General features: G+C 38.1%; 1 protein-coding gene across 1 annotated transcript; it reads right to left on the bottom strand.

Moving 5' to 3' along the window:
* Positions 1-65,277: 65,277 nt before the first annotated feature.
* On the bottom strand, positions 65,278-135,528 carry LOC101162515 (BMP/retinoic acid-inducible neural-specific protein 3). The gene is made up of 9 exons (XM_023954378.2): positions 134,481-135,528; positions 116,832-117,197; positions 95,031-95,221; positions 90,495-90,688; positions 84,682-84,787; positions 84,237-84,473; positions 79,069-79,291; positions 69,567-69,909; positions 65,278-66,564 (listed from the first exon to the last, which is right to left on the bottom strand). The coding sequence occupies exons 2-9, from the start codon at positions 117,050-117,052 to the stop codon at positions 65,794-65,796; spliced, it is 2,286 nt and encodes a 761-aa protein (XP_023810146.1). The 5' UTR covers positions 117,053-117,197; positions 134,481-135,528; the 3' UTR covers positions 65,278-65,793.
* Between the last annotated feature and the right edge of the window lie 8,651 nt (positions 135,529-144,179).

Below are 144,179 nucleotides of genomic sequence, written 5' to 3'. Positions count from 1 at the left end.
CGTTGCAGAGGAAGGACAGCGCACTCTAACGTCTGTCAAAGAGTCATTCGACAAGTTTGAATCCATTCTGGATGCCAAGCTGGACAACATAATTAAACGCCTTGATGGTGTTGTAGCTACAACCGACTCGCTCAAAGCTCGCCAGACCGAGTCAGAGTCACGGATCTCTGGGCTGGAGGACGACATCGCTCCGATAAAAAGGAAACTGGATGAACTTGAAAAAACAAACAAGGAGCTGACCAGCAAAGTGATGGACCTAGAAGGCCGGTCAAGACGTGACAACGTCAGACTGTTAAACCTCAAAGAGTCCACAGAAGGCAGTGACCCGGCTCTGTTTTTTGAAAAGTTTATCCCTAAACTCCTGAAATTGCCGGTAACCTCAGTTACCATCGACCGCGCCCATCGGGGCTTTGGAACACCTGCAGATGGACGCCCGCGCCCGGTGTTCATCAAACTTCAACACACAAGAGACGTGAGGATGATTCTGACAGAGGCAAAACGACGGGGGAAAATAGCGTATGAGGATTCATACCTGCAGATCGTTCCCGACATTCCACAAAGCGTTCGTATCGCCAGAAGAGCGTTCAACTCCGTGTGCGCGCACCTCATCGAGAGGAATATACGCTTCCAGATGGCTTATCCAGCAACATTGTCCTTCACAATCAACGGAACTAAAAAGACTTTCAGAGACTCGAAAGAGGCTGAACTATTTCTAAAAATTGCCCACAAATGAGGTACTGTACTCCTACTCCAACCTCAATAATAATCTGGTGAGTAAACATCGCAGTCATCAATGACTAATGTTTGTTAAGGGTATTGAATGAATTGCACTCCTCGGGAGACAGAAATTTGACTTGAGTTTACTTTAATGACTATGGTAATCTTTATGTTTCTTAAATTTTTTTTACTTATTTTTTGTTTACTATGTTTGTTTGGTGCGGGAATTTGGGAAAGTGTCTACACAGAGTCTTCTACTTGCAATCTGGACATCATGTTTTCCTCAAACTGTATGGGGTTGATAAAAGTAAATTGTAGTCTTGAAGAAGACTATTTTGAACATCACTATCTAGGTGCAAAACTGGGAAATTTAAACTGTGAATATTATAATCCAGAGGATTTAATAAAAATCAACAGTAGCTTTACCTTCTCCTCCTTGCATCTAAATATACGCAGTATTAAAAAACACCATGATGACCTACTTTCACTGCTGACAACAATAGGTCACAATTTTGACATAATAGGCTGCAGTGAAACCTGGATTAATGAAGCTGCTTATTTAGATCTTTACAACTTAGATGGATATACACTGTTTTGCAAAAATAGAGCTGGTAAACCTGGTGGAGGAGTTTGCCTGTATGTGAGCTCCTCATATTCAGTAAGGGAACGAACAGACATTATACTGGATGATGGTTTTTCTGACTCAATATTTCTAGAACTAAAACATAATAATGCAAAAAGTATTGTTATTGGAGTAATATATCGCCCACCAGACTCTGATTATGACATATTTAGAGACAAACTTGAAAACATTCTTCTCCACATAAACCAAACGAACATAAATTGTCTTATTATGGGTGATTTAAATATAGATCTATCCAAGGACAATAAAACCAATAATGACTTTATTAATACTCTTTTCTCCTCATCCTTTTTCCCAAAAATCAATAAGTACACCAGAGTTACGGAAAAAAGCAAATCCATTTTGGACAACATGATAACTAATACAGTGAATATTGAATATAAATCAGGGGTTGTATACTCAGACATTACAGACCATTATCCTATTGCATGCTATATGAAACTAAATAAAAAACCGTCGATCCCACGTACAAGGAGAAAAGTGAAAGTTGTAAACACTCAAACCTTAGCAAACCTAATCAGTCACCTTCAGACCAAAAGGTGGGACGCAGTATTCAACACCACAGATCCAGAATCTGCATATAATTCATTAATTGAAGAATTAACTGACTCAATTAGTATAACAATCCCAGAAAAAACAATTAGACAAAAAGACATAAAAGTGAAACCTTGGATAACCAAGGGAATACTAAATTCTATCAAACAAAAGAATAAATTGTACAAAAAGTATATAAAAAAACCAAATACCCAAAATAAATCAACTTACATAAAATATAAAAACAATCTAATAAAACTATTACGAATAAGCAAACAAAATCATTTCACTACACAACTGAAGGTTGCATCTGGAGATCAAAAAAAGTCTTGGAGGGTGTTAAATGACATTCTCAGCCGCAGAACAAAAACTACAGTCATCCCTGATGCCTTAGAGCAATGTCAAACAAACAATCTCAGTTTACCCGATATTTTTAACAATTATTTCTGTTCAGTTGGGAAAAGTCTCTCTCAAAACATTCATCCACCAGGTGGTGCAAATTACAATGCTTATCTTCAGGGAAATTACCCAAATTCATTCTTTCTAAAACCAACCTGTAAAACAGAAGTGGTGAATATTATAAACAAGCTAAGATCGTCCTACACAGTTGGTGCTGATAACATAAGTAGTAACATCATCAAAGCCATAGTAAATGAAATTGCAGAACCTCTCGCTTACACCATTAATCTTTCTTTAACACATGGCAAAGTCCCAAAAATTACTAAAATAGCTCAAATAATACCCATATATAAGTCTGGGGACAAAAATGATACTAAAAATTACAGACCCATATCAATACTGCCAACTCTTTCCAAAGTATTTGAGCGAGTTGTGTACTCAAGATTATCAGACTATTTTGTAAAACACAATGTATTAGTGCCACAACAATATGGCTTTAGGAAAAACAGCACCACGGGTATGGCTATCTTAGATCTTGTAGAAAAAATCAATGACGCCTTTGAAAGAGGTGAATATGGTATTGGGGTTTTTCTGGATCTTTCTAAGGCATTTGACACTATAGATCATGAAATCTTACTCAGCAAATTAAGGCATTACGGGGTCAGGGGATTAGCGCTCCAGTGGTTCAGGAGTTATATCTGTGGAAGAGAGCAATATGTAAAGGTTAAAGAACTAAAATCACAAAAACTCAACATTCAAACGGGTGTACCACAAGGATCCATATTGGGACCACTTCTTTTCATAATTTATATAAATGATTTTGTTTTCTGTTCTGGAGCCATCCACAAAATACTTTTTGCAGACGATACTAGTTTATTCATGTCACATAGAAATATCGACTTATTGGAAAAACTCTTAAATGAACAACTAGTAAAAGTAGATACTTGGTTCAAATGCAATAAATTGTCATTAAACACGAGCAAAACTTTTTTTATCATATTCCACACACCCAGACACAAATCCACCTACAGGAAATTGAACATAAATATAGATGGGCAATCTCTTCAACAGGTGGACTCGATCAAATTTCTTGGAATCCACATAGATCAATTTATAAATTTTAAAAAACACATAGATGAACTAGTTAAAAAATTATCCAAACTTGTTGGTTTATTCTATAAGATTCGGCACATCCTCCCATCAGATGCATTGCTAACATTGTATAGATCCCTGTTTGAGCCCCACCTGAATTACTGTAACATCATATGGAATAACACATATTCTACCTACACAGCAAAACTCCTGATTACACAAAAGAAAGCAATAAGAGCAATAACCTGGTCCACGCCAAATTCCCCAACGGATCCACTCTTCCACAGATACAGCCTCCTTAAGTTACCGGAACTCAACACGTATCATAATGCATGCACAATGTACAGTGTTGTTAATAAATTAAATAGTCGTTTGTGTGACCTCATACCACTTTTTTTTGCCCTCTTATCACCATGACACCAGGGGAAAGCATATGCTAAAAGGCAAAAACAGAAAATTAAAATGTACAAGCTTCTCTGTCTGTATTAGAGGTCCACAAACTTGGAATATTTTAGAAAATGACGTTAAACAGTCTGCAACAATGTACATGTTTAAAAGGAAACTGAAATTGTTATTATTGTCAACATACTGTGAAAATGCTGCTCCAACCGAAACCATCTATTAACGTGTTTGTGATTTCTTTCTGTCTGTTGACACTTATATGGCCACACGCCAGAGTTTATGTTGTTCAAATTCATTGTCCCTATTGTCTAACCCTTTCCACTATATCACCATCATTTCTCGCATTCTATTAGTATATTTTATTTATGAAATTATTTTCTTTTCTTTTCTTTTCCTTCCGCCACTTATCTTTTGTATTCTTATGCTTGTCTAAAATGCTGGACCCCTAATAATAAGCAGCTGCTTCTGGGATGTCCATTTTTTCCACATTCTGTATTGTGAGATTTGTTGCTTTCGATGCATTGTGGAAAAATAAAAATAAAAATAAAATAAATAAAAAAAAATAAATCAGCAATTGTGTCAACCTCAGGAATAGTATATACTGAAAGCAAAAAAAGTAGGTAAAAATAAAACTCAGCGATAAAGTTAATTATAACTAGAGACTGAAAATACTTTTAAATTTTTTTTCAAGGTGATTTTAAATTAAGTGGAGAACTGGAATATATGTTACATTTCAAATTAGCGCCATACGGCATGAATGGGTTAAACTCCCTTTTTTGTTTTTGTAAAATGTAAAATAAAGTACTTATTACACAAATGCACTTGCTTAAACTGAGAAACTTTTGAGTTTTGTGTTTAACAATTTAGCTAACTTTTAAATAGATGTTCACGGCTCTTAAAATATTTGACTTGGGAAAAACAAATGGGTGAAAAAGAAACAATAAATAAATCAATATATATACATATACACACACACACGCACACACACACACACACACATATATATATGTATATATGTATATATATGTTTTGCTTTGATTTTTGTGTAAGTACTGCATGCCTGGAAAACATCTGCTTGATATTTTAAAGATTACGAGCACACACATAAAGATTATATATTATGCATTATATGTATTATTTTTATGTATTATTTTTATGTATTATTATTATGTATTATATATATATATATATATATATATATATATATATATATATATATATGTATATGTATATGTATATATATATATATATATATATATATATATATATATATATATATATATATATATATATGTATATGTATATGTATATGTATATGTATGTGTGACTTTTTAAAGTAAATCCTGTATAGAAAAGGTACAACGTTTTCAGCAAGCTCTGTTTTCTTCCGCAGACTCAGACCAGTGCAACTCAGTCGTGAATCTGCTACAACCAAAAAAGCAATATAATTTCCTTTTAAAATGAAGCACCCGACAAAATCTATAGGGTTTCTTCAAACTTTGCTTCTCATATATATGTATATAAAAAAAGAATCACACTCTATATTGTGTTTCTGATAAGTATTGAGCTAGTGTTCATTCAAAGTTTGGAGCTTTAAACCAAATTCCACACAGAGGTGCTGAAATTGCCATTTTCACTTACAAACGTAGCTGCAGTATGCAATGTAACAAATGGCTGAGAGCCGTATTAGTTTCTGCTCAGTCAATATCAGTACTTTCAAGAATATAAAAAAAAACAGGAAAACAGCAAAGAGTCATTAGAAAATAAAAGTACATAATACTGTGTATGGTAGTTTTATCTATCTATCTATCTATCTATCTATCTATCTATCTATCTATCTATCTATCTATCTATCTATCTATCTATCTATCTATCTATCTATCTATCTATCTATCTATCTATCTATCTATCTATCTATCTATCTATCTATCTATCTATCTATCTATCTATCTATCTATCTATCTATCTATCTATCTATATGTCAGATAAATGCATCTAAACATTAAAGAAAAACACAATTAGAAATAATAGACCACAGCAAGAATCAAGTTTCTCATGCACGAGGGAGAAGCAGCCAGTGTGACAGAAAACAACCAACACGCTGCTCTTCTCAAAGGTTCTGCTCTCCCTGTGCACCTTTTATTAAGAACACAAGAAGGAGGTAACATTTTCAAAACAAAGAGGAAAAGTTCATTAGGGGGTGTCATACAATGACCCCTTTGGTGGATTCTAACTTCAAACAGTATCACTTATCAGCTGAGGACAGTGTGTCGTAAAACCCCCCTGTTCCTGGCTGGGCATGAGAAGCAGATGACCAAACACACAGAACTGTTTTCAGAAGAGGTAAAAAGGTCAATCTGAGTTAACATTTAAAGAAATACATTTAAACAATGATAATAATAAAACAAATTCCTTCACATACTCCCTCCTGTTTATCATTGATAAATGTTAAAATCTCACATCCAATATCACATCTCTTTTCAGTTTTCTGTGACATCTTCATTTTCATAACACTTTCAATTTACACTCAGATGAGAAGTTTTTTTTTTTTTTTTTCAAGTCATTTCAATTTCAAAATCATTACAGTCATCTTGTTCTCCCTTTAATAACAAGTTGTATTCTTGACTCAGAAGAACACTTTGTACTCCACCATTCACTGCTCTGGAAATCATAGATTGAATACAAGGAAAAATGCACATAGTGAACACACAACATATGATCAGTACCATAAGAATAGGTGTCACTATTTTTAACAAAAGTTGCCACCAGGAACCAAAAGCAAACCAGGAGAAGAAATCCCAAGATTGGGGTTTCCTGTCATCCTGCATTGCCTGCTGAACCTTTTCAAGTTGATGTAATGCTTCAGTGACGCTGTGACCTTCATCGGTGTTGTCAGGAATAAATGTACAACAGGTGTCATTTAACATTTTACAAACACCTCCCTCCTGAGCAACCAATAAGTCCAAAACCAATCTGTTCTGTAGAACCATAAGTCTCATGCTTGACATTTCTTCATTATAGCCTTTAAATGCTTTAATTGTAGCGTTCAAAAATAAACCTAATCGATAATCAATGGTCTCAATTCTGAGAGCGTTTTTAGCAGTTCCTACCCAGGGAAACAATGCCATAGTTACCTTTTGCCCCGTATTCCAGAGTTTATGGTCTCCAGGTACATCTGATCCCCAAATGGAATCATGTGGCTTGACATCAATAAGGTTACGTCTGTGGCGCAGGTGAGGCTCATGGACTGCAGAAACTATGAAAGTGTGATCTGTGACCTTTACGGGAGCACAAATCCCACTCCAGTCTCTAGGCAGACTGAGGTAGAGGGCCTGCCCACATAACCAAAACATTTGATCAACCACATAAGTACCATTGTTACCTGGCATTAAATCTGGATTAGATCCAACACAACGTCCTCTGGGGCAGGGAACTGCATAACCATGGGAAACTCTGTCATTGATTATCTGGACTGTGAAGGGAACAAGAAGTTCATGACACATCTTTGTCGGCAAAGTTCCTAAAAACTCTGTGCCATTGTTAGTTACGCAATGTGGAAACACAGTTCCTGGTTCCACACTAGCATATGGAGCTAATGATTTTGTCAATTTCAGTTTTTTAAACTGATACAAACTCTTGCAACTTGGTCTTACAAGAGTACCATTTGAAGTGGTGACGGCTCCAGTACTAATATACCCTCTGGTACTATATTCAATAACACAGTCGCTTTTCCACTCAGAAAATTGCTTTGCCTGCAAATTAGGATGTAGGGATGAAGCTGGAATTACAGAACAAACATAGCAATCAGATCTATTCCTTTCTTTAGCCAGTAACATAACATACCTATACCAAGAATTTGTCATATACAGGTGAGTTATGTTCATTTTTGGACTATTCAAAACATCATGTTCATCAATACTCAGCCATCGTCGAGAAACATTTAGTCTTTCCTCGTTGGTGGTTCTTCTTGCAGGTGGATAATGATTCCAAAAGAACCAAATCCATGTGGTGGCTCCTGTCAGGAATAGCAGGAACAGTAAACAAAATAAACTGTCTCTTAGCCCAGTTGGACACGCCATGGTGGATATGTGCCTGTCTTCGGGAGGGAGAGGTTACTAGCACATCACCTCCTCAAGTCCTCTAACAGTGTAGGATCCGTGTAGTGCAAAAGAGTTCTGGTGTGCTTTCTTCCCTAAGACTAGGTGGATCGCTCGGCTTCGCTGACGTTGAGACAAGCAGCTTCTATACGGCTGCCTCCCTTTGTAGTCAGACTTCCCCACCTAGCAGTTGGAATTAGCCTCACCCAGATGCTTTTTCTTGCAGTGTGACAGGTGGATCCAAGACGTCCTTTCAGCGATCTTGACAGCTGTTGGTGTAGTCAGCAGGACTTGGAATGGCCCTTCCCAACGTGGGCTGGACCAACACTTCCTTTTTATGGCCTTCACAAACACCCAGTCACCAACCTGCACTGGTGAAGTGTCCTGTGGAGATAAAAAGGAATCTGGCACTTGATTTGTCCTTTGCACATCTTTAGTGGTAAACATTTTTCTCAAATAATCCACTAAATTTGCATCATCATCTGGAGAATGTTGCTGTGTAGGATCAAGGTCTGGTAACCTATAAGAACGTCCATACAACATTTCAAAAGGCGTTAAAGGTTGACCTGCTGTGCGTGTGATACGCATGCTTAGTTGAACTAAGTCTATGCAGTCAGGCCACTGTCTGTTTGTCTCTTCCATGCATTTCTTTAACTTTGATTTGATAGTGCCATTAGTTCTCTCAACTAATCCTGCACTCTGTGGGTGATAACTACAATGTCTCTTTAAATCAATACAAAGATGTTGAGCCATTTTGTCTATCACTTGATTTACAAAATGTGTACCATTATCACTTCTTATCACTTGTGGTATGCCAAAAGTTGGGATTATTCTTTTACAAATAGCTTTAGCTACTGTAATAGCATCTTGTGTTGCACATGGAAAAATTTCAACCCATTTGGAAAATGCATCAATAATCACTAAACAATATTTCAATCCCTTGCTTTTATTCAATTCAATAAAATCCATATGGATTGTATGGAAAGGAAAAGGTGGTTCAGGAAATTTTCCTCTCTTAGGTCTAACATTGCCTTGGGGATTATGACGCATACATGTTACACATTGTTTACAAAAATTTTTTGAATAGAGAATAAATCCATAAGTTGTATAATATTTCTCTAATAAGTTCATCATCCCCCCTGTTGAGACATGGCAAGGCCCATGACTCAAAATTGCTGCCCATTTGTACATGGATTTTGGTAAAATAGGTTTACCTTCTGTGCTGACATAAAGACCTTGTTCCAACTTTGCTCCCTTTTTCAACCATAAATCTTTTTCTTGTTTCGGTGCACTGTGTTGCATTTCCTTTAAAACATCAGCGGGTGCATCCGCAGTCACATCCTCATTTGTGCATATTTCTACATCTTTTGTTGCAGCTTGCTTTGCTGTTGCATCTGCAAAGGCATTTCCTTTAGAAATATGATCTGTTCTTCGTGTGTGTCCCTCACATTTACATATTGCCACTTTAGATGGTAACATTACAGCAGTTAATAATTCTTTCAGTAAGTCTACATGCGTTACTGGTTTTCCTGTTGACGTTTTAAACCCTCTGTTCTTCCACTGTTGACAAAACAAATGCACTGTAGCAAACGCATATTGGCTATCAGTATAGATCGAAACTGGCTTATCTTTAAACAGTTTGCATGCTTCAGTTAAGGCTGTCAACTCTGCTGATTGTGCTGAGTAATTTCCGGGCAGGGGTCCTGCCTTCAAAACCTTATCTTGAGTTACAACAGCAAAACCCACTTTGTTCCTGCCTGTCTCATCTTTCTTTGCTGACCCATCAACAAAAACTATTTCCCCCTCAGTTAGTGGTACATCTGATAAGTCTGGTCTCGGCTTGTAAACTAAAGTTGTTTCTTGTAAGCAATTGTGAGGTTCTCCATCTTCTGGTGTAGGCATCAGCGTAGCTGGATTCAATGTAGTACACCTTTCAACAGTCAGGTGAGGCTGTGAGACCAATGTAGCTAAACATGATAAGTGTCTTGCTGGTGATAAAAATGTCATTTTAGTTTGTAATAGTAAAACTGAAACTGCATGCGGCACATACAGAGTAAGCTTGTGGAAAAGCACTACTTCAGCTGAGCTTTCCACTGCCATTGCTGCTGCTATCACTGCTTGAACACAAGGAGGTGTTGCTCTTGCTACAGGATCTAATTTTGAAGAATAAAATGCCACAGGTCTCTGTTTATCTCCATATTTTTGTAACAAAACAGATGTCATAAATCCATCTCTACAGTCTACAGTTTGACTGAAAGGTTTACTGTAATCTGGAAGAGCTAACACTGTTGTTCTGGCTAATGCTTGTTTTAATTCACAAAATGCTTTTACACCTTGTTCTGTCCATTTAATTTTATCATAAGCTGCCATAGGTGCTTCATAAATCAATTCTTGCAGTGGGGCTGCTATTTCAGCATAGTTTGGAATCCACATGCGACAGTAATTACATAACCCTAAAAATGACATCATTTGTTTCTTTGTTAAGGGTTGTGGTGCTGATAAAATCGCCACTTTTCTGTCTTCATTTAATTTTCTACCCTGAGATGTTAAAGTATGGCCTAAATATTTAACTTGTGGGGTCCATAGCTGTAATTTGTCTTTGTTTACTTTGTTTCCAGTCTCTGCCAAATAAGTCAATAAAGCTATGGTGTCTTTTTTACAAAACTCCTGTGAGGTTGATGCTATGAGAATGTCATCTACATAAGTTATGATTTGACTTTTCATAGGTGGCTCAAATCCCGCTAAACAGTTTGAAATAGCATCAGAAAAAATGGTAGGACTTTCTGCATAGCCCTGAGGTAGTCTTGTATAAGTGTACTTCTTTCCTTCAAAAGTAAATGCAAACCAATATTGACTATCTGGGTGTAAGGGGACTGAAAAAAATGCATTACTTAGATCGATTACTGAAAACCATTCTGCTCTTGGATCTAAGGTATTTAACAAAGTGTGAGGATCTGGTACATTAGGTGCTCTTTGTACAACTGCATCATTTACTGGTCTCAGATCTTGAACCATCCTCCAAGATGTAGAAGGAGGAGCCTTTTTAACTGGGAAAATTGGTGTGTTACAAGGTGACTCTGGGCACTGTACTAACACTCCTGCTTTGTACAGTTCATCTATCACAGGCCTTATTCCCTCTTTTGCATCATCCTTTAAAGGATATTGTTTTTTCCGTGGAGTATATTCTGTCTTCCCTCTAATGACCACTGGTGGGCATCCTTTAATTAACCCTACATCTGCTGGCCCTTTAGTCCAAAGTGACTGTGGAAGATCTTTAAGAGAATCTTCCTCTTCCTCTGTCAACATAATTTTCACTCAGCTTCTTCTGTCAGTCAGATGCGCATTAGCCTGTGTAATCACTACCCAGTTTAATGCAATCCTTTTAAACTTAGTTTCAGGATTGGTAGAAATCCCAGTTTCCGGATCAGTCTGCCAGTCCAAAGTATAGGTCACTTCCTGCACATGTTCTTTCATTTCTTCCCATTTTTCTCGTGAACCTTTAGAACAAGAAATAAATGGAACTGCATCTGCCATCTGTTTCCAATTTGTCAGTCTTTCTGTATACATTAAATTTTTTGCTTCTGGTGTAACTGTCACAGTACAGAAACTAGTTTCATCTTTCCAATAAAAATCATTTATTGTACATTTTTGAAATCCTAGTTTACTCACTGCTTCATCATATCTCCTGTCAGGGCCAGGAGACTTTTTGCATCTTAACATGACATACAGATTTTCTGGAGACATAAAATCTGCATGGGGTGACACTCTGGCTTTTGCTTTTTCCATTAAGTTTTTTGCAGTCTGTCCAAGATCAGTTTTCGGTAGATCTAAAGTCCAATAATAGTATGGTTCACCTCTGCCTTCTAGCACACAGATGTCTGTATCTGGGCAACGTCGTGCTTGCATCCCCCCTTCTCTGGTGGGGTAAATTCCTAACTTTAATCTTATCATGACATCTCTCCCTAAAAGATTAAAAGGACAGTTTGGTGCTAAAACCACAGGAATGCTTGTTGTTTCATTAGTGTCAGGATTTTCAAAACAAACTGGTTTACTCAAATGTTTAGTTTCAATTTGACCATCTGCAGATCTCATTTGTATTGTTTTATTTGACTTAGGAAAATCATTGTAATGACTTTTTATCACAGTTCTACAAGCCCCTGAGTCACAAAGAAAAACAAACGGTTGTCCCTGAACATAAAGAGTTATTTCTGGCTTTTCCATAAGACAAACTTCAGTGAGATCTAAAAATTCATCACAAATTGGTTGAATTTCTGGTTCAGATTCATTGTTAATCTTGACATTACTTCTACCATCTAGTCAATCTGATTTCTTTCTTTCAGGACAATCTCTCAGCCAATGATCTCTCTGTCCGCAAATCCAACATCCATCATCAACCTGCTCTGACCCTCTGTTGCTACTTCCTCTAAACCTTCCTCTAAAACTTCCTTTAAAATTTCCTTTTCCACGACCACGCCCTTGGCCACGTCCACGATTTCTTCCTCTGTTCATGTTCCTTCCAAAAAACACATCACTACTTTCCTCCTGCCAAAAGGTATCTACACTTTGATTTCTAAATTTCTTCTTATTCACCATCACTTTTTCTGCATGAACAGCAAAATTCATAAACTGTTGTAGTGCTCCTGTAGGTAGATCAATGTAATGCTTCCTTATCCAGTCTGCAATCTCTGGTCTCATAGCTTGCAGTAAGGCTTGTTTCAGCTGCTGTCTATAGGCACCATCATCATTATCATCATCTCTGAGTCCACTGTTAGCTTTAAAAACTTCTTCAAATCTGACTCTAAAATCAGACACTAACTCTCCATCTTTTTGTTTAGTTTGACCAATCTTTCCATAATCAGGTCTCATTGGAAAGGCTTCTCTAATTCTTTGTCCTAAAAGTGTAAGACTTTGAATTAACTCTTGACTGTTATGTGGAAGAGGTCTGGGTGGATCGTCATCATTCATAGGATTCCAATTTCCCTTTACTTTTGCCCAGTCTGCTTTCATAGCAGTCATCCATGCTTGTTGACATTCAATGCCATTCAGATGATAAGCTCTCTGAACTTCCATCATTTGCTCATGAAAATCATGTGGATTTTCCCTGTGAGAGATAACTCCCTCTACTGCCTTCTTAACATCCTCCACTGTCCAGGTCCTAAACACAAGAAGTGTAGGTCTCTGGCCATCTTCTCCAGCTCTAGGATTGGGCACTTCAATCATTGGAAATGTCTCAGCAATTTCAGATGACCCTCCAGCTTCTTCCAAACCAACCCCCATAGTTTTACTCCATTCAAGTTTTTTCCCTTTTCCTCTTAACATCATTTTTTCTTTTTCTGGTTTATTTAAATCAGTCAGTGGCGGGTAAAGACCCGTCAAGGAAGGAGCAGTTGGCCCCTCATAAGGAGGGGGTGAGAAAACAGCTGGATTCTGTTCCCCCCCTTCTTCATCACGTCCCCGCTCACCCTGCAGCTCAGCTGCAGCCTGCTGCAGGGGTCTTGGTCTTATCACAACTGATTCATCATCCTCTTTTTTAGCAATCAGACATGCTTCCCTAGTTTTACTTTTCTGAATGCCATTCTTTCTTTTTGTTGCTTCATTTAACCACAGTTTAGCACAAATTAATTCTTCACTACTTTTTGTTTCTTTTTTATTTTTTATTTTGTTTTTAATTTGTAATCTTTGAACTAATTCAGTACATGCCTGTACTCCAAGATTCCCCTTAAAATTGTAGTTTTTATCCCATTTTCTCAAGAACGTAGTTGAGCCTGGATGAGCTCTTTCCATGTATTTTGAATCCCCTGTTAATTCTACTTTTCTATTCGAATTCCCCATTTGTTTTTTGTTATTTTTATTTTTTTTATTATTTACGTTAGTCACAGAGTGTGATCAGAACCAACAGAGAATTTCTCTCAGGACCGAATTTCACTCCCCGTGCAACAAGCTTCTAGGTCAGACCTATTGTCTGATCCGGTCACACGTTTAGGGTCCTCCCAGGAGCAAAACACGTTTTAGACTCTGGGTTCCTTCCACCTAAAGCCAAATGAGATGAAATCTTGTTCTACTTCAACAAGCAGCCTTGTGTTAACACCGCAAGGTTTCCAGCTGCCCACTGTTTCGAACAAGTTCACTCCTTTCACACAGGCACACACATTCACACCAAAAAAACTTTATTTTTATTTATTTTTAAATTTTAATAGGCCTTTTAGGGACTTGAACCCTCTTACGCGTTTTAGGCTGCAGGACTCGAACCTACACCTTTATACAGAATTCTGGACTTTTCCGGGACTTCAAACCCACACGTGTTTCAGGCAACAGGACTTGAACCTGTCCCTCAGAATTCTGGGCCACTTCGGGGACTCGAACCCCTGTAAAAGCGCTTTACTTGCCTTGTTGTTGTGGTCTGACTGGTTTACGGATAACGTCAATCCGGACCCAGGGATCAGACCAGTCGATTGGCCGGCGTAGAATTCACTACGACGGACTTTCCTCCGCAGACCTAGTCTCACGGGCTGTCGACAGACTTCAATCGGCGTGGTCCTCCCCCCAAGGACGCAGATATGTTGTCATCCGGCTCGAATGGACCAAAGAATGTCAGATAAATGCATCTAAACATTAAAGAAAAACACAATTAGAAATAATAGACCACAGCAAGAATCAAGTTTCTCATGCACGAGGGAGAAGCAGCCAGTGTGACAGAAAACAACCAACACGCTGCTCTTCTCAAAGGTTCTGCTCTCCCTGTGCACCTTTTATTAAGAACACAAGAAGGAGGTAACATTTTCAAAACAAAGAGGAAAAGTTCATTAGGGGGTGTCATACAATGACCCCTTTGGTGGATTCTAACTTCAAACAGTATCACTTATCAGCTGAGGACAGTGTGTCGTAAAACCCCCCTGTTCCTGGCTGGGCATGAGAAGCAGATGACCAAACACACAGAACTGTTTTCAGAAGAGGTAAAAAGGTCAATCTGAGTTAACATTTAAAGAAATACATTTAAACAATGATAATAATAAAACAAATTCCTTCACACTATAAAATACTAACATTTATTTCATTTGTTATACAAAGGTTAATTTCACAATGTGAAGAATTCAACCTCCTATGTCACCAGTTACTCCTTATAAGACAGCCACAAGCTCAGAAACTTGCTCTGATATTGCGTTTATTTTGTTATCTTTTTTCTTGTCATGACATCTTAAGGATATATTTTTCTGCACTGTCACTTCAAGGTGTCCCTATAAAAATCACAGGTCAGTTTGAGTGTCCATGCCAGACTGGTAACCTGTTTCCTCAGACACCTCAGGGGAGGTCAGAGCAACTAGCAAACTGTCAATCTGGCCAAGAAGCAGGGGGTAGGTGGCAAAATTGAAGAAGAATAGAAACTGGTGTGAATGTTGATAATAGAATAAAATACAGAAGATAAAGACTGGAAGTAAGTTATAAAAGTTATAGATGTTTAGGACCGTGAAGAGATTAATTTAAACCAAAAATTAATATAAAGAGGAGGACAAAATGTGTAGAATGAAAACGAGATAAGAGATTTGGGGTGAGGTTGATGGCTTGTGAAGTACCGATGACTTTAGAGACTGTGACGGGGTCCCGCCGAGAAAGGATGCAGAGGAGCCAAGGTGAGGAGGAACTGCCTTTATTGCCGACACTGTTGCTACACGCAGGGCCATGCAGCACACAGCACACATTGTCACTCCTCTCGTCTCACCACCTGCAGTGCTCCCTCTTAAATGGGACGCCACGCCCACGGGGCGTTGCTCTCAATTCCCGTCCAGGTGGCACCACAGGTAGCAATCAGAAAATACAAAATACATCAATACACAAACAATAAAACCCGGTGTGGCCCCCCCTCGGCATCTAACGGTGCCACACCGTCACACCATCCCCCTCCTCTGAGAGATCGACGGTGTGCGGCGATCCAGTCCAGCCCTCCGCCGCCGCGCAAGCCCCACGCCGATCTCCACCGGACAGTACTGCAGGCGCCCCTCGTCCAACAGGGCCGTGCAGTCCAACCGCCAGGCATCAGCGGGACCCCGTCCTCTGGCTCGTGCCTGCTCCACGATGGCGACCCCTCTGATCCGCTCCTCGGTGCGCCGCTCCGGTCGTTCCCAGCTCCGGCTAAGGCCCTTCCGTCGGCCACACGCCCCCGCTGGTCTCCTCCCGGACGGCACCTCAGCTGATCGGAGCTGCCGACAGCAGGTTACAGGCGAGTTGTGACGCCTCTCCCGGAGCACTCCCCTGACGGCCCGGTAGACGTCGGTCCACCCCCTGTCCGACTCCGCGCAGGCCTCCAACGCCCACATCCGCGGCAGTGGAACCGGGCGGCGCACCCGTCCCGCCTCCGGCCGTCCTTCGCGCTCCGGCGGTCCGCCCCTGCTGCCCGCGAGGTCCGCCGCTCATCATGGACGCCAATCTGGACGCCGTAGTGTTCCTTTCTGGGCCCCTGGCCAGGCCTGACGCTCCGACGAGGCCACCCGGATCCACCCCCTCTTCCTTAGAGGATGAAGTACCTGGAGGAGGCGCTGAGCTGCCGGGGAGTCTTCCCCACCATGCCGCTGCGTCCTCACCTTTTTGTGGCCCCTCTGCGATCCCACTTCTGACACCATATCATCCACAAACTGACGGTCTTGTTGAAAGATTTAATCAGACATTGAAAAGAATGCTACAAAAATTTGTTGATGATACTGGCAGAGACTGGCACCGTTGGTTACCTTTCCTTCTTTTTGCATATCGGGAGGTTCCACAAGCTTCTACCGGATTCTCACCTTTCGAGCTGCTGTATGGGTGGGACGTCCAAGGACCACTCGACTTGCTTCAAAAGTCTTGGGAGGACTCTGCTATCAAAACCAAGGAAGAAGGAAGGAGTGTCGTGCAGTACATACTGGAGATGAGGGAGCGACTGCAAAACTACAGAGACAAAGCTGAGCTGTATTTGCAGAAAGCTCAGAAAGTTCAGAAAACCTGGTATGACCAACATGCACGCCATTGTGAGTACCAACCAGGTCAGAAAGTTCTTCTTCTGCTACCGTCCTCTACCAGTAAAATACTAACCAAATGGCAAGGACCATACATGGTGACCAGAAAAATAAGTCCAGTCACATATGAAATAGAACATCCTGAAAGGAAGAAGAAAAAGCAAATTTATCATGTGAACCTTCTTAAGGAATGGAAAGAGCAAGTGACTCAGCCAATGAAAGCTACACTTGTAGTAGGACAACCAGAGAAGGAGGCTGTAAATGAGGAAGTGCTAAAAGAAACTTTGACACTGGGATTAGATCATCTTACTCGTGAGCAAATCACACAACTCTCCCAGGTTTTCCAGGAGGTGCCTTCCCTGTTCAGCAACAACCCAGGAAGAACAACGCTTGCAGAGCACACTATCAGGCTGAAGGAGACAAAACCTGTTCGCCAGCAGCCTTACAGAGTTCCTCAGCAGCTGATTGGAAAACTTCATGAAGAGGTGGACGTCATGTTATCTTCAGGGGTGATTGAACCATTTAACTCAGAGTGGTGCAGCCCAGTGGTAATCGTTACAAAGAAAGATGGCTCATTGAGGATCTGCATTGACTTCCGCAAACTCAATTCTGTTTCAGAGTTTGACGCTTACCCTATGCCAAGGATTGATGATTTGTTGGAGAAGATCGGGTCTGCTGCGACACTGGACATGTGCAAGGGATACTGGCAGGTACCACTAGCAGCATCCAGTAGACCTTACACTGCTTTTCAAACACCCTCAGGTCTCTTCCATTTCCCGGTGATGCCTTTTGGATTGGATGGAGCACCTGCAACATTCCAAAGACTCATGAATAAGGTACTCCAGGGGTGTGAGGAGTTCAATGCAGCATACCTGGATGATGTTGTGATCTTCAGTAGTACCTGGGAGGAACATCTCCAACACCTGAAGAGGGTCCTGGGGAAACTCAAAGACTCAGGGCTGTCCCTCAACATCTCTAAATGTGAGTGGGCAAAGCAAGAAACCCAGTACCTGGGATACCAGCTTGGAAAAGGTGAGGTGCGACCACAGTTGGACAAGGTGGAAGCTGTCCAAAATTGCCCTCGGCCTAAAACCAAGAAGGAGATCCGGTCTTTTCTTGGGCTAGCTGGTTGGTACCGTCGGTTTGTGCCAGACTTTGCTACAATTGCAGCACCACTCACTGCATTAACAGCTAAAGGCCAGAAAAATCCACTTTTTTGGACTGAGGAATGTGAGAAAGCCTTCAATGACTTAAAAGCCTGTTTATGCTCTACTCCAGTCCTCAGAAGCCCAGACTTCAACAAGCGGTTCCTGGTTCAGGTGGATGCCTCTGCAGTTGGTCTGAGTCAGCAGACTCATCCCACTGACAACAGTGGGATGAGTCTGCAGGCCCACTCAACCTCTGGCCACCTCCAAGTTTTTGCAATGCGCTCAAAGCGCAGTAAATAGTTCTCAATATCTTCACCTGCTTGAAAAGGCAGTATTTTGGGATCAGTGTGAAATCGTCTGTCTAATCCCCTGTATTCATTGTCTGAAGACTGAGGTGAGTCCTGAACTGACCTCCGGGATCGCTGTGTGGCTGGGGTTGGTAGCAATCTTCTTACACTGCTGGAACTCACTGGACTTGGAGTGACACCCCCCGCTTGTTGCGATGTTGATGGAGCATCTGGTTGAGGCTGAAGGGACATCCTCAGGTGTCGCAGTTCCTCCAGAACACCCTCCTCTCTTTGCTGCTGCGCTTTCAGAATGTCTCTAAGCAGGTTCATCAGCTCCCCATCTCCAGCGCCCTGGTCTGAAGTGGCTTGAGGATCTCCTTCCTCCAGTTTCTCCTGAGAACGAAGTTCACTCCTCCGCTTTGCAGAGCGTTTACCTCCACGGCTGGCCATCTTATCCCACTTCTGACACCATACAGCCAAACCAGAGCAATGGACACATCAGCATTTATATCCACAGGAAACAGGAAGTGACTTCACATGTCAGAATTGTTTTTTTTTGCATTGTTCCCCTTCTTGTCTAATTAATATTGTTTCAAACCTATATTTGTATTTCAACTGTTGTTGCTTTTTCTGTTACATATCTGTGAGTTTGGAATGCTGTTGATGAATATTCTAGTAAGTTGTTTTAAGGAATTGTTTGGATAATTGGCCTGTGGGAGGGGCTAAGCCTTTATAAGGGGTGAACTTTTCTCAGTTGGGGAGAGCGGTCTTGGTTGCAGTGGTGGCAACAAGCTCTCCCAGAATCAGCTGAATTCTTTGTATGATTATTTTTGTTTTGGGGATCAATAAAATCCCATTTTTGAAATTTTGAGTCTGCTGGCTTGGCCATCTTATTTCCGAGTTATTTACATTTCTGCTGCTGGGAAGAACCCCGTCACAGAGACCAATTCAACATTTTTTGAAGTGAAAAGAATTCTTGACTGCATCCTACTACCACAAAAATTTACATGCAAACAAATGTAAATAAAATGACAAACAAAAGTGTCAATTACACCTTTACTTGTACATAAGTTTATCATCTGCCATGAAAAGTGTTATCATTCAGAAACCCCAGACCAAAAGAGAAAGTAGTCCTGAAAGCATTCTGTCTTGTTCCAAGTTTATTTTTTTAAGCAACTACCTTTATCTAACTTATTCGGTCAGAACAGCTGTTGTCTGTTAAAAGACGAGTGGGTAATTGTTGCTGTGTGTGTACCCCAAAATGTGGCAGGGTACACAATTTCTTTTTTTCTCTTTTTTTTTGTATTATTCCTGTCAAACATATTGGTAAAAACATTATATATCTTGCATAAATGCAGAGTTACTTATCTGTGTGGCATCCTTTTCAAGAGAGTCTGTGCATTCTGGGGATGACAGCAACAATGAACATCTATGCCTCAGGTCAAGATTATTTGATGTTAAAGCAGGTAAACAGCTAACTCAGCAGAAATGTTTTCAAAGGGAAAATTTAAATAGACCACAAAAAATCATTCAAAAAAGATCATTGGACAGATATTGATCTTAATATTACTTGATCATCCAAACTTTATTATATTTTCTATGGGGTCAGGCAAGACACTGCGTCAACCAGCATCATGTCACTTTTACTAATGAAATGGTGGCAGAGGTTGACATAATGAAAGGGAAAAGGAGAAACAATACTGTGCTAATCTCGTGTTAGTTCTGTCCCAGAAGCAAAACCTGTAAAATTACATGTTCATATTCAAGTGTAAACATATGTTTGTTTGTTTTTTGAAAATATATTCATCATGTGTACCTATATCCATTTTTTTGGGACAAAATTAAAACAAATATATTTCTATAATATCAAAGAAATGTTGCAGTGTGTTATTTGTCATTTGTAATTTTCTTTATAATATATCTACAAAGAAATTTATACTTTGTCAATCATTATATATTTTCTAACAAAGAGCAACACGTTGCTAAATGTTGTTTTATCTCTAGACAGACACATTTCTAACTTAGTTGGTCGTCAACATAAGAACAAATACACACGAACCTACTGTAACTAAAATAAAATTATTCTGCAGTTTATAGTTTATAATCAATCACACCTTTATTCTTTATGTTGGAAATAAATAGTTTAGAAAAGCTTTTCTTACTGTATAGATTTCTGATCATCTCCAGATTGGAAACTTTGCATTGTAGTCTCATAATGGTCATTGCCTTGACAGGTAAAATTACCAGCATGTCGTTTAAGAGACACAGCCATAACTGTGATCAGAATTTAATGTGTGACAAAGTGCACTCATCCATTATTACAGGGGCTGTTGAATTTGAATTGCCATGACGCCAGGATGAAGGATTTTCGCTGGGGACAATGAAATGTGGTGACGTCAGGAATGGGAAACCGCAAATCAACTTAATATTTTTTATTGTTTTGTTTTTATTTTTCACTCAAGAGCCTGAAACTGAAATTAAAGGAGGAAATAAACAGGGAGACTGGGGTTTAATTGAACCTCTGTGATAAGGGCTCGATATATATTGAGGAAGCAGAGGCCTTCCAATAAATTCTGGGGTCCCTCAAGTGAAAAGGAAGATAGTCAATCAAGAGCAATTAATCTCAGTTTTGGGTGAATTAATGGGTTGGTTGTAATGTGCCTTCCACCCAAGGCATCATTACACACTTGGCTGCCTGCTGTCTTTTAAGAGGCATGCCGTGGCAGTCTATTTGTGCATCGGACCATGCAGTGTACAAGCAAGGCCGGGGACATTACCCTCTCTGTGTGTCTTGACACTGTAGCCTCATCAAGGTAGCCTGCAGGGAGGCAATCTGTGTCTGGACTTTATGGAGTTCTCTTAATGTATTTTGTTTTTCCTTTTGCATTATTTTAGAAGCAATTATTTTTAGGACTTTCCACAGCAAACATTCTGATCTCCTGATGGTTCTACAGGCTCCACTACTGTTGAATACATTTGATAAGATATTTGTTTTTTGAATAAGGAGGAAACAGAGGTGATAACATGTTGATGTTCTTTACCAAAGGCAATTACCAAAGTTGCACATAGCAGGACATTTCACTTTTTAAATAAATAGAAAGTGTATTTAGGTTACCCTTTCCCATTTTGATCTCTTGCTTTTACTCTTCTTCAGAAGGTTTCATGGTGTCATGATGTGTCACTATCAGCTGTTTCTGAAAGGTGTGACCCACCAACAAACCTGTCAATTCTATCCTGAGGGAAGACTTTTCCCTCTGCCTGGTTGTGGTTCTCAAAGCATAGATGGTCTCTCGTCTCAGCTTATGGTGCTGTTTATGTGTTTCTGTGTTTCTTGATTTCTTCAGCTTTATTGATCCAGCGTTCAAACATTTGAAACTGTTTTTGTGTTGTCAATAACCACACTGGACATGAAGATCCAATACAAAGAGGATGGCAGAATGAAAACAGCAGTACAAAACCAGTACCTGCTGTGGTCCTTAGAACATGCCATTGAACACAAACTGTCAGTTGTCAGGACACTGCATGAACTAAACAGTATCATCATAGATAAAGGGGACAGAAGGGAGGAGGAAAGACATAACCAACATTCATTGGAATGCTGCCAATGTCTTGGATGAGGTCATGAGTAATGGAAAACAGCAGGTGAAAAATAAGGAAGCAATAAAAAAACTAAAACATTCAAGAAGAAGGGAAAGACAGATCCCACAACTATTCCCCACCTCTAGCAAAGACCAAATCTAATGCATAGATCCCCGTGGTGTCCTGTGGAGAGTGCTCTGGGAGAATGGGGTCCTGGGAGTCTTACAGAGGGCTATCTGCTCTCTATATGACCGGAGCACGAGCTTGGTTCGCAAACAGGCAGTATGTTGAACCTGTTCCTGGTGCATGTTGGACTTCGGCAGGGTTCCCCTTTATCACCGGAATTTCTAGGTGCAGGGGCCAGAGAGGCTCTGGATTGAGGACTACAGGATCTCCTCTCTGCTCTTTGCAGATGACGTTGTTCTGTTTGCTTTATTGAGTTAGGACCTCCAGCGTGCATTGGGGCGATTTGTGGTCAAGTATAAAGCGGCTGAGGATCAGCAACGTTAAGGCTGAGACCATTAGTTCTCGACTGGAGAAAGGTAGTTTGCAGGAGTTATGTTCTAAAAATATAATCTGTTCTTAAATCTGTGAAGTAGAATTACAAATGTTTAAAGATTGTAAAATTCCTCACTACACAGTTTATACACTTTTCTCTGACAGACAGGAACATTTTCTTGTTTCTCTCTTTCACTTTCAAAGTTCAAACCCTAAAAAAAATAAAAAAATAAATCCAATATTACGGAAGGAAAACATAGATCTGGACGCGGTCAAAAATTTTGTTCAATCTGGAAAGCTACTCGCAAGGTCAAGAGCCATTAGGATGCAGAACACAGTGTACTGTAAAAAGGAAAAAAGAAAGGCAAAGCATGCAAAACTGCCCTGAAAAGAAAAAAAAAAAGAAAACGTGCTACGAAAGATGAACCACAGTATAGCGAGGGACCAAGATACACTGATACTTTAGATGCTCTTCTTAGAGGATCACAAGACAGACAAGGGTGTGGCCACTCAGATGGAACTGACAGTTTGGCCAACAGGTCATGTCCATCACAAACAGCTGATCCTGACACATCATGACAGGGTTCAAACCTTCTTGAGGATGACTGCAGACCATCAGTTGAAACATGACAACGTAAACTACAGGATTATCCTTTCCATTTCCTTTGACTGACAAAAATATAAAAATAAGCCTACAAAACTTTTTTAATTATTTTTATTATTACTCAAGATACATACTTTGACACATTTGTACTCCTGTGACCATAAAGTTTTAAACATAGGTGCATTCAGCTTTACAATTATTCTTAATGTTACCAAGGTGAATTTACAGTAATAACAATAATTTCTGGGGAGATAAATGTATGCTAATGTTCAAAATTAGGGATTATATTAGGGATATTACAGGCATATTAGGGGTTATGACAGATGCTTAACCTAGACATTTGATATCATCAATGTCATAGGAACTTCAAATTAAATTGACTTGGATAATGTGCTAATAAGTAATAATAATAATAAAAAAACATACAAGCTAAGTTCTTTTCATTTTGATCTATTTACTATAGCCTATAAAAAAAATCTAATTTTACACAATTTGGATTTGTTTTACACATTGATAAATTCACAGTTTCCCTTTGAGTCTTTGAACACTGAGAGTGACTTTGTCTTCATCTTTAGGAACAATATATAGCTTTCATGGCTGACACTTTTATGAAACTGTCGCAAACTGTATATCAGTTATTCTTCAGCTTGCTCCTAGACCAACTTTTAGGAGCACCAGGGCTGCCATCCACAATCTACTTTGAATGACAAAGCGTATGTCTTTGATTTTCAAGGGAAAAAAGCTGGTCAGAGGAATTTGCTGTTGTTTTCCATTATGTGTTGGAGAGATAAGTGCACTGTCCCTAAATCTGGATCCCTTACGGTTGCAGGGCATCTGGAATATGATTTTTCTGAACTCTTATAACATTGTAACAATGTTTTGGATTCAGAAATCTGTCCTCATGTTTATTTATGTGTTTGTTTGTTAATTCATTTGTTTATTGATTACCCGAAAGGAGCACCTCAGTGGAAATTATATTAATAGAGTTATAAATATCATGGGAAAGTTTAATCATTCCCATAATTCCCTTCAAATAGTTAAACTTGCAAAGTGAATTGATTTACTTTTGATTTAATATATTTTTTTTATTTATTTTATCTGTATTTATGTATTTATTTTACAAAAAAAATATGTTCTAGCTCATATAACCCACAAAAAAAGGATTTTAGTAAATTAGAAAACTCACCATTTACTTCTAGGTGTTTTCAAAAGATTAAATACAGAGATTATGATCACATCAATCAAAATAAAGTTTTCTCAAAATGATTTCTCCATTTTCAATTCTTGGCTGGGAATTGCCTTAACAACTTTCTAGATGCACCGTGGCATTGATGCACACAACGTGCAAAGTTATGGAAGCCCAGATGTGTGGTCTGATGCTTGATGTCAGCTCTACTTTGTTTAAGAAGCCTAACCCTAACCCTATTTTTTTATTTAACCTTTATTTACCCAGGATATGTCCTATTGAGATTTAGAATCTCTTTTTGAAGAGACTCCTGGCTAGGAGGAAACTTATGCCATTTAAAATAAAATGTAAACATTTAAAACATAAACAAATAAAAATGACAGCTTTTGTAAAATAGTTACAGTTAAAAGAGACTTCTCCTCTGTTCTAAGCCTGGATGTAAAAAATATTTAGAGGAATAAGATATTTTAACTTCTAGCCTTTTAGTAGAGGGGCAGAAGAGACAAAAACCTTTTTCCCAGGTCTGGGCAGATGGAACAGCGAACAACAGATGGTCATTGGAAAACAGTCCATACAATTCTACAGTCCTCATCTTGATCAAGCTGCATATGTAGGAAGGTAAAAGTCCAAGAAGAGAGAGATTTGTAAATAAAAATACACCAGTGTGTGAACTTCCTGGTGGACAGAGAAGACCATCCCACTCAAGAGTATAGTTTGCATTGATGAGTTGATTGATTTTATATTGACGACAATTGAGTTTACCATCACTAGCGCTAGACATTGCACCATCATACCTGATTGAAGATATTTCACAGTGGACTTCAAGCAGCTTTGATCTGCTTGTCACTTATTTTCCTCCAAACCCTTGGACCTTGATTCCCAAATGAAAAGCAAGGGTTACTTTCATCAGAAAACAGGACATTGGGCCGCTGGCCAACATTCCAGTTCTTTTCTTTCTTGGCCCAGTTAAGACATATCCTCACTTGACCAACGTTCTGAAGTGACTTGACCCGAGGAAGCTAAAAGTTAAAGCCCACTTCCTGAATCAGAATCAGGAAGTAGTTTTTAAAGGCGTTCCTCCTCCTCATTCCACTCCTTCTGGATGTCTGCTAGATCCTTGATTCTTGTACTTTTGGTAATCAATCTTATGGTTGTCTCTTTTGCATCTTCTTCCACATTTGGAATTTTTTTAATAGAACAATGAAAGTTGAAACACTTTTCCATAATATATTTTTATTTAAAGGGGTGTATATACACAAGAAGTATCCCAGTGAATCACGTTTCATTTTCATGAGCTTATACCACACTTTTAAGATTTCTCTCCTGTTGGAGGGGAGCTTCAGCAAAATATCAGAAAGTGTTCTTAAGTATCTCTACTCCTTAACAATTTCCACAGGCTGGACTATGTGTCCGTGCGTGTGTGTGTATGTGGAAAAAGGTCACTATCGTATATTGGGGTTTTATTGAGGTGATGCTCAATGCAAAAGCTTTCACAACATTCCACAAACTCCTGTGGAGTTTTTGTGTTTTGTGGACAGCAGAGACAAAAAGAACTCAGAAATACTGCACAATATGACAGTTGGGCTGTATTCCCCTGCAGTCATTGTGCAAAAGATGACATAGGATAGACAATACAGTCTTGCAAAGAGCTAGTTGAGGCAGAGAGGACAGCAAAGAGGGGATTGTTCACCAGCACTCTGTTGGTGGGGAAAGCCTTCAATCCCCTTGGTGAGTTCCTGGTAGATTTGGAAGCATATGATAAGCATCTCCACCAGAATGAGATGTGGCTGCATGGTGAATGCTAATTGCAAGTCTGCAAAGAGGAAATCTGGCCGTTTTAGGGACTTTCATGATTGTAAGTGTGCATAACTTGACATTGTCAAAAGCTAAATTTATCAAAAGTTAGCCTACAACTGTCTTTTACGATCCGTTCCAAAGATTTTGTACAGAGAAGAGACAAAAACATGTTAGTCAAGAGTGTGGAATCTTCCTTCTCTGGGATATGAATCACAGTTAATTATTTCTTAAGTGTACAGTTGATAAAGACATGCTGAAATCCATCAGCCAACTCTTACCACCCCTGATTTGTTGATAGTGAAGGCAGAGTCAATGGACCTGAGAAAGGAAGCAGTAATTGTAGATCAGAAAAATATTCCTTTTTAAACCTTTTAAACATTCGGAGGTCTTTGCACAAAGAAGCAAACTACAGCCTGAATTGGGCTTGCAGCAGGGAATGACAAAGTTCACTGCTGCCATATTCTCAGAATCATTGCACACTGCTCCACTTTATTTTTGAATTTTAACCTGGACTTTTTAATGCTTTTATTAAAAAAATGTTGTTTTTTTCACATATAATTTTCTTGAGTTTGACATTTTCCACGTGTATCAACTGAAACTGTGGCTACGTGATCATTAATGTCTTTGGGGGGAAAACTGTAAGACTATTCTAAACAGTGTTTTCAAAATAGCCCAATGGGACACTTTTTCTTTATCAAAGGAAAATAGATAGAAGTAAAAAAGTACCAAAACAAAAACAGTAAAACAGGGGATTGTTGTTATCAAATTAATCTCACAAATATAAATAAATACAACAAAATATTTTGGATTAAATTGTATCATGCCATTTAAGAGTCAAATTTTAACTCTGCCTTATCTAAACTAGTACCAGAAACCATCTTTTCTCATCTTAAATAACAAAATACTTTAGGAGCAAAAAAAACCTGATCAATTTGGTTACACTACTGTTCAATTTAAAGTGTTTGTTTTGCCTTTAGACAAAACAGGCACTTGCCTTGGTGCAAATGCTAGGGGGACAGCAACTACAAAATTAGGTTATCTAATAATACATTGCAAACATTGACCATTTTTTTCACAAAACTCTCTTCTCTTCTTTTAAAAACTAGTGTAGTTCATTTTAAACTATCTCTGATGTTTCATATGTTCAAACCGGGCTCAGAAAAGCATGCTCAGGCGACCACTTAGTACACGCAGATATATGCGTGTTCTGGGCTTCCGGGTTAAAAAACCCTCACAGTTACTTGTTGCTACACACTTTTTTAACCCTTGTGCTATCCTAGGCAATTTAACATTGGGAGTTGGGTCATCTAGACCCACTAGACAGTGCGCTGAACCTTTTTTCTTCAATGATTTGTGATCTTCACTGGTGTCCATGGATGGACTCGTCTTTAGTAGTAACATATGAACTCCACCCTTTTTAAACACTAAAGTACTAACCATTTGAGAACTGATCATGAAGGAGGAATTAATAATTACGGTTTGTGCACAGCTGGATTTATTTGATGGGTTAGGGTTAGGGTTATTTCATGTATTGGAATAGAGCAGTGAAAAAAACAGCCGGGAGTTGTGAGAATTGCTCCACTATGACATTTTATAGGCTCTTCCAAATGTGAGTACCGGTGCATCAGCTAGTATGGGGTAGTGACAGTCCTGTGTGACCCCCACATGCTAAAAGCGCATTCAAAAAGTCATGTTCAACATGCCACACATGCCTGATGTGTACGAGTTATAAAATCTCAGAATCTGTTTCTACAAAGGGGTAATATTTTTCCTTAAACTCTAGAGAATATTGGAAATATATATTACTTTTATTGTATGGATGGGTGGTTGATTTCAAAAGGAAAAAGTCAAAGGCAGTACTGATGTAAGATATTTTATTAGTGATTATTATTGAAGTTTGTTTTTTTTTCTAAAAAAAATAAAACTGGATTATTTTGGAAATTGTTTGCAGAAGTTAACAGCCAAAAAAACACATTGTGTATTTTCTTTTTTGTTTGTTTTACAGTGTGAGAAAGCCATCCAAGTGTAAAACTTCTCCCCTAAATAAATAATTGAGCTGCAAAAAGTCTTGGCCATAAACAGCAAATGATATTTCTCTGAAATACATCATTCAGCAGTTGTGACTTGACCTGCGATGAGTCTTTACCCTGAGAGTAGAGCTGCTTTTAGAACACACGACCAAACTTTAGGTCAGTGGGGATTAATTAGCTTTTAGAAGCCCGCCCAGCAGATGTCAAGGTAATCTTGAGATGTCGGCAGCAGAGGTCAGTGCAATATTGCAGAGCAGAGGGAATGTAAGCTGTCCAATGTTCTGACATGTCAGACATTAGGCCAAAATAGGCCAGAGCCTCTCCAGCTTTCATTTAGACCTTATTAAAAACCCAGTGAATAAGTGGGTCACACTGCAAAGTTTTACAAATGAAAAAAAAAAAAAAAAATGAAAAAGGATCTAACAATTATGTATTAGAAGTTTCTCAAAAGGCAAACTTTAAATGGGTTTAAGTATTTATATGCATTCTATCTTTATTATTTTAGACAGTTTTATGAATGTCCAGCAACAGTTAGGTTAATAATTCCACCTAATGCAAAAAACTTGGTAACGCTTTATAATAGGTGTCCTTAATAAACTATTTATAAGACATTAACAATATAAACAATTATAAAGACATTTATTAGCAGTTGTAAATGTCTTACAACTGACTCACAAGTTCAAATAAGCTGCTTATAAACACATTAAAAGACTCATTAATAAACTATGTATAAGACATTAACAAGCACTAGAAATGTTGTATTATAAATAGTTTATTAAGGACACCTATAATAAAGCGTTACCAAAAACTTTTATATTTAAAGGGAAACTTTTTTAGGAGCTTTGTAAAATAAAAATCTACAGACAAAATAAAGAATTGTGAGGAATAAAGTGTTTTTCTTTCTTTTCGTGTTAATGCAATTTGATCCTTTCAAATATATCTCTAAACTAAAAAAAAATCTCTTTATTTATCTGACTGAATAAAGTCTAATAAATTAATTATTACATTTTTATTGCAATTCACAATTTGTATATTTGATCTATGTTAATGTAAAGAGGCACAGAGAATGAGAAAAAAATGTTGCTGTTTGTTAAGCAAAAGGCACTTTTGAGATGGACTGCTTTGAGCATGTTAGCTTTTCCCATTGCTTTTTCTTTGTTGTGATGCAAAGAAAGCTTAGTGTAATCCATAAAATGAAGTGGGTGGGCATTTGATAAACAAACTCTTCCGTGCAAATAAAAGCCTACAGACATGGCATACGTTCAAGTGTGACAACAGAATACAGTTGAAAAACATATAATGTGCACCTTTCCTTTTTTTGGGGGCAACTTTCAAAGTATTACAATAAATCTAGTCACTCATTTTCCCCATGCCCTAGAAATAAGTTACTTAAATAAAATGTATTGCATACATAAGAGCCGACAAGGTCAGAGTTTCAAAATGAAAAAAATAAAAAAAGTTTATCATTCAATATATATATGTATATTAATGCTTTAGAGATATCACAAAAAATTTTTTCAAACATTCCAATCTTTGCATTGAGAGATGAAATGTTAGGGAGTTGACACAGTCATGGTTGGCACAGTAATTTCAGACTTTTGGCTGAGAGGAGCTCAGTTCATTTTGCTACCGGTTGAACCCACTGCGAGAGTTGTTGACCCACTCTTCTGCGGCATAACGCTAATGACTCAGAAAATGTAGATAGATGCTTCCATGGGAGCATCAGTACAGCCACCATTACATTAGATGTGTGCTGTTTTAGAAAGCAGGTGGAGAATGTATAGGAGTCATGAAATGATACAATTAATAATTTCAGAGGAACTTTAAAAGTAAGCTTTTTGTCCCCCACCCCCAAGATATTCAATTTTATGGTAATACGTTAATTAGGAACTGTGTTGTGAAAACTACTAACACAAACAGAAAAAAAAAGTTGATTGCTGCCGTATTTAAACTTATTGTGGAGTACATATACCCTTTAGTTTGAATTTTGAGCACAAAGCACTGGTTTAAGATTTAACAATAAATTAAGTCTTGTTTTTTTCTAACACTTTCCAAAATTAGCTTTGGTGTTTACCTCTCATCTACCGACAGATCAATAAATTAATAGTCCTTTATAACAGCATAAGCTAAAAACTAACATACAAACAAGCAAACAACAACACTACTACTACAAAAAAATAATAATAATAATAACACTTGACCTTTTGGGACTTATCTGTTACCGGGTGAACAGCAGTGCCTTTCCTATAAAATACCCTCAGTCATTGATTATGATGATAATATTTTATTTCAGACATGTATATTAAAAGGGAAAAAAAATATGACAGGATAAAAAAAAAACATTGGTAAAGAAAAACTCAACTCACTTTGGCTTAAGAGCAATTTTACGACGGAGTTTTAGGGCCACGGTGAGGAAAAAAAATTCTGGCCAACGTAGCGAGATTAAAGTCGTCATGTCAACTTTAATCTCGTCATGACGAGAAAAAACTCGACACAATGTTTCGAGAAAAAACTCCTCTTGTCGAGATAAAAGTCGAAATAAAGTTTCGAGATTAAAGTCGCAATGTTGCGCGCAAGAGAAAAAAACTCGTAAATTTATGAGATTATTGTGGAAGTGAGCATGCAGAGCAGCAGGTGAACACCGTGCAGCAGCACAGCAGACCGACTAAACTTTGTTGAACAGGTGAGCTGAATGTTTATTGATAACGTTCCAAATGTCTGGAGGCTCATTTAATTGATTTAGGATTCATTAAAGTTTTATTTATTGATGGTTGGTTTGCAGGATCACTGCAGCCCGATGAAGCCGTCGGGTGTCCCTGCAGCTGTTCGCTTGAATCCTTTCTTCCTCCACCAAAGACAAGATCTCTATGTTTGTGTGACGCTTCAGTCTGAGGAGGAGAAGCACTTTTTGCCTTTTTCAACGTTGTAATGCTAATATAACAGACTATTTTCATTCATCTTTGTTTTTTAATGATCAAACGGGTCGCTTCATCTGCAGGAGGGGGCGTTTGTAACACTGTTCACTTCCGCATTGGTGATCGGATGACAGGTTCATGACGTAATGTGACAGATGAACTTCAGGGAATGTGAATGAAAAGGAGAATAAAGGCTACAGCGATTGTCTACACCCAAACGTGTCTCTGAGCTCCTTATTTTACATATGAAAGTCCGCTTTACTGACACCGAACCCCGGAAAGACTGCTACACGGAAAATAAAAGACTCAGAATCTCTTTGTTTTAAACCTATAATCCGGAAATAAAGCTTCACAAAAGGCTCCACATATTTCATCTTCAAGCTAGGCTCCGATAAACAGACAACTTCGGGGTTTTCTCCTTGTTAATCTATGACTTTTTTCCCGTAAATTTACGAGTTTTTATATCCTAATAAAATTACTTTTTTTGGTGGCCATAAAACTCTGTCGTAAACTCTTAAATACAAAGCCACTAGCTCACTAACATTAGCCATTACACTGAATACTCCTGAAAGACTCAGCTTCACTGCTCTCGCGCAACATTGCGACTTTAATCTCGAAACTTTATTTCGACTTTTATCTCGACACGACGAGTTTTTTCTCGAAACTTTGTGTCGAGTTTTTTCTCGTCATGACGAGATTAAAGTCGACATGATGACTTTAATCTCGTCATGTTGGCCAGAATTTTTTTTCCTCACCGTGGCCCTAAAACTCCGTCGTAACACAGGTAAGAGACTCTTTTTTTTTTTTTTTTGGTAGAATACATTTTTTTTCTGAGTAACAATACATCTCCATATCTTTCAGGTGTTGTGCTTTTATCTTCCTTGACTATGGGATTAAAAAGATCATGTGGTACAATCAGGTAATGTTCAAACCCATCAGTATTGTAAATTATTTTTTAGATAAATGAGACCACCTTGAATAACATGCAGTGGTGTAGCTTTTAGGGAGATAAAGGCCAGTAAGATGGTTCAATGGATGTGGTTCAAATGGGATGGAAATGCACAAAGTTCATTTTGGCCTGTATTTATTTATTTTTTCTACTGCAATAAACAAGAGGAAAAAGTGCCTGATAACATTACATATTTACAATATTGGCTTATTGTACCAAACAAACCCTGATCAGGACAATAAGAGCATAGAAAAACAGAACAAACAAACATTGGGAACACTTCTAAAATAGATCAAAAGATGATTGGGTTTATGGGTTGCTTGAAGATATGAACGCATTTATGTGTCCTCCATCATGAGAAAAATGTTAAATAGACCTAAAACAGGTTTTTTTTTTTATTGGAGTGGGTCTCTAAATCGTATCATAAATCCATATCTCACAGGTAGATCTCAAACTCAAGGAATCGTGTTGATTTTGTGATTTAACATTGTTTTCTCCTTTTATTATATTGGTGTTCTCGTAGATCCAATAAATGATTGTTATTCTAATATCTGGGTTAGAACTGCTGAGAATTACAAAATTTTGAATTTGACAATATATGAATATACTGCCTGGTTGAGCCTAAATGAAATGACTGATAAAATGTTCTTTTTTTTTTTTTGTTTTCTACAGCAGCAAGTCATTAGGATAATCAACTAAAAAGCGGTGTCAAAAATGACACTTGAAGAGGTTCCAAAGCTGCACATATGTGTCTGGAGAAGAGCATCTTTAATGCCACTAAAAAGGTCAAAAAGAGAGACTGAAATTACTTTGTCATTAATATTTGAAGAGCAGAGACATTGGCGAAATTGAATTGCTGAAGAATTCATCATGAACATGTATTGCATGCACAATTACGTTGCAACTGAATATTCCGATTTTATTTTTTGCTTCCCTACTGCAAAGCCTATACAGCCCACTGCTAATTGAATGTAATATTTTTTAAGGTGACATTTACTTTGTGTTATGAAAAAGGGCCTTGTTGTGCATTATTAATACACAGGCAAACATCGCTTTGACTCAGTCAAAGCCAGCAGTGGGGAATTTGAGCGTATAAGATATCTACATCTATATTTTAATCTTGCTCAGAGAGTCACCCAAATGAATAAACAAGATTTTATTAAACTATGTAGACTTTATTAAATTTATTAAAATGTGAAAGCAGACATTGACAAATGCACACAATCCTACACAATAGAAGGCACTGCAAAGTAAAAAAAATAAATAAAGTACAAGCTACTCACACACCTTTCAGGTCACGCTGCCCAACACATCCTTCACTCATTTCCCCCTGGTTTTATTGTACCCTTTTGTGTTAGCAATAACAAGAATAGTAACACAAACTCTCTGTTGTATCATTAATGCTTTAGGACTGCTTTAATAAGAGCTTCCTGCTCAACTGAGCAGCTGCTGTGTCATAAAATGTAGAATATATTCACATGACAGCAAAGAAAAACAAAGTTAGCTACTTTAACAGCACCATCTCCCAACTGAATCGTTTGGAACCTGAAAGCTGTTCTGGTAATGGAGATGACTGAGAAATTCAACAAGGTAGAAAGTGTGAGCAGTTGTGTTATGATGTTAGTTGTGAGTCTGACAGATTTGGTTCTGTCAAATAGAGAATGCAAAAAAAAGAAAGAAAATCCCCAACTCCAAGTGGTTTGATTTGCTTTCACACTGCACTCTTGAGAGGGGATTGAAGGAAAATAAAACATCACACAACCGCGTGTATACAAAAAAAGTCCAGCATTAACAACATCTCATTAAAACCCATGTGTTTATATTTCTTGATTTTTTTATTTCTTGTTTTCTACATTACAAATATACATTTTCTGACTTTTTTTAAAATTCAAAATGTATTGTATTGTATTCTGACACAGGTGAACCGCAAAAGGGTTCTGCAACACTTGAGCCCCACTACAACAAAAATTTTGTTTTTGATGTGTTACCCTTGGGCTATCCTAGGCACTTTAACGTTGGGAGTTGGGTCATCTAGACCCACTAGACAGTGCTCTGAACCTTTTTCTTCAATGATTTGTGAACCTCACTGGTGTCCGTGGATTACATGAAATCTTTCCACCTTTATCGACCTTTGTCATGGTAGGAAGAACACGTCAATTTAAGGGTGGGGTCATTTAAGACAGCACAAGGGTTAAAGCATATTCTTGTGGCTTTTTAGCATGATGGAAGACTTTCTGAGCAAATCTTGAATCAGGCGTAGACAAACCAAATGCCATTGGAATAAGACTGTAGTGACTTAGGTGCTACAATCAGTGTGCCACATGCTCCCTGCTCCGCTCCATTCCGATGTATCCATGGCTGGCTGTATGGCTGGACAGCTCTGATACTGCTCACCCTTTTCGTTCCATCAGTAATGTCAGGTTGGGATGATGGGAAGTGTGAGAAGGCCAACACTCCTGCCCACAACTCAAAGGTGGATTTCTAATGAACTACTGGTGCTCTGCAGAAGCTACGTATGTCCAAGAAATCAAGACCGTTTTGTAGTTGTATTATAGGTAAAGACAGCATAATCCTAATCAAAAGACACTTTTGAAATAAATCAAAAGAAGATTGGAGTGGGACTTGAAAGGGTTTGCGAAAATACAGTTGATAGTAAAAGCTGACCATAAGATAAATTAATTAGACTGAAAGATTGAACTATTATATATAGGGAAATGCATTGTTGTGAAATATCAAACTGCCATAGAGGTGCTCCTTTGTTATAAAATTAAGTGAACCAAAATAAAGAGACACTGATAAAGGAGCTCAGATTCATCTGTAAGGTGTGAAGCTAGATGAGTGAGAACGCTGATGAAGAGGATGAATGGACCCCCGTTAGGTGGGTAATGGATATGAGGCATCAGCCTGAGTTATCAGCCAGTATGGAGGATGAAGGGAAATATTATGGGATGCTATAATTAAGAAATAGTTTTTATGTAAGGGTTGTGTCCAATAAAAATGAATGATTTGGAGGAAACTGTGCGAAACAACGCTCTTCATCTTTCAGCTGCAGAGGAGAAGATCTGATTGTCACTGCCTTTTAATTAGCTGTCAACTTTTCTGTTATTCATTGTATTGCTTCCAAAGTCATTCCGACGCCATCCTTTGATGCTGTCATCTTCATTGTGGATGGCTGGCATATATACATACAACATGACAGCCTAAATAACAATTATATAATTTTGATCCGCATTCACTGCAATAAAATGGTTGTTTATGAGAATATTTTAACTTACAAGCCAAAACATTACTTACATTTACTCAAATGACACTTGAAAATAATTATCTCAGCACAGCGTGTGTGTGTGGGCAAGGCCAAAATCGATGACGGAAACTTAAACAGGGTCTCAGAAAAACACAAGAGGTAACTCAAGGACTAAAAGGGACTCTAGTTGTTTTCAAGACTCTTTGCTTCTATTCGTTTTTTGTTGTTTGTCTTGTAATAAGTCTTATGGAAAGGTGACCCCATATCTTCATGAGATCACCTTATAATCATTCTGAAAGTAAAATACATGGACAATAACATGATAGTAAAAGAGATGAAATTTAAAGAATGACACCTTTTAGGAGTTTTGTGCAAAAAAAAAAAAAAAACGAAAAAAACAAAACAATTATTGTTAAAAGGCTTAAAATTAACTTTCAGCCAAAGTGACTTACATTTCTCCACACAGAGCTTTGGAGCATTGTGCAATTCTGTGTTTTGCCCAAGGGCACATCCCTTTCAGTGCATTTAGAGTGTTGTGAAAAAGTTGCCTTTTAGTTCATTAAAAATTAAATACACTAAGCCTTCCATTTGCAAGGTGTCAATAAGGTCACCTTAAAGTGTATTGAGTTAAATTAACAGTAAAAGAAAAAAACACTTATTGAATGTTTACAAAACGTTTACAAAAAGAAAAGTGAAAATTATATATTTATATATAAAGCATTGAACTGTGATTAAAGATGATGCCACATTGAGATGCCTGAAATAAGCCATTGAATTTATATTGAATATTTCGGTCAACACGGTCTGAAAACATTTTCAATGTTAAATGTGTTTTTGAGAGAAACAAAAAGGGGGCGAATTAAACCAATCTCTGAGTATCTCTAGGGTATTTCTTGTTATTATAGCTTTGCATTTTATATGTATTCTTTCTCCACCATCATTTTAAAGTCATGAAAGGCAGGACTGAGGCTTGTTTAGTGCCCAGAAAGAGTGCTTTGTTCTTTTATTCCTTTTTTATGGGATGCCTTTGAATTGGCTAATTTTTCGCAAGATGCGAAAACAAGCTTTTTTTGGCATACATTTTTCTTTTCTTTTTAATTAATACAATTTAGTTCTTTCAACTTGATCATTGCATAACATGCACAACTGTGGTTGGAATTATCCTTTTTTTTTTAAATAAATATCTTGTATTTTTTAATGTAATTTTACACTGGAGTAATTGGAAACCTATATCTGGTTAAAAACTTGAACAAATAAAATATTTTCCTAAATATTTACTATAAGTGGTTAGAATAATCACTCATTAATATATTCGGTCTGTCCACCCTTTCTTTAAAAAAATTTAAAAAACTATAATGCCTCTCGGCTGGAAAAGTTTCGATGGACTGTCAGCAATTTATCATCAGCTTGTACTGAGCTGAAGAGTGCAGTAATCAAAATATGATGGATAGCTCTCACATTAGGCATTGTCTACAACCCCTCTAGCCACTGAGGTATTCATTTGCACTTGGCCACAGGGTTCAGATATGAATGCACCGCGCATAGCGTAGTGCAATCTGTCATGCGTGGTCATAAGACAGTGGGGAGCAATTAATTTAAATATGACTTTAACTGGGTCAGCAATTTCAACCAATCACAATTCTCTAGACGTCTTTGTACTGAATGTGGACTGGGCAATGAGCTTGCTTACCGTGATCAGAACTGATAGTCATGAATTCACTTTTTTTATGTTGGTCAATATTCAATACTCTGACTTCAAATTTTGGTAAAACTTTGGCAAAAATGTCAATAGTTGTTATTCTCCAATATATGAATCATCCCTTAGACTACCTGGTTTTTCTTTTGAACTGACAACATTCCAACACAAGAAAGCAACAGAAGACCCATGACAATCTGTGTGAAAGTGACAAATCCAAAGAAGAGAAGATGCTTCCTCCTGTGTGATTTAGCATCTAACATCTCTTTTTTTAAATTTAACATCTCACGTAAAATTTGTGAGTATTTGTGTCATTTTAATGTATGATTTCTAGGTCTCCCAAAATGTTCTGCAGACTAACCATGGTTTTTACTGTGCAAGTTTTGTATTTTTTGTTGAACACAGCAGATGGTTGCTTCTAAACCGTCTCCTAGTGGGCCTGCTGTGATTCAACGAAATGGCAATGAGCGAAATGATCTACTCAAAAACTGCCTGAACACCACACAGCTCTATCCTGTGGGACATACATGGTGGTTTTCACCAAGCGTTATAACTTCAAAGCAAGTTATTTCCAAAGTTAAGTTTTAGCAGTTCCAAATTTGATTAATACCAAAGAGGTTGCATAAAAAAAAAAATAAAAACGAAAAATACGGTTGTTTAAAAAATCAATAGGTGCATTAGTATTTTTATTTTTTTTTTAACTCTGTTAGACCCATAAAAACGCTCAAAAAATGGCATGATATCTGTTTACAAACAGTTTTTTTTTTTTTTAACTTGTCCTGTCCAACAGCTAGGCAAACAGATGAGAGCTGAGGGCCTCTTGTGTTGGACATGTTTTATTTTAACAAGAGGGGTTATTCATCTTCAGACAAACCAAAGGTATGTCTGAATAAACCCCTTTTGTAATTGAGGCCAAACTTTATTAATTTCAATCATGTTTGAAAATCTTTGGTGTTGGACCGGACGGAAAAGGAAAGAGGGGAAGAAGAGAGAGGGATGTTAGAGAGGGGGGGGGGGGGTAGGAGGGTGATAATAGGAGGGGAAGGGGGGTAAGACCATGAAGCAGCATAGAGCAGACAGGTTTACTGGTTGTTTATCGTTACGGTACGGTTCAAATGTAGTACAGAAAGGGCGGGGCCTGTTCACACACACTCAAATATTATCAACACACCTGCTAGCCGCAAAAATGTCCACATGTCAACATGCACACAAAACAGATAGTGTTCACGAACGCATACCTATGCCTTTAAACCAACTAGTGTGAAATCTTTCATTCATTCAATCATGCAAACTATTAGTGCAAAGGTGAGCTAACACCTGTGCTCAAGTGAGTATTTATGTTCTTCTAAAATGGATGGTGGAATGTGAAAAGAAGGAGGAGGAGCGCCCAGCCACCCCCACACCCAGACCCCCGCTGCAGCAGCAGCGGCAGCCGGAATTCCCCCAACGCCACACGGGAACAGGCAGGGAACAACCGCCCCCCGGGCGACCAAGACCGCCACCCAGGCCAGGGCCAGCAGGACCGCCGCGAGGCCCCCAGAGCCAGAGAGCAGGGAGGCGCAGAGGGAAAGAGAGCGCCGCCCCAGCCCAGCCAGGAAAGCAGCCCCCCGCCGCGCCGGAAGAGCCCAACGCAGGGCCCCACCGGAGAGGGACGCCCACAGCCCCAGACGAGCACCCCACCACCACCCAGGAGTTCCGGGCATCCCCCCGCCCCAACCCCAGGTACGAGCCAGGCCCCCCAAGGGAGACCCGCTCCGCACTCCAGGCAGCCACCCACCCGGCCCACGGTTGGTCCAGGTAGGAGCAAGGCAGGGGCCCGCCGCCCCCGCCCAGGAGGGGCGAACCCCGGGGAAAAAAGGGCGGCCCACAAGGGGTGTTATAAATATGGCCCGACCAGGCTCGGCCATGTTGGAAGTTTGGCGGGGCCCAGTGCCCAGGGGCAAGGACCAGGACCCACCCCCCAGGGACACGAACACCCCCGGCTCAGGTGTAATATGAACCCCCCCACCGCGCGGAAAGAGCACCGCCGGGCCCAGGGAGCCGGCACCCAAGGGACACGGCCGCCATCGCCAAGGGGCCCGCACCCCCCACCAGGGAAGGGGTAGGGGACAGATGGACCCAGGTCCCACCTTCCTTGTAAAATGTGTGTGCGTGTATGGGTGTTTGAGAGGGTGTTTGTGTGCATGTGTGTGTGTTTATGTTTGAATGTATATATTGAAGGGGGAGGGGTGTGTGTACTAAGGGGGGTGCAGTTAAAATTGGCGAGTAGGGCACTAAGGGGACATCTCCTGATTACTCACAGTGATGTCCCCTCACCCTCCACACCAAGGGGCCCTAAATGTCTAAGGTGCGGTTAAAATTGGCGGGTAGGGTGCCAGGAGGACATCTGCTGCTTGCTTGCAGTGATGTCCAAGCACCCCCCCTACCAAGGACCCTACATGTCTAAGGTGCAAATAAAACCGAAAGAGGGGGGGCCCACTCCATACGGCAACCATAGGAGGGGGGCCACTCCCAAGTAGCCCCCCCCCAAGGTGCATCGCAGGCTAGACCCCCCACCCCCTCACCCTAATATGAGGTTATATAAGGAAGGGGGTAAGTTGGGGACAGCTGGTAGACTGTCCCCCGGTGGTCAAACAGCCGTCCCCCAGCCCACCCCCAGCAAAGGGGCCAGGGCCACCCAGCCCAGGGGCCCCACCCCCGGAGGCGCCGACACCCCAGGCCCGGCACCACCCACCCCACACAGAGAGAGAGGAGCCAGAAAGCGTCGCCCCCCCCGGAGCAAGCCCAGGCCCCCACCCCCAGACGCCGGCCCTAGAAGAGCTCTGGTCAGGCCTCGACGGGACCGAAGAGGCCAACCGGCCGAGGCAACCACTGATTGCCTCAGCGGAGACCCCGACCCGTTAGCCCCCCCGACCCGTACTAATAATGGGCCCCCCCTCCCCCCCAGAACGCCCCCCCACAGGACAGGGCCGACAAGCCCCCCACCCCACCCCAGACCCCGCAGCCGAAGCGGGTGACACCCAGAGCGACCGGGGGCCCCGAGAGGGTTGTCCCGTCCCGTCCCAGAGCCAGGGAATGGCGTATACTTATATAGCGCCTTTCTTCCTACAAGGACAAAGCGCTTTACAGTCACAGACCCATTCACCCAGTCACACACACATTCACTCACACATTCATACACTGGTGGCGGCTCCGCTGCCAAACACAGGCGCCCGCCTACCCCCAGAGGCAAGGTGGGGTTCAGTGTCTTGCCCAAGGACACTTCGACTCATGGGTGTGCAAGGCGGGAATCGAACCTGCAATCTTACGATCATGGGTCGACCGCCCTACCGCTGCACCACGGCCGCCCAGAGGAAGGGCCGATCCCAGCCCCAGGTGCAGATGGGCAGCCCATCCGGCGCCGCTGGGCCCCCCCCACCCGAGCAGGGCCCCCCGCCAACCCCCCCCAGGACAGGCAAAGGGACCACCCCCCCAAGCCAGGCCAGACCACCACCCCACCCCCCCACCACGCACCCCCACACCCAAGCCCAGAGGACCACGCAGCGCCCCAGCCCGCCCCACCCAGGCACCGGACCCGACCCCCCGACCAACGGAGCCCCCCACCGCCCTCGCCAGGCACCGGAGGCCCCGACCCCCACCCCAAACCACGGCAGAAGGGCAAGGAGCAGCGACGACCAAGCCCTCCACCCCCTAAGTCATGGAGTCAACCACAGGAGACCAGAGAGACTGAATTCTTTCAAAGTTACTTGAGCTTTGGGCTGACATTTTTTCCAAGCTGATATGATCAAACAGCAGATTTCTGTGTTGACTTATGTTTATATTTTTCTTGTTTTTCCAATTTATTAAAATAGTTTTTTTGGCAATACAAAGAGTTATGAAAATGATAGATGCTAATCCTTCTTCTATATCGATGGCACTCATGTCACCAAGCACACAAAGTGACGGTGAGGAAGTGATTGAAACCTTAAGCCAGACTGATAAATCGGCACATACCTGCTGCCAGAGAGCCTGGACAGGAGTGCAGAACCACAGTGCGTGCATGTAGCTGCCGGGTAGATTATTATCACAGTGCTCGCAAATGTCTGAGTTACTGAGACCCATCTTGAACATCCTCTGTCCAGTGTAGTAAATTCTGTGAAGAGTTTTGAGCTGGATTAGCTGCAGTTTTGGACTTTTTGTCAGTTTAAAGGTGTTTAGACAGAGTTCTGACCAGAAGCTTTCATCTGTGCTGATGCTCAAATCTGCATCCCATTTTTTTGTTGGAAGGGCAATATTGTTATCTAAATTACATAAAAGTTTGTATATTTTGGAGAGAGTTCTATTCATTGAAAAATTAATCAGAGTGGTAACTACATCTGGTAGCTTTAAATCGTCGTCTTTAATTTGATACTTTTTAGTAATACTTGATTTAAGTTGCTGATATTCCAAGAAGTTATTTATTCCATGTTTGTCTTGAAGTTCCTGGGGAGTTATGAATCTTCTATCAATAATTACGTGCTCTAGTTGTTTTATGCCCCCTGCTTGCCAAGCTGGGAAGTGAATCAATTTTTTGTTAATAAGGATGTCCGGGTTGTTCCAGATGGGTGTCATTTTGCACGGTTGAATTGATGATTTTGATATTTTGAGAAATTCCCACCAGGCTGTTAAGGTGGCATTTATATTAATGCTTTTGAAACAATCCTGATTTTTAACTGTTTGGCTAATAAATGGTAGCTGTGACAGGTTGATCTTTCCACATAACGCCTGTTCCAAGTCTAACCATGAGTTGGTTTCTGGATTATTTTTTAACCATTTTAAGATATATTGTAATCTATTTGCAAGAAAGTATTTGTGGAAATTAGGTAGTTCTAATCCTCCACAGCTTTTTGCAGATTTTAAAGTTTTTAGACTAATTCTTGCAGGTTTGTTGTTCCATAGAAAGCTTGATATGAATGAGTCTAATGTTTTGAACCATTTTAATGGCGGTTGTGTGGGAATCATTGAGAAGAGATAATTAACTTTGGGTACGATTTTCATTTTAACCGTGGCTACCTTGCCCATAAGGGACAGAGGCAGGTTGGTCCAGCGTGTTAGATCGTCCTGTATGCTTTTCAGTAATGGGGTGTGGTTTAGCTGCACCAGTTCTGATAGTTTGGGGGAAAAGTAGATACCCAGATATTTGATATTTCCTGTTTTAACTGGAATTGGGAGTCTTTGTTCCATATTCCTGTTGAGTGGTAATAAAACAGACTTATTCCAATTAATGGAATAGTCTGATATGGAGGAGAATTCATTTATGATCATTGCTGTTTCATTTACAGAATGTAAATTCCTTAAAAACAGTAATATGTCATCCGCATAAAGACTAATTTTATGATGGCTGTGTTTGGTTTTTATTCCTATAATGCTCTCATTCTGTCTTATTGCTGCAGCTAAAGGCTCAATGAATATAGCAAAAAGAGAAGGAGAGAGTGGGCAGCCCTGTCTGGTTCCTCTTCCAAGAAAAAACCTGTTTGAAGTCTGTTTATTAGTTCTAACTGATGCATTGGGGTTGTGATATAATATTTTGATCCAATTGATGAATGCTTCTCCAAAACCAAACTTATGGAGGGCGGCAATAAGGAACTTCCAATTTACTCTGTCAAAGGCTTTTTCAGCATCCAGCGATAGTACCGTCATTTCCTGGTTTTCAATGGTGGCAAAGTCTATTATATTAACTAGTCTACGGACATTATCATCCGAGTGTCTGCCTTTGATGAATCCAGTCTGGTCGAAGTGAATTATGTGAGGAGTGATTTTTTCTATTCTCTGTGCTAGTGCTTTGCAGATAATTTTTACATCTGCATTGATTAGAGAAATAGGGCGATAGCTTGAAGGACTAGTGGGATCTTTGTCTGGTTTTAGAAGAAGAATTATGTTGGCTGAGTTCATGTTAGGTGGCATTGATTGGCTCTCATTAATAGATGTGACAGTTTTATAAAATGTTGGTGCCAGTTGTTCCCAGAATTCTTTATAAAACTCAGCAGGAAAGCCGTCAGGCCCTGGTGCTTTACCATTGGGCATAAGTAACAGAGCTTCATGAAGTTCAGACAGCGAGAGCGGAGAATCTAAGTTTGTGATTTGATCCTCATTTAGCCTGGGTAGGTTTACATTATTAAGAAATGAGTCAATACTTTGCTCTGACGGATTGATCTGCGGTGTGTACAGGTTTTTATAAAAGTTTTCAAATGCGTTATTAATTTTGACCGGGTCATGGGTGACATTTCCTGTTTGGTCCATAATAGAGGTGATTGATGATTTTTCTCTATTAATTTTAAGCTGATTAGCCAGAAATTTGCCAGATTTATTAGAGTTTTCAAATCTTTCAAGTCGTAGCCTTTGTATTTGAAATTGTGTTCATTTATTAATGATGTCATTTAACTGCAGCTTTAAATTTTTCAGATCTCCCAGAATGCGTTCCTGTGCAGAAGCAGCATAAGCAGTCTCCAGGGTTTTGATTTTATTTTCTAATTCTAATAAATCTGCTTTCTCTTTGCGTTTTTTGTGCGTTGAATAAGAAATGATTTTCCCTCTCATGACTGCCTTTGCTGTTTCCCAAAGAACGCACGGTGAGATGTCTGGAGTATTGTTGAAGTCTAAGAAGGTTGCCCACTCTTTTTTAAAGAATTCAAGAAATTCCTGGTCCTTTAACAGAGACGTATTAAACCTCCAGGTTGTACCAGAGGGTGTGGATTTTTCCCTAGAAATGTTTACAGAGACTGGTGCATGATCACTGATAATAATTGGATGGATATTGGAGCTTTGAATATTTTTTAAAAGAGAGTTACTGATTAATAAATAGTCTAAACGGGAGTGTGAATAGTGAACTGGAGAAAAAAAGGTGAACCCTTTAGTGCTTGGGTGACATGAGCGCCACGCGTCGCAGAGACCCAGATCATTCATGTACTGCTTTAGAATACTTGCAGACCGCCATGTACGCTGATTTGCTGCTGTGCTGAGTCTGTCAAGTTCAGGGTCCAAAACAAGGTTGACGTCTCCTCCTATAATGATTGTGGAGTCAGAGTGAACTGAGAGTGAGGTGAAGAATCTGTGAAAGAAGGAAGAGTCGTCAACATTAGGGCCATAAACACTCACTATACAAAAGTCCTTATTCTGAATGGATATATTAATGATTACAAATCTGCCTTCTGGGTCAGTAACTGTATCCTTATGAGTAAAATTAAGATTTTTATTAATTAAAACAGCAACTCCTCGTTGTTTGGAGTTGTAACTGGCAGAGTATATAACTGGAAATTGTAAGCAGCACATAAGGTGATTCAAAGAATTTGATAAATGGGTCTCCTGCAGTAGAGCTATATCTGCTTTTAGACCATCCAGGTGATTTAACACTTTCAATCTCTTTGGCTCAGAGCCAAGTCCACGCACATTCCAGCTAACGATGTTAAGACTGTTCATAACTGCTCTGACTGAAAAGGTGTAAAGCTAAGTAGTGCTTGTGTACCAGTCCGTGTGCGCGTGCCCGCATTGAGAAGCGCTGTGCGCGTGAACGTTTTCTGGCTATATGAGCTGCGTGTCGCGTGCGTCCTATGAGAGCCTGTGTGAGGTGATTGCAGTATGTCGGCGTGTGTGTGTGGGTTCGCATGTGCACGCCCCTGTGTGCGCGCGCGCCCGTTCCGTGCATAAATAAATACTTACCGAGGATGAGTTGCTTCCAGGTGATTTACATATGATGAGGGGGGAGAGGGGGGGAGGAGAGTATAGGAAAGAAAAAAAGAGATAGAAGGGAAAACAACAACAAAACAACAATAGAAACATCAGTGGGACTGAGGTGACGAAGAAAAAACAAAAAGACTGTTTTCCTGCGATCGAGGTGTGGATTATTGATGATCCGGTTTTCCATTCATTGAAGTAAGTTTAGCGGGTTTCTTCTGGGCAGCGCAGATGTTCTCAGCGCGGGTCTGAAAGCCTTCAGCACAGCCAGGGGGTGATCTCCGGGTCCCGGAACAGCCGGCCGTCCACGTAAAGTTTGTCAACGGCCACAATCGCTCTCGAACCAGCAGCAAGATGTTTCCTCCTCAGCGGGAACAGGATCTTTCTTCTACGGAGGATTTCTGCCGGGAACTGGTCATTAACGCTGTAATGCGTGCCTTTCAGTTCCCGTCCGCGGCCCTTCACCAACTCCTTCTGTTTGAAATGTTCGAATTTAGCCACAATAGGACGCGGGCGCTGGTGGTCGGACCTTCTTCCTCCGAGGCGGTGAACCCTGTGGAAAGAGATCTTCTGCACCTCCTCCTTGGGGAGCTTCAGGTGGACCTCTAAAAAGGATCTAACGGTGGCCTCGGGGTCTTCTCCTGCCTCCTCTGGAACCCCCGCGACCACTAGATTGTCCCTCATGCTCCTCGACTGAAGATCCAGGAGGGTTTCCTTGATGGATCGGTTCTCCTCAGAGAGACGGGCGGTGTCACTGCTCAGGGTCTTCACGGTCTCTCTGAGGGCCTGGTTCTCCGCTGCGAGCTCCCGCACCTGCTGCTGGCTGAATTCCAGAGACTCCCGCAGACCTTGAAATTCTCTATGGAGGATCTCCAGCAGATTGAGGCGGCCATCAAAGCTGGAGAGCTTTTTATCAATCGAATCCAGGATATCGCTCATTCCGCTGCCTGGAGAGGACACAGCCCCGGGAGAGTCCTCAGGCCGTTCACGCTTGGCGGAGGGGGTGGTGGTGGCGGTTCTGGGCTTCACCATGTTGCAGGTATTAAAACACTCGTCAATGAAATTCTCCAGGTCCTCCAGGCTGACAGAAGCTTAATACTCTTAACAGGTTGTGTTAGTTAGCAGGAAATATTTTAATATGGCGGAAAAATGAAACAAGATCGAAAATGTTTGTTCAAATGCTTACGCGCCGCCAAGTCGACTCACCACACTCGTCTCGCTGGGTCTCGCGATACTACAGCATCACACTCCCTACAGCCTCACACTCCCTACCCACAGCCTCACACTCCCTACCGACTACTGTTTACAAACAGTTTTAAAAATATGTGAACTGCAAGACTTTTTTTCTCTATTCCAGTACATCAAAATACCATTCTGCTTTGAACATGGTGTAAAAGTCATGTTTGGTATCACTTCAACTCAGTTCATGCATGATAAAATGATATGATGAATGTGATGTATTTTTGTAGATGTTGCACAACCTTTTAAACATTACTATTTTTCAGCCATTAAATTTGCCATCAAATTTGCCATGTCAAAATAAAAGCACGAGTTGTACATTTTCATCTGAAATTGAACTTTTATTCAGTATTTTTCTTCCATACAACCAGAAATAATTTGGCTGACATCACTCACATGTATTTTAAGTCCGACCAAGCACAAAAACTGATGAGAATTCATACTGGTACACGTAATACATGAGGCCAAGATGCACATTGAAGCATGGGCTGCACATATTTTAAGTGCGTCCAGGGATAGGTTTAATTGTTGCTTGCACATATTTTAAAGGATAACTGTAAAAAACAGGAATGGTTATCAAGTAGCACAGCAAATGTATATTTTCATCGTTCAAAAAAAATGCAGCCAAGAGAAAAGTTTAGCACTGAGCGCACGTATTTTAGAAATTACGTCCAAATAGTGGCTACCTTTAAAAAAAATTAAAGTTGGGGGGAATTTTATGAAAATGTTTAAAGTAAATTTACCAGCAGTTACATTGTCAAACTACCTCAGAGATTTCCAGTAAGCCAAATGTGTATTGATTAAATTGTTTTCATTCAGAAACATTACTTTGGATTATTTTTTTTGAACTTTTTATTTTTGATTTCTCATCACAACAAATAAACAACAATTCCCTGAGATACATTTGACCATATGTCCACATCCAGTAAGGTGTACGATATATATATATATATATATATATATATATATATATATATATATATATATATATATATATATATATATATATATATATATATATATGTATATGTATTTTCCAAGTTAAAACAAAAATAGCATTGAGGAAATATGAGACGAGTAGTTCAGTTAAACAGATACTTATACAACCATGCATAAAGGTACATATTACAGTTACAACCCCAAATAAAGTTTAACAGTGTGCCATCTACGTTCAAAGACATCAGTGTTTAGTCGTAGGGACGGTGTCATTTTTTCCACCAAATAAATATATCTGATTATTTGTTTCCATTCTGTTAAAGATGGTGATTCAACCATTTACCAATTTCCAGTCAGGGCAGTCAAAAAAAAAATGTGTATGATCCCCAATTTTTCCGCATTGCCTCCAACATATGTCTGTAACCGAATAATAACCGAAAATAATAACCGAAGTTATTATTTTTGGCCCACAGAAACAAAGAGAAAGTGTCAGCAGCTACTTTCATTCTCTGTCTCTAAAACCCTCAAATCAAGTCAGAAATCTAGGGGTAATCATGGACTCTGACCTGAACTTTAACAGCCATATCAAGTCAGTAACATCAGCGGCATTTTACCATCTGAAAAACATTGCCAAAATCAAAAACATAGTGTCAAAGCCAGACCTGGAGATACTTATTCATGCATTTGTCTCCAGTAGGTTAGACTACTGTAACGGCCTGCTCACCGGCCTCTCCAAACGAGCTGTAAAACAGCTTCAGTACATCTAGAATGCTGCTGCTCGAGTCTTGACCAGAACCAGGAAGTATGATCACATTAGTCCTGTGCTCAGGTCTCTGCACTGGCTCCCTGTACCTGAAAGAATAGACTTCAAAGCAGCTCTGCTTGTGTACAAGTCTCTCCATGGCCGAGCACCAAAGTACATCTCTGACATGTTAGTGCCATATGAACCATCTCGTACTCTGAGGACCTCAGGGACCGGCCTCCTGTTGATTCCCAGAGTCAGAACTAAACAAGGGGAATCAGCGTTTCAATATTCTGCAGCTAAAATCTGGAACAGCCTCCCTGAAGTCGTAAGACAGGCCTCTTCTGTGTTCATGTTCAAATCTAGACTTAAAACATTTCTGTTTAGCCGTGTATATGACTGAAAGGTCCTATCTGCACTTTTCTTTCCTTTCCTTCCTTTATTTTTAAATCAATTTTCAATTATTATTTTATTTTTTTTATTTTTATTTTTTTTCTTTTCTTTTAAAGTAAATTTTACGTTGATTATTTCTATGATGTATTGTGATTTTAATGCATTTTTCTGTTTTGTGAAGCACCTTGAATTACTTTGTGTACGAATTGTGCTATACAAATAAACTTGCCTTGCCTTGCCTTACCTATTTGAACCCCTAATAAACGTAGAGATCGACAGAGGGGTGAGAAAGAATCGCATTTTGCTTTTCCAGTCAAATTCTTTCCATAGTTGGCTTTTAGTTGCTTTATGACTGTCCTCACTTGAACGGTGGTCCTGGGTGTCCTGTCTCCACACAGATCCAAATCCAAGAATTTAGACAGAGGCTACAAAACTTGGCGTTGTCGGCCCGGCGCTGGCTGCGCTGGCTCCGCTGGCTCCACTGGTCCGCGCAACCGACCACTGGAAGAAGCACCCCCCGCCGTCTCTTCGCTGTAGAGAGCTGCTGCTCTTGTGTTGCTGCTGTCTGTCCAGAGCCTGCTCCTTTGGAGCGGCTCCCTCCGAGCCTCTCTCCAGAGCTGCTCCTTCAGAGCCTACTTGCTCAGCTCTCGCTTTTGCCTCATGTCCTACTGTTTTAAATGCAGTCTCATGGGCACGCCCCCAGTGCACACCTGTGTCCAATAATTAGGTGGCCCCTTCAGGGGCCTCAGGATAAAAAACAAGCAAAAAATAAAATTTCACCCCGTTACACTCACACCATTTGTCCCATTGTTCGTCTTCTATTATACAGTTGGATTCTAATTCCCATTTTTCTTTGATATTATACGTATTCTGTCTAGCAGCAGTTGAGAGTCTCTATACAAGTTAGAAACGTGTTTATGAGTTGGAACATTTTTTTCTGCAATTGTAGTAAAATATTGTTCTATGCAGTTTGGGTTTTTCATTATTCTGTCTCTCTCTTTACTTTGGATTATTTTGATTAAACAAATAGTTTCAACAGTTGTAGAGGCCTTGTCATGCATTCCACTCTGACTACTTTGCCTGGTTTTTATCAGCTACAAATCCAGCCCTGGTGATCTACAGTTTTATTGGGTCAGGACAATCAGCTAGTGAGAATTAAACTTTGGTGCTCTGCTACAATAAATTCCTTTTTATATTACATAGTTCTATCTCGCCGTGAGCCTCTCCAGCAAAGAATTTGTTCATGTCTTTTTTTTTTTTTCCCGATATAAGATTCCTGCTTTGTGTGTGAGTTATTTTCTTGTTTTCATCTCCTCCACTCGGCTGGGTTCATTGTGAGTGAGCATTTGTTTGATAAGGGCTTAGAGGGATTCGAGAAGAGTCATGTTTTTCTGCCGGTTCTTGCTTTCTGTTTGATTTCGGCACAAAGGTTGTTAATAAAGATTACAAAGAGCTTGACAAGGTTGTACTTGGACTTTCCAGTGACCTTTTGGCTGGTGTGGGCATAATTAATTGTGATAGCAGAGCTATGTAAATTTTTAATTTTAAACTTGCTGTGAGGCTTTAACCTAGAGGCCATTCTAACATACAATAATGTTTTTATTTTATTTTAGTTTATTGTTATTTTTTTGTTCAGCTTGATCTGTTTGTTCTATGATGTGTCCTCAAAATCAAGGTGTTCTGAGAAGATGTGTGAGCAAATCTCAAACATTCAAATAATTTTAATTGCTTTGTAAACTTATACTTCATTTTCATGGTGGAAACCAGTGCAGAGCTAACATTTTTGCTAAAATGAAAATCACAAGAAGAGTGGTATTTCACATTCAATATTAATGTCTCCAGTATTACATTGATTTAGGTCCCTGTGGGGCTGACACTTCAAAGTTAATAAAACCAGTAAATAGTCCAACATTTAACATCTTCTGGATTGGTTTGAGTAGTATTTAAACTATGTATAACCCCCAAAAAAGTCTAATATATAGTTTAATACAATTTAAATTTGGAGCAATTCCATGATTCTTTAAGTGGATGAGCTAATTTTGAATTTGATGTCGTTTTGTGCTAAAAAGCAATAAAAAAAAATGGCTATAAATTAAAAAAGTTTGAAGAGAATCAGTCGGGAAAACATTTCCTAACTGAGGCTGTCACGGTACCCCCAGCCAGCTCCTCCTCCTCGTCAGGTCCACCTGCGGACACCAGCTGTCCCGCCTCTTCCTCATCAGCGGCTGGACTCATAAGGAGAACCAGGACCTGTACTCGACGCTAGTTCGTTGTACTCCACGGTGCATCCTCTGGCTCTGTTCACGATTATTGTTCATGCCTCGTATACCTCGCCTAACTCTGTCTTGTTTCTGCCTGCCTAGGGTTCACATCCACGTCAGTCACGCTCTGGACTCACAGACTCACCGTTTCTCTGGTCCCTCCTCGTCACCCCTCTGGACATCCTCCGGGAAGAACGGTGTTCGCCGCCAAGACCCTCCAACCATCCTCTAAACGTTCTCTCCTGGAACTCTGTCATTCCTCAGATTAAATTCATTACTACTCATCCTCTTCGCCTGCCGAGTATTCCTTCCGGGTTCCAGCATCTGGGTCTGCCACAGCCTCGCTAGCCATGACAGAGGCCTTCCATTTCAAGGAATCCTTCTGGAATAAAATGAAAAAAACAATACTAGAAGACCAAACTGCAAAGAATCCATCCGTCAGAGCCTACAGAGCATAATTTAACCCTTGTGCTATCTTAGATGACCCCACCCTTACATTGACATGTTCTCCCTACCATGACAAAGGTGGATAAAGGTGGAAAGATTTCATGTAATCCATGGACACCAGTGAAGATCCCAAATCATTGAAGAAAAAAGTTTCAGTGCACTGTCTAGTGGGTCTAGATGACCCAACTCCCAATGTTAAAGTGTTTAGGATAACACAAGTGTTAAGCAAACTTCATTGAAACTTAAGGGATCTCTGAACCCTGTGTTCTTTGGTCCCTCAGATAATTGTTTTTAGGTCTGTGTCAAGGACTTGACTGAGTTGGTCCAGGAATATGTCCATGTGAGAAAAAAAAAACAATTCCATCTGCAAATGTTGGGGTGGATGGAGCTGGGGGTACTCCACCCACCCCAACAACGCCTTAAAAAACAGGGACTGGGCAAGACAAAGTCACATTTGAAACTCATCCTTTGATCCATCCACCTGAGAATCAAAAAATATGGCTCAAATTATGACAACATTTGAACACAAATCAGAGGAACTTGATTTAAAAAAAAGAAAAAACTAAAATTACCCTTTTTTTCCAAAACTGGGATGACTAAAACATATGTTGTTTCTCTTTCGGCTTTTCCCATCAGGGGTCGCCACAGCGAACGAGTCGCATGGTAAACTTGGCAATGTTTTACGCCGGATGCCCTTACTGACGCAACCCTCTCAAAGCAACCGGGCTTGGGACCGGCACAGAAGTAGAGAAGGGAACAGGGAGCAGCCTGGAGTCGAACCCTGGTCTCACGGACGGAAGGCGCCGCAAACCAGCACGAGCAAATGTTTGTTCTTCTTGTAATGTTTTGAGTTGTTCCCCTGCCAGTCACTCCGGGTTCATGTTAATGATCATCCACAGCTGTTTTCATTTCTGCCAATTACCCTCAGTTTATTTAAGTGTCTGGTTTACAGTTCTTCGTGGTCAGGTCATCTGCTTTGTCTCCTTTTTGTCATGTTTAAGATTCTGCTACCAAGCTTGGTTCCTGTATATTAGATCGTGCACCTCCAGTTCCTGACGCTGTGTTTATGTTATCTGACCTGTTAACATGGGAAACCATATCTGATAATAGTGATTGATTGTCTCATTTTAACTGTCATTTAACATGTGATCCAAAATAACAACTTTGATACCAAGATGTAGGGGACACACTTCAACTCTTTAGTATAATACTATAAACATTTTGGTGACCCCACTATTTGGAGCATTTTAGCAGGCATCACATTTAAAAAGAGCTTATCCTGTGCTTTAAAAAATAAAAATGCTTGAATGTGAAGTTCTTTCTATACTGAGTCAAGTGATTTGGTTTTTCTTTTTTAGCTTTAAGGTTATAATATCATGAATTCAGGTTGAAAAAAATAAGCTATACATGTTTATACATTTTATTCTGCTGCTTGATTTATTTGCCTGATCAATAATCTTGCATGATGTCAAAAGTGTTGTCTTTATTATTATTCATGCTGCATCCTGAACTGTTGCTAACAGATGGCTTTCCTATTTCCTTTCATATGGACTTGCAAAAAAAAAGGGGGTTACAGCTCTTGCATATAAAACACAACATACGCCAAAATAATGAGGTGTCACTCTGCATAATGTCCATGTTTCTGATGGATTTGGGCTCATAATGAATCCCTAATTAATGCTTGTTGGGTCTAAGATGTGCCAGCACTTGTGCAAATGATCCGACTCACTAACTGCCACTTTTGCTCTTAGAAAACATTGCATGTAAACGTAATAGTGATGACAAAAACTGCTTGAATTCCACCTGCCATACGTTCCTCTGCGGTGTCCTAATATGCAGGATCATGGGCAGAGGACATCATTTGTCATAGGTGCCAGAGGCGCTTGACATTTCTGGCCCCTTCAGACCGCGTTTTCAACTGAGGCTGACAGGGACCTGCCCAGAGATTTGGAGCCATCTGAGATGGAGCTGATCCATAAGGGGTATCTTAATGGTGCACTTTAAAAGTTAACTACTCATAAAACTTTCAGGAAACTTGCATTGAGTCTTAAGATCAACCCTTGTATGGAGAACGTGGTTTTCTGGCTCTTGCATGCTGCAAAAAAGAGAAAAGTGGGCTCAGCGGCAGCATGTGCTTTGGCCCACTGAAGTGTTGGAATGGAGGATGGCAGTACGCACAGAGGCACTTAAAATCATTCTGTTATGATAATTTGCTGACAGGTTTCATCCTCTTTCTTTTGTTTTCCGTATTTACCTGGCTAGGCGGCTTTAAATCACAAAATATAAAAACAAAGAAAGGTAAAAGTCCTGCAGTATTTCACCATGTGTGCATATCATGAATCAGAACTCTGTGCTTTCAAGGATTTCATGGATTTATGTTGGTTTGGGGGGGGGGGACTGGTTGAAATTGCCATCGCTGTGGCTTTTCTCCTTGTCTGGCAGAGAAATTGCTGCTACGTCCAATATGTGTCTCGGTGATAATTTATTTCCGCCAGATAGCCTTAACGTCATTGCTCTGTCAAACTCATTCTCTCTGATCAAGGAGCAATTTTGGCAGATATAGTAGAAGGGCTTTTTTGATTTACTTTTTGACATTTTTGCCAAGATGTCTGACATTAAATATATGCAAATGAAACCTCCCTAATAAGCATATTCTTTGGTTCAATTGGTTTGGACCTTTTTTTTCCCCCTCTCATCTTCTAGTCTGTGCATCTAATTCTGTCCATGAAAGTAGCCTTATTATTTTCATGATAAGGGCATGCCTATTGAGATGTCACCAGTCCCTTCTCATGGTGCAATCACCCGATCCATGCAATTTAGATTCAAAATATCACTTGAACTCCTCAGGGGGATCGGTTACCTCAGCTCTGCATGGAGGTACAGACACACACACACACAGAGTCAAGCATCCCATCATTGCAATCTCACATAAAACTTGTATGATGGATTGTTTTGCTCAGCTTTCAAGGCCAAGCAATAATGTTTTCCCACCTAACTCTCTCCTGCTCTTCACCTTTCCAAGCTGAGGAAGAAAACGTATCATCCGTGTGCTGTTAATAAACAGGTGTTAAAGTTGACCATATATTGACAAACTGTGGTGGAACAGCAGTGGAGATCAGCCCTTTTTTTTTTCTTTCTGCACCCTGCATGCCTTCTGCTCTCCTTCTATGTGGACGTTTTCCCCAAGAGGTTGAGAAATGAGTGCCACCAGCACCGATCTCAGGAGCTGTTCCCAAGCAGCTGCACTGTGAAACTGATATTAATTGAAATTGATTATTCAGTGTGGACCGCATGGGTCATTAATTTCTAATCTCTGCCTCCAGTCAATAATATATCACCCGGGGTAAAGCATTTTTACAGCTTTTAACTCCCATTTATGAATAAAAACAGTGACAACGATTCTTTAATTACTGCCACAACATCTCTTTGCATCATCAGCCCAACACAACACAAAAGAAAAAAAAAAGTATTTAAAACAACAGAAAGTTTTTGTTTAAAACAAACGCAAGAAAACTTGAGGATCATATGGCAACATTTAGATGGATTCCAACAAAGAGCATATTCTGGATGCAACACTGAATAGTGTTTACACGTATAATACCAAAAGTTATATTTATGTTGACATAAATCAAAGCATATTTGGAAAGAAATACTGTCAGCGTTCACCAACGGTGCCCTCAAGCAGCAAATTGTTTCTTTTGACAGTCTGGACAACCTGATAGGGAAAATAAAATACATATTTGATGTTTAAATTTGGAGATTGAGAATATGTAAAATAAATAAATACAAAAGCTTTTTCTGTTCTTTTTTTTTTTTTTTTTTTTTTTTTGAAAATGCAAAGTCTTTCTCAAGGTTAATGAGAGAAAGAAACCGAAGAGAGCAGGAGGAGAAAAAGGATTAGCATTAAAGCCACTTGGCTGGAGCTCATTTCACTCTGGTGTTTGCAGTTTCTCAATGTGTCCCAGTGCCCACTCTGAGCTCTAGGAAGTCAAACCATGTTAGTTGAAAAGGAGGGTTGTTACCATGAAGAATTTGAACAGTTATATTGCTTCTATTTTTCATGTTCTTTCTTAGTCCTTCTTGTATAACGACAGAAACACTAGAAGACCAAAGCAAATGTATGGTACAAGCAGTTTCAGTTTTTTTTTTTTTTTTTAAACTTTAAATCACCTGTTCATGCTTCTTTTTGTTCACACCAACTGTTCCCACTGAGACAAGCCATGGTTTATTTTGACAGAAATGAACATGGACTTCTTCAGGCAGAAATTCCCACAATACAGCCTGATTGGAAGTTGATTATGCTTGCTGGTTTCCTGATTGCTGACGTACATCACCGTGAAGCTGCCAACAGCAGCATCTTCTGCCAAGTCTCAAGTGCCACAAAGCTTGTGGTGGTCATTTTTCAGCAGCAATCCATGTAGGTCAGGGATTGATTTAGTATGTGTGTGTGTGTGTGTGTGTGTGTGTGTGTGTGTGTGTGTGCGTAGTGCTTTCATATTGCAGTACTAGTCCAGTTTTCTTTAAATTGTTATATATTTCTCTCTATTTTGCCCTTAAAACATGTCATATTTTTGTTGTTCTATCGTAAGATATATATATATATATATATTTTTTTCTTTTTCTTATGTATACAGAAAAAATTCTTAGCTGTACATATTGTTGCAAAATCTTATTTGACCATTATTGTAAAAGTAATTGTTTGAAGTAAATATCGCTAAAAAGCAATCTCGCAAACTTGTTTAAAATTTTTTCTATATCTTCTCCAGTTTGAAATACTCTTACTGGAATAAATATGTTTTGTTACTGTTTTGCACCTCTGATTCATTTATCAAGTGGGACTTAAAGAGTTCAATGTAAAACCTGCATCTTAAGCAGGCATATCACAGCATTAAGTTTAAATAAAGAGGGTTTTCACAAAACAAAATGCATTTATAAGCCAAAAAAAATGTAGGAAAAACTAGCAACAAAGATTATTTTTTTATTTTATTTTTAGATTTTGGTTTGCAGTTTGGCTTTCCATTCAAATTTTCAACAAAAAAAGGACGGTAAACAAAATTGAATTAAAAAAATTCAAAGAAGTTTTTTTTCAATAATTTTCCTAAAAAGAAAAAGTTTAGCACAAGAAAGTTAGCTGGGTCTCCAGTTTGTAGGTTTTGGGAATTTCCAATATATTCCTTCTAGGAGGTATGTGAAGATGTTGTGGTTTATGCCTCAGGAAAACTCCAGAGCTCAGTTTGCTGACAGCATCAAAAATTGCATTTGTCAGAGCAGCCATGGGCATTGATAAAATGCCAGTGTTTTGACAATCTGAGCATGAGAATGGACTCCCTCTAAATACTCAATGCAGGAGATTTAGCAGCTACAGAGGATGTCAAAAATACATGGAAAAACTGATTAATAAATTTGTAAACATTGGAGTAATAATTTTTGAATCAAATTAGGTTAATAAAATGACAGACAATTTGAAGCTCCAATTTTTTTTTTTTTAATGTATTTTCAACATACTGATAAAATATCTTTGAAGACTAGTAACGCAGCAGCAATATTTGCTAATGGCCATTCTGGCCTTGTTAAGAGTTTTTTTTTTCCTTTTCTTTACAAAGCTTTAAAATATAAATAGATAAATAAATGCCTGCACCATGTTTGGCATCACCTTTAATGAAGCATTAAATCAGCTCATGTGGACAGAATCACATCATCTAAGTTTTTTTCGGCTACATTAAATAGGTGGGACATTTTTTTCTTCCTCCAAGCATCACAGGACCAGGGCTTTCAGTTAACCAGGAAACAAATGCTGTTGATTTCACGCTCCACCACCTTAACACACAGACACACTCTGGGTTTTACAAATATGCTGCTCTAGTCTATGCCAAACACAAATCCCAATAATTCATAAATGACCTTGTCCGGTGCCCGTGCCTCAATCCTCTGATGAGTACATGTCACAGCAAAGGAGACTCTAATAAGTGATGTAATGGGAAGCCTGGCCAGAGTATCCCTGAAGCAATTCTTTGGTAATTGATGTTGCAACATAAAATGGCTCTCTGTGGGCCCAGCTGATTAGGTTGCTTTTATTTTTTTTTTGTCGCTTGCCTCTCGCAAATAGTCTCTCGCCAGGTGGAATGACAGTTTCACATCCAATTATCCCATTAAGGGTGATCGGATTCTTGTGCGTGCTGTAGTGTGTCTGTCACCCCATCAGCAAATGTGTGTTTGTGGACCAGAAGGCTTTAATTTCAAGTATTGGCTTGCATTGACGAGATGTGATTTTATGTTAAAACACTGCAAGGAGAGGTAGCCTAAAAATAGAAAAAAGAACACTGATGTTACGACCCCTAGTAGTTGTCTGCTTGTCTTGTGTGTGCGTGTGTGTATGCATATGTGTTCTCAGCTCCTGTAGAAGTCCAGCTCCTGCACAGCTGCTGACTCCGCCCCTCTGCAGAGCTGATTGAGGCTGCTACCTATCGCCTGGCTTGGAGGGAAGCTTAAAAGCTCCGAGGATCCTCTGCTCCAGTGGCGGCTGCATTCCTGAGTGGGAATTTGTTCTTCAGCCTGCCCCTGCTGTCTGCCTAGCTTGAGAAAGCCTCTGGTTTCCCCCTTAGCTTTGATTCTGGTTTTGTCCTTTTGTTACATTTACTCTTGTGGTCTTTTGTTTGCATTTTGAGTAATTTGGTGCCTTGCTTTAAAGCCTGAGAATTTAAGTTATCCCATTATTTATTGCACCTTTGGTGTGGAGTTGATTATTGTTGATTATTTCTCTATGAGTGTTATTTGTCACTGAATAAACGGCTGTGTGGCCAACTTTAACCCCGCCCGGTTATCATAATTTTCTTTATGTTACACATTTCTCCCTCCTCTCTGAAGAGGGACGTAACAACTAATCTTAGAAAGAAAGTCACTAGAAAGTAGGAAATGTGTCTGTGCACACCAGCATTCAAAAAGTGGAAAAGTAAGGCTAACAGTTAGAATTACTTTATATGGAGTGTTACACAGCCCAATAATAAATATTTTTTTGTTAGGTTTAAGCAGATAGCATTTTTGTGAGTTTTTTTTTTCTTTTTTTTGTTTTGTTTTTTTGAGTTATATTTTTTCAATTACAGGGACAAAAAAATAACATAAGTGGAAATTACTTATTTTAGAACAAAATGTGAATAAAAGGACAATATAATCTTAGAACAAGTTGGTCCATCTTAATATATCTACATTTAATGTAACACTAGCAGCCATTAGAACATAGGTCTAATTTTTGTTTCCGAAACAATGAATGCCAGTCTAACTTGTAAACATTTATTAAACTTTAGGGATGTATTCAGACAGGAAAAATCCATTGATCGAGTCCACGTCATTTTGTCTGAATCAAGTCCTGAACCTTGCGTTTGGTTTGTATTCAGACTATTGTCAAGGGGACTTTACCGTTCCGGACTAAAGCTTGTGAACACAACCACGGGACTAAAGATGTTTTCACTCATTGATCAGGAAGTACGAGGGCGGGGCAGCATAACCAGAGGCAGATATTATGGAAGTCCTGCAATTTTAGTTCATTCAAACTTTACATTTCGCTCACAAATTTTGAAGGTCTGTATCAACATCTGGCTCAACCCGTTTACTTGTTTTTTTGGTCCGTTGGATGCATGCTAGAGGGCGGTTACTGGCAAGAAGACAGCTAAGAAGGTACGCTGATACGTTTTTTTTGGAAACGGTTTTAATGAGCCTGCATTCATCCAACCACATTTGGTTATTATTTGGCTATTATCCCCCCTGGGCTGTTGGACTCTTTCAAATCACAGATTGCTGTTAAACTCACAGCATAAAGTGATAGTTTCATGCAGGAATAAAATACAGTTTTCTTATTCTTTGTCTTGTTTTATGAACTCAGGAAATAAGTGTGCCCTAACCTAATGTATTTACTAATTCATTTGGTCTCAAAATAAATCGAAACAAAGCAGCACAGAGGTTAAAAGATAATTCTTTGTAGCAATCAAAACAACTTTAAAAGTCTCTAGATCAGGGTTAGGCAAACTACGGTCTGGGGGCTCTATGTTACCCATTAGACTATTTAATCTGGCCTGTCAAACTGGAATACATTATACTGATAATCCTTAATAATGATTCCCTGTAATTCTGGTGTCTTCCCATAGACGAAACAGAACAAAGAAATTGACCTTTGTTTGGGGGCAGAATGTTATTCTGGATTCAATTGGTGTTGGAAGACTTGTTTTTTTGACGTTCGTGTGTGTTAGTCAATCTTTCCAACACCACATAAATTCAGTATTTCCCTAAATTGGCATTTTCGCTGAGGGACATCAACCCTTTGGTGCAATTGGCTCTAAAGTGAGAAAAAAAGCCACATAGGTGGAAAGAAAAACTCCAAAATGTTCTGTTTTTAAACTATATGGTAATGTTCGATTTTTAGCTTTTTTTCATCTAGATTCCATGTTTTTTCTTTCTCTTTTGAGGTGGATTACCAAAACCCTCCACACATCTGTTCCTGGTCTGGCCAACTGTCAAATTTTAGAACTCTTTTTGTCCCACAAGTCTAAAAGTTTCTCACCCCTGTTCTAGATGGACCAGTTTGTACAAAGATTTTGCAAAAAAATAAAAATAAAGCATACATTTCCCAGACCGACTTGTCATTTCTTGCTGTGTTTCCATAAACAACAAGCCTTAACTGTATTTAAATACTGTAAATGTTTTATAGACCTCTAACAGGATTTTTGATCCATTTTCCTCTTTTCTTTCAGTTATTGAAATGTTATTTCATTTATTCCATCTGAGGATTTTTAACAGGAACGCGGAAAAGCCAATCATTTTACAATATTCTCCTCAATCACATGAAAGTTTGTCTGTTAATCCATCTTTCACATTCTGTCCTTCATTCCCAGCACACGCACCCGCGCAGCCCTTCCTGCTAATGAATGGCATTCATCTAGCACCGTGAGTAATGTCATTTTACAATGCATCATGGAGGCTAATAAACTGAGGATTGATTTGTGCTCATGCAAAAACAAATCAGGCGGAAACCATCACATCAGTAATAAATTGATGCTGATCTGGTCACGGGGACGGAAACCAAAAGCCAGCAGGGTTTTATTTATTTATATATTTTCCTCCTGTTGAAGACTCCTCGGCAGAGCAATCGATCTCGGTGCAGAGCCTTTTGTTCTCTGAAGTAATAAAGCAGGGTATTGATTTATTGGCCGGTGACAGTTACCTTTTGCCTTTCTCCTCCTGTTCTCGGCTTCGTTTCCTCATCGGGTGTTTGGGTAGGGAAATATCAGGTTTGAACAAAAGCTGAAGCCCGACACTACAATGAAGGCGCATCAGTTCCGTCTTTAAGATTTTAAACTCCTCACAGAAACACTGAGTGAAGTGCTTTTGATCTGAACAGTGAAGAAATTTTACATTTTTTGAATACCTACATGGGTGTTATTTCAAAAGAAACTGCAGCATCATGGTTAGCCAATACAACCTTATCGATGCAGCTATTCTAACACTTTCTGCTTAAAAAATATACGACTAACAAACCTTTAAAGTCCAACTCTGAACGTCTTTTAAATTATTTTCAAAGCATTCCCAGTGGTCTTTTAATTGTGATTATGCTATTTTTAGCAAAAATCAAAAAACTTTAGACATTTTCAAGGACATATTTTCTAGAGAGTCGAACTAGTTCATTAGAAATTTGCCTCAGAGATGTTGGTTGGACTATTGGCGTGGAGTAAGCCTGCTCCTGTGTGTGTGTGTGTGTGTGTGTGTGTGTGTGTGTGTGTTGGCAGTGTGCAGGTTTTAAACAAAATATGTTTGTCTTGTCCGTCCTTTTTATTCTTGAGTAGCATGAGTTGTAAAAGTGCTATAAAAATAAAGTTTGATTTAATTTGATGCATATCACCATACGTCACGATACAACACATATTCCGATACATATCAGAAGTACCAGAGACAATATTTCAATATTTTGTTTAAGAGTATGACTATTAATACACCTCTAACATGAATGAAATGTTAAAATGCATTTTATTTAATGATCAGAGCATTAAGCACTGCAACTGTATCTCATATTGTTGATCTTACTAATGCAAATGAATGCGTAGTACTTTTAATTTGGTAATGAAGAACTATTTTTTCAACACTCAACTTCGTCAGATTTTCACAACAAATATTTTACTGTTAAAAGAAAAAAATAAAGGATAAATGTGTTAACTGCTAAGGTTCTGTAAGTATGGCTGAGAAAACAAAGTGCTTTTTATTTCTAACATTGCTTAACGTAGCCGAACATGTACTTTTAGAATGGTTCAGGTGCACTCTGCTTGAAACTGTGCTTGAAAAATGAAAAATAAATTAAAAAAATATAAAACAAATAAATAAAACAAAATTCAACAAGTCTTTGCAGAAATATTTAAGTGTGATGAGGCAGCGTGACAGAGTGAAGGAAAACACTTGAATGTGGCTAAGCAACATTACTTTCTTGACAGTCTGCGGCGCTTCATCTCTGTTTTCACACACGGGGAAGTAAACAAGTATTTCACCACCCATCGCCATGATGAGGGACTTTTTTTCAAAGCATTTTCCACGTCACTCTGATCCATCAAGTTGCTGAATTAGAATGTTTTGCTGTGAAGTACAGCAGAACTTTGCCCAGCATCGTCTTCAGCATTTTGACGTGCTGCGCGTCTGTACTTGCACTTGCCACAAAGCACTAAAATCTGCGTGTTTATAAGGTAGTAGCAGCAACTTGGCACAGAGTTTTGATTTGGAACCAAAACCAAATTAAAACAACATTTTACATGTCTAAGTAAAGCTTTAACACAAGATGGTTTTCTCGACATGTTGTTGTTTTGGTGCGGTGTAAAAATGCTGAAAGAGGTTCGCTGTGCTTCCATATATACTGATCAGCGTTTGAAGAGTAAAACAAAAGCATGACCTACATGTTAAATATCTTGGTAGCTTTTGAGATAAATTATTGCAATATTTCACTAAATCGATTTTTTATTTTTTCTTATTTATTTTCTCACACCCCTAGTTTTTGCAACACAAATTCAGACACAACTAAACCTTAAGTTGTTTTAAATAACCCAATCAATTTCTTTTTCAATCTACTATCGAGCAATCCCACATCCACATTTTATTTGAATTTCTTTTCTTATCTATTTATTACACCCATGGTCAATATTTGCACTAATATCTTGCCTTTTGGGTCAAATTTCCCTCGACATTCAGGTCAAACGAAGAAAAGCAAAGGAATAAAGTTAAGTAAACCTTAAAGATGAGGGTTTATTTTTCAGCAGATTAATATTACCGCATGTGTATTTTTAATCTCAGATTGATCCGACTGACAATCTACTAAAGGTCAGAGCATCTTTAATGAAAGCCGACTCACCTTATCCTAATAAAAATAACACACTAGGAACTTTTTGATTAAGGATTGCGAGGATTAAATGCTGGATGGTTGATTATTAATGAATTTCTACTTAAAAATTAGAACTATAAATGGTAGTGCTTCTCGTACTGCTGTTGACCGACTCTGTTTTTTTGTTTTTTTTATTTAAATTAAGTCGGCCAAATCTTTAGTTGGACGTTTATGTATCCATAGCTGCACAAACAAAACCCATGCTAATGTCTCCCAAGCCTCCTTGGCTCCTCTTTTTCACGCAGGAGTGGAGCCCTCATTCCCTCTGCATAATTGACACCACCGTATTCAGGAGAAGACGCGCTGACATTTGGCAATACATTTCAGTACATCTCATCAAACACTACTCATCCGTGTACAGCCTTTTGTCCAACAGAAGCTTTAGACAAGATATGGAGTTGATAGGGAGAGCAGACAAATTGAGGTGATGACTGTTGACCTTCACAGGTACATGACTTCTCTCTGGTGCAGGATCACTAAGGTTGATATAAACTTCCAGATTAGAGACGACGTCTCATACCTGACATTAATAAGGCAGAAAAAAGGATTGACCTCCTGTTCAGAAACATGGCACCATCCAACCTGAAAGTCTATTGACTTTACATGTGTATTCTCCCTAGAATTAGACATTTACCAGTGGTATAATTAACTGAAGAAATGGAATATGAACCAGCAAAAAGTTAAACTTTAATAAAAAAATAAATGTCCAGAAGGCTCCCATCAAATGCCAAAAAAAAATCATGAATGATTCATGAGTGACTTTTTAAAAGGAAAAAGTAAGGAGCAAAGTTTTCTGCTATGCTGTTTAGCATTTACTAATAAAAATGGAAATTGCTATCAAAGATTTTGGTGTCAGCTTCTACGTTCCATTAATTACAGACTTTGGTGGGCAGCCTCTTCTTCACCAAATTAAAACCTCTGCTTACTTTTTTATTTACATGGTTTGAATGGAAAAGCTTCAGTACGGTTACACTTCCCGTACAACACAGCTGCTTTATTTGCTCTGCTTTTAGCAGTGCAATCACACGCGTCACGCTTTTCACATGCTTTAATGCCACACAATCCTTTTTCTTTTTTTTTTTGTAGCTGGAGTGAAAATCAATTCCACAGCTAATGACGTTGCTATGTAAAAAGAAGAGAATGACACCAATGGTTTGCCAGAGCTGACCATTTGTCACCAGATTTAACTACTTTTCAGGCCACTTTATTGATTTTTTTTCTTTCTTTTTTCCTGAGCAGATCAATTTGTGAGAAATCTAATAAATCTTTGAACAAACATCCTTCTTACTTCCTTGCAACAGGAAAGAATATCTCCCAAAGCAGAAAAGCCACTCTATGTTTGTGCTCTGTTGTGTTAACTGAAGCTGTGTTGTTCCTGTGTGGCTGTTAAAAGCTTCAGAATTTAGGATTTTCTAAAGTTCTTGTGCCTTTGTGAAATTCTTGGCTTTTAGCATATAAGACATGTTCTGATGGGGATGATTTTCTGTCAAGAGTTCAGACCTGTATTGGCAAAAATTTTCTGGCCAAAAAAACAACAACATGTAAAATATTCATGAATGGCAGAAACTGTTATAAGCCTGACACTTTAGGAAAAGTTTCTTATTTGGCTGTTTGTCAAAAGAAGTTCTGCTATTTTTAAATGTTTTTGTGTTCTAAAAATTAAACTAGAAGGGAAGGCAAATAAGAAAAAAATAAATAAATATATCTGTGAATGTTTGGAAATAGTTTTGCGAGCAACACTTTACCAACAAAAGCAGGGTTCTTTTTTAATAAAGAGCTGGAAATTTTAGGGTTAAATACAGCTGACACGCAGAAACAGTGTACACTTCATCCTTGTAATTACAATAAAAGTAGTTTTATTTTATTTAACCTTCCTATGAAATATGGCTACTAATGATGCTTAGCTTTTTTATGTTACGAAAAGACTGCACTTAAAGTAAAAAAAAAAAAAAAAGATATATAAAGAAACTCTGATTTTAAGAAAAGCTCCATTTAGGAGCTCTGACATGCTGACACAGCCAGTCAGGCGAGTCTTGCCGGCAGAGTTTGCTAATGGGTTGTTTTGCATTCTTGTGGAACTGAGGATGCTGCCTGAGCTAATTTCTATTTGGTCTAAAAGTGGCCACACAGCGAAGCAGCATGCCAGCAGTACAATATCAGAGGCCACACTCCCTTCAGTCAGTCTAACGCCTGATCTTTTCAACCTGAGTTATATCCAGTGCATCCTTGACCTCTGTTGGCAGGGCCCATTTGAACACACATTTCTGATTACATTGGGGATTTTAAAAGTACTGTAGTGTAGTAGTGTAGTGTAAAAGACCTCAGGTTGTGCTTACATGTAATAAACAGAAGGCAGCTACTGCACAGCTGAAATGGCAAACTGAAGAACACCTCCACTGTAACCCACAAAGACTGAACTAATTTGTGTATTGGATGTGCAGGTTGCTTAATTTGGGGGAAAAAAAAAGTTGTTTTTTTTAATTTGACAATTCAAAAAAGTGGAATTAAAATTTTTGCTATTTTTATTTAAGTCAAAGTGTAAATTCAATCATTTTTATTTTTAGCAAAAATATCAGAATGAAAATGTGCCCAAAAAAGTGGTCGCCACCTTTACTATTTTATGGTCACAAGTGAATTTACGTGACAAAAAATAAAATACAATAGAAAAAACAAACAAACAAAAACAAAGAGTTGAATTATTTTTCTGCGAGTGTTCCATTTTTTTTAGCAAATTTTACATTATCACAAATGACATTATGAAGCCACATGTTCATCAGTAAAAATGCCAATCTTAAAAATGCAATCAGAACAAACTGATCACCTTTTTTTTCAGAACTGACGATACTAAAAAATATTCAATGAGTCATCAAGTCAAGGCAATGTGTTATAATTGCTTTGATTTCATTTCTCAAATAAAAATACTACATGGTTTTGAAATATTGCTTCACATTTGAATTTTAAAAAGAGTTATCAAGCTCTTGAATAAGAACACTTTTAGAACGAACCTAAATTGAATCTTGAATTTGAAGAAAGGCTCATATCTGCTCCATACATTTGACTTAAAAAAATGTTTGCCCATCTCTTTTAGATTTTGCAGCCAAGACTTCTGTGTGGATCCAATTAAATAAATAAATATGCAAATATATATAATTAAAAAATAATATTTACTGACCAAGTAATGACAAGAGTTTTGTCTCGGATGTTTTGTTGAATCTTGAAATCAAACTTCTCTGTAAAGTCTTTGTATTATTAAAGAAAATCTGTGTAAAGTATTGTCAGAAGCTAATATATTTATATATTATTAGAAAAATCATGCATTTAAAACCCAATTAGTTACCATAAAAAAATGTTCAACAGCAACAATCTGTTTTAACATTATGTGTTTTAATATCAATTTATCTACAAAAGAACTTGACTGACACCACAATAATCTGTTCTTCATGGAAAGTGCACTGTCACTAAAGCAAAGAAACATATAAAAATTACAAACAAAGACTGTACCATTTTGACCAGGAATTGTCCATTCACCTGCTGTTGGTGCGTAGAGTATAAATGAGCAGAGTCATTTTGGAACAGTATGGTTTTCGGCTTGATGGATGTTTTCAAAGTTAAAATCTCCTTCCTTTTTTTTCTTTTTCTTTTTTGTAACAGTTGTGCATTTCCTCCCTGGTCCAGCCCAGTCTCTATGTATAGTACTGCATCCACAAACCGCCGGTTTGAATACATTCTTCAGCTGTCCACAGCTGATCGTCTGGATTAATTACAGAGTTTGGCAAATCCATGGAGACTGAAAAAGCAACTGTACCACAAAGGCCACAATTTTTATCTCAAGGAGTTTTCCTTGCAGCCATTTACAACCAATCTCTCCTCTCAAGCAGCTGTTAACTGCACAATTTAGTGGTCTCGTAATCCATCGTGTTAGGCAGACGTGAGCTGAAGGCCTGTAAGGAGGCATGAATGCGAACCACCTCACTGGCCGTCAGTTTGAGTCTGTGACGGAGCAGACAAGCAAACAGGTCCAACTTTTGTTGACCTGGAGGGGAAAGCCTGTTCACCCGATCTCGTATTTCCAAGAGCTGAAGAATGGCCGTGTCCTGGGAGCCCTGGGTGTAAGGATAGTCCAGCTGAAGAATCAAGTCACGGATTGCTTCTGGGTCAAAGTGCATGCTATAGCCAAAAACCTGGATGCTGTTGATTTTCATGTAGCCCAAACTCTGAGCAGGGTCGGTTATTTCAATGGGTTCATAGTAAACGCTATCGTTTCCCCCACTGTGGGTCTTTATCCTGCTACGAAGGTAGATGTGAATGGTTTCAAAGAAAGTCTTCCACTTGTTGCCCAATGTCAGAGACCAATTATAACATTCAAAAGGTAGGTCCAGTTTAGTGGCCTGCCAGTCTGGAAAGCTGTTCTCATTTACAGGGATGTACCAACTCTCTGAGTGGCTTCCACCAAATGGGTTGATGTAAAGAGTGAGAGCGGGCTCCAGGGTGCTATTTTTTGTAAGGCAGATCTGGAGGGATATTCCCAGCAACATGTGGACCATGTTGGACTTGTACTTGTTGCTCTTCAGTGTAAGCAGCATCCTCTTTCTCCATGATGGATCAAACCAGCTGTTGAGACGCATGTCATTGCTGATGAAAATTGCATGAACCTAAAAGACAAACACAGACACAAATGAATCAGTGTTTGTATTAAAAAGCTTTAAATGTTAATTATTCCATTTAGTGTACCAACCTTATATATTTTAAGTTTTTAATTCACACTATTTTAGACTACAGTTGTGCTATTTTTGGTATGTGATGTGTTGGTTCATAGTACAGCATTTAGCATGTTTTGAGGCCTGGCAAACTTTTGAAAATATGGTTCTAAATTCTGTATGAAAGCTATAAAGTTCATGTTGCTCATAGACCTCTCCTTTTGCTACTTGATGGCACCATTTATAGCTAGAGCACAGACGTGAAAACTAAGAAAAACTCGTTAAAGCTACCATCATAAATCAAAGTTTTCAGGTCAAATACATACTTTTTTTAAACATTTTCTTTTAATCAATGTTAAGGGTTTTATGCAGATTGGATAAATGTTTTAACCAGAGAGTATTTACAATTTTTTTAGAAAATGTTTGAGTAAAAAAAAAGCTTTTTTTCCAGCTCGTTTGTAAATGGAAAAAATGTGTTACTCCAACATAAACTTAAAAAAATGTGCTGGTCTAATGGCACAAAACAAAGGCAGCACACTGATCCACATGAATCATTTCTCTAAACATTTCCTTGAACTTGGTCTAAAATCTAAATGTACACCAAGGACACATGTTGACATTGAAATGCAAAGAGCGTAATTTAGCCATTATCCTTTTAACTTCATAATGCACTCATGGGTCACAAACCCCTCAGACAATAAATACAAGTAAAAGAAAAGCACAGAGAGCTTAAATGGAACATCTTAGAGGTACATTTATCTAAAAAATAAAGCCTATTATAAAAAAAATGAATTTGGCTCAAAACAACAAAAAAGTTCTAATCATATAATGCCACCAGATACCCAGTTTTTTTTTCTTTCTACATTTAGTATGAGTTCCTTAAGCTTTTAGGTTTAAGTTACACTTGTGTTTTGCCTGCATCAACTGATCAGTCAAGCTCAAGCTTCTTAAATAGGTTATTGGACACATAAAAAGTTCTTACACTTAGAAATTGACACAAACTAAACTGATACTGTTAAAATTGTATTATTTGACAATATTTTAAATTATGTATAAACCAATATTTCAGAAACACTAATGGCTGGTGTAAATTGACAGTAAAAATCTAGAAATATGTCATATTTGCAATGCAAGGCTGGTATGTGTTGTGTTGTGTTTAAAGTGATTAACAGAGAAAAAAACAAAACACTATTCAAAAACCCCTAAAATCTAATGTAGTCATTTAAAACAAATGAATACAAAATGACTTGCAAAATTGCATATGTCATGATTTGATGTGTCTTGGAGATTGTTGTTCAAAAGATCCTTTCTTATTTTTTTTTCCATATGTGCTAACAAACTGGATGTCAATGTTTGCTATAACTAAAGTTTTATTTTTTTGTCCTCAAAAAAATTTTCTGTGTCCTACTTAACTCCTGTTTATTTATTTTTTTCTTGAAACGTAAAGCTGTTCACTTCACATTGGCTACAATACTAATGATGTGTTATACAGTCACAAAGTTTTGGATTGCACACACAGTCAGACTTAAAGGGACGCAGTGGACCTAAGTTTATTTCTTTCTGGAGATCAAAAACATCTTTGGTGGAATTAAACAAAATTTCAACCGAGGAAGATGAAAAAAAAACACATCACATTTCTACATGTAAAAATTCATCAAACAGTCAGGCATACCCTTGAGGATTGGATTGCACAACACTGACATCATAGTTGTTGTAAGAAGTTTCCAAAATGAATTGGCAGAAGTTCATTTCTTAGACATGAGATGACAGCAAACCAGATGTCACTGGATAAATTACAGTTTAACAAATGTTCTTCTCTCTTTTTTGAAACTTTTTGTTTGATACAGCTGGATTTGTCTTTTTAAAAGTATATCTCTTTCTTATTTTGGGGGTTAACCAAAACCGTACTGGGACATGTATGTGAGAAGAAGTGGCTATTTATTTTTCACACTTTTTGGACGTCCCCTGCAAGGACTGCTGCCTCACAACAAAAAGGCCTTGGCTCAAATCCTGGCTGGGTTTCTTCTGGTACTCAAGCTTTGCTGTGGGACATTAGAAATTGCCCCTTAGAGGCAAGTATGAATACATTCGGTTGTTCGAATAAGCATCCCCTCCCTCTAATCACACAAAAGTATAGATAATAAATTAATAAATGGATTGATTTAATTCTATTTGACACGGACCATATTTATCAATATGCATTGCAGTCAGATGTTATTGATTAAAAAAAGAAGCACCCTAATTTTTTTCTTTATTATTGAAAAACACTAGCTACATTTCCCGCCTTTTCTTCTCAGTCATTCACAATCATATTATTGCCTTTAAACTCAAGAATGTTTTTTCTCTCATCACTCTAGACATTTTTTCAGGCTCTTCTCCTAGCCCTACCACTACTAGTATCTATGCCATGCTATGCTCATTTATGGTTTGAGCTTATGAAAGTATGTCTTCAGCAAAATATAAGACTTATTTATTGACATTTTTCTGTAACAAAAAAAAAACAAAACAAAAGAATAAAAAAAAAAAAAACTTTACATTTCTAAGATTTCTGCTTATTGAAAGAAGCTGCTTATCTCATCATCAAGGATGATTCCATAGCAGATAGTTTTAAAAGGGGTCCTCCAGGCTCAGTTGTTTTAAGTTGCATATCTTTTCCCTCTTATCCAGAGTTAAGAACATCTCTTGAGTCCAATGTTTTTCTGTTTGGGTGACAAGTTGTGTTTATGTGACAAACAGCCATATGTCTAACAATTATTATTAACGGATCCACTGCCAATTACAGGGTTAAGCTGGACCTATAAGCTCACAAAACTATAAAGATGATCAACAATCCGGTGGTGTGACTCTCTTTAACTCCAAGAAATGAGGCACAAAATCAACATTCATGGCTTTTCTGTTTAAGCATCTATAACTTAACAAATTACCCAAACTTTAACATATTTTAAGAAAACCTTTACCTCCAGCCGTCTGTCTGCTCTTTGGAGTAGGTAGCCCAGCTCCAAATCCTGGAGGTCCATCTCAAACCCTAAGTAGTTCTCTGTGGAGTCTGCCACCAAAGGCCTGCAGACCCCTTGCACCAGGGCAAAGCCTGGGTTGCAGCTCCCACAGCGGGTGAGGTTGTCTGGTGTGCATGATGCACAGCCGGAACCTTCCCCAACCACGCAGGGTGAAGGCATCTGACAGGGGATGTGTTCATATCGACAGCTGCAGCTGCGGAGCTCCTCTGAAAACGTGCCGAGTTGATTGTTCTCTGAGCAGTATAGGAGAGACTGGAAATGACCGAGCCAATAGGACCGAGACCTGCATGAGAAAAAAATTAAAGATATGTAAACAAAAGGGATAAGAAAAAAGTCCACACTCATCTTTCAACTAGTCAGTGCATGCTTGATATTGTAATTAAAAAAATAAATAAAATAAAACATATAGGTTGGCAATTAAATTGCAATTTTAAGCAAAAAAAAAAAGAAAAATCTGGCTTCTAAGCAAGATCATTCTACATGTTTCTGGCTCTCTGGTATTGTTGTGGATGTTTTATTAATTTCCTTTCAGTTGGAGTTGCATTTGCAAAGACTTTAAGCACAGAAAGTGTTAGGGAAGAAAATGAAAGACACAAGAGAGAGGAAGCTGTCTTTGATCAGTTTGTAACATGAATATAAGAAGTGCACTGCAGCCGCGGGGTGACATAGTCGCAGAAATGCACACGATTCCCCCATGTAAACTGCAGTTTGATTCCCCTCTGTTGCAATTTCTCAGCTGTGATCCCTTTATGCCTCTTCCCTCGCTTTACTGAGTGAAGAGGAGGAAAACTCTGAATTTACCGCTAGGTTTCTCATGGAAAAATAACTTCTTTGATAAGGTTGTATTGAGGTAAACTGTATTCCAATCTCAAAGTGTTTTTTGGGAGGGATCTTTTTAAAGGATCTTTCTATCATATTTAAATTAAACTGGCTAGCTGGACCTTAGAACATCACTGATTTGGATTACAAAAACCGTCAGAGATAGGAAAAGTCATAGGAAACAAACCAAAAAGACTCTCTCTCTCTATCACAGGCCACCTGCAGGTTAGGTATTTCCCCTCCTACAGCTTCAGCAAAGCAAATCTGTTGTCAGGACAAGGGCACATTTGTACTGCTAGTCCCCTGGTGTGATTATGTACGGCCTTTATGCCACAACTTCTCTCCCACTGTGCTGCTGTTTTAAACCACAGTGTACTCAATAAATAAATAACCCTAAAATAAAAACAAGGATTTGTCTTTTCATGACAACTTTAAGCAGCCATTAAAAAGAAGATATAAACGTGGAAAATGTTCTCTCTTTAATTAGAAGTTCAGCATATTTCTACTACTTCCAAAGATAAAGTTGGATTATTATGACAATGTATTATAATTGGTGGACATAAAGAAAAAAAAATTTAAGGTGGCCAAAAAAATGTTGAGAAACATTGGATTACCTTTTTTTGATTTTTGTTGGCTTCCAGGTAAAAAATAAAAAAATAAAAAAAAGAGCAAAGACTTTGTACAATTTGGTTTCACATTGTAGCAAATTCTCCAAAGATTGAATTCCTGTAAAATGTTGGGATATAAAATTCCAGAAACTGATTTTGTACCACATTTTAGGAAAATTTAAAGTAAAATAAGCTTAAAATTGCCCATTTCTTTATTCAAGTATTTGTAAATCAGGAGCTTTAGGTGTGATGTAGAATCTACTAGGGCAAGCCACAATCTCCCTGCTCCGCTTCATTTGGATGCATCCACTAGTAGACAAATAGATCCATGAACATCTTCATTTTCCTCATCCAACCCGGCATCTGACCCAATATTGCTTGTCATTTTGTTAAACGGGTAATGTTAGATTGAGGGTAAACAGATACGTAAACAGATGGATGACTAAAGGGTGCAAGGGAGGTTGGCATAATATACGACAATAGTCCCATCCAAAACTCAGATCTACTGCCGCTCTGCAGAAACTGTGTTCTAGAAAACAAAGCAATTTTTCACTAAAGGGATACATCAAGATGATATTTGACATTTTGTGTTTTAGTTCTGCTGGTTTAGTTCTGCTGGGCTGTAAAAACGTCTTCGCTGCTGTGGTGAAGACATGGTGTTAAGTCACTTTTCGGTTTAGTTGAATTTCTTTTTTGTACAAGTTGTTGATTGATTTAAATCAAGCCTACATCAAGTCCTTTTGCACTTTTTTCAAAGTCTACTTATAATAAACATAAAAATGTGCAATATGGCTAAACCATCACACCACCATTTCAGGTAAATATTTTTGAATTCAGTAATTTTGAGGATTGTGGTCTCTTGTTTACTCTGTTTGAATTCAGGGCGTTTTCTTATTTTTTGTCCTGTGAGTGTTTCTGGTTTGGTACGTTGTACATTATTCCAGGTTCGAGGTAATTGTCCACTGCAGTCTTCATTTAAATGAATCACCGTCATTTTGGCCCATTTCAATTCATCCGCTGCTATCCCCTCTATTTGGTTCTCTCTTATTTGCTCATGTTTAATTTTATGTGTCAAAACCTGCTCTTCTAGATTTTGGGCCCGACTCCACCTGTTCCTGACCCTGTTGTACAATTGAAAATATTTGGTTGAGTCCAGACAAAACGATCCAACAACATTTTCTGCAGTCATAGAAACTAATTCGTTTTCTGTTTGTTATGATTTATCTTTCTGTTAGGGTGGTTACTGTGAGTAAGGCATGTTTCGTTTTACTTGTAACTAATTTTTTTGCACATTATTAATTTTGCTAATTTCCTTTCTTCGTATTTTTTTTGTCCAAGGCATTTTAAATTTCTGTTATCTTTTTTCCTTTTCTTTTCTCCATTTTTTTTTGTATCAGCAAATTTATCTCAGACAGTTTGTGTTTGAGTCTTTGCCCCTGCACTTGTCTTTTGAGTGGATTCCTGCACCTTGGGTCGTGTCTTATCTCGATGCTGTTTAGCTGCCAAAATGGATCATGTTTTCATCAGACTGTCAATTAAGTTGGATGTTTCTCCCGCCTTCCTCTGATGCTTCCCTCTTTAATAATGTCCCTATAATTAAATTTGTCATTATCAATCTTCTTTGTGCTGTAATCTGCTGCAATGATTGCAGACTTATGAAAACATGACTTTGGCAAATGTTTGTGCATTAGTATTTTCAAGCTGTTGATTTGGGTGTGAATGGTCTAAGCTAACAAAACCAAGTGAACACTACTTCTCATAGCCCAGCATGATGCTCTTTAATTCTGACTAAAACTGTTTAATAATTTAAAGAAACAAATTAAGAATAAACCTAAAAAAATTGTATTCTTAGTTTTTTTAAATGAAATAGAAGCTTTTAAACATTCTGATTGTAGATGATGCTTTTTTGTTTATCTTTTTTTGTGAACTCCAGCTACTATTACACGACCATTTAAATTAAATTTGTTTTCACAGAAAATCTATTTAATCAAGTAAGTTTCCTGTGTATGTCCCATTCATGCCAAGCCATTCCAATTAAATATCTTTTATATTCATTTTTTTGGTCAAAACAATTCACATATAAAATTTGAAAGCCCTGAACAAATAAAATAAATGACATAAAACTATAAAACTGACAAATAATGGGTCATTACTTTGAACACTGCAAAATCCACCTAAAATAGCCAGTTTCACAACAGATCTTATCACAGAGAAGAAACCAAATAGCTGAAAAAAAAAGCAATATATTAAAAAAATCAGCTGAGAAAACATCTACCAACTGATGAGGTTATCTGATGTAAGGTCAATAACTCAATTAGCCTTAAAAAGGATGTCTTACAGAATCAGAGTCTTCTAGAAGTGAAGATTGGCAAAAGCTCTCCAGTTTGTGAAAGACTATACTGGTGGAATGCCTAAAGTTTTGTTTCTTTTTTTTTCCATGTTAAAATTACAGTACGGTATCTTTTCAGATTTCATCATCAAAAAGTGAAGGTGATTATTCTCCGTTTTAGGAGGCAAGGTGACAAACCTTTTGTTTTAGGCTATCGCTCAAAACTACATCATTGGTAGAATGTGCCGATAACTCAGCCAAGAAATATTTCAAATTGTAGATGCCAATCAAAGCTGTATTAGAAAAAAAGTAAGCCATAATAAAACAGTCTAAGAGTGCACATGTGTCCTGTTGGCCAGGAATCACGTGAATTTGGACTGTTTGGTCAGTTGAGCTCAAATGTGACATTTTTGTTAAATATTTGCAGTAAAATATGCTTCAACTCTCATCTGCCAGCTGATTTTTTTTCCATTCATGTTGTACTTCAAAGGGGACGCATTCAATATATTTTCCTTTCTATGTTGACTGCTTTTTATGTGGGCTCCATGATGAATGTGGTAAAAACAACATCTCATTAAAAAGGGAGGTAACATTAACAGGCCAGGTAAAAAATAAATAAAACATAAAAAGTATACAGAACACAAGCTACAAGCAGCACATAAAGAATGCATGCTTTTGTCCAAACATGCTGATTGTCATAAATCCTAATTAGTATGACTGCAACAAAACGGCAAATGCATGAAAGAAAAAGAAAACCAATTAATCACAAAAGTTGTCAGACAAGGCATTATTTGACTGCTCTGCCACAAGGGATTGTGGGACATCATAGTGTTTTTTGTTTTTGTTTTCTTTTACTGGGGATTTAGATGTTTACCAAGGGTGAAACTATTCTGTAGAAGAGTAGAAATGACAAAATACAAAAATGTGTAGAAATGAGCCCTTATGCCCTTCCACACTGAATGTTGTCAAAAAATAAGGTCAAAACATCATTTATTTCTGTCATTGCAGCTTTCCAGAGCTTTCCACTGGTACCCCCCCCCCCCCCCCCCCCCCCTTCATAGCATACTTGTACATGGAGTCAAATTAAAATGATAACTCTTGGTACATAAAAGAGCATTTCCACATGGAAATCCAGTTGGAGTCTATTACTTTAAAATGTTTCTGCACCACTGGAACATGATGCATTCAATTCATTCAGGAACCTTTCTGAACAACAAAAAGACTATTTTCCAACATTCAGGGCGTTTTATGTACTCACTCCACTTTAAGCAGAAAATAGTCCTACTCAATGACAAACGGTCCTCCATCTGCTTTGCTATTCACCCCACCAAAGAAGACGACCAAAGCTTTACTACAGACAATAAAAGAACAAAAAACAAGAGAAAAGTCACTGAATACTTTGATTAAAGTTTTTGGCCTTTTTTCGTCATTGGATAGATGGGTCCAGCAAAAAAGAAAACAAAAAACAAAACAAGAAACACACTCAAGGTATTTAAAAAAAACAGTCATCTTCTTTGGAATAATTTTTATTTTCATTTAAAAAGTTGACAGTGCTTTTTAGAAAGATTAGTAAATTGGCTACCTTTTTAAGGGTGAACCTATTGCATAAAAAATCAATGTATAAGCCAACAATAAAAAAAAATACTGAAGCCCTCATTTGGACGACAATCTGTTTCATTAAACCTAATGGCCAAAGTTTGGGCAAAAAGTCTGCTGTGTCTGTCTTATCATTATCTGCCTAACAAAAGCCCAGCTGTCTGCTTCTACGACTGCCTTCTTCGCTCATAATTGTCAGCACAGTGCAGAAGTAACCCCCAAGAAAGAAGAAAAAAGAAAATCAATCACACGTCTCATCTATTCCAACTGCTGAGAACAGGATGTTAACGGGGGAGCCTGTGTTTCTCTCCAAGGCAAACTGACAAACAACCCACTCCATATCTCTTTCCACTGAGACTGAACTTATAAAGAGGCAGAAGCATCAAAATTGATGACGCAGATGAGCATTGCTTGGATAAGGGCCACGAAACTTCTTGGCAAAGTGGGTGGGAGTATCAACTGCATGGATCGGTGATTAATGTGTGTTTTGGCAATGGGGTGCAATGAACGCGAACAATTAAGAAGGGGGAACACTTCCACAGAACAAGGAGAGCAAAGAATAAACGGCAGGACATGAAGAGAGCTATATAGATTAATCTGACAGCTGATCTATGTGCTGTCGCCGCTACGGTTGCAGCCGAAAAATTGAAGGCGGTGTGGCAGACATTGATGGTTGGATGCACCACCATGTGAAAACACCTCTTCAACTTATAGCAATGGAATGCCTGCAGTTTCTCTGACAAAAAAAGTGAGTGTTTTCCGCTCTGTGGTTAATGACTGTCTTCACTCAACTGCAGAGACTGCGCTTGCATAATGTTGAAGATCCGTCTCATTTTTGCTTTTCCTTCTCCAGAAACGCTGTTCTAAAGAAATTACATTAGCAGTACAGTGCATTGTTTAGGTGTTTTATTTTGTTGCTAATGTTTGCTTGTTCTGTAACATGTTCACCTTGACCACAGTTGATGGTCATTTCTGTTTTATTTTCATAATCTTAGTTCACTTTTGGTTTCATCTAGTATAATTTCTGTCAACAAATTACCCGCACCTTTTCTTGTGCTAGTCTCCTCCACCTTTTTGGAAAAAGGTCATAGATTTATACCAAATCCAAAAGGGAAATTTAGAGATGGATAAGAAAATGAGATCCCTACTGGTCTTTACCACTGGTCTTTATACTGTCTGTTAATTTGATCTGACCATAAAGCTTGTTTTCTGACAAATTATCTAAAATTTGTTGCTAAATTGTTTATGTTTTTAACTCTCTTGGTCATTTGACAAGTAATCCCTTAGTCACAACTGAACTTATGCTGGACAGGGGCAGTCCAGTCACATTTCTACTAGATATTATTCAAAATCTAAGTTCAAATCTAAGTTCAAAGTGGCTGATAAGAAATATCTGATGACCCAGCATTCTAGCAGAATTTAAATGCAACATCTACACCAGGCACGTGCACATATCGGGCCCTAGGGGTGCTTGAGCACCTGCCTTTTTTGCCTCGTCAATAAAAAAAGTGCCCTAGTGCCCTGCTTTTTTTTGTTTCTTTTCTTTTTGCTTTGCTTTAACATTAATACATTTCTGTTAGAGACAAGAAAAAAAACATGCCCAGTATTCTATCAAACCCATTTTCTTGTAATATGGGGGTTCTTAGCCACCTCTTCTGTCTTTGCGGCTCTGCTTGGACTCATAGCCACCAGAGAGTTGGGGACAGCCGTGGACAGCGAGAGAATCTACTACTCTACGGAAAACCAAAGACACGACGCGACAGTATCTGAGAGTTCTGGTCAACTAGTAACAATCCACTGATTGAACGATCTTAAATATGGTTCATACGTAAGAAAAATGCACTCTATTAGTCAAAGAGTTTGTTTCTTCTTTAGGCAGACATCTGAGCAGCACATCAACTCAACACAGAGCAAGTCGTGCAGGGATCGGAAGTTGGGTACTGGGTTCAAAATAAAACACAGAGGGAATTCCAAAATAAATGAACAGTATTTATGGCAAGTTCATAGCTTCCTCACTACAGGTCTGTGACTAAATGTATCTGTTTAACGTAATATTTTCTGATTTAAAAATGTTTTTTTTAAACTCTGTATCATCCAGTTCCACAATCTTCTGTTTTAAAATCTTTCCAATCGCAACAAAAGTCTCTGCTTATAGAATAGGATTCAAAAGAGAATTTAGCTGTGAATCCCAATTTAGAACAAGAGTCACATTGGATACAGCTGTCAGGAAGTGCAGGTTTAGGAGCCAAAATGCAGGAAACTGGGCTTGTTGGCAGAAACATACCGGTAAGCATTTAATAAATTTAATCTAAACAGGAGCGTGGAGAAAAAAAAAAAAAAACGTGTGACCTGACAAGGTATACCAGATACTTCTACTCACTGCAAGTCCACAGTTATGCACACAATGTGTTCTAAGAGTTACAAATCACAAATTACGCACACACAAATTAAGAATTAAACACACACAAATGGAATGTTACACACAAACAGGCAGAGTAAGTTACAAATCAAGAATAATGCTAACACAAATCCAGTGGGTCTATTTTCTCTCCACACAGTGTTTGCATGAAGTCAATAAGGAGCCAGTGCACACATCTCTCTAATGATGCTGTGTAAAGAGCACCAGCTGTACGTCATAAGTAAGTGTTACTTACATTATCCTTACAAATACTACACATTACATTTACAATACGGATGACAATGGTAAGTTCCATCTTTAAAACGGCCATTCGGGTAGAATCCTCAAAGGAAATGCAAGACCGAGCTCCTCTAAGGAGGTAGCCCCTCCTGTCTAAGACTCTCTATGGGCCTGGACAACCCAAAAAAACCTGCACTACTCATTTCGGTAGTACTAATTACCATGTATAGGTGCATGTGACTAAGGCATAAGAAAGGTAAAAGGGGTGGTGGGGTATGGTAACCTGTGGTCATTTGATCTTTGTACCAAACTTACCAAAACATTGTATAAAGTCCTAGTTGTCACACACCTGATTGTGTGGAATGTGCTCCCCGCATGCTGTTGAGTCACCCAGAGAGCTATAGACACAGCTGCAAGGCTTTAAACTATGTCAAACAGGTAGAAACCGGGGAGTATTTTTAGTCTTTGGCATGTCTCAATTGTGGTTTGAATCCACCATCTCTCAATGTAAGAGCAGGAATTCTATCACAGTCAGTAAGCCTCAAATCTGAAAGAATTCTTTAGCACACACTATTACATTTCTAATATTTCCTCAAGATTCCAATGAGGCTTTGTTCTTAAATGTTTAACAGGTGCTAAAAAAAAGCAAACAGATTTTTGTAAGTACTGGTAAATAAAAAAGGTAATTTACTTCCTCTAAAATTAATCAGAATTGTTACTTTTTTTTTACCTTTTAAAAGGTAAAATTTTATTAAGAAAAAGTTTGCAGTGATAGAAAGCTAGTTCTAAGAGCATATTAATGGCCTTCATATACGCTTTACTATAGAAGCGAGAGTTCAACATGGACATGGAATATTAAACTCTGGCCAATTTTGGCTGTGTCTATGTGCATGTTTGCATCAAAGCTCTAGATGTTTAAAAAAATGATGGTGAGAATGTACTGTGATGGAAACTCAATGAGGTGTAGAATGAACATCTTCTAAAGACAAAAAGAAATAAAAAAGTCTGAGTGTGTTCTTGAATTGCATCCAGTACAGCACAACTCAGGAATTTTAAAGAGAAAGGCCCACACATCTCATTTTGTGAAAAGGTCTATGGAATACAATTGAACCTTCTTCAGAAATCCCTGCAACCCTGGAGTCCTCAATGCAGGCAAATATGAATAATGCAGTAATTTATTGGTAAATCAGACTAAAATGATTTGCTTTGTTTGTCAAATGTAAAGATTTCCCAGAATCTGTTTGTTTTTAGTTGAAATGCCAGTGCAGCTTGTTTGTTTTGAAAGACATAGATTTTCTTTTCTGTTCTTGTAATTGATGGAAAGGTGAAAAAAAGAGAAGTTTAAATTATGAGCTGTTTGAAACTTTTGGAAAGTTTCAGAGGTGTAGAATAAACGACAGTACAGGAATGATGTGTGCAAAGGTAATAGAGACGAATGGAATGCACTCTCACCGCTCTCTTGGCATGCGAACTTGTGGCTGTCGGTGACATCTTTTGCTGAGACTGAAAAGCTTGAAGATGACTCTCTGGGCTCGCTTGGTTAAAACGCGCACGCTGTTCTCCAGCTGTTCATACCGCCACTGAAAGGAGCTGTCCGTGGACCACAAGTGCTGTATAGTTGACATGTTCAGGTAGTAGTTCTGGGGAAGCCTTGTATAAAAAGCCTTGAATTCATCTATAACAGAGTGACAAAACTATTGTTAGTGTCAATATTGTACAAATGTTGGTGTTCGGCAACACCCACTTCAACCGAGCATGAGGTGAATGTAGGTTCACCTATAAAAAGAGCAGCATGAGTAGAAAAGCTGGCTATAACAAAGAAAATAAAAGACGCATGAACACATTTGAAGAAAATTATATGAGAATAGTAGTTTTTAATTAATTAGAAAACCCTTTTTTGATGAACACATAATGTTGCACAATTTAAGGTAATTATGAAGAATTTTATGACAACTCTAACCTTTTATTCAGCAAATATGGAATTAAGGTGGAAACAAAATTTTAATGCCCTTATTTTAAAATTGTTTTATACTTGTGTTGAAATTTGCATTTTAGCTTCACAATTTAACTTTGTGTCTTTCTGTGGTTATGCAAAAAAAGATTAATCTCCGTTTTAATCTATATTATCTATTATTTAAGCGATAATTCCTGACAAGATGTCTGTTTATTCTTAAATAAAGGACAAAGCAGATCATTTGGGATAGTTGCTTCTGCAAAGTCCATTTAACTCTGATGATGGACACTTAAAAGGGCATCATCTTGCTTTAACCATTGTGACTTCCCAAAGTAATATATCTGTACTTTAATCGAGTTACTTTTTAGGTTTAAATTTTTGTTCACAAAAGACGGGGCTCTTTGATACGCATTGCAAAGCGTTGTCATGGCTACTGAGCCTGCAGTGATCTTGCTCTCCCACAGCAGAGAGTGTGTCTTTGTTGTTACTTGACTAAAACAAGCAGTGAGAGCTGAACTTTCCCTCTGTTTAGAACCAAAGTCAAAAGTCTTAATTGTTCGATTCCTCTGGTGTCTCCTCCCTGTGTCTCATCTCCTCCTTTCTTTTTTCTCTTTTCTTTTTTTTGCTTCATCCTAGTCTTTAATAGGGATGGATATTGTTAAGGTTTTAACGGTACTACTCCTCTAATGATACTACTTATGGATCCGGTATTTTAACGATAGTCTTATCGATACTTTTTGAGGACGAAAAATAAATAAATAACAAATTAAGAACATAAAGTATTTCCTCAGTATTATTTTATTATTATTATTTTACTTTATACACTTTCCAATTTGAAAAGTAAAATACATGAAAAAATAAGAAAGAAAAATAAAAGAAAAATAAACTGCAATCTTTTGACATATTGCTGTCATGATGTAAATATGAACTCAAACATTTATTTAATTTGTTTTATAAGGTCATTCCAGAGAAAGTCTCTGCTTCAACTCCCGCAGTGAGAGCTGCGTTTCAATCTGAGGCCAGTGTTTCTCTGACAGTTTGAAGCCAAGCCCCTCCCCCGCCTCTCTACCTGCTTTTCCTCTCTACCTGTTTACCTGTTTATATCCTCTGCAGCTGATAGTTGTTTCCCCCCGCGCTCCTCAGTGTATCCTACACAGACAGCGCAAAATACGGTCATCATAGTCGGGGCACCATAGTGCAGATTCAATTAATTTTGCGCGCACGCCGCGTGCTGTCTGGACAACAGTCCCGCCCCCCGTGCACACAAATAGCCAGACAGACATCTCCTCTTCAGCGAGAATAGCGAAATTAATATCATCATTAATTACCGGAAAATTGACTGACTTGGTGAGTTAAATAAGGCAGATAACGTTTATATCTTGTGGGACACAAAAAATGCGACTTCTCCAGTACCGATAGCAGAACCGTTGAGGTCAGATCTTAACGATACTACGGTCTTGAAGAATGTTGCCCCGGGGCTTGTTCAATACCGGGGCTCGGTACCCATCCCTAGTTTTTATAATGATCAAATTCACCAAACAGGTAAAAGGAAACTATAAAATCACCCATCTTTTCTACTGTCTTGGTGTTGTGATAAACTGTAGAATAAGGTACATTAACACATTTTTCATTCATTTTCTATACCGTTTTATCCCTTTCGGGGTCACGGGGCTGCCGGAGCCTATCCCGGCCACTTGTGGGCGAAGGCAGGGGGGACACCCTGAACAAGTCGCCAGTTTGTTGCAGGGTAGAATGTCCTCACACACACACCCATTCACTCCCGCACTCACACCTAGGGTCAATTTAGAGTTGCCAATTAACCTATGAAGCATGTTTTTGGATGGTGGGAGAAAGCCGGAGAGACCGGAGAGAACCCACGCATACACGGGGAGAACATGCAAACTCCACACAGAAAGGTCCCCCATTGATGTTGTGTCTCGGGACTTGAACCGGGGGCCTTCTTTTTTTTTTTTTTTTTTTTTTTTTTCTTAACTTGTCCTGTCCAACAGCTAGGCAGACAGATGAGAGCTGAGGGCCTCTTGGGAACCGGGGGCCTTCTTGCTGTGAGGCAAGGGCGCTAACCACTGCGCCACCGTGCAGCCCACATTAACACATCTTTTGTTGAATTAATACGTTTTTGATAATTTTTTTTGGATTGCTCAGGAAAGAGTTTGTACTGTTTTGTTTTTTTTTTTTTTATCTGAAAGCACTTTCACAGCAATGTTTGGGTTAGATTAAAAATTAATTACATATCTTATTGAATTCATCGCTCAAACATATACATATAAACACATATAAACACTAGATTTGATAAAAGTATAAACCCAAGTAAAATCACGTTAACATTAACATTAGTGAAGTGAAAGTGGTGAGGGACAGCAGAACAGAGCAAACAGAGATAGTTTTCTCATCTTACTCTCAATAATTCCAATTTGTTCATGCAAACGCCTTAGTTTTCTCACATCTATGGGTTTTTCATTGGTATTTTTGAGAAGCATGGGGAAAAACTGGGTCAGAACATAAGATGCAAGGGTAAAGTTTAAGCAGTTACACTCTACAGCTACACTAAAATACAAGTTACAAGAGTAGCATATGTTCTCTCTCTTCCAGTCATGTTTGTGAAAAGTTTTCAAGCTACTGATTAGATCACATTAAAGCTAACAATCTCTTCCAGTAACTTTTCTATCTCTGTCTTTATTTTCCTATTTTGTTCAAGTGACAAGTTTATCAAACACCTCAATTCAAACACCATGTATGAAACTTAGATCTTAGGTATTGACAAAAGCAAAGTTTTGGCAATACTCTGTTTGTATTTTGCGTTTTTCTTAAGAGATTTTTGACCCACAAGGTGTGGATTTCGGGTGGGCGCAGCGTTTACAGCGCCGTTGTAGGTACCATAACGATTCGGCCTGCAACAACTGTTTGGGGTCTTTCGACCAGTTCTAACATCACATTATGTAATTGGCTGTCCGTTGGTCCGATGACGTGTCAGATAGTGATTGATCTGCACAAATTACATTACTACTAAGAAGATATTATGCGGTCCGTTGTAAACAAACAGAGCTCCGACACAGAGCTAGATTATTTTCTAAACTTGCTTTTTTCATTATGATTACTATTAAGTGCATTTGCAGCCGAACAGACTGCGGTCCAAACCCTTCTCCGGACCGCACACTATAACAAAGCACCTTCCCTGCCTGCAAACACAAAGCAACAAGATTCCAGCTGCTCTGCTCAGAGATACTGTACAGCTTGCTCGTGTGGAGCAGCAGGTTCATTGTAACAGCCACAGATCTTTTTACAAAGTGAATTGTGGCAAAAAAATTCAGACACAAATTATGAATGAAAAAAACTTTAGGTTACAAAAGGAAACATGAAAGGAAAACATGTAGAGCCCCAACAGATCTCCACGCCAAGTGGGGTTACCATAGTGTGACATTATCCTCAGTCGAAAGGACCCCGAACGGTTATTGCAGGCCGAATGGTGATGGTACCTACAGCGGTGGTATAATTGCAGAGGTCCAAATGCATTTTTGGACATAGATTCCTGTGATAATATAAAGCCTTGAGGTATTTCCATAAATGGCTAAATTTATAGATTTAGTCTGCACATAGTGGAGATGAAGGGCTACACAACCAACTTTAATTTTGAAAAAGCATGGCTTTTTCTGTGTAAAATTACGACTTTTTTAATATAATTATTCTCCTAAATGTTTGACTTTTTTCTTAAACTTTTACGACTTTATTCTCATATATTGATTATAAGTTTGTCTTTCATGTTGACCCTAATACTCTGTCATGTCAAACAACCAAACTATAATTTTTGTGAAAACAAGAAAAAGGTGCTCTAACTAAACTTATAGGATTATTTCTAACCATGGTGTATTAAGCAGTGAAGAACCAGAGACTCTCTTGCACACCCAGACAAAGGTAGAAAAGCTTTTCAGAAAACACGCTTCTTGTGTTAAAACGTTCAGACAGCAAATATATGCCAAATGCTTTCTGTAAATGTGAAAGAAAAGATCAAATGATAACGCTGCAAAGCTAAGACCCAGAATTCCTGATCTAAGTTTGGGTCACTGCTGTGACTCCTTTGCATTTTCTTCTGCTGATAAAGAAGCAAGCTGTGATATTCCTTGCTGAAGGACACGTTTATGACACGGATGCATGTCAGCAGTCTGGGCACGCTCCTGCCCTTGCTTCACAGCCAGCTATTAAAATATAAACTCAGTGGGTAATTGCACTAAGCGATATTTCAGCAAAACCTAAAGAACAAGAAAAAAAAGAAAAGACATCCATTTTGACTTCACCTGAGCAATAATGACCAAGGCAGGGTGACCGAGCACTGCAATAATAACGAAACATTGTGCAAAGAGCTCCCATTCAACTTCGGTTTCCACGGTGATATGAAAGGATGTTCCAGCAATAAATGGGTTTTATGGCAGATTAATCTGTGGCAGACTTATTTTACACTACCTGATGCTGATTTTTTTTTTTTACTCATGGCATGTCAAATCGTCATGTTGTTTATTTTTTTAAGAGTAGAAGAATCCATGATCCTCAGTGAAATACTCATCACCCCCACTTCTTTTTATTTAGTTTACATAAAGTGTTCCACATTAGTAAGAATGCTAAAACTCATTAGTGTTTGCACATGACCTCTCACCTGATTCCTCAAACTCTTTGTAAAGGATCCCCCACGTCTCTGTGATCCTTTCCAGGCTCTCCTCCATAGCTTGAATGTCCATATAGGGGCAGTTGCACTCCGGAAATTTGGGGTCACAGTTGCACCAGCAGTCATTTTCTTTGCACACAAACTCACCCTCCCCATTGCAGGTTATATAGCTCAGAGCAGCCAGCACAAAACTCTCTCTCAAGTAGTCTGGTAGAATGACTTGCAGGCCTGTAAAAAATCAGACTGGTTTTAATAAACCACCATGAAAACTAGCAACTCATGGAGAAACTTTGTACATGCTTCTTTTGAATCAGCAGCTCTGTCTATAAAATCTGCAATTCTTTTTGTTATCCTACATAAGAAATAATTTCCTTTATTGTTTCTTGTTTATCCAAGCAGAATTGATAAAGACCAAAAAATAAAAACAACCACAAACCTTGCAGCTGGATTTTGTTTTCCGGGCTCTGAACCAAAACGGAGCTTACAGAGTCCAGGTTGTCATAGTTACTACACCCAAGAGGACCCGTTCTGGTCTCCGTCACCTGAGCAACAATGTACAAAAGAAAAAAAAAACTCATTTATTTGACTGCAGAGATAAGTTAGATTCCCTCACAATGATATCTCCTTAGAAAATACTTTGGTTTTATGAGCCAAAGGAAATGTTCCTTGTGCAATGTTAATGTTCTCCACTGTTGCATTAAAAGAAAGCAGTTTTTTTTTTTATTTTTTAACATAATCGACTGTGCTTATAAATGTGAGATGAATTTAAAGTGGGGTAAACTCATTTGGATTTCACTAAACTGCTGTAAGAGGGCTTTGCTGCAGTCACTTTTATGCAAGAACGCTCTGTTTATTTCATATTTCCTTTTTTTTCCAATTATTTGCACGGAGATTGATTGCAAAAGTTTTGATTGACCTTTTACAACAAAGGCCTTCCAATAAAAATCCCCTTTTCCACTTCATTTGCAAGAGGAGGTCTTATTTCAGCGTTCTCCATTTTTTCGGGGGCCGAGGAGCATCCAACCGGATCTCATTTTTCTCTCTTTGTGCTTGTGGGGCGCCGTATGCCGTTCAGTGATTTGTCCTGGTCAGGCTTGTCAGAGGACAGTTGGTGTAAAGCGACAGATGGATGAGGCGAGACAATGAGGGTCAGTCGATCAGTAACACCATCATAAAGGACTGAAGGTCTCAGGAACTCATAAGGCTGCCAACTAAAGGTATACTTTGTACTTTCTAATGGTAAAAAATAAAGGTTCATAGACTGATAAAATAACCATTTATGAGGTAAAAAAAAGAAAAATTGGAAGTAATGTATTTCATCCTACTTAGATACACACATACAGTAGATGTGTGTATGTTAGAAGACTCTTGCTTCCTGTCTGAGAGGTTTTATTCTGATATGAGTTTAAGGAAATGAGAAACAATGCTTCAAGTCCACATGAATATTAAAACCATAAAAATGAATAATTTGATTTGCCATATGATAAGCCATAAGGCAAATACACTGAGTGATGAGCAGAACATTCAATTTCCGTTTTGCTTACAAGCTGCTACTCACTATTGATACATTTTTGTATTGCAAAAATACTTATTAGGACATTATGAACCACCTTTATGAGATAGAGGTGAAATGACAAATTTATTTTACTGTTTGGTGTCTTTCTTTACAAAATATTTTTATAGTTTAACAGCCACATACATAAAACTGCGAGAAGTCATGAGTGCAATTGTGGAAACACAGACGCAGAAACAAGCACGCTGCATCTTCTAATCGGCTTTACATGGAACCGTGCATACTTATTTTTTCTGCTTTTACCAAATCTCAGCTTGAAATTTTATGCATGTTCATGTGCCTGATTTCCCTTTGCATCATAATCAATTGATAGATGCAGACGCTTCCTAAAAGAGGTATTTGCATTTAAATGTTTGCCAAGTTTTTAAAGAAGGCAGAGAGCTTAAAAAACAAAAGAAACAATCAAATGTTGGTATTTGGTAGATTGTGATTAATAAATGACTCGATGCATGTGAGTAGAAATGGAAAGTAAAATGTTCACTTCATTTGGCTATAATGAACAGAATCAAACGTTAGACTTTGTTGTTCACATTGTGTGACCATAAAATGTGTATTTTCCTACTAAATGACTATCTAATATAATTGCATGTTTTGTCTACAGATGTCTACATATGTTTTTGTGAAGAAATGTCTGATTCAAATCTAATCCTTTTCTAAAAACAAGCTGCACATTGACTCTTTGACCCAATATTCTGTATTAAGTGGGAGTGTCACGAAAGTGTAGAGGTCAAAATTAGCATTCTTTCTTTATTTCATGCCATTTTGATATGAAGAAATAGCCTAAAACAGACATGATAAATAAAGATAGACATTTAAAATAGTTAGTTTAACACCTACATATAATTTGTTGCTTAGCATCCAGCACTATGCACTACATTTTCCCTCCCAAATCTCCTTTTTTTAAAATTTTATTGTTGTAAAAAATACGGTTAACTTTGGTGTTTCTGCTAAGATACTTTGATGAACGTTTGACTAACAGTTACATCTACAAGATTTAAAGTGTTTTAACTAGAGAAAAAGCATTTTGGTTCAAATCATTTTCAATTTTTAGGACATTACTGGGAGTTTTAAATGTCCCTGTCAATTAATCATAGTCCTTTTCCCCAAGAACTTTTAATAAACAGAAATAAAATAAATAATAATAATAATTAAATGAATAATAATTATTATTATTATAATTATACTTATAATTGTAATTATTATTATTATAATAATAAAATTAACCAGAAATACTTCATACAGTTAATTTTTTTCCCCAAAAAGCATCCATTTTCTGAACCTGCTTAATCATTTTTGGGGTGACGGGGTTGCTGGAGCCTATCTCAGCTACTATTGGCAGTTTTACACCTGCCAGTCTGTGTGTCTACTCACACCTATACGCCATTTCGAGAGACAAATTAACCTATATGAAGCATGTTTATGGACTGTCGGAAGAAGCCAAAGTGCCCAGAGAAAACCCACACATGCTCTAGAAGAACATGCAAACTACACACAGAAAAGTCTCAGCCTTTTCACTGTGAAGCAAAAGTGCTAACCTCTACACCACTACACTACCAAGCAGCTCTTTTTAGCCAGTAATGATACTAAATTGTTTTAGACCCAAGATAACTGGAAATTCTGTGAAACCTGAAAAGGGAATCACTGCATCTATCCCAATTCTCTAAATGTCACAATTATTGCTATTCTGGATCTGAACCAGTTTTAACCACTGGCACCCAACTGAGATAACCAAGCCTACAAGCTAATTCTAAATCTTGAAAAAAAAAATGCATGATGTGTTGTTAATGCCGATGATGTGTTGTTAAGAATTAAACGGTTGGAAAGGTAGATTGACATGCTCACCATTACTATTACTATAAGTCTTACTGACTACAAAGGCACAGACATCAAGAGTGTCATTTCTATAGGTTTGGGTGTGTAAAATGTGTAGAAAGTTGATAACAAACACATCAAAATGGGTCGTGGATTGTGTCTGTTAAACAGGCAGATCACTGCAAAATCCATTCAACATATGTGGGGTTTCTAGCAGATCATGCCTCAATGTGGGAGGACTAGATGCAAATAGATTGAGGTAGCACACGCGATGTGATTAATAAAACCTGAAAAAGGTTTATGGCAGCTGTTTTTGCATCTTCATTTAACATGTCTGAAAGGCAAGTGTTCACCCCATGACGTTATGCACAAGTAGCTACACCTATTATCGCAACAAGGATACATATAAATCACTAAAAGCAATGAGAGTGCATCTTTTCTATTGACGTAAATACTACGCCTGAAGCAAAGATTAATGAGAGATATTACCTCTCCAGTATTGCAATCTTGTAGATTTTGGAAAACTTAAGAACTGATATGGAGCAAATTGTGGTAATTAAAACTGACAAAAACATTTATTTCTATATTCTCCTTTTTGACAATTTCCATTTTCACTTTAGTGTTTCTCAGGCATTTTACAACTCATTCCTCTCCATCAGTGTGTGGTATGCTTTTCCCCTTCTTCAGACCATTGTGCTCTGGGGGTTGCTAACATTGACAGCCCTTAGCTTCTCCACATAAGCTTTGCATGTTAAAGTTCCACTCCAATCACCTCTTGATCTATTGTACAAGCCTTACCACTGGATTTTTTAACTATGCATATTTCCTTTCTAGCCAAAAAACAAAAACAAACAAACAACCGTTTCTGCAAACCAGCAGTAGTTCATTAAAATTTGTCTCTGTTGGGATGGAGTAAGCCTGCCCCATTTCCCCTCATCCATCTGTTTACACGCTCTCCTGCTAGCTTATAGCCCCCTAACAACAGAGATATTATAAGAACAAAACAGTCTAAAAGACCCAAAATGCATGAGTTTTAATGTTTGAAGCTATAGATAGACATTTTGTTTTTGTTGCTTGAAATAAAAAGTCCCAAAAAAAAAAGTCAGGCATTGTCATTTATATTTTGAATGCCAAATGAAAAATATATATCTATATTCATTTAGGTCAAATAATTGGACTCTATCATATCACCACAGAGTTAGTTAAATCTTTTGTGTATCAATTAGTGGACCATTTAGAGATGCCTACTGACTCACGGTAAAGGGGAAGATGCACCTCCCTAGTGAGTTAACAAAGTGCATTTGCTATTATAAGAGTTTGACTAAGCCATCCTTTGTCTACAAGAAGATAACTTGAGATCAGAAGCTTCTGCTGTTTCCTCAGTCAAGTCTGCCACTATGTTGATCACTGTGTTTGGAAAAAAGTCGCTACATAAATAATGCCTCAGAATAGGAAATTATGTAAGTGCAACAAAAAGCCTCTACTCTCAAATGTACTGCAGTCATCACTCATTGTACAAACAAACAGGCTCTGCTCTGTGTTCTCACTCTTTAAAGGAAATGTAAATCCCTTCAATACATCACAGAAAAAACTCAGCTTTGTCTTCTAAATGACCTTCATTTTTCCCTTTGGATAGTGACAGCTCGGGGGTACTGGATCAGCAACCTTGCTCATTCATTCCTAAACTCGTTTGATTTCAAATTCATGCAGGGGTGCAATCTGTTCTGTTACTCTGCGGGTCATCGCTTTGTGGAAAGAATGTGTGTCTGAGGGTGAATCTGTCTCTCCTTTCACTCACTTTCCCCCCTGATGAAGGGTGAGTCTCTTCCCACCTGTCAGTCACACCAAATGACAGCCTTTGGCGCATGAACGCACATTCTCACCTCCACTCTTCCTTGTCTGTTGCTACAAAAAAATCCTTAATTTCGGTGGAACAGACGGAAGCATCTACCGCTTTGGCCGCCTGGGCTGCAGCATTCAATCCCCCAAAACAAACAGAATGTAGTGCGATGGTATTAGTATAGGGATACTGATTCAACAATGAAAGCTACACAAACCTCACACTTCTCAAGAAGTCGAAAAGGCACTGAGAATGCTCGTCCTCTTCTCTGCCACCTTATTACCCCCATGCCACCTAAAGGTGACAACCAGAGGCAGGAAGCTGTCACCCACCGTGTTTCACAGGACTCATTTATCTTCCCCCCACCATATGTGCTAATCACAGTGCTCGCTGCAGCATAGATGTGCTCACGGCAGCTGAAGATCCAATCTTAACACAAGCACGCTAATAAAGAACATAATCCTCTATTTTATTTTTTTAGGGTTTAATTAGGAGAAGAAAATTGTAATTTTATGACCTTGAAATATTCCTTTTCATGAACATGTAGGTTTATTGACTCATTAAGTGTTATCAACATTTGTTTTCTACTACATATGCAGACAAGATTTGTTTTTCTTGAATATGTCATTCATTGTTTCATTTTAGTTGAGTTTTTACATTATTTTAAAAACAATTTTAACGTTATTTCTTCAGTTGTGAGTTGTCAAATAACTTTCAATCTTTTTTTTGCTCAACAGCAACATATTGGATATGTTTTTTGCGATATCTAATTGCTTGTTTAGAAAAATAAATAAACGTTTTGTTTGTAAATGTATGTTTTTAGGAGTATGTTTTAATCAAAAAAAAGTGGTGACATGACATTTTCTGTGCAAAGTAGACCACCACCTGTCTGTGTTTGCATTATGATGTAGAGCAGGATGATATAATGGATGATTTACTGAAGGTCAAACAGTGTGAAATGGTTATTAATCACTGCACTTGATTGCGCTTCGAGAAGTCTGAACAGAAAATTCAGAGGCATTACCTTGATGGCAGTGGAGGCAATCTGGATGTGGTGCAGCTTGCGCAGAGTGCTTTCCCTGTCGATGAAGTAGGATGCAGCCAGCTGGTGCAGAGCTTCCAGGGTCACGGCGGAGGAGTTGCCTGAGTAATCACTCACCTCTGGAGCTTTTTTACTCAGCTTCCGCTTGTCGACAAATATTGTTAAGGCTTCTTCTCCTGCACAGTTAAACAAGAAATGGGTCCATCATTGTTTGATTAAAATAAGGCTGTAGTTACATTTGGCTTGCACATTTCTTTTAAGTGACTTGTTGCCAGTACATTTATATGCTCAATTTTTCTTTAATGTTGTTTTTGAAATAAATAAATACATGAAGACTTCAAAATTTAGGTCACAATTTTATAGCATTTGTTTTTTAGGTATTTTTTTACCTTTAAATACCCACTCAGATTATCTTTTGAGTTACTTTTAAATGTTCCAAGTGTTTTTTTTTTTCATTCTGATTTTGCCGTTTTCAGCCACAATCAAAGAGCCTGTGTTGTGTTGTAAAACAAAATGTCTGCAGGGCGGCAGTAATTCCCTGCTTCTGAATTGTGAGTGAGACGGTTGGTGCAATTGGTCCATCATTCATTACTGAGAGCTCTCCGTTTACATGCTCTCCCGTGAGCTTTCAGCCCACCACACCTCCAACCTACCATTGTCGGTACAACAAAACATGGTGAGCAATGTTGGAGCTATTCTGCCGTAGAAATGCCAGCTCATACGAGAAAAAACAAAGGCGCACATGAATCTATTTGTCTACAAGTGGATCCATCTGAATGGAGCGGAGCAGTGAGCTTGTGGCCCGACCAGTGAATTTCTAGGTCACAAATGACCTAGAAAATACCTTTAACTCAAATATCTTTAATTGGTTTGGAGCTTGATAAATAAACTTAGCTTCACTACATTGACCAGGTTTCTGTGTCAAACCTGAATTTTTGTTCACCAATATGCAAGTGATTTACTGAACTCCTCAATGGACAACATTTGGATCTTTTTCACCAATACAAAACAATTAGATTGGGTTCAGCAGATGCTGCTATCTCAGCTTTTACTAACGTTTTCTTTTTAAGCATAGCTTAAAGAGACAACCAACAACAACAACAAAATCATTGAGGTGGGGTGTTGGCAGAAAATTGTTTAAAAAAAGACCTTTCTTACATTTGGGTAAAGGATTTAGAGGTACGAGGGATGGATTTTAAACACATTTAAAACATCAATATGTTTGACAAAAAAAAAAAAAAAATTCTGAAAAACTTTGGTGAACCTCAGCTCTAATTTCACATAACTAATAGGGTTTCTGTATTTTCTTTCAAATTGTGTGGCTCTATATGCTATTACATCCCAGTAAGACTGAACCTTACTTCATCTTTTTCTTTGTTGCATGTATCTCCCTTAAATTTTTCATACCATCAAAAATATGCATCATCGAGAATTTCATAGGGTTAAAAATAAGTGAAAAATCTTAAAGTATCTTGATTTAATGGCTTGTTTTAAGTTAACTTTTATGACTTTATTGGTTTAGGTTACATTGGTAATTTTTCTTGTTTAGTTTCTGCTCTCTCCCAATCCTGCCATGAACATACCAGTGATTCCTTTTTAATCAGCAGTCTTTTTTTTTCTATTAGCCGGTTATGCTTCAGTTTTTAAAGTTCATTGTTTCCTGTCAATCAATATGCATTTCTTTTTTTTACCACCTTTTTCTTCTTAGATTGGTCACATTTTCAGCTTTGTTGTTTTTAAGTTAAGCAATCAAAGTTTGAAGTTCCTGAGCCAGCATCATTCATTTTAGATGTTCACCACTATTTAATGATGTTTTTTGTTTGTAATCATTCAAAGATTCATTTTCTTGTCACTGATATAAGCAAATATTTTTGCTTAATTGGTTAATGTGCTTAACTGGTTGTGTGTCTCAATTCCTCATGAGTAACACTGAAATATTCCAAAGTCCAAGCTGTCAGAGAAGACCTTTTTGGAACATATTCAGGTTAGTTAACAGCTACATCTATTCGTTTTTTATCTCTTATTTTTCTCTTATCCATCAACTGTTAAAACCATTTACTAAGGCAGTGTTTCGTATTTATTTTGTATTTAGTCTCATTTGTATTATACTGTTTCTCTTTTAAAAGAAGATAACCATCTTTTGTTTTTTAACATTTTTAGGGTCATTAAAGTGTCAAGCCAGTCAAAACATTTTCTAAATTATTGAAGTGGTTGCAATTTTTTTTAAATTGTTCATGACGTACTAGAAACATTGACCCATTTGTTGATGGGCTGGACAGTATTATAACGCTTAGAACAATGAACACTGATTAAATGCTAAAAACACACTAAATATAAAAGCACTGGCACATCAACAAAAATAACTGTTGCAGAATTGTGCAAAATGAAGTGTGCAGAAACATGTGTGTTACATGTCCTAATGCAACAAAAGTTTGAGTTTCTGAGTATTTGAGAATGTCTTTACCCAAAACGTTGTGAATTAGAAAAAAAGATGCCATTTGAAAAAGTTACCACAAGCTTCCTCTTCTGCTCTATTCCGATACACCCACTTGAAGACAAATAGATCCATGTACGTCTTTGTTTTCCTTATCCAAGCTGTCATATGGCTCAAAACTGAATGACTGGATAGCTCCAATGTCGCTTGCCATTTTTGTTGCACTAGTAATGTTAGGTGATGGTTGTGAGGGGGTGTAAACTAGCGGGAGAATGTGAACAAAGAAACTGTCCCACCCACAACTCAGAGGGGAATTTCTAATCAATCACTTCTACTCTGCAGAAACTATGTCCTAGAATATGTGTCCTAGACTCATATTCATAGATTTTCCTGAAAAAGCACAATCATAATTAAGAGACCATTGGGAACGCATTTACAATGGATCAAGATATTATTAGAATAAAAACTTTAAGGACATTCTGTTTATGTTTAAAATTATGTTTTAAGTAGTTTGCATTTATAAACCAAAAACTTTATTTTAGGACTGAATTTGCTGTCGTCTATTAAAAAGGAAGAGTCGCAACTTTCCATTATCCTAGGTCAGACTATAGAGGGATCTCAGAAGCATAAGGCCAATCAACCACAATTAGGATAAGCCGTGCCTTGTCTTATTTGAAGCCATTCGTAGCAGTTAGCTGCTCATAAGTCTCGGGATGCTATGAGAGTCCCAAAGACACAGCACATCATCTTTCTCATAATAATGCAGTCTTAATGCTTTGGAGCCATTTTTCTGCCTGCTGCTTCCCTCGCCCAGCGGCTGAGGGGGCACGGTCTTAATATTGCAATCTATTTATTAATTTCATTAACTCCATATGTTTTCTGGGTGTGGTAGCAATCTATCCAGAGCTATGAAGGCACTTCTCTGGCAAAGACCCAAAGAAAACTTCTCATTCTTATTTTTTCATAACACTAAGCGCTGGCTAAGAGCCAAAGAGAGCTGCATTTGCTCCGCAACCTGGAAGGGTAGATCCATATACTCACCACTGCTACCGTTTTAAATAGCTTACACAGGCTTTGTTTTAGGATATTACACATGAGGGATTTACATTGAACTTTCGGTTATATATATATATATATATATATATATATATATATATATATATATATATATATATATATATATATTGTAAAACCTGTAAAAAAATACACTCATTTTCAAGCAGAACAAATATTTTCAAGGCTTCTTATGTAGTCATAAATCAACAAAATGCAAATTGTACCCGTTTTTTTGCATAAAATTATGTTTCACTGTTCACTGTGTTATTCGGTTACTCTGTGCAGATTGCTGTAATGTGCCAACCCCATCTGTTACCATATGGAACACCTGGTGGAGCAAATTTGAACAGCTTTTATCATCCCAAACCGTATACTGCCCTTAAGCCTACATCAGCTGTGAAAGAGGTAATTCCTTGAAGCACATTTTCCCTTCCGCGATTGCAATATAACACTTGAACTAACTAGCTCTTCTCCAGAACAATGCCCTTTTTTTCCTGCATCTTCCACCAGAATCATATAGTGATGGAAGATGCTTAGCAGGGAGACAGCTTCAGCAAAACTACTAGAATTGGACCTAATTACCAGTAGCTGCAGCTGATAAAATCTGCCAGCAGCAATTTTCATCTCGCTTAGGAAAATTGATGGATTCTCACTTTAACTGTGAAGGTTGCCTCTGTCTGTATCTGTTTGAAATCAAAAGACAACTGCTCTAAAAATCAGAGCCATCTGAATTTGTCCCCATTGTTGTTGCAGAATGGATGTGTTTAAAGCTGGAAGAGTGGAGGAAAAAGCTGAAAGTAAATGGCGCAGAAAGAATCAGTCACCCAGAATTGTAAATGCCTTGCATTATTGTAATGCCTTTGTACTTTGACAGTTTACAAAGTGCTTAACGGTGTTGGAATTGCAGTGTAAGGTACATGGAGTTTCCCCAGACTTTTGCATATGAAGAAGAGCTTCCTAAACCTCTATGCATTTTAGCACAACAAAATATAACTTAACAACACCCTAGTGACATTTTTTTTTCTTACCTCCCAATGTAGCTGACAACAGGAAGTGGGTTCCATACTTCTTGATCAGATTGTCAGTGATCATCTGGGTTGTTGGCCTGCGGCCGAGAAGTCGAATATTCCTGACAAACTCTGGTGTCAGTGGTAACTGGGACTCCAAGAAATCTCTTCTTTCCACTGCTAAATTGTTTACCTTCCATCTTCCAAACTCCCTGAAAAGTAGCAAAGACGACAATAAAAAAGTTGTTGACATGCGTAGACTAAATCTGTTATGGGTTTCAAACTTCAAACTTAGCCTACAACCCCCCCCCCCCCCCCCCCTATTCCCGTGTAACATTACCAGAGACTCTAAGTTTACCTGATGCTATGGCCTCTGCAACGTGAGGTCAAGCAACACCTTCTAATGAAAAGTTTATGTATGCTTATATGTGGGTTTGGAGCTTCCTCGTTCAAAACTCTCACGTTCATCCGTCACTATGCGAGTTTTTACGTTTGTTTTCAGGTTCCATGTACAAAACATACGGCCACTGAAACTACGTTGAAAGTTAAACCAGTGAAACTTTGAGCAATCAGGGGACTTGGATTTTGTAGTGCCGAATGGAATAATCACATAAAATAGAAAATAAAAAGAAAATGTGATTAGAAAAGAGAAACAAAAGTTTGCTTTCATTTTCACTTGTTGAGCTACAGAGGGCAGTAAGAAAAACTGCAGTTTCTGAATTTAGAAGAGACTTGTCCAGGCAGTGTTCTCTGTAGACACACTGTCCACAATCAGCCCTAATAAAAAAGCATCACTCCCTGGCTCGTCGGAACCTCATTACCAGGTGGTATTGATTAAATAAAAATACATACACCACCTTCAGAAGTCATTTTCTTACAGCCAACCAAGCACATGCCTAATCTGAGAAGGTGAGCATGGTTGGGCTTGAATAGCTCATTATTGAAGGAATGCCTGTGACTACCACTGCCTTAAGTAGGGTCACTTTTCATTGCTTAACCGGATAAAGGGTTGGGTCAGGAAGGGGATCCACAGTAAAACTGATGCCAAATTACATGTCAGAATGGTGAGATGATTTGCTTTGGCAACCCATGAAAGGAGTTACCAAAAGGAAAAACAAACCTTTTACAATTCATTTTAAAATATACACACAAAGTAATCCATTTTTTTGTTTTGTTTTTTTTGTTTTGTTTGTACATTCTGTCTGTCTTCTTTTATGGACCGCATTTGAGTCTTAAATAAAGTGAATTCATTAATTAATCAAATACAATTCATTCTCTTTTACGTAATGATGTCTTTTCTACTATGCATTTAATGCTTTGTGTGAATTTCCTTGCCTCTTGTCCCATTTGTATTCCTGTTTGTATTTGTCTTGCCCCCCCCCCCCCCCCCCCCCCCCCCCTCTTTTTCTTTCAGAGGCAAGTCCTCCAGAGGTAAATTATTTTCTGATACACATGCATGGCTGCATTGTGCATGTTCCACATGTTTTTGCGCAGAAAACATACAGTGGTGAGCTTACACACTCAGGAGACAAACAGGCAAACAAATGCACAGTGCCTCTGCTCGCATGTCAGGAGCACAAAAACATGAACCCAAACATAAACCAGTGATTTTCCATCTTCAATCTCGTTCAGTCAGTTTACATGCCTACACTTAATATTATTACCTGAAATCTTTGTGGGCTTCAGAGGCAAAGAGGCCAAAAGTCCTAAGTCACCTGATTGATCTGAAAGCAAATTTACTTTATTGAAGCAGACCGACTTAAGCCTTATCACATGGACGCATACGGGTCAACCCCTGTATAGGTGCTGCAGGTTTTTGGGTTACCTAGACCCATAGAGGGTTGTGGAGAGGAGGCGCTGCTTCTTAACCCTTGTGCTATATTAGGCACTTTAACATTGGGAGTTGGGTCATCTGGACCCACTAGACAGTGCGCTGAACCTTTTATCTTCAATGATTTGTGAACCTCACTGGTGTCCATGGATTACATGAAATCTTTCCACCTTTATCCACCTTTGTCATGGTAGGAATAACATGTCAATGCAAGGGTGGGGTCTTCTAAGATAGCACAAGGGTTGAGAGGAGTTTAGGTATGTTTTGCTGTTCCCTTGAGGCTCCTGCGATCATCTCATGAATGTGGCATGTGGTCAGTATATTGTAGATTTGTATATTTGTACTATAAGTTACAGATATTTATAATGTACTGTCATGTGGGAACCTTGACGCATCACACAAGTCATTATTGGCTCCTAACTGAGTGCGTGAAATGCTGCACGTACAGGATTTGTAAGTATGATATGTAAGTACTCGGGTGATACTGGTAGGATGTCCACCACATTTAACATGAACAGTACTAATAGGCTACCTGCATAGTTTGCAGGTTACGGGGAGGGCGAAAAATGAAAATCTGTTAGACACTCCTGCGCAGTGGCGGTTTTTGATTTGGGCGATGTGGGCGGTCGCCCAGGGCGGCACTTCAGAGGGGGCGGCATTTGCCGTGCCCGATGCGTTACACATAATGTGCTACTATAACTGAAGAGGAAGCTTGGAGCTTTTAATGTGAAATTCTCTGGGAAATTCCGTTCTCTACCCAATTTCGACAAAAGCAGGCAAGGTGGGCGCAGACCATTTTTTATGGATTGAGTTTTTTAGGAGGATTTTTACTGTTGGTGTTGCACAAATTTAGGGAAATGCCAAATATTTTTGGAGTAATCCCACTGATGAGTTCTAGGATTTAGTCTTTAATGTTTTATAAGACCTAAACATATTAATCACAATAAGTTTTTTTTTAGATCTAATCCCTCTGATATGTTTCACAAAGACACACACAGGACGTCACACATTAAGATATTATTGCTAAAAATGAAGCAGGACTCCAGCTCTGAAAAAGATGCTCTAAAAAATGATAAAAGAGCAAAAAAAAACTGAATTTTTTGATTTGTAATTTCTTATTAATATTTCCAGGCTTTCTTTGTTTTGTTCTGCAGCATGTTCATATTTGTATAATTTTGACAGAATATATTTCTATGTAGAGCAAAATATTACGTTATTTAAGGTTTAACTTGAGTTATTCTGGATTAATGTTCCTGTTTTTATTCATATTTATGTTCAAAAAGTCCAGTTTAAAAGGTTGAAAAGTTTAGCTTTAGTGTGTTCAGTAAATGTTTATTTTCTTCGGCCCAAAACTTTATGCGTGTTTTTAACTTAGGCCCCTGTGTGACTGAGTTTGACCCCCCTGTAATACGAGTCTAGAAAATTCATGCATTTTTAGTGTAAAATGGCTAAATGGCTAAATAGAAGATAGGGAACACAACAGGATGGTGTCAAATTTTGTATGTGTGCGGGGGGGGGGGGGGGGGGGGGGGGGGGGGGCTGGTGGGGGCTGGTGGGGTTACTCGCCCAGGGAGTAAGTTAGTGTAAAACCGCCACTGCTCCTGCGTCTCATCTTCTTCACCCTTATTGACTGAAATGGTTGTCTTAAGTCTTCATTGCAACTTGACGAGTAATGGTAAATACTAAATGGAGTATACTTATATAGCGCTTTTCTACCAACAAGGTCCAAAGCGCTTTACAGTCACAGACCCATTCAAACAGTCACACACACATTCACACACTGGCCCATTCACCCAGTCTCACACACATTTACACACACATTCACACACTGGTGGCAGCTCCGCTGTCAAACACTGGCGCCAACCTACAACCAGAGGCAAGGTGGGGTTCAGTGTCTTGCCCAAGGACAGTTCGACACATGGGTGTCGAACCTGCAATATTATGATCATGGGTCGACCGCCCTTCCGCTGCGCCATGGCCGCCAAATGATGTTAACCTTAATAGTGTAAACAGACTTTTCTTCTATTAAAAATCTAGGAAACCACTATACACTCAGCTGAAGGTAAAAAAATATTGAACATGTTGAATTAGGCGTTCCTTGTTTCTGTTCTGCATATATTTAGGTTTGGAGAATCTTTTCTTGATCTTAATCAAATTACTATATTGCAGCATAATCCCATCTGCCAGAAGAAACAAACAGATATCCATTAGGCCCAGGGTGCTAGTTACGTCGATCGCGATTGACCGCTCGATCTTCACGGACATGAAGGTAGATCGCAGGCCAGCAAAGATAAATAACCAAAAAAATGCAGCAAATTTAAAATCCTCAACTGGAAGTACATGACTTGATTAACATGCAGACTGGCCTATGGAACATCCTCTGATACATACGTCATTGCACATGCGTGTTTAAATACACTGAGCGCAAATTTTGTCTGTCATCAGAAAGTTGCTACCTGCACGTCAAGTCCCCGACAGAAGACCAGACCACTCCGGCCCACTGGGGTGTCTATATATCTATATCTATATAGATATAGATATAGATATATATGTATATATATAGGTAGATCTTTGAGACATTGTCATCTCAAGAGTAGCTAACATGCCAAAAAAGTGTGGGCACCCTGTATTAGGCTATTGATTATAGGAGGAACCAGACAGAGTTCCTCACTCCTCCCTTCCCTGGGGCGGCCGCATTCCCCATGTATTTTTCGAAGTGTCCTTGGGCAAGACACTGAGCCCCACATTACCTTTGGTGGTCATATGATGGCGCCAATATTCAACAGTGTGTGTGTGTGCATGGGTGATTGGTGCTGTGACTGTAAAGCACTTTGGGCCTTCGAGGAAGGTAGAAAAGCTACCATTTCCCTGTTTGTTTTTTTCTGGGCCACTAGGTACAGACAGTATTATAATAAAACCCAAGATAAAAAAAGTCTTAATGCAGATGATAGAGCACATTTTCTTCGAAGTTTGCAATTTTCTGTTTCCAGAAAAGTGACATTATTGATAATTTCTCATCAATCTTATATTAGTCTATTGACTACAGCTAGGCAGTTTTATATTGCAGAGTGGTAATTCACAGGAAATGGTTCCTATACTAACTAAGGTAAATAATATTTAAATATTGGTAAATACATTTCTCTTTTAATGATTAGAACTAGCGGAGGTAAACTATCTCACATTACTAAAAAACAAACAAACAAATCGAAAAAAAAACAAAAAAAACTTCCAGGATGAATAAATATGTTGGATTAATCAGTTTATGTCCCTAAGACTCATCATCCTATCTCTCAGAACATTCTTAGCAACCTCCTCCTTTATAATCACTCCTCCTCCCATCTTCTTTCAATTCACACCATGATGAAACAGCTTGAACTTGCTTCAAATGTTTAAGCCGTGCTCCCTTTCCATCTGGTCTCTTGAACACACGGGATATCCACCTTTCTCTTTTACATCAAGTTTGCCAACTATCTTGTTTTCCCTTCTAAAAACCCTACATTCAAAGTTTCTTCTTAAAGCCTAACACTCTCGCCATGCTTTTTCTCTCTCTGACAAAAAACATGTTTGTGCTCCTCTCCTTTTTAGCCGATATCTGCAGATCAAACACATTTCCCAGCCGCAACCGACCTGTTATGAACATTTGTTTGGCAATTACATAATCAGCTTGGCTTTACCTCCAATACGTATATATATATATATATATATATATATATATATATATAATACATATGTGTGTATATAAATATGTATATATACACAGTACATATATATATGTGTGTAAATATATATATTTGTGTGTGTGTGCGTGTGACTTTTAACTTAATGACACAATGCATGCAAGTGAAATATAATTCTTTCCTTTTTTGTATATGCATATTTCTAATACTAAAGAGGGAATGACTAATTCAGCTTTACTTGAGTTGCAGATGTTTTTAAGCCCCTTAGAAAAGTTAAGTTAAGAAGGTAAATTAATGAATAATTGGTGTAAAAAAGTAGAAATCTGGCAAAAATGTATGTATTTAGTTTTTTGTCAGTTTTCGTATCAAAGAGCAAAAACAGGCAAGGATGTAAAAAGAGGCTATATACTTTTATATTCTGATAATCACATGAAGCGACATTCTGCAACTCCACAGTTCATATGTTCCATATTCTATGTATGATATTCGGTATTTATCAAATCAACCTTTATTTATAAAACACTTCTCATGTTCTCTTTGTTTATATTTTTAATTTGACCTTTTCTGTAAAAAAAAAAATATATATATATATTTATATATATATATATATATATATATATATATATATATATATATATAGAATAGTCTTTTTGTTTTTTAATTTTTCATACTTTTTTGCCTCACAACTTATGTTTAGTTTCCTTTTGTTTTTAGACATGTTCAGTAACGTTAGCAGCGTTCTCAGCCCTTCCATGTCACACCTGCTTCCTGTTTCTAATCTCACAGCTGCTTCTTGCTTGTTAATTACCCTCAACGCATTTAAGTTCAATGGTAGTTGACAGCTCCTTTCTTGTCTCTCTTTTGAGTTTCACTTGTCAAGATCTAGTTTGAAGTCTCTGAAAAGATTGTTGTTTTGTGAGATTTTTACTTATTTTCATAATGTATACAAAAAAAAGTCTCATACCCAAAGAGACTAGTGCATTTGGGTCCTCCAGCTCCTCCAACTTAACCCAAGATTACAATTACCCAGATGAGAAACTCTTGAAATTTATGCTGTACATTTGTTGCCTTTATTTATTTTTTATTTTTTTGTGAAGCCAGTGTCTTGTTAAAATAATGTAATAGTACTTTATAGTAAAAGAAAAAAAAAACACTTTGACACAGTAGATTTAAGGGAATGTGACTCAGTTGTGCACTGAACTATTATAAAGTACTGAAACCAACAAAACTCTAAAATCCACATGCACTTAAAACCATAATCATGCATTTACATTTCAAACTAGCATTACAGGCAGCACAAAAAAGGGATAAAATGTCATTTTTCTAAAATGAATGTCTATGATTCACTGTAAACTGCAAATGTCAAAATTAATGACAAGCAGAAATAAAGCATTTGTCTGAAACCAAGCTTGGAAATTTAAGAAGCATTTTTATGCATTTAGTTAAGACAGTTGAATATGCCCTGTATGTAATCTGTTTTGTGCTTAAACTAAGTGTATTTCATAATCAAAGAGAAAGCAAAAGAGTAACTTCTTTAAAACCTTTTTTCTTTTGTTTTTCTTTTCAAGCTTGGTCTCGACCATGAGTGTCTGCTTTAAAGTGCTTTTCATGGAAATTAATTCCCTGGTGCATCACTGATTATACAGTGATATCTTTAGACACATTCATGTATTATTGCATCTGACAGATGACAAAACATTGCAAGGAGGAGCACGGGAGGATTTCAGTCAGCTTTGTGTGCTTTGTGAGACAAAAAAACACTGAGCCTATCTCCCTCTCACAGATTTTAAGCAGTTATTATTCAACATTTATACAAGGGGGGGAAAAAAGAACGGAGCACATACAATATGAGTGGGGAAAGAAACTGCATGTCAAAGGCAGGGAGATAAGCTGAAAGGAAGCAAAACTCAAGGAATCAATAAACACTAAGCTTGCAACCTGTTCCATTCTTGCAGTGTATTTGGAACATTTGCAGAAAGCCCAGCTCCCTTAAGAGATGTTGAATGCCCTTCAAACCACAAAAAAAGTTCTCCTAGTATTTGCTAAAGCTATTCCTGTTTTTGGAAACACTGGATCCTATATTTTTTCTTACTATATTTACAGTTAACATCCGTATTTTAGATAAATGTATGGAAAGTGGTGTTTTAAAAATGTCTTGTACTCATAATTATTAAAGTAGTCTATCCAAACCATTTTTATTAGAAAAATCTATACTTAAAAAAAAAAAAAAATTCCAACACATCTGGCAAAAAAAAGGTACAGCTATGTCCTTTGCCATGCACTGAAGGGAAAAACAAACCCTACTAACCTTGGGTCCCCTAGATTCCCCTGCAAAGTTGGCCATTATTTACCATCTGTTATTTAAATTATATTTGACAACGTTGTTGCAAACCTGTGTGGGGCCCTTTATCAAAAACATAATTGAAATCAGGGCTGCACAGTGGCGCAGTGGTTAACGCTCCTGCCTCAGGTTCAAGTTTCGGCAGGGAGACATGAAACAGAACACCAATGGGGGACCTTTCTTGTGTGGAGTTTGCATGTTCTCCCCGTGCATACGTGGGTCTTCCCCAGGGACTTCGGTTTCCTCCCACCGTCCAAAAACATGCTTCATGGCTTATTTGATTACTCTAAATTGTCCCCAAGTGTGAATGTGAGTGTGAATGGGTGTGTGATTGTGGCCCTGCGACAGACTGGCGACCTGTTCTGAATGTCCACTGCCTTCACCCACAAGTGGCCGGGACAGGTACCGGTAAGCTCGTGACCCCAAAAGGGATGAAACAGTTAAGAAGGTAAATTAATGAATAATTGATATTTATCAAAATGTCCAATCCTGCAACTGGCAAAATGTCAAGGGTTTACCCCACCTTGACCCTATCTGGGTAAACTCCAGCATTCTCAAAACCCTAATCAGGAATACAGCGAATAGTCAATGGTAGAAATTTCAAGTATGAAAATGATTACCAACTTTCTTTAGAGACACCATAAATGTATGTTTCTGGAGCAAAGAGATGAGTCAGCTTTCTATAAGCATTGGGAATATTTTTAAAGTAAACACTGCTCTGTATTCGGGATAAAAAGAGCAGCAACATTCCCAAAAATCAGAGTGTTGTCATTAGGAATCAAATGTGATTTTAGTTCCACTGAAACCTTCATTTCTTATATATATATATATATATATATATATATATATATATATAAATAAATAAATAAATAAATAAATAAATAAATAAGAACATTGCACATTGAAAAATATCTGCACCAATAAGCCCTTTTTTAAGTCTTTGGGAGAAAGATTATCATCTGTTTAAACATTTTGGATACACTTAAGATTGCTGAACTACTTGGGGTGTATCGATTAATACACTTAATTGGTAAATTAATTTATATTCCTACGATCCAACCAAATTGATCTAAGTGAAGTTGTTAATCAAGTCAACCTATACTTTTACAAAATCTTCTCAAAATTAAATAAATTGATTATAACTGATCCTGGAAAATACTGCTTGGACTGAGGTACAGTAGGTTAATTTTAATATAACATAAAAATGATCAAGTGTATCATAATGGACAACACACACATGTGATGGCAGCAAAAATTGTTCAACCTTCATTATAGTGCAAAGTGTGGAAATACTAAGAATTTAGCAAAGACACGTGACCAAACAGTGTGGTAGAATTTTCTTATAATATTCCCTTTAGATTATTTTGATGTGGAAAAACAAAGGTGGGCGGAAATTTAGGAAACTAAAATTTGAATGGATTTCCCATCAATTCTTGCTTGTTTGTACACTTTTAATTTACATTTGATTATTTCATAAGAAATGCAAGGAATCTGGTAAACTTCACCTACACTGTTCAGTACCAAGCATTTATCTCTGAGTCACACTGGTTGAATTTTTTGTTAAAGATGTCCTCCATCCATTTTAGGTCAGTGAATCGGATTGAATTAGATCGTTCAGAATAAATTGTTACACCCCTAGAACCTAGGTATTTTCTTTTTTTTTTCTTTTCAGCTAAATCTTGCAGTTCTGTTGACATAAGTAACACTAATTGTTTTTTACTTTCATTTTGATGATTAGTCAAATTGTTTTCTTTTTGCAAAGCAGAAATATTTCTAGCTTTATGAGACCAAAATGTAGAGTTTAATGTTGACTCCTTCAACATTAAACTCGAAGAGTGAGATGGTCAACAATACAGTAGCTATTGATGTACAATGTCTAAAATCAATGATCTGCCCTGAAACATTTACACCAACACATGTTGTAACATATAGCTGCTCCACACAGGTCAAGCTGTTTGCAGAATGTAAAAATAATAATAATAATATCAATGCAACAAAAAAGAACCTGTTTACATAAGAGAGTGAATGAAAGAATCAACATGGCTGGATCTTAGTAAACCAACTCAAGTTCAACCAAAGGGACATAAAGAAATATTTATTTATGCTACAATCTGCTTTCCAGGCATTCCATAACATAAATGTAGAAGTGCCAGAGCTCAATGCATCTCTTCATCTTTCTTTTTTGTTACAAAAATAATTTCTGTTGCTCCCATAATAGGAGAAATGTGGATGAAATTTGAAACAGGACTGAAGATTTCACATTAAGAAAATATGTTTTGACATATGTAATTCCAAATGGGATCAATACAATAAGTATTATTTTTTTAGACAACATAGAAGATGAGAACTTGAAATCAACTTGACAGCAAGTCAAATATGTCTCTGTGATAAAATCCAAGTGATTGTTTGGCAGGTATAGTGGTTAATGATGTTTTCAATTGGAGCTGTTACCAAGGAAACGCCTCGGAGTAATCTGACAGGCTGCCTTTGTGCAACTAGCAGCAGCTGCTGTCATTGTTTTCAATGAAGCCTCAGAGGCAGATGTGTTAGTGAGGTCAGAAGAAGTGCCAGACCTCAGAAACACAAAATGCTGCTTGTTCCTCAAAAGGCTTCAACTGTTTTTGACCCAGAGAAATAAGATTTTATATCTTCTGCATTTTAAGGGAACATACAACATTTTTTTACCTTAAGATTTTAATTAAAATATAATAACTCTAAAGAAAAATAGTAAATTAAAAACATGGTTTGTCATCTCAGAATTTTATGTTATAAACAGTTAAAATTGCACTTTAGAAAGTAGGCAACATTTTGCATTAGTCCCGACACTTAACACCCACACACACAGCCAAAAACCTGTTTGGACACAATATCAATTCACTATCTAATTTGTTGTTTTTGTTTGTTTTCTTAAAAATAAAAGATTTACTTCTATATCTCATTTTCCAGAGTCTTGTATATCATTGTTTTATGATACAAGTGGCATACTGTTACGAGAATCCATTCATTCACACATATTTGATCTAAAAAATTGGCTAAACAAGCTTAATGCGTGGACTTCTACAGCTATAAAATGTGTTAAAACATGGAATTTAACAGGACCCCAACTGAGAACTATCCCACATTGCTGTCTGTAGCTGAAACTTTTTTAATGCATGCTCATATTAAAAAATAAAAATAAAATTGCAACATGCAAAAACATTTTGCAGCTTAGAAATATTTCAAAAAGTAATGAAGTCCCATTTGCTCCACTGAAATTGCATTGGTTTTACAGTAGAAGTAAATCTTCAGACACACAAAGAATCATTGCACATAGTACAATGCACACTATTCACCAATGTGTTACTTTGAAGGGCTTTATCGTGATGCTGCATGAATCAAAGGCTGTCTGGGGTGATGGATTATTTTTGTCAGATTTTAATGTGCAGACGGAAATAAACATTTGGTAAATTTATGTGAACTGTGTTGTCCAATCAGTCAAATTTCGCACTTCACTCATGTTGGTGCAAACGCCGGACTGCTGTAATCAGGAAGGGGTTGAGCAACCTTGGCTGAAGATGATGGATGGAGCAAGTGTGGCCTTTTGAGAGGGTATATATCACATTAAACCAGAAGTAATGGGGAAAGCTCAAACACACAGATGTTTAAATGATATAAAGTGTAAATCACCTAGAATTTAAATAGCATGTTTAATCTGGTGACAGAAATTGTCTACACAATTCCTTTTTTTCTCTATTATTTAAGCATAGAGATTAAGACAATGTAAAAGAGGGGCAGTCAAAAGTATGGGAAGTACACCTAATGAGGCTAAATGAATGGGAGGCACACCTTGACCTTTTTAATCACACTGTAGTGTTGCGACAAACCCATTGACTAATATCATGCCCAGATATATGTATTGAAGCTATTAATCTCTCCCTTGTTTCATGCTATGCAAATAAATGGCCTCTTCAAATGTGACACAGTGTCTATCCAGGTTGACTTTGCAACTTTAAAGCACTAGTTCTAAGCTGCTGCACGTTTTGTGCAATAACAGAAATGCAGGGACAACTAGAGGAATAGGTGCTGAAAGTGTATCCTCAAATCCCCACCGTCATTCGTTTCTTCACTTATCGTTCACTCTGATAAGCTAGCACTGTCTTATCTTAAACCCCTGATAGGCCAAATGGTTCATCCTCCAAAGAGAGGATGAAATGAAATGGGTTTCACCGCAGAGTTGATTTTATTTTTTTCCTTTTTTTTTTGGGGGGGGGGGGGAATTGCAATCCTTGCTACAACCAGCTAAGTCATTGTTATTATCGATTGCATTACTCCTTTCAACATCTGTTTTATTGCGGTTTAATTCTCCAGTCGGCTATCATAAATTCATTTTTAACCTTGTTGAATTTTATATAATTAAAAGAAAAAAAGGAATATTTGTTTTTATTATTTGATCTGGTGAAGGAAGCAAGAAATATGTTCACATTCATGTCATGATCTGATTTCAAATTTAGCAAAAGTGGGCTTGTAAACAAATCAAAGAACAAATGGAAAAAGGCTTTCTGTCCAATAGATCATAAACTTTGCTACTTAAAAAGATGGCAAACGCAGTCCAACTGCGTCTTACTTCTAAGAAATACAAATCTAAGTAAGCAATCCTACTTTGTAGAGCAGTATGTCATCGCAGACCCTGATACATATAGACATATGGATAAGGCGATTTACGTAGCTTTGAATGTGGCATAGTTATTGGTGCCATGGTTAAGGTTTCAGTAAGGATTATTTATATTGCGTATTCATACAAAAAAAACAACAACAAACAAAATAAAGTTCAGAATCGTTAACTTACCATCTAGTTTCTCTTTCCAAATAAACGGCATAAAAATAAAACCAACATTTTTTATCAAAAAACCTTGTTTCTTCTCAAAATATATTACTTTTTAATGGGTGCAGTGAATTTATTTTATTTTAATCATTAAACTGATATTTGTAGTAGTAAATTCTAAAAACGTGATTTAAGTTTTTTTTTTAATGTATTTTTTAACACATTTATTTAGTTTTTTTTTTTTTTTTAACCTTGTTTGAGAGCATGTTCAGATGCTGTCTAGTTCTGCGATTCTATCGATGGTTCCGTTTTTTTTGATGATTCATGTTTGCTTTGGTTCATCCATCGCTCACATGTTTGTTACGTTATATAAAGCTTCATCTAAAAAACCTTTGGCCTGGATCTTCTCACAGTTTGGAGATTACAACACTAGCTGGATATAACAATGCTAAATCTTTGGATGACAATTTTCATCTTGTGCCACAAAAGATAATCATATAAATTATCCAAATGCAATATGTTTAGAATAAGGCCAAAGCTGTGTCAAGCCGGCAACCCTCACCTTGGTGAACATGGCAGCTTTCCCCTGGCACTGTTTTCTGTGGAACAGGTGGCTCAGGCAGAACGGCCACATTGTGTATATATTTGAAGCAATGGGGGTGAATTTCAGTGGAACCAAAATATACACAGCCTCAAATACACTCACAAATCCTTGAAAAAACAACTCTCCTCCCGGCTTTCATTTTACATAAAGGACTTGTAAAAGAATCCTTTCAGATTCAGTTGGTAGGAAAGGTGGGAAATAGAGACGCAGCACATTGCGGTGTGAATTCATTAGTCCATTACTGCTGAGGTGGCTCAAACGATGCAGTCTGAAGGATGAATTTTGATAATTCATCCTCTCCTGCCTTTGAGCATTTATTAGAAGGGAACTGAAAATGACTTGAGGCAGAACAGAGCACAAAGTAATCTTGTCATTTTCAATTTTCTGTTGGCTTTACTCCACACAAATTGATGCGCTTTTCGGCCAAAAACAGCAAAAAGGTATCATTTATAACGGAGAAGGCGAGTACAACAGGAAATGAACTAAATTTTTCTACATCACCCAGCAAACAATCTGCTGAGCAGTGAGGTGAACAGCTACTCTTTTAACAAATGTAATCACAAATCAATGTTCTTACTTTTTTATTGTTAAAATAATTTGGTCAGTTTAAGCTCCTTTTCTTAGGACTGCTATACTTTGATACTTTGATCTACCAAGTGATAGAAGTAACCCAAGCATTCTATGTAAGACTCCTGAAATGAAGAAATCCAAAGCCAACATCATAAGTAAATTGGTAATTATCAGAACTCTATAATCATGTATTTGTATCTTTAAGGATTTATCAGCAGCAGCTATGGAGTTACTTTACTAACAATTATCTAGTTATGTTTGCACTATTTTGGGCAAAAGCCAGTTTTTGAGATGCACAAAAATGATTTTTTTCTGACATTAAAAAAATGGGGTGTTACTACAGGATCATGTGTTATGTTAGGCAGCAGTTAATGCAGTTTATCTTCCTATTGGAAAAACATTTCTATATTTTTTCTCTATACTTGTATAGTGGTTTTTCTACCTTGAATATGGCTCAAAGCCTCAACCACCACGAGCTATGTGTGGTTCAGTGTCTTGCCTGAGGACATTTTGTCACATAGACGAGCAGGGTAGTAACCGAACAGAATGCCCAAATCAAAGGTTGACCGCTCTACCACTGTACAGCAGCTGATATGTTTATTTGGATTACTGTTGAACAAAAATCTTAATATAAAGACATGTACACTAGAGAGTAAATTGTGTTAAAAGAGCAGCGTAGGGTTCCTTCAATTATGAGCGATCATCTTTGGTTGTCTGCTGCAATAAACCGAGGGAATCTTAGGTAAATGCTAAAAAATAGATTAAGCAGAATTTGTTCTGATTTCACATAATGTTGCAACTCAACCAAAATCTTGCATCAATCTATCCTTAAGTGTTAAATGTTTTTTTCTTTTACTTTTTTTCTTCACCTCTCTGATCTGCACATTAACCATAAGGGGCATGTTTTAAAACCATCTAAAGGCTTTTCAGGAGTCGAGATGAACATCAGTGAAAATGCCCCGGTGGGATGTTGAGAAGCAGCATTGAGGGAGTCTGCTTTCAGACTCTCACCTCAGCCGGTGTCAAAGCATCTGCAGACTCCCCTGTGGTTTAGGAAATCTTCTGCTGTTCACTGCATTCCAAATGCTTCTTATATTAAACAGCAAGTGACTTTCTTTTTAAAACAGGAAAGTTTGCATTATATTTGAATTTTTTTTTTTTAATAAATCAGTTTTAATTAATGACTTTAGTTGTAGCTTTCAGATATTCTTGTACAGGTAATGTATTTTTAGACATCGGACAACATAAAAGGTAAATCAATCATAAAATAAGCTTAGAATCAGTATCTCTAATAGAAAGCAATTAAGTTGTTGAGTGACAGAAATATTTGCTGATCAGCAAATGTGATTTAAGAAAAAATCTAGAAAAGACCAATGTCAATCTGAGTTTCAGTCTTACACTGAACAAAAATATAAACGCAACACTTTTGTTATTGCTCCCATTTTTTATGGTATGAACTCAAAGATGTGAAACATTTTCAACATACACAAAACAACCAGTTCTCTGAAATATTGTTCACAAATCTGTCTAAATCTGTGATAGTGAGCACTTCTCCTTTGCCAAAACAATCCATCCCACCTCGCAGGTGTGCCATATCAAGATGCTGATTAGACAGCATGATTATTGCACAGGTGTGCCTTAGACTGGCCACAAGAAAAGGCCACTCTGAAATCTTCAGTTTTATCACACAGCACAATGCCACAGATGTCACAAGTTTTGAGGGAGCGTGCAATTGGCATGCTGATGGCAGGAATGTCCACCAGAGCTGTTGCTAGGGAATTGAATGTCCATTTCTCCACCATAAGCCGTCTCCAAAGGCGTTTCCGAGAATTTGGCAGCACATCCAACCGGCCTCACAACCGCTGACCACGTGTAACCACACCAGCCCAAGACCTCCATATCCAGGATGTCCACCTCCAAGATCGTCTGAGACCAGCCACTCGGACAGCTGCTGAAACAATCGGTTTGCATTACCATAGAATTTCTGCACAAACTGTCAGAAACCGTCTCAGGGAAGCTCATCTGCATGCTCATCGTCCTCATCGAGGTCTCGACCTCACTCCAGTCCGTCGTCATAACCCACCTGAGTGGGCACATGCTCACATGCGATGGCGTCTGGCACGTTGGAGAGGTGTTCTCTTCACGGATGAATCCCGCTTTACACTGTCCAGGGCAGATGGCAGACAGCGTGTGTGGCGCCGTTAGTAACGGTTTTCTGATGTCAATGTTGAGGATCGAGTAGCCCATGGTGGTGGTGGGGTTACGGTATGGGCAGACGTATGTTATGGGCGACGAACACAGGTGCATTTCATTGATGGCATTTTGAATGCACAGAGATACCGTGACGAGATCCTGGGGCCCATTGTTGTGCCGTACATCCAACAACATCACCTCATGTTGCAGCATGAAAATGCACGGCCCCATGTTGCAAGGATCTGTACACAATTCTTGGAAGCTGAAAACATCCCAGTTCTTGCATGGCCAGCATACTCACCGGACATGTCACCCATTGAGCATGTTTGGGATGCTCTGGATCGGCGTATACGACAGCGTGTTCCAGTTCCTACCGATATCCGGCAACTTCGCACAGCCATTGAAGAAGAGTGGACCAACATTCCACAGGCCACAATAGAAAACCTGATCAACTCTATGCGAAGGGGATGTGTCACACTTCATGATGCAAATGGTGGGCACACCAGATACTGACTGTTTGTTTGAGTCCCCTTACCCCCTCAATAAAAAAAAAAAAAAAAAAAAAAAAAACCTGAAGATTTCAGAGTGGCCTTTTCTTGTGGCCAGTCTAAGGCACACCTGTGCAATAATCATGGTGTCTAATTAGTATCTTGATATGGCACACCTGTGAGGCTGGGTGGATTGTCTTGGCAAAGCAGAAGTGCTCACTATCACAGATTTAGACAGATTTGTGAACAATATTTCAGAGAACTGGTTATTTTGTGTATGTTTAAAATGTTTCACATCTTTGAGTTCATACCATAAAAAATGGGAGCAATAACAAAAGCGTTGCGTTTATATTTTTGGTCAGTGTATATAGGGCACGGGATGGAGGATAACCAATATGTCATTATTTGTATCATTTTATTGTTATAAAGGTTCTTCTCTGTAGTAAATGAAGACAACAGCATTCTTTTGTGGGGATACTTTTTTTCCCCTCCTAAATATAAGAAGCTGAAACCAACCTTTGGGGGATCAGGTCCAAACTGCCAGAGTTGTCACCCAAAAATGGTTAAAAGTGAAAATAGCTGACACAACATCACTCCCCCTGACTTAACTTATTGCAAAGAGCCCATTTATTGGGGGGGGGGGGGGGGGGGGGGGGGGTCTGTTTTTTTTTTTTTTTTTTTGCTTGTTTCTTTACTTTTATGAGCTATTCCCTGGTGTGAGCTTCAAAAATCATCACCACATTTGAGAGCTGAAAGTCCCATGATTGCACAGGTTTGTGAAGTCTAATGGGACTAGATCAAAGTAAATTCAATTTGGCAAGATTTACAGGCTACTTACTTTTTTAGGTTAGTTTTTCTCTTTAATATCACCACTATTTATCAGTGCCACGCCGTGATAATCTGCAGGGCCTCAAACACAACCTTGCAGTTGACAGAAGCCTCTCAGGGGAGTCTGTGATAATGCAGAGTAATAAGTACTAAGAGCTCACTAATCACTTGGCCACATGAAAAGACAATTAATCTCGCCGCCCATGCAGCTCAGCTCCGGTGGACTGCTGCTTTTTGCCAGAGAAGGAAATATTAATAAGCTCTAACACAGCAAGTGATCACATAAGCCATAAAGCATTCTTGCAAAAATCCATAGATGTCAAGAAACCAATCCGTCCATTTTCAGAAACTCGAACAACAACCTCCTTAATGGCGATGGACATGATTCATGACACAATCTCTAGTAAGGCTGTTGAATTCTGATTCGTCTAACTGCGCTTCTGTCATGAATGATCTTTTTCTTATACTAAGCAACATTTCTTGGGTGCCCCATCTGATCAGCTGACCTCTTTAAGCCGTGTGACTGGCATAATGTGATATAAGACCACCAGCTGATTGTCACATGTAATACATTGAGATTCTTTTGGGGTATGACAGATTGTATGATCCCTGGCTGTGCAGAATCTTTTCTGCATGACGACACAGGCCAAATGTCTGCAAGATATACAGCCAGGAACTGGGGGTTTTCATAAAGCTTGCTGTCTTATTCAGTGTCTGAACTGACCTTTAGTTAATTTTTTTATGATTTAGAGCAGTAAATGTATTCCTCATTTGATCATTGTAAAAGTGTTCCCAGCGGTCTTTTGATTATGTTTATGCCGTTTTTCAGACAAAATCAAAAACCTGTGTCATTTTCTAGGACATAGTTTCTGCAGAGCGGCAGGAGTTCATCAGAAATTTCCCTTTGAGATATGGGCTGAAATGTTGGTGTGGAGAAAGCTTACCCTCATTTTCCATCATTCCTTTGTTTATACTCTCTCTGCCATTAGTTTACAGCCCCTCACAACTCCAACCTAACTCTACTGGTATAACAAAATGGCGAGCAATAACACAGCTATTCAGCCGTACAGTTTTGAGCTAGATGCCAGAAGATGTACAAGGATCTAGCTCAACTTCAAGTGGATGCATCAAAATGGAGCGAAGAAAGAAGCATATTACCTGCTCAGTGTACCACCTATGTCACTGCTACAAGCTTTCTCCAACTATATTTCTCGTATCTGCTCCTGATTCTCAATTTAAATAAAGAAGTACTCAAAAATGAAATTGTAACCCTTGTTTTCTTGATATATGCCCTCCATCTGAGAGAAATGCTACAAGAACATGATAAAAACACAAGAAATACAATTTTCATTGGAATGGATCTTTAAACTGCAAGTAAAGCAGCGACCAAAATCTGATCAGTGTTTGTCACATTTGAATTTTCCACCCACTGAAAATGAATGAATAAGACACATAGCATTAAGTGTTAAAGGCACCCGGGAATGTGCAATATTTCTAGCTTTGAGATGCTTGAGAAGTGTGCGGTGGGGATACTGACTGACAGTCCACCTTAAAGCAGCACAAATGAAAAAAACACTGGTTAAATCTGTCTCCTTTGAATGCTATACAAGTTCCATCTGAAAATAAAAGCAGCTATTGGTAATCCTAAATTAAACATGATTTAGTACTCCACTTGGATTAAGACTTCTTGGCACATCATTGGAAAAATTATTTTTGCAACTTTGGCCATCCAAACAAGTGAACCTGGGAGGCATTCTTGCTCTCCCAACATAAAAAGGCACTTTAACTTTGCAAACAACATAATATTAGTCTAAGTGTGTTTACTGTCATAAGTCTTCCATTTTGGTAGACTGGGGGTTTGGACAAAATGGCAAAAAAGATTTATCCTAATTTAGAGTAGTGAGTGGGTTGAGTGGTTCAGGGCCAAGTCACTGTTGTGTTCCTTTGTGTGTAAAGGTGAAGGTAAAAACAAACAATTCCCCTTTTTAACCCTTGTGCTATTCTATGGGGTCCAGATGACCCAAACCTTACATCGACGTGTTATCCCTACCATGACAAAGGTATATAAAGGTGAAGAGCATTTTATGTAATCCATGGACACCAGTGAAGATCTCATATCATTAAAGAAAAAAGGTTTAGCGCACTGTCTTGTGGGGTCCAGATGACCCCACTCCCAATGTTAAAGTGCCCAGGATAGCACAAGGGTTAAAACACTTAGCAAGCTACATTATAAACCCTTGATTTCAAGTTCAACCTATTACTTTAGAGTCTATGGCATACAAGAAAGTCAATTACAAATCAAAATGAAAACAAGAATTATTTATTGTGGCCAAATGGAAACCATTTAGGAACTTTCTACTCAAAAACATTTGAAACAATCAGATAAAAGAAAACCTCTCTTATTATTTATATTGACTGAAAACCATGAGAATCCAGAAAAAGCATGTCTAAAACTAAAAACACCCTTGTGTTGATTGACTAGAAATGAAGTACAACAGCCAGCTATTGGCAATTAAATATACTTGATTAAAAGATTATCTGTGAGCCTCAACACCTCTATAAAAGCAGAAGTTTTGGCAGTTTGCTGCTCTGGAGCAAAGAGGAAAGACATCAGGGATGATTTCCAAGAAGCAATTACTGATCCAAATAAACCTGGCAAGAGTTATGAGGCTATTTCAAAACAATTTAGACTCAAGCATTTAAAACATGAAGTATGGTTGAATTCCGTAAGTGTGGAAATGTTAGCAATTTATCTGTTCACTTCAAAATGAAAGAATAATTAGATACACCTCACATTCTACAAGCCTTACTTAATCTGAAAATTTTCTCTATTTTATATGTAAAAAAAATATTCACACAAGTGTGGCAGGTTTTGAGGAGAGATGACTCTTTTTTTATTAGTCAGCTGCAACCGTCCTCAGCTAAGATGGAGTTCAATTAAAAGTAGTTGAAAGATAAACAGAAATAAATTATCAAAAACATTGAAATCTATATAACAGAAACAAAAGAATTGTCCAGTCCAACAACATTTGGGCATATTACTTGCTTTTATTCTCACTACATTGGCTACTGCTCAAATTTAAAAAGATTTTGTTTTAACTATTAATCCCCTTAAAGGATAGGCTCCCAGTTATATTTATGATCTGTTGACACCCTACACCTCCAATCGTGGGTCCTAGGATCAAAACCTTCTTAAAGTCCCGAAAACCAAATTTAAAACTCGTGTAGGCTGTCCTCTGAAGCTGTAGCCCCTAGACTCTGGAATGCCCAGCCGTTACCCCTCTGCGTAGCTGAATCTGTTAGTTCTTTTAAAAAGCTCCTTAAGACATTTTTATTCAGATGGGCTTTTAGCTAACTTTTGCTTGTTGATTGCCTTTTATTTGTTTTTGTTGTATTTTACCTATGATGTTTTATTTATTTATTTTATTTTTTAATTTGAATTGCTTTTTAATCATGCCTTGTAAAGCACTTGGTGGTTTTTACTTTTGAAAAGTGCTATATATATACATTTCTAATATTGAATGAAAAGGACGAATGCTGGTGCCAATACTATATCTATATAGATGTTCTTTGTAAAAACAGGAGCAAAATTGTGAAATAAAAAACCATAATGCACATTTCCACAGCAGTTGATCAATCAAGTACAGCACACTAGTCATGATACTTCTAAGCACTAATCTAATCTAAGCACTGAACTGTTATACTGTTGACCATGTTTGCCTCAAACCTTTGTCGTCATGACAGCTAAGGCCTGATTCAATATTTAGGCCGGCAACACATCATCTAACCACGCTAACAAATCCACTACAGAAAAAGTGAGAAACAAAACACAAAAAAAACACAAAAAACAAAACAAAAAGACTTTAATGGCAAGCCAAACTCCAGATTATAGACTAAATGAAATGCTGCAACAAATAAAAACCACCCAGAAAGAACTGCTGAAACATGTCAAAGGATGAACATTAGGGATTTACTGAAATGTGCCATATTATTCACATGGTTGTATATCATTATTTCTATTACTTATGCCATCAATTCAAAAATGTTTTAAAAATTCTAAATCTGCTCAGAACTACTGCCTGACACATATAGCACGTTTTCATCTTACCTGCTGAATAACTGATTTCCATTTTTAACCAGCTTTACATTACATTTTATCAACGTTTTGTGCTAACATACAATATTTTTGGCTTCATAGGACAAAATAAATTCTATTTAAATGCAAAAAAACCATAGGAAAGTCTTTTTTTCTTATGACTCATACTTCCCCTTGGTAAATTGACGATGGGTGTGCAGTGTGGGAAGGAATTGCGGTGATATTTTGAAGGATTTTTTTTTTGTCTGATACTATGTTTTATAACACTTTATTTGAAATTATATTGATGTATAGTATATGGTCTGGAACTAACACAGGAGTACCACATCCTGATTTTTATAGTTCAGCTGGTGAGCAAAATAAATGCCTTGTCATGCTTAAAACAGAACCTACCTATATATCTTGTATCTGGTTGAGAAGCCTTGCCGGTTCTTCTCCACAAAATCGATGTACTCTGGAGAGTGGTGGAAGGGCCCCTTATCTGACAGGAGCCAATCCAGAGGTCCCCCAGGTTTGTCATTAGGAAGGCCGGCTGCTACTGCTGTTGTTGCGGCACCAGACCGTAAACACACCCAGCAGTGAAGGCTGAGGCTGATGACGCCCCATAGAGCCATCAGAGATGGAGGGGGTGGGGGTTGGGGGATGTTTGTGTGGGGTGGGGGGAGGGAGGGCGTTCAGCAGACAAAGACACTCTTCATTAGTTGACTCCTCCACTGGGATGACAAGGGGTCCTGCATCACCTCAACGTCCCCGGTGGACCTAAATGAAAAAGGAAAAAGAAACTGTTATAAATGAAACATCTGAGGCAGAGAGATGGGGGGGCAGGTTAAAAAGCACAACCTTGTTACAACATTGTGTAAAGATGAACCTGGTCAAATATCAGTTTTTTCAAAGATACTTATTTATAAGATGTGACGAGACACAATTGTGTAATCTAAAACCAAAAAATGCAAAACACAAATCATTTTTTTAGCTTTAGGATATGTTGCTTCCCTCATTTCCTTCAATGCCATCTCCTCTGATGACACAGGTTTGACAGGAGCCTTTGGCATCACACTTTATTGAGCTAGTTCACCACCTGAGCATCATTTTTCAATGTCTAGGGCAGCTGAGGTAACAAGTTGGTTAAAAAATAAATAAAACACAACGAAAAAAAACACAATTTTGACTATTTCTTTTCCATTTTAACTTTTTTTTTGTTAGTTTGGTTAAAAAGGATCTTGGTTACCTGAAAAAATAAAGAAAGGTTGTTTGGGTTTTTGGGAAGATTCATGTCTAAAGTGGCACTTCAAACTAATTGTGTGACACTGCCTCTTTTATTATCATGTTTGACAGCCATTTGTCTTCTACATATACCCACTTACTTGGTTGTGAACAAACATTTAGACTATTTCCATGATTGTTGTCTAAAAGTACAGTTGATGCAGATAAGAGGTTGTAAAGACAAGCCAAAAAGCACAGCTGACATGAAAATATGCTCCAATAAGTAGAAGTCTGAAGCTAATTCTGTAAGATAAAAAAGTATAAGTATATAAGTATTTTTTTATGGATTAGACTGTGGAACACAGCTTGGTAAATTCAGGATCAGGCTCCAAACCACTGGGTGGGGATAACAGTGATGGTGGTCATGGAACTGATGATGGGGCAGAATGAGATAGAAGTGTAAAGGATACCTTGCAAAGCACCTTAAAAGGTGGAGAGATAAACACTGATGAAATTTAAAGAAAAAGGAATTACACATTGATTGGCAAGAAAAGGTAGCAATAACTATTAGACCAAAGCAGTGTATGGAAACACTGAAATAGATGACAGTGTGGGAACTGAAAGTGACAGCGGCCTCATGATTCAATTCAATTCAATTCAATTTTATTTGTATAGCCCAAAATCACAACAACAGTCATCTCGATGGGCTTCGAAGTAAAACATGAACTCAAAAGGATCATGAATACAAAGAGTTCAATAGGAAAATACTAAAATGAACTAACAAACTGACTAAGCTATACTGGCATCCCTGCCCTTAGACCCCCCTTCCCATGATGGGGGTGTGGGGGGGTCTTCCTTACTGAAATTACGTCAAGACTTCACTGACTGCCAAAACTGAGATCTCTAAAAATGTAAAATAATATTATGATGCAGTAGTTTTATACACATTTGTAAATAAAGCTAAACATGGAAAATGATCATCTTTAAATATCATAGCCAGCTTTGCAGCTGATGCCCTTGCTAAGCTCCTTTACATTTCCTTTACAGTCGCTCTTATAAAAAGCCTTTGGCTCATTCAGACCTATCAATGTCCATCTGAGTCTGGACATATTCTATGGTAAACAATCATAACAATCAATTTCAGGGACATGTCAACCTTGGGTGCTATTAAAAAAATGCATTTGGTAAAATTCTGAAAACCAAATAAAAAAAATAAAAAAACATATCATCTGTAAACCCATTCACTCAAAGACACCAAAGTATTGAATTGTACTTATATGGAATTTATGGTTTTAATTGCTTCTTGTAGAAATTGCTTTTTTTCATAGAAAACATGTTGGTGAAATGAATTTGCAGACTTTTTAATTATAGTTGCTATATTGAGACATAAGTTATTTTAAACAAATAAATGTGTTTATGGAATCCACTTAAACACGCACACACACAAAAACAAATTAAAAACTGCTGCATGTATGTACATTTTCATAAGGGTAAAGCATCCCTTCTGTGACCTTTTAAGTTCTTTGTCCAAAACTCACTTTAGTCTCTATTTCCATTTCAAGTTTTGTCAGTCAAGCACTCAAAAGCCAAACACTTTTGCTTTTTATGTTTGAATGTGAGGTTGTTTGAGTCCCATTATAGTATTCTGATGACAGTCTGTCAAGTTAACTCAGCCGTGTGACCACATGTGTGTGTTCAGGATTTGAAAAATCACCACACTTAGTCCATTCCATGCACAGCAGGAGAAGAACGCACAACAGATGGTGTGCTGATGGACCAAAAACGGGTTTAAAAGGTACATCAAAACTATTATATGTTCATATACTGACATAGTCACGCATGAGGGTTAATTATTGAAAGTTAAGCATGCAAGAGAACTTTAATTTAGCCGTTTTAATGAGATGGGATTCGTTAGCAATTTGGAAATTGATTTTATTCTCACACTGCTCCCTTGACTCTGGCTGTCAGACCACAATGTGTGTCAGGTGTATGTGTGTTTCTGCACAGATTTCCTCATGCAATAAATGCAATTAATCAAAATATATATATTTTTACTATGTTTAATGTGAATGTTTGTTTTGTAATCACAAATTTTAAGTGTGAGTTCTTTGGCACAAATAAAAATAAATTACAAAAGATTTATGAATGATGATTACAAATAATTTAAGTCTATATCAAACAAAACAGTCTTAGCTTTCAAAGAATTTAAGATAACTTTTTTTTTCAATTGCAGGAATACATTTTACAGTAATGTCCACTTCCACATTTTAATAATTGGCTTTTGATTTGCCAGTTGTTTTTACATCTTGTGTCAAATGGGGTCTTAGTGGAGGACTATTTCAAATCTAAGAGCAGTTGAGAAAGTTTCGGAATCTATATCTATAAAATAAAAAATAAACTGAGTTTAGCGCTGTTACAGTAACTAAACAATTATTTTATATGTACAGAATACAAAAGGGTTGATAAATAGAGACTTCTGCACTCAATCCATTTAGTTATTTCACTTTGGACAAACAAGCCAATGCAAAGTCTGCAGATTACATGAATTTATGGAAAACCACTTTGCATTTATACTAAGAAAGGATGAAAGTAACTTTTTTTTTTAAGCTCAGCAATGTGTTTCAAACATCAACTAATTAAAAACAGTCTTATGAATTATTCTAGTTTATTAAATAGACAGAATGAACTGTCTTGCTAATTTGACCCAACATGTTTCTTCGTGATTTTATTGTTTACATTTTGGGAAACAAAGGAGAAAGCCAGAGTTGGAGAAATATAAATGCTCAGAGAGAGCAAAGGAGTTTTCCTGAATATGACACTAAAGGAACTAGATTAGTGGAAAGTCAAAATTTGTTCTGCTCTCTTATAGTATTTTAATATTTTCTTTAATTTTTCCTCATCTGTTTCCTCATCTATAAATCATTTTTTAGACATAATTTAGCAGTAGGTAGTAGGAGGAAAATCCAAAATGTCCCACCATCGTATTTATTTCACTCTAGGTATCAAAATGCACATATGCAGTTTGAACAGGTATTGAAGAAAGTGTAGGCATATATTTGTTGCATTTTAGCGCAGCACTTCTTTCAATAAAATAGTGACAGGAGAACAGCTACCCAGGAGAGAGAAAAAGAGCAAATTCCTTTTCAATTCCCTTACTTCTTTTGTTGTTGCAGCGAACGAGTCCTTCAGCAGTTTCTGTTTTTTTTATTCCGCTGCTGCTGAATAGTTTATTCGTGCAGAGATGGAGAGACCTCTGTCTTCCTCGCGTTTCTGTTATCTTGTGCCACACTCTGTGTTTGAGCTCCCCGCTTCCCTTTTCTTTTTTTTTTCTTCTACACCTCTGTTCCCTCTGAAGAAAAGGGGGCCGCACAGCGAGCAAAAATGCATTTTGTATGTTTGTCAAGATCTGAAATTCCTACGAGGTACCTTGTTACAGTGTTGCCATTCAAAATATAAATTTTATTCACACTAAATCTGTATTGCAGTGAAAATATGCATGATAAAAGTTATATTCATGTTCTATTTTCTCAAGTCTGAAGAAAAAGGTAATCCTTTCTACAATTGCAATACTATTATTATTCATAGAACAGATCTTTTTTTATGTACAAATTTGTGCAATTTTTGAAGTTGAGCATTTTAAATTTAAACTTTGATCTCAATACTTTAGGTCTTTCTTGAGATTTTTTTGAAATTTAAATTTGTATTTGAAGTTGTTTGGGTTTAGGGTTTTACTTTAGCATATTGTGGTATTCACAGCTCAGGATTAAAAATCAAAAGCCTCCATCAATGTGCTTATAATTGATGTTCGACATCTGTCTTCATATAAATAATGACTTTCCTTTTTTGTTTACTTCATATTTTTGTGTTCTTTGGTTTTATATAGTAAAAAAAAAATACTAAAAGTACCTGCATATCTGCGAAAGGACTTGGATCAGATTTTTCAGTTGAGCATCTGAACAAAATACTCCATTATTTTGTTTCCATATCTCAAACCGGCAGGTATCCAATATTGAGAAGCAGCATTTGCATACAAAGTCTGATATTTACTTTTAAGTATCCATTCTTATTTAAATTCTTTAGTATTAAAACTTTAATGTGTAAATGGAAAACAGAATACAAAAAACTTAGGGTAGGGTTGGGTTATTAGGGCAATAGTGTTTCCTCCTTATCGAGTAAGAAGATCAAAGCTATTCTATTTGCAGACAAGTTACCACATTATGAAAAGCAATGCTACAATCATCTGTACCGTGTTTACCAATTACCGACTCAAAAAAGTTTTAAAAGTGTTGGGAATTTTTTTAAACTTATGTCTTTACGTACATACGCTCTCTGACTTTCAAATTGTAGCCATCAGATCATACTTATGGCCAAGTGAACGGCTCATTGTTTGACATGTTGAGTCTTAAAAGTAGCTTTGAGATTTATCCTCTACATACTCTGACTCTTTGCTCACCAAGATACATTTAAAAATACAATTAAAATATTTATATATACAATATTAATAGGCTTAATCACTGGCCGAAGTATCACTCTGCAAATTTCACAACCTATATTCTTGATTTGTAGTCCCCTAAAACCATCAAATGTGTAGCTTTATAGAGGTGCCCACATCCACTGATGATATATTGTTTGCATTTGATAAGGATGTACGTCTAATTTATTTATAAGTTTATTAATGCATAAACTTTTCAAAGTGCGTTTTTTTTTTCTCATAGTGTTGTTGCATTTCTGATTCCTTGCCTAATAAATATAATAATGATGCAGCTCATTCTTCATTTTTAAACATTTAAGTTTAAATGCACTAAACGTCGATTGAGAGAAATTCTTGAGGACTTGAATGTGTAAATGCAGGTCTGATTGTTGCTTCCCCCCATGTGTTGAAGTGTCCTTGGGCAAGACTACGAACCCTGCATTGCTCCCTGTGGCCTTGTTAGCACCCCGCATGGCAGCTTTGCCGTCATCAATGTGTATCTAGGTTAATGGGACTGTGACGGTAAAACATTTTCAGCCTTGAGGAAGGTGGAAAAATAAGAAAAATAAGTGCACTGCTTTTTTCCAAATTCCACAGAGGCAAAATATATAGAAAATGTTATCATTCTATTCAAATCTTGCAGATTCAAATCTTGCAGTGGGAATTTTACTTTTGGTTACATATAAGAAATTATAGTAAGCTGTGTATGAAAAAAATGTGCAAAGAAGCATGCATTGTACAAACAAATGCATCCTCTAATTGTTCTGATAATAACATAGGTGGAAAATACTGCACAGGTTAGTGATATTGAAGACTTAGTCAAATACGACAGGTTGACCCGCATGTGTGCTGTGGGTTTTTGGGTTGTCCAGGCCTTTTGAGGGTCGTAGACAGGAGTGGACGCATCATAAGTGCAGGTGTCTTGCAGTAACCTTGAGACCTCAAGAGGAGGTCCTGAAAATGGAATGTTCGATTTGGTAATTGTAAAGTGTCTGTAAGGCTAATGTAGGTTACACACACTTATGACATACAGGTGATGGTGTCACATGATGTTCTTACACCACACTCTAGTCATTAAGGTGCGCACACTGGCTCCATAATGGCCGCTTGCAGGTGATGCGTAAGTGTGCATAGGACGCTCGTAGGATGTCCATGCAAACTACGCTCTTTTTGTCTAACTCCCTCCTTTCTAAGAGTCAGGCTGAACATGAACAGCACTAACGGGCACTTGCGCAGGGTTTGGTTGTGGCTGAAAAACCGAAAAAAAAGTGTACGACATACCTGCGTCTTACCTATGTCACCCTTACTTATTATAGTGTTTACTATGACTTGCTGCCCGAAGCAATTTTAAAGAAAGAAAATGTGGTCAAACATTTGCCTTCATTGGGGTCACAGAGTGTTCTTCGATCTGCGTGCCCCATACAAATATGCCCACTTTTATGCCCGCAGACAGCCAAGACAGAACCAGCCCTCCTATCCAGCACATTCAGTCTTTTTTGTCCTTGTTTGTGCTGCCTGCTCCCCAGCAGAACAAAACGTGGACCATAGCAAAGGCTACCACAGGGTCATAAAGACTTCTTAGGACAAGCTTACATACTCCAGGGGAGGCTGTTTATTTCACCAATTCATTTAAAACTTGAGGGGGGTTTGACAGGCCCAAATAAACTGTAAATAAGATATTTGTCTGGGAAATATAGTGAACACACTGGTAGTATCCTGAACTTTAAACTAAAGTCATATGACTTACAAAATAATTAAGAACCCTCATTAACATTGAGGCATTTTAATATTTTAATAACACAACCAATCAAAGCTTAGCAAAACACAACTCTTGGAACTGAAAAAGGATGCATTTTCCTTCTCACATAACTGCATACTAATCTGGGTTAAAAGTGGTTTTGCTTTACATTGCACTTTTTGTATACATGGAGTGCCCTTGCACAGAGGGGATTGTATGGCATGCTAAAATCAAACTAGAGCACATAGGTCATGTTAAAAGACTCTTTAATCCTATCATCCAACAGGCAGCTATCCAAAAGCTGATGCAGGAGAATACTCGCCTGTCTGATCTCCATTCAGCCTTTTTTTTTTTTATACGCCTTAGTCTTTTTTTCTATCTCTTCTTCCTCAAACAATCTATTTTCTCCCTTCTCTGCATTCTCAAACACTTCCATTACCTACTTTGAGTCACATTCTTTACGTTTTATGCACTTTCTGTGACAGTGCTCTCTCCCAACATTAACTGCTGGTAGACAGGTGAGCACAGACCATTAGAATGATATCATTGGCTAAAGAGAGCCACCTACCAAAACTGTGCCATCAGCTCCCTGCATGGTAAAATATGTATTTGTTTCTTTTTTTAAGATCACAGGGGCTTTATGTCATGATCTCAAGCCGTATTTATACATTGCTTTTCATCAAACACTGCTAACATTCTTCTCCTTGAGGCTCCTCCCTGGAAACCAAATAATCTAAAATCCACATATCCAAGGTTTGGAGATTTAATAGGAAGGAATTTCAATTTGAAGCAGAAAGGCAGGCACTAGGGTTTGCTGCAGATCCACTCAAATATGATTTTGCTCAACGCGTGCCAGCAATAGCCCAAGGCTGTTTCAAACTGCTGTATGAAATGAAATCTTTTTTGTTGGTGTGGAGGTTTCCTCAATGGAGTTGTGGCAAGAGAGTAGAAGATGGGGAAAAGATTTCCCAAACGTAGATGCACTGATGATTTGCATCTCCAGAATAATCAGATGCTGTAAATGCTGTCAGGAAATGCAGCGTTGTGACAGTCTTTGCGCATGCATTCATGTTTATTTTCACATAGCTGTTATTCCATGTTTTTGTTATAAAGGTTCTGCAAAGGACTAATCTATCTTTTTAGCATCAAGGTTGTCTGTAATTGCAACAAAGGTTTTATAAGCATTTTCCAGCTCTTAAAACATCTCTAACAGTTATGTCAAGGTTAGGTGCGACTCTCCAGCTAAATTTAAAGTCAGCATGGGTACCCATGCACAAGCCCTTCAGCCTTGTAAGATGACAGACAGTTGTTTTTCATTGATTTAAAAAAAAGCATTTTCCAGTGCACTTTTCAACTGGAAACATAATGTTCTGTTGAGAAACAAAGAAGCAGAGAGATTGCAATTTGTCTTTTAAAGTGACACCTGTGACAAGGTCCTATTTGTTTTTGCAGGGCAGAAATATCCATCTGGATGTTCTCATTCCACCAGTTCCATTGAAAGAGGGGGTTTTAAACAAATGACTATTCAAGTGAAGTGCAGCCATCTGTGGATCAAACTCCAATACCCATCCGTGCCTGTAATGAAAGGTATGCAGCAAGCACTGTTAAATAATTAATATTTTTCTATCAAAAAGTCAGTTTTAATGACACCCATCAAATGCAAGCACTAACTTGTCATCATTTGCTCTAAAGACTGTGCTCCAAGATCAATGTCCCAGCAAAGACTCCCTGCTGGGTTTTTTTCTCTTACATGCATTTTTTTTTTGGCTGTTAAATTCTGTTCAAATACTTTTGCTTTCCTTTAGAGGTTTAAAATAAGTTGCAACCACACACAAGCCTATTTGGGCAGATGCAGAGATATTGTATAAAAACAAGTAAAACTTCCAAAACAGAAAAAAAAAATCTAATCAGAATTTATGATTTGAAACAGCTTTTTTTCTCCTTTTTGTATTTAAGTTTAAGTACAAACAGTCACAACTGTCCTTGTGGCTAGATATGGGCTGTCTGTGGGCAGAAACTGGGGCACAGAGGGAGAGTGGACTTATCAAATGAACAGCACTTACTTCACCCTTACTTACACGTCGCAACAACCTGTCGCGTGTAGTATGCCTAAAAATAAGTGCTTGAACATTTTCAATCTACGGGCTCACTGCATCTCACTGAGGTCTACAACTTTACTATTCTGTGCGGGCCACTCACAAGCCCTGTGCAAGTTTGCACATTATTTGCCTGCAGATGGCTCCGGTTTCCTCCCACCGTCCAAAAACATGCTTTATAGGTCAATTGGCAACTCTAAATTGTTCATAGGTGTGAGTGTGAGAGTGAATGGATGTGTGATATGTGGCCCTGCGACAGACTGGTGACCTGTCCAGGGTGTCCCCTGCCTTCGCCCACAAGTGGCCAGGATAGGCTCCGGCAGCCTCGTGACCCCAAAAGGGACAACGGAAGAAGATGAATGAATGGTCAAGACTATAAATGTTATAGTTGACTAACCTGTTCAAGTAGGACTTAAATGTAAGGATGGATAGTTTTGTTTAAAGTGACAAAAATAAACCATATGAAAACTAAATGTTTAAACATATAATATACCAACAAGCAAAAAGAAAAGTGTACAGATCCTCACATTTTCATGACAAATTTTAGAATTACAACTGTTTTTTCTAAATCTTCATATTCTGCATATATCGTTGTGGCACTGATTTACCACAACAGGATTTACTAACTAATTGGCAGATATTTAATTTGCTTGGCTATAATTGAATTATCTGTCTGTTTGTCTTGATATGGTGCCCTTGATTATCTTACTGGAAATTGATGAGAGTTCTGCCCCCCTTAAAAAAAAAGAAAAAATTTAAACAGAAAAAACATGTTACCTCACTGAAAAGGAGCAAGTTTAAATTCTTAGCTTATCTTTGGGATGTTTCCATTCTTAAAATGCATCTCTGTCTCTGCAGATGTGAAGCACAAAAAATGCTTACAGCATTAAAAGCTTTCTTATAACATGACATCAGATTTAAGTTGTAATCTCCTTTAGGGCATAATGTATTTTTTTTAGTTATGTTTTTAGTTGACAAAGTAATAAGAGGGCAAACCAAAGGCATGTTTCATTCAAAGCTCTAGCACAGTTTTCTATGCACGGCATGGGGCTGGCATGCCCTGCAGCTATTTGCAACATCTGTGTGGAAGTCACTCCCTTTGCTGTTGCATGTTCCTTCCACATTATTAAGATGGAGGCAATGGAAAAAAATAAATAAATAAATCAATGCTGACTCCTCAAATAACCTCTTGCATTTCACTGACCATCTGGGATAATGAAAAATGTCTGCAAATGTTTGATTCAATAAAAAAAAAATCATTTTATAGTTTACTAATAAGAAACAACCTAAATGCCCTGCTTGTGAATAACTATTATGCATTAGAAACTGGCTTAAACATGTCTCTTATACTATGTCTGAATTCCTGCCCTAATCCCTAACTACTAAACAGCTATATAGTGCATGGGAATTTCTAGAGCACTTGATTTTGGAATTGTAGATCGGACAGCAATACAAAATGGCGAACGCAATATAGTGCACTATGTAGTGAGTAGTGAAGGAATTCTGACCCAAACTAAACTATTTTTATAACTATTAAGTGCATTTTTTTATGATAAAATTTGGATGTCTCTACATTTAACAAAAGCAAGTGTGTTTTGGGATGCAACTTTGCCAGAGTGACATGTTTGCTCCAGAGATATAGCCCCTTTAAACTGGAGGAGCGTCAAGATCCAAACATGGCAAAGCCGTTAGGAGGATACTGATAAAGTGTTGGTAAAACAATGAAGTCTAGAGGTCTTTTTTTTTTAAATCTCTGCAAAGACCAGATGAAAAAAAAACAAATGATGCCTACAACATCTGCTTTCAAAGTGGTGGATGCCAGCGCCGTAATGGTCACTTGCCGAGGTCTTAACATATCCATGTGTGCTGTAGTGTATCCTTATCCTCATCCATGGCTGGAGAGCTCATTACAGCAGGTCTCCTTTGTTGGCATGGCTAATGTGCAAACTGAAACGAGTCTCTTGCTGTGATATCTTCACACTTAAAGATAAACATTGGTGGAAAATGAGACCAACGGAGGGATAGGGGTGGGGGGGGGCTGCTTTACAGGAAGCGATTTGAATACAATTTTTCATTTGAACTTCTTTAGTGGGATCTTCTTTGTAACTTGTCTGCGAGCCAGCCCTTAAACCATCCTCAAAGTAGGAAAAACAGGAACTGATAAACTTTACATCTTCCCCTCTATGCTGACTAATGAGGTTTTTGGCCCTAATTAACCCACTTATCTTCCCTCCTACAACTGTCAGCAATGCCTCTCATAACTGAGTCGGGGTTGGAAGAAAAGAAAAAAAATCAGCCTATATGAAATTATAATATCGCTGCCAGTTGCACTCATCCGGCTGTTTTACAAACAAATAACAAAAAGAAGAGCTCCCGTGGCGTCCTGAGACCAGAACTTCAAAGCGGAGAAATGTCACAATGAACGCTCTCACAGGCAGGATGATGAACACACACGTTTACAGATCTACAAACATGCATTTATAATCATCACAGATGAAGATGAAAGCGTTAACAGTTCCACTGCTGTACTAAGCTGCATACATGGTGGAAGATCAAATGAAAGAGTGCCTGAATTGTGTTGTCCTTTCGAAAGGTCGTGTAGGTGTATTATATTTTATTTATTTTCTATTTTTGTCTGAGGGACCACAAATTTATTTCAGCGACTCTGGAGAAGCAGTAGATCCGTTTAGTTACAGAGCTTTTCTTTTTTTTTTTTTTAGCAACTTCAGCTCAGAAAGATTTAATTCTGTATCATCTATAGATCTACAGCTAGAGACAGCATTTGAAAAATGTTTGTTATGGAACTACCATAAGTTTAAGAAATTATTGCTAACCGGTAAAAAGCAGAAGGCACTTCAAATATTCCTGTTTGCATCCAGCTATGTCTTAGTCACATGCACTCACAGGGGTGCTGCAAGCTTTTGGATTGTCCGGGCCCAAAATGGGTTGTAGAGAGGAGTGCCTGAATCTTAAAGGGAGTGCAGGTGTCTCTTGCAACTCCTTTGAGGCTTGTGCGGCCACTTTAATGGACGTTATAAAAATGGAACTTACCATTGCTGTGCATGTGGTTAGTCTATTGTTAGGTATTTATAAGGATAATGGCAGTTACACCAACTTATGCTGTCGTACGGTGCCATTAACGTCAGCATTTAGTAAGGGACTGCACGCTCCACACAATTCTGCTGGGGGACCCAAAACTGAACACCTTTCTGTGTGGAGTTTGCATATTCTCCCTGTGCGTGTGTGGGTTTTCTCCGGGGACTCCGGCTTCCTCCCACCATCCAAAAACTTGCTTTTTAGGTTAATTGGTTACTCTAAATTGTCCATAGGTGTCAATGTGAGGTCTGATTGTGGCCCCCGACAGACTGGCAATCTGTCCAGGGTGTCCTCTGCCTTCTCCAGCAAGCAGCCAGGATTCCGGCAGCCCCGTGAATCCGAAAGGGAACAAACGGATTAGAAGATGAATGAATGAATGAATGAATGAATGAATGAAGAATAATGAAAGGGTTAAGCAGAAATTAAAGTTGATTTAAATTTACAATTTAATGACCATTGTTGTGTATCTTTTTTTCTGTTTTGTGTCTGGATTTTTGTTGACAAAGAACAAGTCTTAAACCAAAACACAATGCTAAAAGTATTATGGGTTTATTGAGCTATCATCAAATAATCAGACCATTTGAAATCCATCTAGAGCACCAACTCCCAAGAGCTAAACCCAAACTCTTAGACTTTTGGCAGCACTCTCCATCTCAAAAAGAACCAGATCTGACCTACCTCCTATCTTCCAAAAAAAAAAAAAATTGCAGAGGGTCATTTTAGACCAAAATTGTGTTTCGGAGAGCAGTGAAGGCCAAAACGATTCCACCACAAAGCTCTTACATATTTACTGATGCCAGGATACTCAAAATAATTAATGGTGAAAAGCTATTAAAGAGAAATCATAGGAATTTGCACAGGGAAGGACAGTGTTAACTTCTAAAGGTTTGGATTTTAAAATGAGTCAGGAACTCTTGCAGATAAACCAGTATTCCCACTATGTGTCATTGCCACAAATCCACAGGAGGCTTTCTTGGAGGCACACTGTGTCATTTTTATTTAGGGCCTCCATGCAGTTGCCACAGAACATGCAGTGCTTTTGAAACATCCACTGATCTTTCAAAGATTATTAAAAAATATATATCTCACAAAAGTAGAAAAGCTTGACAACAAAAACTTGTAGATCAGAGAGACCTTTTACAACTGACCCATCTCTTTATATCTGACTGGATGCAAAGTTCAAGGCAGACTGCAGTTACTAAAAGATTTACGGACAGAAACTGAACTTTCTTTTCAGTCAGGCTATTAACTTTTTTTGTTTTAAATGTCTCCTTCCACAGTAAATAAGTGTCTACTTTGAAAACATGAAGCAGCCCACTAAAATATTTTCCTCTTTGATGAGGTTTATTAAATATGTTTTAGTGCATGCTCCTCCCTTTCTCCCCCTCTCAATCCTCATTGCAGTTCACCTGGGAGGTGTGGTACGATTATTGACACCTGTCGATTGAAGCCCAAGGGGGCAAGAACTAGAGACAGGAAGCAGTCATCAAAGCAGGAACTTGTAGTGCATCTGTTTGGTTCTTTGCTGAATGTAGTGTCTTTTACCTATGTTCCGACGATTTTGATATTTTTAGGTTTTGTCATTTTCGTTTTGGATTGGGCCTTGGGACTTTGTTTGTTTGTTTGTTTTGATGTTTATATTTGCTAAAACAGTCTGTAGAAGTTTGTTCAATGTGGATTGGCCCCCTGTTCCCCTATCTTATTTTATGCTCAGCCAAGGTTCCAATCCCATTGTTGTTTCACTATAACTTTTCTCAATTTTTGGTTTTCTTATATAATAAACTGTGTTACTCAAAGTTTCTGGTCTCCCTCCTCATGTTTATGAACATTTTCTTTCCCACTGTGATGCTACGTTCACGCCATCCTTTGTAATACATGTTCAAGTGGCCACTTTAAATGAAGAGTGTGTGTATTTGTGCTTTACAAGTTTCCGGGTTCAAAACTCTTGAATTCACATGTCGTTAAACATATTTTTAAGTCTGCTTTTGTGCTCTACGTACAGAAAATGCATAAAAAAACAAAACTATATGGAATGCACGTTAAAAGCTAAACCAGTTCAAATTTGCGTAATTGGGAACTTGGATTTGGTAGTGACATATGGATGGCGTTCCTTTTAATTTAAAGAAGTGCCAACTGTTTGAAAGTTCATCATAAAGGAGAAATAAATAATTAAAGTTTGTGCCCAGCAGGAGTTTTATGAAACCAAGTCGTTCGTCTATCGGAATAGAGCTGTGAAAGAAAAAACCGGGAGCAATATTTGTGAGATTTGCAGCGCTTCAACATTTCGCACCAAGCTTTTTCAAATGTAGGTGCATGTGCTGGTATTGGGTAATAACAGCCCGGTGTTAACACCATATGCTAAAAGCGTGTTAAAGAACCCACTATTATTGCAGGTCGAATGGTTACGGTACCTGCACCGGTGTGAACATTGTCTGAAGAGGGTGTTCCTGTCTAGGCTGTAACATTATCAATCTTTTCTTGTTTTTACCAATATATTAGTTTTTAAATAGCAGTATCAAGCTATGTTATATCACTGTGCTGTGTGCATCATTTCACATTTCATAGATAAAAGCAACAGCTCTCACATTACAAAATAATGCATAAAACAGATGTCTATTCATAAATGTAGAATAAATAATGTTGTGAAAATTATACATTACTTTTTTACCTTCTAAATGACTTCTAAAGCTTTTTTTTCAAGCATTAATTTATGTTTTATTTAATCCAAAAAGCAAATTTGAATAGGTAACTTTTTCCACATTGGTCATTGTGGTTTATGCTGCTTATATTAGCATAAATACCTTTAAATAAATAGAACTGTACATTGTTTAGATTGTGCTGGTTTTATGACGGGTATTTTAAATTTTTGCTTTCATCCCTGTTCCGCGACATTGACTTTCTAGAAAGGCGCTCTATATGTAACATTTATTATTCTCATTATTAGTTCTAAATTATTATTTTTGATGCTATTATTAGTATTATTATTATTATTATTTTATATTAGCTTGAGGTAAACTGTTGAAGCAAAATCCTGTTAAGCCCCACCCTTTTTTGTTGACTTTTTAATAGGCTCCACCTCTTTTCGACCTTGTAAAGCTATGTTGCTGAATCAATGGATATTTTGATAAAAACTCAATAACTGTTTGCTTGAATGAGTTCAACTTCTGCGTTTTACTTTGCATGTTGCACCTAAATCAAACATGAGAAAAGGCACCTAATTTTTTTTGCCACCCAAACTTTAAACTCCCCACATGTGCATTTTATAGGGTTGCATATCACTGAGTGGCAGAGAACATACAAAGAGTGAAGCTTCTATAAATCACAGTGAAACCCCAAATAGATCTCTTCTCTTGGTGGCCTTGTGGGAGCAGGGACAAAGGTTGCTCTTAAATTAAAGGGACACGTTCCCTTTCGAACCCACTTTTCCAATTTCACCGGCATTCTCTGCTGGAGCACAATGGCTCCCTGAAAGCCTGCAAATGTGGTTACTATTAGAAGAAACCTCTGCGTGTCGTTCTGCTTACAATCTGTGACATCGGTCCATTTTAATGAGAAAAACTTTTGGCTCTTGTTTTTTTTTTAAAACGTGGCTGCAAACTTGCAGGAAGAGCGCTCTCGTGGGTCTCCTTCATGTGCTCCTGCAGAATATCCTCAGGCTGCGCATTCAATTACCAGTTGCCTCAGAGAGAGATTTTGCTTTAAAGCCCTAGTCACTCTTAATCTGAAAGATTCTGTTTTAATGTCTAAGTCCGTCTCAAATAGCTCAATGATGCCATTTTTCTCTCTTTTCATGATTTTATTTTTACCCTATCCAGCCATCTCCTGATCTCCCTTCTCTCCCTGCAGCCTTACTTCTCATTTTACATTAAAGCTAGACTCTTTGGTTTGCTCATTATCATAAAATAATGGGCTGTGGATATTGAGAATATTCGCACAAAGCCTGACCCTGAACAGCAAACCTTTCTCTTTTTATGTGTATAATTTCCTCCTTTCATTTCTTATTTCTAAACTTTTACCCACACCATCCTCTCGTCTGTTGCCAATCACGATCAGCTGGTTATTCCTTATTATATACAAGCAATTTGCATGTCAGCATTTGCACTCTCTTGCTTTTACAGTGACAGTAAGGATCATGGCCGTGCTCCTTCTTTTTTGTTTCCTCCTAACCTCCTTCCTCTCTGCCATCACATATAGGAATGATGCAGCATTCAACCCTATCAGCCACCCAACACTGAACTGTAAGAACAAGGAGCGCTCTCAGCCATGTAATTCCTGCTGTTGGCATTAGCCTAAAAGCCAATAGCTGCTTTTCTGCTCCCTCACTGTTCTCCCTGTAACTGTGTTTTTCAAGCTCAATTTGTCTCCTTATGTCTTCCAACGGCAGCTGGCAACAGACACACACACAGAGATTAGACACAAATAAACATATACAGCACAAATTGGGACCTTGGCAGTTGGAAGATGTAGAATTGGGTTTTGAGCTGTTAATTTCTCTTTTTTTCCCCTATGCATGGTCCAGGTGACAGACAAAAGGGGAGAAATCTCTCTTTTCACAGGAGGAGACAGTGTGCCTTTCAGGCATGGCTCCTCCAGTATCCTGGGACATGGGGACATTACTGAACAGGGGCTCTGTTGTGGCCCTGTAAACAGTCAGAAGCTTCTGCAAAATGCTTTTGCATAGCAATGAGATTTTTTTTTCATTTTTTGCAGCACAAGTTTGTTAACCTTGGATCATAAAAAGTTACATCAAATGCATTGCAAAAAAACCTTCAAAGGAAGCTGGTTGTGTCATTATTTAAACTCCACTTGCATTCTCTCAGGACATGTGGTTCATTACATTATCCCAATAGGTTCACTCAAGTTCCGCCCATGAAAGCGATGCTGCAGGGTGAAAAGATTAATTATAAAAACTGTGGGACCCTTTTTCTTGTTTAAAGCAGGGTGGTCTCTCGTCAGCCAGAGTGCCTGGGAGAGTTTGCTTTGTCCACACATCGGTGTTAGAGATCTGATCCTCCACAGGCAAGAATGCCAATACACCCAAGAGAATATAGATTAGAGATGTTTCTTGGAAAGGCAGATAAAGGGGATGGCAGAGTGGGTGAGGTGGATGGATGGGGGGGGTGGAGGTGTGGGGTTGTAGGCAGACAGAAAGGAGGGAGAAAAAAATCAAGACATGCTCTCTTGGAAGTCTGAGAGGATGAGGCAGTTCCTGTGCACGTGTGTGACTGTGGTCTCGCAATTGCGCACGCATCCCAGTTTCATTCAAATGTCAAAGCGCAGCAGATTTCACACTGAGGCTCAGGCACAAAAGCTTGCATAGGCTATTAGTGAAGTTAAAAAAAATTAAAATAAAACCACTGAGCAGGGGCCATCATTCAGTGGATTATGACACTTCACACTCAGACAAATTCAGCAGTGAAACATGTTTAATAACTTACCAGCGTTTGGAGCAGCAGACAAAGTTTAACTCAGTATTTTCCATGTTCCAGCTGAATCTCCGTGGGTCTCGGGAGGTGAAACGGCATAAAAACTCATGTCACAGACAGTTTCCTGAGGTTTTGTGGCAGCTCCGACGTGAACACAAATGAAAGGATGAATGGAAAACTGGACTCCGAACCCCCCGCACGCATTGGCTTCTCTGGATACAATCCCGACGCGAGGTACACCGGTGAGAAACTTTGAGAGCGCAGATGAGATGCGCTCAGAGTAGCAGGCAGCCCATCCGAGGCTGAAGAAGAAGACGGTTTCTTCTTTATCTTTTTTTAAGGGTTAACGACTTTACAAAATGAAATCGTCGAGTAGTCAAGGGAAGCCAGCGGAGAGGAGAGCAGACGGTCAGAACAACAGGGGGAAATCGGCGCCTTGACGCAAAAACAATGGACCCTGCGCTGGACAGATGTAATGGAATGCGCCAAAAAGCTGCCCCAAATAGGCTGGACAATATCCCGATGGAGATTCTCCGGTTATATGTATATTTTTGTTGTGTCTTGACCCGCCTTCTCGGTGTAGCTGCGTGGAAGAGCGCAGGATCCAGATCCTGTTGGAGTAGTCGACGTGCGCACAGCGCAGAACAGGAACTGGCGCTTGAGCTCTCCCTGTCTCCCTCCCTCACTTTGTCACATGCTTAAAACACAAGTAGCCCTCTGTAACTGCTGCCAAAGTAGGGTTGACTAAGGTGGGCGACGTGGGGGGAATCACAAGATTTCTGTTAACAGTATTCCACTTTAAATGAAACCCTGATCTGCAAGCGAAATGCCATTGTCACTGTTCTCCATTCACCCATGGAGCTTTTATAACGCACAAGGTATTTTTTGAGGCCGTGGAAGAATGGGTTATTCTCTTAAAAAAAGAAGGTGTCAGCATTTGAGTCCTCATCTGTTTGAGCTGCCACAGAAGGCGTCGAGCACACCGTCTAATCCCGCGCGTTTATGTCTTCAGGAGTATGAGTATGCATGAGCTGTGACTCATTAAGTGGCACCGCAGTGGAGATCTGCTGAAATTACCGCGCCGCAGAGATATAGGCTCGGAATGAACGAATCGATGCTGGCATTTTCATAATGACTATGACAGCACGCATTATGGCAGCAGGGATCAGCGTTCTTACAAGGCAGAAGATTTTATTTCAGGTTGATCAAAATCAGCGCCGCAGAACAGGAGCTGAACTGATTTAGAGGGAAGGCCTGTTGACTCACTTCATAGAGATCATTTATTTACAGAGAGTGGGAGGATAAGAGTGTTTTAATTTCATATTAAGTACAGTTTGAATATAAACCAAGATTGGATAGATGTTGATAAAAAAAATAAAGTTTCAAGAGATGAAACATTTTTTTAACTCACCAGCTAGTTCATTCATTTTTTTCATTCATTCTGTCGTTCAATGCATTCGTTTTTAATATTTATTTTTCTGCTGCAAGTCAAGTGACTAAGAACTTAGGACGAAATCCGTTTTTAGGGGGCGTTGAAGTCCTCAGCAGCTTGAATGTGCTGCTCATTAACCTGCTTCTCCCTCGAGTTTTTTTGGCCATTTAGCGTGCCTGCGCCACGTCGGAGCTGTCCGCGGTGCTGAAGTTGATTTATGCCGCGTCCCAGCTGAGATTTGTGTCTGATCCGGCGTGACACAGTCCCCACTCTATATTACTAAGTGTCACTTCCGATCAGCAGGCTGGCGGAAAAAAATGACATCTTCTTGCTAAAAAAAGGGGGGGGGGACAATATTTCCTTAAGAGAATCCATCCATCTGGATGTTGCATTAAGGAAAAATGGCAGCGTTGTCCTCTTTGCAGTCCATTTATCATTCATTCTAAATGTTTCAAACTTGGTGCTTGTTGATGAGAAGCATCTAGGTAAAGGAGTTGATCATGATGCAGAACAATGTCCAGGCTTGCCCCAGTGAGGATAATCAAAGATTAAACCTTCATGATTGTCTTGAACACAAAAGTTGGAATGATTATTTTATTTGTCTAAATAATGACCTTGTTGAAAATGGTCTAGTTTAACCCATTCCTCTTTGCTTTTTTTGACCATGACCCGCCAAGTACAGCGGTTCTATTAATTTCACTATCCAGCATTAATGGAACCCATTAGCATATTAATGAGTGATGTTACGGAAATGGATCTTCATCATGTCTGGTGGAAGTGGCTCTGCCCAGTGGATTTGCTGCTCTGCTGTCTTTGATGAGCAGGGCTGTGTAACTAATTTACACCTTAAGCACACTCTCATTAGAGGACCAGGAATTGTCTGGAGAGCATCACATTCATTTAAGCTCAGTGACCCCTCACGAGTGCAGCACCTGCAACAGGAAAAAGGGGCAGAAATGTCACATGTAGGTTTTGGACCTTTTCTCTGAGCACTTTTTTATGCTGACATTTAGATCAAACTGTGATCTCTTATGATAGCATTAATGACTTCCAGGAGGACTTCTTGACTATACCCACTCTTGATCATAAAACAAATATATTGTTTTTGTTATATAGCATGTTTTGTTACCGTGGCTTCTTTAAGGTAATTTTTCAAGCTCCTTTAATTTGACCTCAACTGTCTCCAGATCCCATCGGAAAACAGCGTATGTGTGTGTGTGTGTAGGGGGGGGGGGGGGGGGGGGTTACTTGAATCAGACGGCTCCATGACACACCAGGCTTGTGAAAATGAATTCTGTAGTCAACTAAATGCCTTTTCATGTTGACTTCAATTCACAGTCTATCGCCTCCAAGAGAATACCATCATACCAGCAGTTATCTGTTCTATATTTAAAACAGCTAGGTATTATTTGGTACCGAGAATACAAATACCTCATACTTCATACAGATTACCTCAAGCTATCTTGCATTTCCGTCTTTCTATGGCTGCACTACAGTTTTTCTATTAGAATATAAGCCTTAGCCAGTGGTATCATTCCCTGTCTATTATGGTATGTGCTTATCTCTGCAAACCCGGAACGAAAAGTCTACGGAAAACTTGCTCAAGAAAAAAATATCTAACATTTGGTCTAATATTAAAAAAGTGTGGGGGGGGAGAAGAAACTTCTGCTTTCGCTTCAAGACTTGATGATCAGAATGAATTTCAATTACTGAAGCCAAATCTGACGAAAAATAAAATGTCATTTATGGCTTTTTAAATTCATCCAAGCGTTGATACAAAAACAACACTGTGTAATGGCCAATATGAGGCTTAACGATGACCCTGATGAGAAGAGGAATTAACATGATACCAGAGGCACCATTATTAGGTGAAATGACCTTGTAAACAGCAATCCTGCGATAGCAATCAATGTTTTTATTTGTGGTGTTTATCACAGTGAGGGAGCATTAGTATTGAATGGTATGGTTGTTAAATTGACTGGATTAGGAATGATCTATCATCTTTGGGGAGAGTCTGCTGATAGAAGATACTACTTGTGCCACTTACTGTAATGCTGCTATGATAAAAAATAAGAAAGAAATGTTAACATTTAAAGATAATATTTAGAGAAAATGTTTCCATCGCATTTTAAAGATCCAATCTGATGAAACCCATGTTTTTGGTGTATTTAACATGTTCTTTTGACACATTTTTTTTTCAGGATGGAAGAGATATAAAAAGAAAACTTTGAATTAAATTGCATTCAAATAATTATGGATCAGGAACAGACAAAAAATTAATTTGGAAAAAATGTATGGGTGGGACATTGAAGCTAAACCAGCAAGTCACAAGCTCCCTGCTCTGCTCCATTCTGATGCATCCACCTGTAGACAAATAGATCCATGTAGTTTATTTATTTTCCTCGACAGGGCTGGTATCTGTCTCAAAACTGTACAGCTGGATAGCTCCAATATTGCTCGCCATGTTTGTTGTACTGGTAATGTAAGGTTTGGGGTTGTGAGCTAGAAAGATGTAAACGGATGGATGACGGGAAGTGGTGGTAGGCAGACTTCGCTCCGACAGTCATGCCCGCAACTAAGAAGCAAATTTCCAATGAACTCCTGTCGCTCTGCAAAAACTGTCCTAGTAAACAAAAGTTTCTTTTTTTTTGTTTGTTTTTTTGGCTAAAAACAGCATCACTGGGAACACTTTTAAAATAGATCAAAAGATTATACAAGTGGGATTTTACAAGGTTTTGCTCAAAAGATTGTTCAAAAAAGTGCTCAAATGTATTTTGCGTTGTTGAATCAAGAACATGATTTCTCATAAATGCAATGCTTGCTTCTACAGATGAAAGAGATTAAATAAAATAATTAAGGGTTAATGGCCGACAAAGTATGCATTATCACTTTTTAACGCAAGTCGTGGGAGCCTGAACCAAAGCGATATGTATATGCTGATCTTTCCGATGGGTTGAAGAGGGTTCAGAGAGATAGTTCACCTCTTACCGCTTGTTTTTGTTCAAATGATGAAGCAAAAGGTTGTTTTAAAGAAGCTGGCGCAGTGATACAAAATATTTAAGCTAGGTGACCGGAACTTCTTTTTTTCACCGTGCGGTTATCCTGTCGTATATCACTTTTTAATGCAAACCCAGCAGCCAATCAGAATCGAGGATTCACCCGGACCATGGTATAAGTATTTTTAATAGGTTTATATTATTTGTGAAAACTTTCAAATTAAAGTACGCTTTCAGAAATCTCAAATCCCATCATTTTGTGGTCATCAAAGTCAACTACATAGCTGTAGTCACCAGGACATTTTTTGCTTTTCGCTAATCAGAAACACGTTTTACAAATGAGTGAAAATTATTTTTAATGGCCATTTGCAGCTTTTTTTAGGTAAAAGCATTTTATATGACCAAATCCATTGATTCTTAAGTAAGACCGGCTTAATGTAACAAGCACATTTCTTCTTAATTTTAACTGCTGAATCCAAGGCCAACCTTTGCGTTGTATTCATTTATGCAACTCCATTAGCTGTTTGGCACAGAACAGGAACAATAATTGTTAATATGGAGGTAAGTATGCTACAACACAGTTGAAAGTCAAGGCACCCTGAGGTTAGCTGCTTACCATAAAAACCCAACCTCCCCTCCAAACTTTTAACTCCACCAAAAAGAGAGCTACGATTAATATTTGATGCTGCATGCTTTGTTGTTAAAGAAATCCGCTCATTTTAGGTGAAATAGCAAAACAGTTATGATCGGCAGCAAAGCTGCTGTCTGTGTTGAATATCCTGCAGCCATGTACACATTATCAGATTTCTTCTTGCCGAAAAAATTGAAAACTGAAAGGCCATATTGGGCACATCAGTGCTTCTCTATGAACAGTGTGATGCAACCATGTTAGCATGCCATTGACACCGTATAAAAGGATACCTTGAATATTTATTCCAAATGATATAGTGCCGGGAACGAAAAGGCTATGGCTTCTCCATTACCCATCCATCACTTGCGATGTACTGCAGATAAACTACAAGGCGGCAACAAAGCTCTTGCAGAGAGGCTGACCCCATTGATGAAAGCAAAAACTACCCCCATGGCTATCACGGCATGCACACCCCATCTTTTCAATACAACAGGCAGAGCTTGTCTAGGTACAAGGGAAGTCATATCAAAACTATTACTTGTTGGGGGTGGTCTGCACACACTGACAGAGAAGAAAAAACACGCAATTTGTCTCCACATGAAATGGAAAGTCCTTCTACATCAGCACTTGAGGGTGAAGTCAAAGAGGCCAATCTCACACAGAGCAGCTGAGGTGCATCTTTGCTTTTCAGGCAACGTGCTTGTTCAAAGAGAAATCGTTTTATTTTAACAAAATTGAAAGTAAAGAGACTGAATGGAAAGGTTTTTTCCTTCCTCAAAGTGTGGAAATCACAATATCAGTCTTTTTAACCTGTTAATTAAAAGGTTGTATCACTTTTTATATTGTAAATTGACTATATGATTTTGTAAACTTAAGAAATAAAGATTCATAGATGTCATCTTGCACAGTTATATAAAAATGTCTGTAAAAATCCAATCTCGAAAAAAGGAAAATAATATTCTACTACAGTCATATTTCAAAGAAAAAATAGCAGTGTACAATTTTTTTTATCCCTTTTACTCTTCGTTCAACATTTCTGCTGGATTTAAATTTAGATTTGGCCAAAATACATTCTAAACTATCAACTGTGATTAATAAATATTTTGATGTTAGTTAATTTTGAATGGAAACTCTGTTGTAAGAAAAAAAAACGATCTTTGTAATATTTAGGTTGGGGATATTCAGTAAAAAAAAAAGAAAATAATTATAAAAATGCTTGGTTCCTGTTGATTCATATTAACTCACAATTTTATTTTAAAAATAGAGGTTTTGATTTGACCAAACTGTCCCCAACCAATAAACTGTATTGCCACCACAGTGTTTGATCAAGTCTGTTTTAATGCTCAAAAAAGTACTTTATGTATATGCAATGTTAAATGTCATGTTTTTCTGTTTTAAAATCAACACTGTATTTTCTCTAACCAGCTAAAAAAATCCATCTCATTTTTACGACTTCTTCCAAACTAAAATTGTGACCAACGTATATAGAAGAAAAGTAAAAATTGACTGTTTTATCTATTTTTTTTAATTTTCCTTTAACACTTAAATCTGTTTTTTTTTATCAGATGGTGTTTTACATGATTTATTCACAACGAATGACAAAAAGCACATAGAGGAAACTTGGTTTTATTGACAAAATATTGAGTGAAGAAAATGTGCCATTTTGCTGTTTGTATAAATTCTTAGCCTCTTCAAGCCTTTATGAGTTAACATTTTTGAAATCTTATTTATGATCAAATCTATTGTGCATGGGTACCCAAATCTTTACTATTGATCTCAAATAAGGCACAACCTGCAGAAGGGGAGCACAGAGTAAAGAGCCTTACGGCATACAGTCCATGAATGGGGCTGTAAAGTCACTGCTGAGGAAGCAGCTCAACTGCTGTATTGGTTAGGTACCTCAACTAAGAAAAGTGTCAGACATTTCATTAAGATGTCAGGAAATGGTGTCAGCTACTAGAAAAAACAGGGTATTCTATGTCTTCCTGGGGCCTTATTCGAGTTTCACAAAGTAACACATTTGCAGTGCATCTGTTTGCAAAGACTCATTCATCAACTCAGAAGTTAACGCTTAAGGCTCATGGTAATTGGATATAACTGTTAATGTGAGGGGAGACAAAAGCTTTGGGTCAGGATTCTATTCTAATAATTATTGCCACATTGCCTTATAACAAGATGGTTTTTGGTTTGAGCTGACAGGACCTCACTCTGTTCATCTGCTTGGGGTTTGCATATTCCCTCCGTCCCTAAGTGAGTTTTCTCAAGGTGCTCCAGTTTCCTTTTACAGCAGCGGAAACATTTGTTTTAAGGTTAACTGGTGATTATAAATGGACTGAAGGTGAGACTTTCAGAGTGCATTTTTTTTTTTTTTTCTTTTCTGGATGCAGACCTATCACTCTTTCTGTTTAATTAGGAGCTAACTGGCAATGTTAAAGTGCCTTGTTATTAATATATACTGTATATATTTTTGATTTGGCTTTCAAATAACTTCACTCTTTTGCAGCCGTCACTTTGCATTTTTATAGCAACAAACCTGGGGTTACTAGTATGTGTTTTCATTTTAGTTTAATTCAATACCCTGAATATTTCTGACTTATATAAAAAAGGAGGATTTTTGGAAAAAAAACAAAAAATATATTTTATTTGTTACTTTGCAAAAGCATGGCTTTCTACCTGTCACAGTAAGTGACATATGATTTAGATTTTGAGGGGGAAAGTGTTGCAAATCCATGACATCCTATCATGTAGCTGCTGGGGAACTTCACAGAAGCAAAGCTTTTAACCTTATACAAGATTTGCAGCATATTTGATATACACATTTCTGCGAGCCCCATCTCATTGGAATGATCCACATTTTTCTTAAAAACCCATCGTGTGTAACTGTTTTCTGCCCTGTAGTGTGTTATCATTCCACTAGGGGCAGTAGAAGGGCTTTTTCTGCTCATTTCAAAATGGCGGCCCCCACAAAATCTCATAAAAAAGCTTGTAGTGGGAAAAGTTTTGCCAATTTTTTAAAAGTTATAATACAGTTACACCACGTTAAAATTTTTTTATCAAATTTGGAGACAGTCGGTAAATTAGGTGCTTTTCTTCCCTTAACATGCGAGTCAATATCTTTGCATCTTAAACTAACATTGTTGTCGGCAAAAACTTCCCAAATTAACCAACATGTCAAAATTGATACTATCTAAATAAAAAAAAAACAAATTATTTTGCATTTCTTTTGTGAATTACGTTGAAGGGTTTAAACAACATTTGAATTCCAAAAAAGAAAGATTCTGCCATTTTTTTGACAGCTTTACATGATTAAAAGAGTTATGCTCGAACATTTTGCATTTTGTTGTTGTTCTTCTTCAGACAGATAACTGAACTAATGATACAAAGCTGAGGGGATTCATTCTCAACTAGCCCTCTCACAATGCACTGAGTGCTTGAAGAATGGACAAGTTAAGGCATGTGAAGTGACCCGGTCCACATTACCCCTGTCACTATCTGTTTTTTCCAGCTTGGCCTGAGAGATCCACGGGCTTTCCGCTGACAGAGATAATACAAAGGCAGAGAGAGAAAGACTGTTTTGTGACAGCACTGGGATAAGCAGAGAGGAGTGAGAAAAAGCTCAGATTGGAGGGGAAAAGTGCACGGCTCAGCGAAAGGTGTTGCACATTAAAATTAAATTTATGGCACGGTTCATACAAATCTGTAAGCCGTGTCTCTGTAGGAGGAGGTAGTTAGACGTTTAGAGGACATTTCAAATTGACAGACTAGTCTCTGGAACTACTGAATCATGCATTACACCTACCACTACTTAAGCTGTCTAAGCTGTGATTAGTTTGGCACAGTGTTGTCCACAGTTAATTTATCAAAGATGGACTGACTGAGCACTATCTGACCCGTTTTTTAATGAAGTCTTCTTTGCAATCAAAAATGTTAAAAATAAGGATTTTTCTTAAAAAAAGATTGAACGACTGGATAAATGAGTAATCCTAATGATAAAATACAGTCTTATATAACTGTGTACCTTGCTTTCGTGGCATTTCTGGGGTGTAAGTGAAATTTATCAAACAGTTTTATGTGTTTAGAACATGTAACATGAATGAAGCATTATCACTCTGTTTTTTGTTTTTTTTTCTGGAAGACTTTAGACTAAAGGAGATTTTTGCAAGGCTCTTGGTATGAAAAGAGGTAAATTAGTTAACAATTTTAGTGTTATTATACCAATTTGCTCAGGATGAGTGGGTAACTTCTCTTTAAACAAGGAAACAAAATGAAAAATACTCATGATGCTGAGTTCACATAAAATGAGCTGATTCACTTCTCCTAAAGAGAATGACCTCTAATTAGGCACAGAAACTAAAAGCAGCACTAAATAACTCACTTTCATCATAAAATATTACAACCAGCACTTAGAGGGACAGACATGTTGTTTTTAATTGCCATAATATATCTGTCCCTCTAAATTTACATGTCTTTATTGCCTAACCAGGATAATGTCTGGGCAGCATTTTCTTTTTGCCAGATTACCAAACCTATGTTGACTGGGGAGTGGGAGTACCAAAGAACACCAAGCGTCTCTTGAATGGGCACGTTGTGCACCCCATGTCCGATATAGACCTCATCTACCCTGCATAAGAAACAAATTTCTGACAGTTGCT

This window comes from Oryzias latipes, chromosome 4, assembly GCF_053564925.1.
Source record: "Oryzias latipes strain Hd-rR chromosome 4, Olatipes_Hd-rR_3.1".
NCBI classification, from domain to species: Eukaryota; Metazoa; Chordata; class Actinopteri; order Beloniformes; family Adrianichthyidae; genus Oryzias; species Oryzias latipes.
This window is presented reverse-complemented; position numbering and strand designations above follow the sequence as displayed.

Bases quoted from the DNA above. Each gene is read 5' to 3' on its own strand.
- LOC101162515 (XM_023954378.2), bottom strand. From the start codon at position 117,052: ATGGCTCTATGGGGCGTCATCAGCCTCAGCCTTCACTGCTGGGTGTGT. The intron at 90,689-95,030 runs GTAAGAAAAAAA...TTAACTGTGCAG, and splicing joins GTTGTCAGCTACATTGGGAG to GAGAAGAAGCCTTAACAATA. The intron at 84,788-90,494 runs GTAATGCCTCTG...ATTGTTGCTCAG, and splicing joins TTGCCTCCACTGCCATCAAG to GTGACGGAGACCAGAACGGG.